Source organism: Rattus norvegicus, chromosome 3 (genome assembly GCF_036323735.1).
Source record: "Rattus norvegicus strain BN/NHsdMcwi chromosome 3, GRCr8, whole genome shotgun sequence".
NCBI lineage: Eukaryota > Metazoa > Chordata > Mammalia > Rodentia > Muridae > Rattus > Rattus norvegicus.
In genome coordinates, this window is record NC_086021.1 from 183,459,556 (window position 1) to 183,603,734 (window position 144,179).

Below are 144,179 nucleotides of genomic sequence, written 5' to 3' on the forward strand. Positions count from 1 at the left end.
TGGTTGAGCGGTAGGAGCTGAAATGGAGAAGGTGGAATTTGCCAACATCTTTGTGGGGGGTGTCCATCTGCACCCAGGAAGCAAAAGTCTATGATGTTCCTGGAGACTGAATGCCATGGGCCTCTTCCCAGCTTCTTTTGTAGATCTGCCCTCTCCCCTGTGGGCTGAGGTGTTAAAATGCCCTACGGTTTTGGGTATGCCCCGCCCTCTCTAAAGGAGCATGGATTCAGAGCTAGCATCTATGTGGTGTGTTCTGCACTCCCCCAGAGTCCTGGCTTGCTGCGCCTGTACCCGTGGGTAACTTGCTTCATCTTCCCATCGTGCCTTGAAGGTGATCCTGCCTCCTGAAGCAAATCTGGACTGGGGACCTGTCCCCAGTGACTCCTGTCTTTGTGACACTAAGCAGAACCTTTAAAGAATGGTGGGGACTACACTAAACCCACCCTCTAAATCCCACTTAGGTGACAGCAGTCTTCATACGGACTACATCAAATGGCTTGGGGTCCCTGCATTAGCCAACAGGCAGGTGTAGGAGGTTCCCTGGACCCAAGCCGACTTGTATCTATCAGCAAAATAGTCAAGATTATCTTTAAACTCCAAAAGGCTGGGCTGGAGAGATGGCTCAGCGGTTGAGAACACTGACTGCTCTTCCACGGGTCCTGTGCTCAATTCCCAGCAGCCACATGGTGACTCACAACCATCTGTAATGGGGTCTGGTGCCCTCTTGTGTATCTGAAGACAGCTACAGTGTGCTCATATACATAAAATAAATATTTTTTTAAAAATAAATTTCAAAAGGCTGTCCAGTCATGGACCAGCCAGAGCTGGCTTTCCCAGTTCGTGGTCTACAGCTAAGGATGCTTGTTAAAGAGAAGAGGCCAGCTTTCCAGTAGAGGAAAATGGGCAAGCAAACAGATGCCTACCAAAAAGATCTCAAAAAAGACCAACCCATAGCCACTTACTTAAGAGCAGATGTTAGGTGAAAGGAGTGGCTGGAAGTCACTCCTAGGTGACAGTCACTCTACATGTACTCAGCTGGAGTTCTCCTTGCCCCAGTTAGGAGAAGCCATTGTGCCTGCTCTGTGGGAAGCTTCCCCGCATCCTGCTGGGTGTTTTAGAGGCCACTTGCATTGAGGTGCCCACAAAGCAGCACCGCCTTCTCAAGACTTAACTGGTTCTGAGATCAGAGCTCTTTAGGGGGAGGACTTTGTCCCCTAAACCATCTCTGATGGTCTCTCTGATATCCCTGAGAAAGGATCTCAGGAGCTCATCAAGGCCTCCCTTCTCAGTTTTGGATGCGCAGCACTTAAGGTGTAATTGGCATGACGGAACGGACAGTACATTCTAGAACAGAACACAAAATACACTTTTAAAATGGAATAGCAAGTGAAGGTCATCCCCGCTGCTCAGAGGTGGACAGAGAGAGCGCGGAGCATCTCGCACTTTGGGGAGGCTGTTTCCCCACATCTGATTTGCTGCTCAGCGAGTCACCGAGAGCTTACTGAAAATGCGCATTATTTTCCTCTCTTCCCTTGATCATACTGACTCAGAGAGTCTGAAAGGACAGGACATTGAGAGCAATGTACATTTACTGGGGAAGATGGGGGAGGGGGCGGGGGCGAGACGTGTAGAACTGTACACCCCGAGTTCCAGCCATCACGGGCCTGGTGAATATTTCTTTCATCTTGTTTTGTTCTCTCTTTATTTAAACACGTGATTTGAAAGGGAAATTTGACACTACCATTTTGGATGGAAAAATCTGAGTCATTTGCCACAAATAGGGAGTTCTCCATAGTAATAGCTATAATGTGCTTATTAGCATAATAGCCCTCCGGTTCCCTAAACCTGCTCCATTTCTCATTAGGAAGCAAGGGGTTGGAGGAGCAGGGGGCTTTGGCATCTGTGTTGGTCTGTAACTAGATGGCAGGGAGACCGTATTCTTTGGAAGACTCCCCCCACCACCCGCCGACACCATCACAGAACACTAGCAAAGCAAAGTGTCCCTTCAAGACAATAGCAAGAAATGGACCATTCTGGGAGCTGAAGCCAGGCCCAGGTTTCCCAGGAGACAAGGACGCTTGAGTTAGTGGTTCATCTTTTACACCTAAGCTGTCGTCCTAACAAATTAGTGCCAGGTGTTTTCAGTTAGCTTGTTTTGTTTTATTTTTTAAGGAAATTAAACTTTATACTTTGACCGTTTTTGAGGATCTTACTTCTGGTTTAAAAAAAAATCAGCATATGAGGGGACAGGGGAGAAGGTTCGGTCAGTTAAGTGCTTGTCGTGAAGCATGAGGACCTGACTTCAGCCCCCTCCCAGCACCTGCACTAGGGAAGGATCAGATCCAGGTACAGGGATAGGTTCTGCGAGCACTGCTGGGGAAGAGGGGGCAAGTGGATCCCTGAAGCTTGCTGACCAGCTTCTATCCAAATCTGCGAACTTCGGGTTGAATGAGGGACTCTTTTTGAAAAATCAAGGCAGAGGGCAATGAGGACGACACAGACATCGATCCCTAACCTCCACATGAGCGCACATATATGTGCACTGCACCTGTATGCACACATGTACAACCCCCTTACACATGCATACACACAAACAGACATATGCAAAAGGCAGACATGGAGGTGTTCCTGTAGCCTCTGTTACTGCCCCCCTCTGCTTGGACAGACACAAGGCACACACAGCCACTGCATATGTGTGCATGCATGTGCCTCCCTCCTTTCTCATCACACGTCAGGCAGTACGAACATTATTCTGTTCCTTGCCTCAACAATGCAATAAGACGGTTGCCGTCACTACCCAATGAGTTTTGAGGTTCTCCCCCACCCCCAACCCGGCCTGCGTCGTGACTCCATTGTGTGGAGGAGGGGCAAATGGGGTTATTGAACCAGCCCTCCGTGATGGTTTCCTAGTCTCGAGGCAGCAGCCTTGTGATGAATAAACCTGGGTAGCTATCACCTGAGTTTCTATGGACAGTGGCAGGGTGAATTGCAATCGACAAAGCTTTAGAAGGTCGTTTAGTGCGGGCTGGCAGACGGTGCCCCCATCCCTGTGGGCTGGGGAGCTGCAGCGAATATGGGCTCAGAAAATTTCCCTTTTTATTTTCTCCATGTCAAGAAAATGCTTCTCCTAGCTCCAGTCTGCAGAAGGGGGAGAGAGAAAGATAATTTAATTTGAGCTGCGTACCCCCTGACTAGGTTCTGTATGAATTATGGATTTTTAAAAAGACAGGAAGAAGGGAGGTGAGATATTGAATTTCCCAAACTGGTTTTATCTTACTCAATTTAAAGTTCATCTTCTTGTTCCGATTTAGGCTGTGGCGTGAAAAGTGGCCCTGTAGCATCTCTCCTGGTTTTCTCGCAATTAGCTGGTGGGCACACGAAGTCCCAGGAAACAAGGGATTTGTTTTCCTGTGTTCAGTGCCTCCTTTCTCTGGTTCCTGTCAGCCCTGTCAATGTTTGCAGAAAAAAAACAGAGCTCTAGACTCAGGCTTTGATGGGGCTTAACAGGAAAACTACAGGGGTTCCCAGACCACCAAGGGGCTCACATTTGGGTGCAGGGCTGTTTCAGAGGAGGCCATACACAAACAGGAGATTTTTAAAGACAGAAACACAGGCAGTGACTCAGAAATGCAGCAAGCAGGTTCCTGACGTGGGGGGCGGGAGGGGACTGTCATCTTTATGAAGTCTTTTTTTTTCTAAAACACCAGGCAGGCTGGAGCCGAGGGGTCTGTACCAACTGTGACCTTGGGCGCCCCCACAGGACATTCGCCCTTAAATCTGGAGACATTTTAGGTTTCTCACGACTTGCTGGAGTGGGCGGGGGTTGGGAGTGCTATTAGCATCTAATGAGAAGCCAAGCCAAGGACACTGCTAAGCGTCTCACAAGGCCCAGCAATGGGTCTCTACAATTAAGAATGATCTCACCTAAATGGTCAGTGGCTCTCTGGTATAGAAAACCAGCCTTAGCCCAACTTTGAGATAAATCAAAATTATGCACGAACCGATAGCTGCCTTGGTGCAGTGGGAATACCTCCTCCACACATCCCGAGGGCTGCAAGGATGCTGGGTACGTCCTGTGTCTGCCACTAGTCGGGTAGCTGGCCCAGGTGGGCCATTCCTGAGTCTCCCTGATTTCTATGCTACAAAGCATACACACAATCTCAGAGGGGAAATGCATGAGAGAGAGAGAGAGAGAGAGAGAGAGAGAGAGAGAGAGAGAGAGAAGAGAGAGAATCTCCTAACATTTTCCTGCCTTTCCAGGACAATGTTACTTCACACTCCTGTAATATAACCAGGAGAAAGAGGGCTGCTTGCCTTCTCCACACAGACATTTTCCAGAGAGCTGTTCCTGACAGCAAGTTAGCAAGGGAGCCCAGGTCAGAATCGATAAGTCCTGACCCCCCCCCCTTTATTTTTGCAAAATGAAAACAGCTCTTTTTCTTCCAGATTATAAAAATGATGCACGCCCATTCTTTCCTAAAAAATAACAAACTGTACAAGAAACCATGAGAGAGAGACATGAAAAATCCTCCTGACAGCAGGAGACAAACAAGTGGAGACATCTTGGTGCTTATCTCACTAGCTCTTTCTGTGGCATGGGCTTGTATTTATTGTCCTGAAATCCCTGGTTGTCAGTGGGGGAGGGAGGAGGTGGGGTGGTGACTTTGATCTCAACAACATTGATGTTCCCGGGCTGGGTAGTTCTTTGGGGTGTTGTCTGTCCTGTCCATTGCAAAATGTCCAACAGTCTTCTCAACTTCTGCCCCCCAGGGACCAGGAATGTACCCAGCCCCAACTGTGACAATTAAAATCTGTCTAAAACTAAATACTGCCACATGTTCTTACCCCAGAAAAGGGGTTTAAGTTACAAGTTGTCCTTGGGGGGTTGGGGATTTAGCTCAGTGGTAGAGCGCTTGCCTAGCAAGCACAAGGCCCTGGGTTCGGTCCCCAGCTCCGGGGGGGGGGGGGGGGGTGAAGAGTGGTTTGTCACAAGTTGTCCTAGGTGGTGGGCTTTTTGTTGCTGTTGTTGTTTGTTTGTTTGTTTGTTTTTGGTGTTTTCTGTTTTTTCTTTTTCTTCTTCTTTTCAATTCTTTTAGTCAGAACTCATTGTGTAGACTAGGCTATCCTCAAACTCTGAATTCTGCCTGCATCTGCTTCCCAAGTGCTGGGATTAAAGGTGTGTGTGTGTGTGTGTGTGTGTGTGTGTGTGTGTGTGTGTGTACCATGCCCCAACGGCCCTTTGCATTTCAATATGGAAGATTAGCCAAGAACTGTATGTTCATTGTCTCTCCTCAACCTCAATTTCCAGCCCCACAGTGAGAGGGTGATTGACCAAGGAATACCTGTGCAGCAGACTGCAGAGCTGTGTCTCAGGATGCTCTGTGGGGGTGGGAAAGGAGAAGAAAGCCTTACGGTGTCTCAGCCTCTAAGTCCAGGTCACTGGGGAGTGCTGGGTTGTTGAGGTTTGGATTTAATGGAGTTCTCTTGGAAAACAGAAGTAAAGATATCTGCTTCAATCCTGTAGGCTAAGAATTCGGGGTGGGGCAGGGTTGTTTTTTTTGTTGTTGTTTTGTTTTGTTTTTATTCCATGTAAACCTTGCCGTCTTTTGAGCCTCAGATCTTTTAAAACGGGGCGGAAAAGGAAAAGATGAATTCGTGAGACCTGTTAGAGAGCTGAGCACAGAAGGGGGGTGGGGATGGGAGAGGTGAGTCACAGGCTGATTTTATTGTATTGTCACGAAGAAAGCCATGGTTTTCAACTGCTGCTGAGGAAGGAGGGGCCCTGGAAGCCTCTCTCTCTGGCCCCTTTCCCAGCCCACTCCCATCTCCACACATACCCCATGGCACCCTTAGGTGGCTCCAGGAAGCCCTCTGAACTAACAGTTGTGTTGTTGTTGTTGTTGTTGGTGGTGGTGGTGGTGTTGGTGGTGGTGGTGGTGGTGGTGGTGGTGGTGGTGGTGGTGGGGTGGTGGTGGTAGTGGTGTGTGTGTGTGTGTGTGTGTGTGTGTGTGTGTGTGTTTCCCGTGGGAAGAAACCATCCTTTCCCTGCTCCTTCAGGTAGAGCCACCTCAGTCACTGATCTCTATTTCCTTGTCCATACCACAATGATGCCCTAAGTCCTCTAAGATGTTGTTCCCCTTGAGCCATGTTTCCCAGGGGCCCACAAGCCCTTAAAGCATGTCTCCTGTACCTGCCACTCAGTTTCCCTCTGCCCCAGAGGGCCTGGGGCTCCTTGAGGTCTCCATCAGTTTGGCAACACCCCAAGGACTGGGTTCCTAAGTTTGCCCACAGTTGGACTAAGACCATCTCACGGATTGCCCAGAAGCAGTAGATGTAGGGGTGGGGGTGTTTCCAGTCCCAAAGTGTGATTTGTTTTTTAAGCTTTCAGCATCAGTCTTTCATACCCTCCTGGAGCTCCCACAGTTCCCCCTACTCCGTTCTTCTGGAGCACCATGCTCTCTTGAGGGACTGAGAGGAACATCTCCCATTAGCGGGGTTGGGGTTACATCACACCTGCTCTTCCTCTGTGCATCTCACAGCTCTAAGTCAGGGGGGGCCAGCCACCAACGCTGTTGGGCTCATCCCATTCTTCCCCTTCCATGTTTTGCAGACTGAGGCAAATCCCTTGACTTTGAGAAATATGCTGTGGTCTCACCCTTGGTAAAAGAAAAAAAAATCCAAATTTGGGGTGAAGATGGTTCTATGGAATCAAGGCCTTCTTCTCATGCTCTACTTCCTGCCCCCACTAACTAACATGGCTCTTCCTCTGGGCTGTTTGCCCTAGCAGACAGTGACTCACCTTATGGGAAGAGGGATGGCCCTGGCTTCTCTGCCCCTCCTCCAGCCTTCCTAGGAGCCTGTCCTGGAGGAGGTTGCTCTTGGGAAGCTGAGGTGATTACCTCACTCCCGCCTTGAAACCTCTGGTCCTTGGCAACAGGCTGAGGACCTCCCCTTCTGCTGACCTGTGGGCACAGATGTTCCTTAGGTGTGAAGGCACAGACCACAGATGGCTCCTTTCACAGGCGGGTGCCAACGCCTGGTACTCGGGCACATTTGTTCTCTCAGAGGGTGGCATCAGCCCAGAATCACCTCAGATTACATGAACATCCTGCCTTTCGAGAAAGCGAAGAATTTCGGGGGAGTATAGGGAGGTATTTTGGGCAAATGAGGCCTCTTCTGAGTTCCTGCTGCCAAGTGCTCTAGGTTTTCCTCAACTTGTGGGGAACATTGCCAATGGTCAGGTTCATAGCCCTCGGATGGGAAGAGCTCTGCTGGACAGCCCCTGGCTGACCTTCTGAATCTATAGGTTCTCCACTTACAAGACAACGGAGGCCTAGAACATCCCACACATATGCACGAACCCTCTGACCCCAGTATATCAGCATTGCCACGCCCAGGGCCCAGACTCATCAGAACCGTCAGACTTGCCTACCAGCCACCAGGGATGCTGCACATTGACACTTCTTAAGTGTTCATCAGGGCCCCTCCTCCCTGTGGCTCCACACCAAGGTGTTAGGCTCTTTGTTTTCACCTGAACCACGATGGGCTAGTAAGGGACCATCTGCCGTCCCATCATAGGTGTATGTGCATGAAGACACTGCAGCCTGTGTAGCCAAGTGTCACATGTGTGCACGTTACAGTGTGGCTGCAAACCCTGCTTCATTCTGAATGCTCCTGTGCTCCGTGTGCTTTCACCTCTGCATTGGCTCTCCCTGAGGCTCACTGGGGTTCTCGCTCCTGGGGGACCAGGCAACACGAGGCCTCATGAGGCCACTTTACTATTCTTGATGGTGCCCGTCTCACTTGGCTGGCCTGTCTACTCAGCTCTGGCGGGTTGGGCTGTAAGTTTACATATATGGAGATGTGTATTATGGTCTGGTTTACAGACACATTGGAATAATGGCCTCCATCACCTGTGGCCTTACCATTTCTGTTCATGTTTCGCTGGGTGCCTAGTTGGAGGGTTGTTTCGGTACACCACTGGCTGACTTCATGTAACATCCCTGCCTGCCCTGTTCATGCACCAAAGAAAACTTGGTCCTCTCCAGACTCCCTGCTTTCTGTAGCTTGGCTGTTTTGAGTCCTTCCTAGGATGCTCTTCAATGTTGGCTGGCTGGCTGGCTCTTGTGGTGTCTTTTCATGTTGAATTGGCCCAGGGTATGTGCTGTACATGAGAGGTCCCCAGGAATGCCAGTCTGCATTGTTCACTGAGGCCCTGGATTTTCTTCCACGGGAGGTCGCTGTCTGGAGTGAATGGCACTAACATGAATTCCTGAGTTCTCTGACTCCCTATTTACCTATTTGCCCCCTTAATGGCTCAAGGATATTTGAAACATTTTGTGTTGTTTAAACTACTGTTCGTGTGTGGAGGTCAAAGCCCTAGGGATGGAAGGTGGATAGCATAACCTCCCAGCGAGTTCCAGACACTATGCACACTCAGGACACCATGTTGGGTTATAATCATGGATGGCTGCTGCTCCAACCACCTAGCTGTGACTCTTGGAAGTGTGTCCTCATCAGACTGAGGTCACTTGCAGTTCTACAATCAGCCCGCACACTCCAGGTTCACCCATTCTTAGTAAGAACCACCCAGTTCCTTCCTCCCAGAAGTTGGATCCCTTAGTTGGTAAACGGCCTTTGCACCAAAGTCTACAGACTGTCATTGCTTCCAAGAGCAACTGTGTGCGTACTCATGAGAACAGGGAGAGACATGGCTGTGTGTGCATGCCTAGTGACTTCTTCTCTGTCAGTGAGTGAAGGGAGATTTCCTCGTACCACCTGAACCTTTGCTAGGCCAAGGGTTCTTCTACTTAACCGTCCGAGGCAGCAGGACAGTCAAATGGAGTTGAAGACAGGTGACAACCTGCATGCTAAATGTATTTAATTTGTTTCCCTTGAATTAGTTTGTGAATAAGTTAGGTAAAAATCAGTGCAGTAAACAGACACCATGACCTCCCTCTAGAGTCAGTCATGTGTCCCCAGTATGATCTGGGACAAGGTCTAAAAAGATTGTTGTCATGACAGGATGGGGACAGTAGCTTCTAGAATCTAGTGAATATAAGCCAAAAGGGATTCACTTCCCTTGGTGCTCAGGACTCCCCAGAATCCCAATCCAGGCTCATGTGAGCAGTGGCCAGGCCAAGGGTGCACATGACTAGGGGTAAGGCCCCCAGGAGATCCTTGGTCAGAGGGCAGCTGCCCCTTGTCCAGTTACACTTCTCCCAGAGTCTCTTCTGACACATGTGGCAATTTTCGTAGTTTCTGATTCTAACCAGTCTCTCCCACTAGTAACACACACAGGAGAGCCTTACCTCTTTGTCAGGGCAATGGACAAGGAAGAGGGTGGGAAGGAGGTTCAGTGCAGAGGAGTGTTGGGAAAGCAGAGACAGCTGGCCTGAGGACAATGCTATGGCTGGTGAGTGAGCAGTTGTTGGCTTCTCTTTGTCCTGGATGCTGGCTTCCCAAAGGAAGAGAACTGGATTTTACAGAATTCATGTCTGAGGGTCTTACCCCAGCTTCTGCTCACAAAACAGCTGGTAAACACCCCCACCCCCAATTTGAGCTTCACAGCCACTCCCTGTTTAACACTTAATGGGCCCCATTTATGTTTGAATGTTCAATTTCTCTGTCTACACCCCCCCCCATCCATCTATCCACACGTTCATCTGTCTACCCGTCTCCCCCTCTCCATCCACCCCTTTGGTCAGGGCTTACTGTACTCTAAATGGAAGGCCCCTCAGCACTCTTGCAGCGGAGTCGGAGTCTAATTAATGGGAAGACACGCTAAGAAGTACATTCAAGCCAAGTGTGTGCTAGAGGCAAGCTGAGGAGGGGTGAGTAAGACGCACACCCACATTTTACCCCAGCGGGAAGAGTGGGCAGCACGCAGAGCATAGAAGAGAACGACACCAGCCAATCTTTCCACACAAATTTATTAGGCGGATAATGTGTCACACATGGGAGAGGTTAGGCATTAATAACTCAAAACTGGGTGCTTGACCCCCATCTCCAGAGCTCGGTCTTACAGGGGTGGTTCACCAAAATGCCCTGGGCACAGCAGTTTATACTTGAAATGCTGGAGTCTAAGGCATGAGGATCCCAAGTTTTAAGGCCAGTAAGGATAATTCAGTGAGATCTTGTCTCAAAACAAAATAAAAAGGGGGCTGTCATGAAGATCAGTGGCAGCTTACTGTCCTGTGGACCCGATGTCCATCCCACTCCTGTAGGAAAGAGAAGTGAAAGGAAAACACACATCAAGGAAGGGCTGGTGCTAGGAAGCAAGTTTCCCAGACAAGGATACAGGAGAGTAGGAAGATGCTACTTAAGGTGATACAAGTCCAGGGAAGTAGGACACTGTCAGCCTAGAACAGTCAGGGCGGGGCCAGGTCTCTGGTACCCCAAGAGCACTAACTGGGGCAGGACTAGCCTAGCAGAGGCTGCTTCTGGGATTGGACCAAAGGCAGCAAGGATTCTCTAGAGCAACAAAGGCCTACTCACCATGCGATGCTCTATAGACACCTTCAGGAGAGCCTCCACCCAACCCTCTGAAGCGAGCACAACAGGATTGAGGGGGGGCCCTCCAGAAAGGTCCTTTCTTGTCATCATCCACACAGGCTGTTTTGTGTGCACACAGATGGAGTCCCCTCTTAGGGGTTCTCCTCTGTCTCCCCAACACAAGACCCTAGAGGGTCTCTCTCTGTATAAGGTCTCATGATCACTAAATGATCTTGGACTGCTCGCCCACCTCCCAGCTACATACCCAGAAGCCACTGCATTGACAATGGGAAGGTGGTGGTCTGAGTAGTGGGCTCAGGACACTATGACAAGACCTCACGCTTCTCTATGGCTTTTAGAAATCTCTGGCACTCTTTCTCTCAATTGTGGTGGGCGAGGGGAACTCTGAGGATGAGCCCCATGTGTCAGCCAGCAGCCTTCCGCCGGAGTCTGAATGAAGGAAACTGTTGGCCCACTCCTAAGCAGAGAGAAGGCTAGTTCCTCCCAGTCATAAAACCCAAGGGAAGAACAGCCCTCCTCTGCCGAAGGCCTGGGCCTTTAGGTATCTCTTCTTTCAAGCACAGCAGGAACTTCCCAGCCTACCTCAAATAGCTGTGGTACTGAGGAAGCAGTCAACTGGGCAGGAGCTAGTAGGTGTCCCAAGGACCACTCTCTGAGTCTCTGAGTGCTAGAGGGAAAGGGGCTGGAGGCACTCATCTCATGGCCAGATTTGTTTATGATCACTGCATCCAATGGGCTCACTTGCACACAGTAGCACAAAGAGGGCCATGGTGCGGCAAGTATCTTTATAGTAACCCTCTTGGTTCTATCAAGGTGGCTTTTGGTGGTAGCATCGCTATTATGAACCAATCGAGCCATTTCTAAGCAGCCCTGTAGATTCCCAGGCTCCAAGAAGGAGTACCTTGCTGGGCCTCTGCTCCAGCAAGACCCACCTCCCACTCAAAGGCCCCATCCCCATGGGTACTGACTGGGGCTATATAAGGTGAAAAAGTCAATCCTTACCTGAGGAGATGGAGTTCCCCCAAGTTCTCCTGCTTAGCAAACCTTTCCCCCAGGACTGAACGCTGTGCTTAAAAGCAGAAGAGGCTAGAAGAGTACAGGTTCCAATCCTCCAGTCTCCCCCTCACACAGGACGATTGTAAGACGTCAAAGGTAGTATTGTGCTGAAAGCTCAAAGATGCTTAGAACAGAGAGAAATGGTGTAGGGAATGTTAAGACGTAAACAAACCAGACACACAGCTCTAAGGTCATAGTTATAAAGCTCTTCAATTTAATGGCTCTGTCCTAGTAGCCAAACAGCCAGCAGAAGACATATTTATGGGCAATCTTTGGCTACTGTCTGACCATGTGAGACACAAGAGCCATGTTTTTGAAAATACAGGTCCTTTTCTAATGAGGGAATGCAGGTCGTTAACAAAATAGGCTTGGAAGTCATCTTCCAAGGCCTTTGTCCATGACCCTAAACAAATCATCTTCCTAGAGTCCACATCTTCAGGGCCCTCAGCCAGGCAAGCACTGAGGACAAGAAATCAAGTCTAGAGATTTCAGAAAAGGCTTTGTCTTTTCTGAAACCCTTTAGTTGAGCAGAGAGAGAAACAGCCATCAAGCTTCCGCTGGTTCTGCAGAGCAATGGCAAGAGGCAAAAATGAACAAACAAACAAACAAACAAACAAACAGTGAGGCCCACCATGGAAAGACACATTTGATGGACACCCACCCACCCTTGATCCCAACCACCAATATGGACAATGAACCCAGGGACCTGCAGACAACAAGGCTGGAACAGCTGGGGATGGTCCCTCAGGACAGAAAGGTCACAAGAATCCTATGCTAAGTGGCTCTCAGAAAAGGGGTGTTATCACCCATGAGGGGCTAGGGTACTTTGTACTCATTGGAGCCCCCAGAGGAAGAGCACAGCTTTAATGGCATCCCTTTGTGGGGTCCTCTCCCCTGTATGCATCTGACTTGGAGATGTCCAGTAGCCTGTCAACTCCCTCATGGGCTGCAGATGTGGCTCCAGGGGCTGGCCATACAAGCCCCCTTCCCCATCCGTCAGAAAACAAAGAAATGCCACAAGGCACACTCAACTCTCTAAGCTGCCAAGGTGAGCTGGTGACCTCAGAGGTGCTCCGAGGAAGCTACTCAAGTGGCCCCAGCGTCCTCCAGGACACTACTCTAGGTCGTTCCTTCAAACCTGCAGCACCTAGTGCAGCTCACTGCTGCCAGGAAGGGGGTGCTTTGGCCCTTCACTTAGGGTGGATGTCTGACCTGTTCAGCAGACTACAAAGACCCATCCCTAGCCACAGGCTGAGTCCCACAAGAGTTGAAGGTCCCACAGGTATGAGGCCCCTCTTGTTTACAGAAGCCTCTCTGGCCTGATCATTTCAGCGAGCCTTCCCCCAAATCCTCAGCTAGGGCAGCTTGGACCTCCATCGGCTCCAAGTGAACCCTAAGCTTCTGCACACGTGAATGACTACCACTTCCCTCCTGCATGCATCATAGGCACCATGAGGGCCAACCAGGGCTCACCCAAACTAAATCACCTACCTACCTGTCCCTCCTCCAGGTAGACAACACACATGTGTAGCCCTCCATGCTGAGAGTGTAGAGCCCTATGTACCGTCCTGTTATGCTTCCTCCTGACTCCCAGCTACCTTGCCCCAAACCTATGCCCCCAACCCCAGCAGCTGTCTCTACGTCACAGCTCTGCTGCACAAAGCTTTCTGATGGCCTAAATTCACCTCAGCCAGTGTTGGGAAAGAAGTTGTAGATATCAGCCCCGTTAGCAGCTAGGCTTGACTACTTAGCCACGTGGCCCTCAGCAGTTGGGAGCTCCATTGCAGTTGGGCTTCTCTAAGTTGCCATGAAGATGAAGTGAATTAAAGGAACATATAGTCCCCTGAGGCCTAGGATTCTACACTGCAGACGCTGCAAACAGGTCAATAAGAATGAGGGCTTCTGAATTACCAAGATGGAGCTTGGAGCAGTAAGCAGCTGGTACAGTGATACAGTGCCACCCTTGAAGCCCACAGAACTTCGGCCTGAGGCTTCGGAAGATAGTTCTCACCCAGGCCTCACTGTTTCCAAGAAGCAGGACTGAGCTGGGGAGAAGGGAACGGAGGGAACCCAAGAGGTACAGGGTAGAGATTAACACAGGGGCCACCTTTCCCGAGTCTGCTCAGATGCTGAGAGGCAAGCTGCAGATTTCAGAGCCTTCTTGGCGACTTCTATGCTCTCTATGCCAGGCTAGGCCCCACCCCATTGGGGAAGGGAGGCTCAGGGACAGACAGGGCAGATGTTATGTTGCCATGGCAATTGCCTAACTCTGCGGTACAGGCCACAGGTTACCAAGGGGCCACAAAAAGGGACCTAGGCAGCCATGCTGGGTTATCAAGCCTATCCCAAGCCCCGATGGAAGTTCATGGTTTATCCCTTGGTCTTCTCTTCTACAGACCCAGCTTGTGTTCATGAACAAGCCTCAGCCTCCTAGACCAATGTCACAGCAAAGTCAAAGACAGCGCAGCCAACGACTCAGCTCTGATGGCCCCGTGCTCCTGGGACAGGAACAGCTGCCCTACTTCAGAAGAGGCAAAGGGCCTACGAGGGCCAGCTCCCTCTTCAGATGAGTGACAAGGCTGGCTGGCAGCAGGCACCCAAGCTCAACAACAGGGGGCGGCCGCCTCTCACTCACGGCCATCCGTGGACGTATGGATGGCAGATTCAGAAGACCACAGGTTCCTTCATGTTATAAATTAAATATCTGATGATTCAAACACCAGTGAATAAGCTCTTATTATTCATACAGAAAGAATGGAGGGGGATGTATGGCTAAAATATCATCTAGACAGAACCGGGACCCAAGGCTGTTTTCTAGCTCTGGTCTTACACTGTGAGTGCTCACATCTGCCCTTCCTTCTGAGGCCCCGGGCGTGGTCTGTGCTGGGCTCATTCAGCTTCTTGCCTACAGCCCTAGGGACGCCTTGCATGGAGTTTGCTGCTCATTTCTCCATGACACCAAGGCAGGGCCAGGCCCACAGGCTTTTCTTCCTACACAGTTTCTGCAAGTGGTGGTTTGCCTGGGCTTCCTGCTCTAGACTGTCCTCCAAGCTTCCAGTTCTGCCTGTCCTCAGCCCCAGCCCCAGTTCCTCACCTGTTCCTGTCTCTGGCTTATTCATTGTCCTCATGGTCCCTCTTCTCAGGCTGGGCACTGTTCAGTCCCTAACCCTGCCCATATCTAGTCATAGCAAATGTGTCCTCCAAACCCCCTCCCTCCACCCTGCTGCCAACTGAGTGACCATTTGGCCTGTGACATTTAAAACCACATAGGACCCAATGCTTCCTTACTTGGCTCCACAGGCCTGGCCTCCAGCACACTTGCTTGCTGATTGACAGCTCAGGCCAGTCAAACCCTTTTCCAGTCAGGCTGTCTTAATTTGGCTGCCTCATCTCATGGATGGCCCACACAAGCCCATTCCTGTCCCTATAAGGAGAAGCCAAGCAGGGGACTGGGGGAGTTTTGAGCGGCAGGACAAGGTGTGGGCCATCTGCGTGCCTGTGACATGGGAGCACATGCCTAGAGCATGGTGTGATGTCCGCCACAGCTGTCTTCTTCTTGGCTTTCAACCCCAGTGGACCCCATGGCCCTGCTATTAATATGATACAAAGAGGCCTAGCAGCTGGCTAGGACACAATCTTTCCACACACACGATGGACTCCAAATGTCCCCACCATGCATTCTTCCCAAAGGGGCACAGCTGAGTCTGCCTGGGTGCCTGCTACTTAAGATATGTTGACTTGGTCTTGGAGAAAACAGAAATCGCCAAAGACCAATCTGGAGGCCTTTCAAGGGGCGCCAAGTGCAAGGGACAGCTGCAGGGAGCTCTGGGGCTTTTAACTGTTAATTGAGGCCCAAGGAAGCATCCACCCCGAGGAACATGGGAAAGCTGCTTAAGTGCTCCCTACTTGCTCTCTATGGGACAGAGAAGGTGGCCTCAACTTATCCAAAGAACCAAAAAAGGGCAATGACCACAAATGGAAAGCCACTGTTGTCCACCCCTGCCAAGGAAGTGTGTGCCTACTCCACCAGGGAAGATGGACGGCTGTCACAGCCATCCTCTGGGCTAACTGGCCTCACCTACACTTGGGTACACTTAAAAACTTCCTCAATAGGCTTCAGAATGTGTACATGAAAATAGGATTCTGGAAATATTTGAAGGCTCATACCGAGGCTCTGGCCTGAAGCAGAGCCTTCCCTGGTCCAAGGAATCTAGGAAGCAGCTCCCTGAAGCCTAAGGCCACACACAGGTCAAGCATTTTATGATAAGGGCTGCTTCCTCTGCAACGCAAACATGTCCAATGATGGCAAATGTCACAGCCAAGTCCCTCTAGACAACGGCTTCTGTCCATGCATTATTAGGAGGCAAATGTCAAGGAAAGAAAATAGGCCGAAGCCATTTATCCTGGTTGCAATTCAACTTATTAGAACCAGAATCGTCATCCTCCTCCTCCCCGGCGCAGACTGAGTCCTGTCTGGAAGTTGGGAGGAGGCTGGTGGTGAGACAGTCTGCTGCTGAGAACCTGAGCTCCATTCCTAGAACCCACAACCGTCCTGCAACTTCTGTACGTGTGTGCACCCCCTCAAAACAAACCCACACACTACACCACACATAAATCAATCCAAAAAGTCAGGCTGGGCATTGGGGCATAAATCTTTGAGCCCAGCACTGGGGAGGTAGACGAATCTTTGGATTCAAGGCCAGCTTGGTCTACAAAGTGAGTACAGGACAGCCAGGGCTATAAAGCAAAGCCCTGTCAGGGGGAAGGGGAACTAAAGGCTAAAAGCTAAGGAGTTGTGGAGGAGGAAAGTTACTGTTACATGCATTAAGAGTACTATGATAACAGTGGTCTATAATTACCACCATACTCTACTTACACTGTGACTAATTCAACAGTGTTAGGGCAGAGGCAGCAGCTGGGGCTGGGACAGGGACCTTGGCTTCTAAACCTGAGAGCATTCTCTAAATTGTGGCCATTCCTAGCTTCAACTGTCTAGATCCGGGATTAGAAGAGGAGGTCTCTTTTGGGCTTTGGTGCTATTACAGGAGGGGTAAGTGTCTATGATCTGAGTGAGGCCAAGAGCTCTTTGGGGGTCACCACCAATGCTGGCAAACGGCCTTATTTCTATACAAGTCCAGTCACCCTGGAGACTTAAGAAAATGAACTCACAAGCTAGAGCTCCCCACACCTGCCCCAGACCTCACCGCTACCCACTCCCCCATGTCCTCCCCCCTTTTCCATTCACAGCCAAGCTCCGAAACACAGGTTGCTGACTTTAACTTTCTTCTCTGATGGGCAAAAGCATGATTAAGCCAAGGTCACACCCAAGCCCCACAGGCAAGGAAAACAATCCTAGCCCTCTCCCACGCAGAGAGACTCGGAGCACAAAGTGACTTAAGCCTTGGCTCTGTGCGGCACTGTGGAGTTATTAGATAGAACATATCATTTAGACAACCACATATACCCAGTGGAGCTTCTAGCTTGCCATGGGTTCACGGGGCAGACATCTTGAGACACAGCAACCTTGCCTTTCTTGCCCCTCAACTCCACTGTCCGGCACGAGGTTTAAACAATCATGGGAGCTTTAGGGGCTGGATAGAATAACCAGCAGAAAGTCACCACCAAACCACATCCACCTTCACCTTGGCCAAGTCCTTCCGGCCTTGTGTCCACTTGGCCAGGCTTGACTACTGGGGCATGGTATAGTTCTATTTCTAGCCCCCAAGGCACTTCTAGTTCCTGCCTTTTCAAAAAGGAGCCAGTGGAATTCAGTGTTGAAGTGATCAAGAAAAGAATGTAGCACTGTCAACTGTCCATTTGGTTGTAGACAAAAATAGGTCTGATATCCAAAGGGTTGGCATCTGAGCTGGGCTCTCCATCCATCTGCACATCACTCTCCACTCGAAGACTCTTCCTCTGGTGCATTAAAATCTGAGAGAGTTCAGCCTATGCAGAGCGAGCCCACAACCTGGCTTTACTAGACTTTAAGACCCTACCCTCCCTTTCCCAGCCCATGTCCTTACTTGTTAACTTGTAAGGCTGGGTCTTGCTGGTCTTTTTTAGTTCTGGAACTTCTGTGCAAGTCCAACAAGCGGGAAGTGATGTGGAGCACTTCTAAAGACTTTCTCCTACTTCCATCTCAGTGTTTCTCCATCAAGGGCCACATTAGCCATCTCTGCATCCTCCCAAGAGTGCCTCTACCCTTCAGGCAATACAGGATGTTCAGCATGTAGGAACTTGGGGCACCCCGCTATCACACACCAGCTGTGCTCAGTGAAGGACACACAGACCCATCCCCTTTGGCACCCATGTTGTCCCCAAGCTTAGTGGCTGGCCTCTTGTCAGTAACTGGGTGCTTGCTTACCACCACCCATTTCATATCTCTATGGCCATTGCCAACTCTAGATTTCCCTTGTGCCTCCTGAGCCTGTTACCACATAAGAGCTTTGAAACACACTTGATTGGGTACCTCCTGGTCCCCAGGTAAGGGCTTCCTACACTGAACATCACTCCCAGACTCATCCCTGTCCCACCCTGCTGACTACCACCACAGGATCAGCCCTCCGTCTTAGCTCAAGCGCACAGGACACATTCCCAGGAAGGCATTTATCTCCTCTGGGGGCTCTGCAGTGCCTTGCAATACAATGCTGCTCCCCTCTGCAGAGGACACCCCGGCGTGCAGGTAGGGAGGCAGGTTCTGCAATGATTCACCACCACCACATATTGGGTTCTCTGTACTCCATGGCCTATCCTGTTTCAAAGACACAAACCCGCTGAGAGGAAATTAGAGTTGTATTTCCCACAGACACAATGCAGCTTGGCTGGGTCTGACTGGAGGGGCTCTTCCTACCTGAGATGATTACATTCTGCTCCACTATCTCTCACCTTTCCCGCCACTGCGGCCATTGGCTCACCACCTTTATTGGCATTACCGCCAACGTTGCCAGCATCAATGCTGACACCTAACACTCAGAGAGCAGTGACTGCACAGAAAAAGCTCTTGAAAGCAAGTCAAACAAGGCTGCCCTCCCTCATGTAATTTCAGAAAACACAGGGAGTCGTAAATTAAGAGTGAAGAAATTACAAAAGAACAAAAGAATAAAAACAGAAGCCTAACTAAAAGGTATTTGACAGATTAGAGCAGTAGTTCTCAACCTTCTTAACTCTGCAACCCGTTTACACAGGTCCTCATGTTGTGGTGACCCCAAACCATAAAATTATCTTCATTGCTACTTCCTAACTATCATTTTGCTGTTATGAATCATAATGTAAATATCTATGTATCTTCTGGTGGTCTTGCGTGACCCTGGTGAAAGGGCTCTTTGACCCTAAAAGGATCACACATAACCCACGGGTTGAGAACCAACTGCTGGACAAGAAATCTGTGGTGTTAAGAAAACCAAAAATTACCTTCTCAGCTTCTCCCTCGGGTCTGTGGCTGAGCACGTGATGCTTCAGTTCTGTGACTCTGTCCGGCTACTGCGCTGACAGCACTGGCGTTCTTCTCAGGGTTCCCGCTGGGCTAAGGTCTCCTGCAGAGCCGCAGATGCGCAGAGAACACTGACTTCACCTCCTATGAGCTGTGCTCTTGCTTCTCTGCCCCTGCCGCTCGTGGCCTAGACTTAATAGAAAGCCTAGCCATGTCCCCACTTGGTAGAACGTTGGCTATAGACCTGTCATCCATGCCTTTATTACACTAAACACGGCTCCTAGTTTTTTTCAGGGTGTATATTATAAAGGGATGTTGGGAGTTTAAAAAAATGGCCTTGTGAGTTCATTTTTGTGATGTCGGACACTTACAGATCTGTGTCTTTAACCACCTCTGCTTCCCTGAAGTGAAGTCTATGTAACTGTCATGAGGCATCTTGAATATGGTTTTAAATTTTTAGAATGTGTTTGTGTGTTATGTGCAGGGTGAGCCTGTGCTAAAGGATCCCGTTCTTCCCTCTAGTACGTGGGGGGGCGGGTCCTCGGCCTTGGCAGCAGGCTTATCCGCTGAGCCAGCTCACCGGCCCTGTGAGTTCTTGTTAGGCATTTTTTTTACCTGTGCAAAATTGGTCTATAATTTGTGTATGTTCCTGTGTCCAACCTGGTATCTGAAGAATACTGGTTTCTTAAGGAGTTTGGTAATGTTCCTGCCTACCCTGTTTTATGGAACAATTTGAGAAGTATTGGTCCTTGGCTCTTATGTTAAAAGTCTGGTCAAATTCACCAGTGAATCTATCTGAGCATATTTTTTTTTTTGAGTCAGGAGACTTTTTATTTCTATACCAACATCACCACTTACTATAGATTACTTTAAATTATTTACCTCATCCAGGTTTAATGTTGGCAGTCACATGCAATAGAAATTTTTTATTCAAAAAGAAAACTCACAATCCTTAGATTTTCCAGCTTGGCGGCCTGCATGGACTACACGTGTTTTGCTGCCTCCATTCCTTCCTTCTGCTGTGATGTAATTAATAAAATTAGATGTGTGATAGACGTTTCATGTCTAATTTACTTAACTGGGTCTTTATCCTTTTCGTTTGGTTTGGTTTAAGGTTTGTCAATGTTGCTCATCTTTTCAAAGAACAGCTCTCCTTTTCCTTGATTCTTTGTTTTGTCAAAATGTCCACATTGCTGGTTTCTGCCCTGGTGCACTTGTCTAATCTTGGTTTAACTCTTCATCTTCACCCAAGGCCATGAGGTGCATCAGTGAGCTGCTTATTTAGAATTTCGTGGGTTTTTTAAAGACATGTGTGTGTCTGTACACACACTCACACACACCCACATCTACCTGTGGGAGTTACAGGACGACCTGAAGGGCAGTCAGGTCTTTTGAGCACATGGGTCCTGGGGACTGAGTCGACTGATGCCTCCTGCCTGCTAGCCTTTTCCTTAAGGAAGCACTCAGAGCTAGAAATGCTCTGAAAACCACGCCCTTGTGAGCCGGCTGACCAAGTTTGCTGTGTTTCTTTCCACTTGCTTCTCAGAGTTTGATTTCCTTCCTTCTTTTTTGCCCCTCATTCACCTGCCTGTCACCCAGAGGTGTATGTGCTGTGTGGCCCCTGAGTGTGTGAATATTCTAGTTTCTCCTGCTAATTTATAACTTGATACAAAACAAGGAATTTTTAAAATTTTCTATATTTGTAAAGGCTTGCCTTGTGTCCTAATATCAACTCTATTTTAAATTATTTCAGGAGTGGTAGAATTCAGTTTAATTAAAAACAAAATTTCCTACTTATTTTTAAAATACCTAAAAACTTAAAGAAAAACATCGCACCATACAAAACTTCTTAACAAACAAAATAAGACAAGAAACCTAAAAGGTCGGAAAGAGGCTTATGTTGCCTCAGTAAAGGTCAGTCCCTTCCTGAATTAGTTTCAATGCACTGTCCATGCCTCTCTCTCTCCACACAGCAGCACTGGGCCATTGGTGGTGGAGGAGCTGAGCCCTCCCCACTCTCTCCAGAGGTCGGCTAAGCATGCCCTGGAGAGCTACTGGGGGCCTCATCAACCAGCCAATTCTAGAAGTAGCAGAATACGAGGGAAGTGTACAAAAATCAATATCATCCCATAAACACGTTATAAACAGCCCGAAAACCTAATGAGAAACAGACAGCCCATTCCCAAAGCAACACGAGTATCAAACGCCTGAGAAACCCACGTACGTTCTCTCTTCAAGCCTCAAACGCCGCACTTTACATTCAAATTGTATAAAGAAAATACAAACCTTTAACGTGGGAAAGACTTGAATAAATAACGAGACAGGACTCCGGGCTTAAGACTAAATGCAGAAGAGACCACAGCGCTTCCCCCATTTAATTTATAGACTGAATGCAGTTCCAGGCAAAATATCACCAAAGCCATTACAGAACTTGATAAAAATGGTTTTTAAATTTGTATAGGAAAATAAATGGGCAAAACTATCAGAGAACGAGGATGCAGTACGCATGAGGAAGCCACAGGCGCTGGCAGGTCTTAAAACTCGGCATAAAACAACGATGGCCAGGCTGTAAAGCAACCGAGGGACACATTGGGAAGACGGTACAATTTAACAAACTCAACAGGAATAGACCAGATCACAGTACGAAAGTGCAGACCACAGGATGAGTCAACCCTTGGAGGCAAAAACCTCCTTCAAAACCTGCTTAGCCCAGGATAGACAGAAGGGCTCCCTCCCCCTCCCCCCACCTCTCTCTCTCCCTGCTTTCATTTTAATAAGAGAGACATCAGAAAATGTCAAAGGGACAAGATGGCTATTTCCTGATACTGAGGGGAAAGCAGGCTTTCCTATTCAAATTTCACAAGGTCCATCTCAAGTCCTCCATTCCTGAAGCACTTACAGTCAAAGGCACGCGGAGGCAGAGGATTAAACCACAGTGTTCTCTAATTGTGCTGTTGTGTGAGGTAGGGAGGCTGTGCCCACACATCTGCCTGCTCTGTCGCACCTTTCGGCAGGCACTCAAACGACCATAGGGCCTTCCCACACACTGTAGCTCCCAGAGAACCCACAGGAGATCACATGACTAAGCTTCATTCTGCTCCATCCATCCAAGCCTTCTTCTATCATGGATGATGGATGGGTCAGGTGGGAAGCCATTGCCAGCATGAGAAGAAGCCCACGATTAATGAAGGATTTAATAACAACGGTGAGGGCTGGACCTAAGGTGACACTTGGTCAAAAGCTCCATTGCACACCATGTGAAGTCACCCTGAGTGCCATCAGGAACCATGGCATCTTAACATAGTACGCCGGTCAGTAAACTGGCTCAGGATCTCACGGTGGTGCCCAGAAAGGTAAACAGCAGAGATGGACAGGGGCTGGTTAAAGGGGGCCTGGGATGGATCCCACACCCGTGAAGCTTCTAGGCAGTACACGAGCCCATGTGTTTGGGGGCGGGCTCAACCCCACTACTGCATAGGGAAGAGGGGAGGGAGGTCGGCAGGCAGTCTTTGAAAACAAAGCCAAGTGAGAAATAAACAGATACCTCAGAATCCTCTTTATCTCAGAGCTCAGCTCTGTGCATGAGGCCATTTTGCCCAGTTATCAGGACAGGCTGATTACAGAGCCCAGACTCATTTGCCTGAAGATAATTGCCTCAATTCTCCACTTCACTCTGCACATATAGAAAGAGTCCCAGTCTACTGCGGCCTCAGTGACTAGACATGTAAAATTGGTCTAATCATAGTTTGAAGAGCTCAAACTGAAAGGATTCTATGAGCTCCAGCCTGAACCATGACACCACTCAGGGCTTCTTCCCTCTGGCTGGAGGCTCACCCACTCCCTGACTCCCTCCCCAGGTCTGAAGGGTGACTCAGAACCTCAGGCAAAGGAGGTTCTCGGTCCATGGTGGCTGGAGAGGGAAGTGAGACGCTCTGGAAAGCAGAGCTCAGAGTAAAAAGCCCTTGGGGTAGCCAGGTTCAGAGCAGCCAGTAGTGTCTCCACCCCAAGATGCCAGTTCTAGGTAGAAGCTAAGGCAGAAGACGTCCAAGACCACGAGAAGCACCTGGACTAGTCTTACACACAGAGAGCTCAGCTGCAGCAGATGAGGAGAGAACTCTAAATCCAGGCTGGGAAGCGGGCAAAGCCCACTTCTGACCTCTACAGCACCAAACAAGGCTCAGAGCCCAGAAAGGCCAACCTCCAGGACCAAACAGAACCAACAAGGACACACGCTTCTGAGGGCCTGGGCATCGGGCTCTATGAGGGGAGGACCTACGGGCTTTCTCTGGCTCCCGAGTGTAGAAATATCTCATTCCACAAAGAGGGACAGGCAGAAGGAATTCTGCTATGTGTATGTGTTTATGGGCATAGAGTGGAGGGCAAGAAAAGGAGGGTTGATGGCTTCAGCCCTGATCCCCTCTTACCCGCAACAAGAACAACACAGATAAACCAATGATGGTCAGGACAGAACCCAGACACATCCTAAAGAAACCCCTCCCCCTTGTTTCCTTTTAGCTTTGGCTGGCCTTTCCTTCTCCTAAATTACAAAACCAGGAGCTTGGGGTTTTCACCATTTCTACTGGTGAGAGTCAACTGAGATCACTGTGGTCTGAGTAACAGCAAAATAGCACTTGGAGAGACGAACCACATGTTCCCCACGTTGCCCAGTCCCCTTGGGGAATGGGAGGGAGGGGCCTATGCCAAGTTCCAGTGGGGTTGAGCCTTTCTGGTTGATTGCCACGGTGAGGAGTAGGGAATATCTCAAAGTCCCTCAATTCATTTCTCTCCAAAGGAAAGTTTGACTGTCTTAAAAGTCATGTTCGGGAGCGATTGTGGCTGCTGACCAGGCAAGGCAGAACCCAGCCTGTACTGTAGGTCTGGTTTCTGTAAGACCTGTGTCCCCAGACCCATGTGACTCACTGGTTCCCAGCGTGTTGCTCTGCACACACAGCAGGTAGACTGGGGGCAAGTCTCTGTTTGAAAAGCAAAAATAGACAAAAACAAAACAAAAAACAAAAAACAAAAACCCAAAAAACAAAACAAAACAAAAAAACCCTCACAATGTAGAAGTCTGAGTAGGTTTTAAAGACAAAGGTGATGGCAAAGATCAGCACTGGCCCCAGACGCTGGACGGACTTTACCTGTGACCTCACAGGGATTCGTGTTGCTCGATGGCAGGTGCTGTCCATTCTCACTGACTTCAATCTTCCCACCATGCCAGGAACAGTGTCTAGGTCATAAAAGTGGCTCAATTCAAGATCACTAAATAGCCAATCTCATCTGTAATTTCCGAGACAACTCTAGGAGGGAGGCCCAGAAGGCCGATGTAATTAATAGATGGGCCTGACTGATGCCTTTGCTCTAGAAGTGAGTGAGCCGGGCTGGCCAGCCAAGGTTTTCAGGAGCTCCAGAACAGGCCCTGGGCCACTTTCAGCTACCTGGGTTGACTCAAACACTCCCTCCTGTCAGAGTCTTCTGAAACGGAGGCAGACTGGAGGCTTGAGTAAACCCCCCCCACCCCCACAGCCCTGGGGCAGGGCAACTAGAGAGGGCTGCAGTCAACCTTGTCCTAGCTCTAGCAGCTTCAAGAGCACCATGGAAACGTCTCGATTAGCACGTGGTCATCTGTGCTTTGACCTAGCATAGCTTCTGATGAAGAGTCCATTCTATTTCAGAGCCCTAATTGCTAGACTATCCCTCTTTGGGCTGAAGCCTATGTGTACACAGCACCCAGAGGTCCTCATTTTGCCCCCTGGAGCTATGTGAAACCCTCATAAGCCTTTCTCATATGGCAAACCCTTAGGGAGCTCAAGACAATCTTCTTCACAATACATCCGAGTAGGAGTCCTTCTGTATGATTCTGTAACCAACTGGAAAGTGCTTTCCTGTCCGGCTGGTCTAGGAGCTCCTTCTGGAAGCCTGAAGGTAATACATGACCACACTTCATTTACCAGCAGTCACAGAGAACCCCTTGTACCTCAGCTGGTAACAATCAAGGTCGTTCATCTCCTACTTGGTCCCTTTTGAAATTCACTCTGGAGCAAGCACTTTTTAAAGTCACGCACGTAATGCATTTTAAAGAGCATTTCCTGTGCAGATCCATTTGCTCGACCTCCGCGCTAAGTGCGAGATGGAACTGTCTTTCAGTACAGCCCCGTTTGTCCTCCCGGAGTCGGACTGTTCAGTACAGCCCCGTTTGTCCTCCCGGAGTCGGACTGTTCAGTACAGCCCCGTTTGTCCTCCCGGAGTCGGACTGTTCAGTACAGCCCCGTTTGTCCTCCCGGAGTCGGACTGTTCAGTACAGCCCCGTTTGTCCTCCCGGAGTCGGACTGTTCAGTACAGCCCCGTTTGTCCCTCCCGGAGTCGGACTGTTCAGTACAGCCCCGTTTGTCCTCCCGGAGTCGGGACTGTTCAGTACAGCCCCGTTTGTCCTCCCGGAGTCGGACTGTTCAGTACAGCCCCGTTTGTCCTCCCGGAGTCGGACTGTTCAGTACAGCCCCGTTTGTCCTCCCGGAGTCGGACTGTTCAGTACAGCCCCGTTTGTCCTCCCGGAGTCGGACTGTTCAGTACAGCCCCGTTTGTCCCTCCCGGAGTCGGACTGTTCAGTACAGCCCCGTTTGTCCTCCCGGAGTCGGGACTGTTCAGTACAGCCCCGTTTGTCCTCCCGGAGTCGGACTGTTCAGTACAGCCCCGTTTGTCCCTCCCGGAGTCGGACTGTTCAGTACAGCCCCGTTTGTCCCTCCCGGAGTCGGACTGTTCAGTACAGCCCCGTTTGTCCTCCCGGAGTCGGGACTGTTCAGTACAGCCCCGTTTGTCCCTCCCGGAGTCGGACTGTTCAGTACAGCCCCGTTTGTCCTCCCGGAGTCGGACTGTTCAGTACAGCCCCGTTTGTCCTCCCGGAGTCGGGACTGTTCAGTACAGCCCCGTTTGTCCTCCCGGAGTCGGACTGTTCAGTACAGCCCCGTTTGTCCTCCCGGAGTCGGACTGTTCAGTACAGCCCCGTTTGTCCTCCCGGAGTCGGACTGTTCAGTACAGCCCCGTTTGTCCTCCCGGAGTCGGACTGTTCAGTACAGCCCCGTTTGTCCTCCCGGAGTCGGACTGTTCAGTACAGCCCCGTTTGTCCTCCCGGAGTCGGGGTTGTTCAGTACAGCCCCGTTTGTCCTCCCGGAGTCGGACTGTTCAGTACAGCCCCGTTTGTCCTCCCGGAGTCGGACTGTTCAGTACAGCCCCGTTTGTCCTCCCGGAGTCGGACTGTTCAGTACAGCCCCGTTTGTCCTCCCGGAGTCGGACTGTTCAGTACAGCCCCGTTTGTCCCTCCCGGAGTCGGACTGTTCAGTACAGCCCCGTTTGTCCTCCCGGAGTCGGACTGTTCAGTACAGCCCCGTTTGTCCTCCCGGAGTCGGACTGTTCAGTACAGCCCCGTTTGTCCCTCCCGGAGTCGGACTGTTCAGTACAGCCCCGTTTGTCCTCCCGGAGTCGGACTGTTCAGTACAGCCCCGTTTGTCCCTCCCGGAGTCGGACTGTTCAGTACAGCCCCGTTTGTCCTCCCGGAGTCGGGGCTGTTCAGTACAGCCCCGTTTGTCCTCCCGGAGTCGGACTGTTCAGTACAGCCCCGTTTGTCCTCCCGGAGTCGGACTGTTCAGTACAGCCCCGTTTGTCCCTCCCGGAGTCGGGGCTGTTCAGTACAGCCCCGTTTGTCCCTCCCGGAGTCGGACTGTTCAGTACAGCCCCGTTTGTCCTCCCGGAGTCGGGGCTGTTCAGTACAGCCCCGTTTGTCCCTCTCGGAGTCGGGGCTGTTCAGTACAGCCCCGTTTGTCCCTCCCGGAGTCGGGGCTGTTCAGTACAGCCCCGTTTGTCCCTCCCGAGTCGGGGCTGTTCAGTACAGCCCCGTTTGTCCCTCTCGGAGTCGGGGTTGTTCAGTACAGCCCCGTTTGTCCCTCCCGGAGTCGGACTGTTCAGTACAGCCCCGTTTGTCCCTCCCGGAGTCGGGGCTGTTCAGTACAGCCCCGTTTGTCCCTCCCGGAGTCGGACTGTTCAGTACAGCCCCGTTTGTCCCTCCCGGAGTCGGGGCTGTTCAGTACAGCCCCGTTTGTCCCTCCCGAGTCGGGGCTGTTCAGTACAGCCCCGTTTGTCCCTCCCGGAGTCGGGGCTGTTCAGTACAGCCCCGTTTGTCCCTCCCGGAGTCGGGGCTGTTCAGTACAGCCCCGTTTGTTCCTCCCGGAGTCGGGGCTGTTCAGTACAGCCCCGTTTGTCCCTCCCGGAGTCGGGGCTGTTCAGTACAGCCCCGTTTGTCCCTCCCGGAGTCGGGGCTGTTCAGTACAGCCCCGTTTGTCCCTCCCGGAGTCGGGGCTGTTCAGTACAGCCCCGTTTGTCCTCCCGGAGTCGGGGCTGTTCAGTACAGCCCCGTTTGTCCCTCTCGGAGTCGGGGCTGTTCAGTACAGCCCCGTTTGTCCCTCTCGGAGTCGGGGCTGTTCAGTACAGCCCCGTTTGTCCCTCCCGAGTCGGGGCTGTTCAGTACAGCCCCGTTTGTTCCTCCTGGAGTCGGGGCTGTTCAGTACAGCCCCGTTTGTCCCTCCCGGAGTCGGACTGTTCAGTACAGCCCCGTTTGTCCCTCCCGGAGTCGGGGTTGTTCAGTACAGCCCCGTTTGTCCCTCCCGGAGTCGGGACTGTTCAGTACAGCCCCGTTTGTCCCTCCCGGAGTCGGGGCTGTTCAGTACAGCCCCGTTTGTCCCTCCCGGAGTCGGGGCTGTTCAGTACAGCCCCGTTTGTCCCTCCCGGAGTCGGGGCTGTTCAGTACAGCCCCGTTTGTCCCTCCCGGAGTCGGGGCTGTTCAGTACAGCCCCGTTTGTCCCTCCTGGAGTCGGGGCTGTTCAGTACAGCCCCGTTTGTTCCTCCTGGAGTCGGGGCTAAAATGAATTTGTAACCATACATCTGAATGGGGCTTGAAAATGTGTGTTTTTTTTTAAATGTCTGTAGGCTGATTAAAATGCATCTTGCAAAGAAAGAGCAACGCTAATGCAGAATCCTAGTCCAAAATGTGTATTATGTAATGCATATTTTTTAATAATTCGGGCAGTAACCGTGTTTCTGTATCAGTGGATGGGCTCTGGGCTGCCATGGCTATCATAGGCATAAAACTTTCCCCCTGAAAAACAAGGCACTTTCCTACACACACTAAAAGCCATCAGCCCCTCACTGCTGGCAGCTGGCATCAGTTCCCATCGAATGGGCATTTGCCAACGCCCATGTCCCCCTTCCTCTCCATGTGCCCTAAAATTGGCTAGACCAATGTCTTTGTGCTCCATACGATGTCGGCAGAACTGTTTTAACTGAAATAGATAAATAAATAAAAAATAACGTAGGGTATGGGAGTGGTCATAGCCCTCAGACACCCCCATCTGTCAGGGTGGAAAGGCAGAGATCAGGACCTGAGATCCCAACACCACAACCCCGAGCAGGGGCTCAGGAGTCTCAGGAACCCCACTCGTCAGCAGGGCAGACTGGATCACAGCCACACTTGTTTATGAGCATTGCTCACCCAATCCCACTCTTAACACAACAGCATTTAAGGCTATACAAGAACTCCTAGACCACAAGATGCAGGACCAACAGTCAAGATACAGGGATACAATCTTCAGCCATGCAGAGTGGCTGGGACCTATGTCCGTAACACTGCCTCTGGGAGCTTCAACGCAGCCTGGTGCTGAGGTCAAGTGTGAGAGTCTAAGTGACCTAGGGCCAGCACCAGTGTCACGACATTAAGAAGGAACCCTGGGGGAGCAGTTTGGAGAGGCAGCAGCACCTCTATGACTCTTCACATGAACTCAAGGGAAAAAACAGTCCAACATGGGACATGTGTCCCACATAAAAAACACAAAACAACAAAAACCCTGCCAGGACTTCACCCCCCACCCCCAACACAGCTCCGCTAGTATATGTTTTAAAGAAAGGCACTCGATATTTAACAAGGCAAGAGGCAAGATAAACAAGCCCCACACCCACTTACCACAGGGCTCCATCCCCTTCTGGACCTACCTGAGTCCATCAGCTTTACCAGCGGTCAGGAGCAAGCAGGTCTTTTAACCTTGGCCTTCCGAGTCCAACGGCACGATCCAGTGGTCTTTGGCCGCCCCCTAGCCATGATGCTCTGGCTGACGCACCTGTTTTTCTCGTGTAGCGTAAGCTAGATGAAGTATCGATGCTGGAAGAATGCGCTGGTTAAGATACATTAACCCCCTCAAGACCCCTTTCCCTAATCCAAGACCTGCTCGGTCTTCAGCACCTAGAACAGAGCTCCGCGTGTGCCGGGAACTCAAGTGTGTTGGTTGAACCCGCTCAGCTGAAATGTATCAGAATCCGAGCTCAATGACTACCCTAAAAATCCACGCGGAGAGCAGCAGTTGAAGGGACTTCTCATGGCTACTCAGCTTCCTATGGTCTTTCAGCACACCTCAGTGGAACAGTGTTCTCCATGTGCTGACTATTGGCTTGCAAATTCCTACCTCTACAGCCGCGGCGGGAGGTGGGGGGGGGCTTGTCAACGGGTTTCATACCTTCTTAGAAGCCGCTCTAATTACCATTACTTTAACAGCCCCGACGAAAGTAGCCGTCTTTGTTATAATTAGTGTTTACATGAGGTTCCGATCCTCAAGCATTCAAGCTCTTCGGTCATTAACATTCATTCCCGTATGGACCCTCATTCCCCTGAATATTTACAATTTTGCCTTCTGGTTTTCAGTTATTTGGTGGCTATGCTCATGGAGAAAAAGTTGAGGAATGGGGACAAATCCCCGTGGGAATCTACACTTGGCGTTTAATATCCGCTAACCTGTAGCTATCTCACTCCCTTCGCTCGCTAGACCTCGATATCTGTCCCCCCCACTCTCGATGCTTTGGCCAAATCTTCTCAAACAAGGTTCCCGCCTGCCACCTGCCGGCCTACTAAGGTCTGCGCCATGAGCTCTGCGCCACCGCAACAGCTCGCGGGGAGGCACTCCCGCCCCCAAACACCTCCCTACTGCACATGCCCGGCAGAAGTCCGCGCAACTTTATAGGGCCTCATTGCCCCGTCTCTCCTCAGTCTCCTCTATCCTCTCCCTGACGAGAGGACTGGAGGAGGCACCTCTCCGAGTCTTAGACTTCAGTCTGAGACTTAGTGAGAGGAGCCCCGAGGAGACAACCCTTCTCTCTTCTTTACCTGTTCTTTTCTTTTACTTACAGACGCAAGCTGAGGCGCGGAGCTTTAGAAAGTTCGCAGTGGTTGGAAGGTAGGTGCATTCCTTCATTTTGCCCCGAGGTGAGACTGGGGTTTCCGGACCCCAGCCTCTCACCTCATAAGGTTCATCCTTTTCGGCTCCAGCAGTCCTTGCGCAGTGGGGCCACTCTCTGCAGAGCCAGAGGGTGAGTCGGCTTCTTGGTGAGCGCCTAAGAGAATGGATCGCAGGTCCCGGGCTCATCAGTGGCGCCGAGCTCGCCATAATTACAACGACCTGTGCCCGCCCATAGGCCGCCGGGCTGCTACCGCTCTCCTCTGGCTCTCCTGCTCCATCGCTCTCCTCCGCGCCCTAGCCTCTTCCAACGCCCGCGCCCAGCAGCGGGCTGCCCAGCGCCGGAGCTTCCTTAACGCCCACCACCGCTCCGCTGCCGCTGCAGCTGCCGCACAGGTACTCCCCGAGTCCTCTGAATCCGAATCTGATCACGAGCACGAGGAGGCTGAGCCTGAGCTGGCCCGCCCCGAGTGCCTAGAGTACGATCAGGACGACTACGAGACCGAGACCGATTCTGAGACCGAGCCTGAGTCCGATATCCAGTCCGAGACCGAATTCGAGACCGAGCCTGAGACCGAGCCTGAGACCGCCCCTACAACTGAGCCTGAGACCGAACCAGAGGACGAGCGCGGCCCCCGGGGCGCCACCTTCAACCAGTCACTCACTCAGCGTCTGCACGCTCTGAAGTTGCAGAGCGCCGACGCCTCCCCGAGACGTGCGCAGCCCACCACTCAGGAGCCTGAGAGCGCAAGCGAGGGGGAGGAGCCCCAGCGCGAGCCCTTAGACGAGGATCCTCGGGACCCCGAGGAGTCAGAGGAGCTCAGGGAGGCGAACAGGCAGCCCCGCCGCTGCAAGACCAGGAGGCCAGCCCGCCGTCGCGACCAGTCCCCGGAGTCCCCTCCCAGAAAGGGGCCCATCCCCATCCGGCGTCACTAATGGGTGACTCCGTCCAGATTCTCCTTGTTTTCATGGATAAAGGTTAGTTGCCCTGACCAAACTGGGGACCCTGAGACAGTAGGGTGGGAGGAAAAAGACAGATGGGAGGCAAAGTGGGAAGGGAGCGGTGTCCATTAATCAGCCCCAAATGCACCCCCGAAAAGGAGAGAGGGTTCTTCAAATCTCTCCAGGGCACCCAGGGGCGCTCCGGAGGCCAAGGGTTTGTTGGATGGCGAGGCTTTCCTGGAGCCTCGCTGGAGACAACCTGAGGTCCCGGAGCTGGCACCTGGTGCGCCAACACTGAATTCGGTGTGCCACACTGAATTCCCAGCGCGCCCCAGGTTTGGAGTCGCACACATAAACAGCAAAGGTAAGTCATTTGTTTTTTCTACGTTCCTTCCCTTCATCCTAGAGAGGTTAGTCTTCAGCAACGAAGTTGGCTTTAGGTGGCCCAAAGGGCTCGGTATGGAGGTGCACGCGCCAACTTTGGCGATCCGAGACTGCTGCGCCACAGCTACACTATTGCAATGCGCAGAAAGTAAAATGCGTTTGGGATTGGGGACTCAGGAGCCTAAGTCGCACGTGGCATTCAGCCGGCGCGGAGCCTGGAAATCGGGTACCGGCATGGCCAATTTGGGGCCGCGGGACCCTGGAGCCAGTGCCCCCCACGCCGTGCAAGTAGTCATAGCTAACACCGCCCTCATCTCTGGAGTTACGAGAAGACCAGAGATCGTGAAATGGGCGCGCGCACCTCTTCCGTGCGTCCTAAAGCCAACCTTCCCGCGCAGATAGGAGTTTCTTGATAATGAATAGTGCTTGGAGGACACTCGGTGGAGGTATAGGGACCTTTAAGGGTGCCCTTCTGAGCTACCTGAGTTGGCAGGACGGCTAGGATCACATCGGGGTATTGCGCAGCTGGTTAGGCGGATCCGACTTGTCCGGAGAGGTCCGGGACTATGCGCCTAGGCCCTAGAGGCAGGAGAGAAGGAATGAGAGCCGTATCAAGTGATCTTGGGCGTAAAGGCAAAGCGGACTAAGGCGCAGGCTGAGTAAGGGGGTCGTAGCTATCACTTTGACACCTTCAAAGGTGTCCGCAAAGATCGTGGCGTTTCCCAAGCTGGGAAGATGTCGGATCCTGCACTTAGGACTGAGAGGTGGCAGGGAGGATGCGTTACAGCCATTTTGGCCACCTTCAGCTCGGGTGGGGCTGTATTTGGTATCTGTAACCTGAGGGGGAGGGGAGATCGCCGGTGATCTGCCCCAGAGCCAAGCACGTAACACACCTTGTAATGCTTTCCCCTCCAGCCTTGGGCGGAAAGGCTGATCTTAAGTAAAACGCACCTACTGTATCTCACCCATTTAGAAACTTTTTTTTAAGTGTGCGCGGCTGGTCTTGCGGCGGCTTGAGATATTTTGATGGGATGATTTGGGAAATCTGCTTAAGAAAAGCAGTTTCAAGGCCTGAAATCAAAGACGGCTGAGCTCCTGAGCTCCTAAGAGGAGAATGGTGCTAGAAGGAACACATTACGCAGTATCCTTCCAGGACCTACCCTCTTTCTTGGGATGGCGTCGCAGCCCCCAGAACTTAAGTGAGGGTGGGCTGTGCGCACTGCGGCTAATTGCGTCTTTGAACAGCGAGAAGCAGTTTGTTAGCAGTAGGTAGAGGATGAGCGGGCAGTCTGCAGAAAGGAAGGGGGGGGGGGCTTTTGGGTTGAAAGCGTGAAATTGCCTAAGTGAAACATCTAAGTTAAAATGCTCAGCAACATAAACGATGATGGTGACGTTTTCTTGACATTAGGTGCCATTTTGTCTTGTGATTATTAGTAGCCTGAGTTTACCAAGCAACAGGTTTCTAGTTAACAGGTGGAGAAGCCGTTCTTTTCAGCAGTTAGATTTTTCATTAGCTAAATTAGCATGCTGCCTTGTTGCTGGGATAAATAAAAATTTAAAAGTGTCTCTTGTTCCTATAACCCCCACCTCACGTTGCTCTTTTAGAAGCCCAGAGCCTGGCATGGTGACGCACAACTCTAATCCCAGTGGGGGTCGGGTGGGGATGGGGTGGATCTCTGTGCGTTCAAGGCCAGCCTGCTCTACAGAGCAGGGCCAGGACTGCACAGAGAAACCGTGTCTCGGGGAAAAAAAAACAAACAAAAAACCCCAAACCAAACAAAACAAAATAAACAGCAAAACAACAGTAACAACCAAAGAAGCCCAAGTGAGCCGCGTTCCACACTCGGGGCATTCAAACAGGAAGGCGAATTTTGCTATCTTAGTAACCTTCCACTCTCTACCTGAGTCACGGCGGCCTTAGCCCAGTCAGCTACCCACCCACCCGCACTACGCTCCCTCTCAGCACCTCCCCCTCCTTAGAACTATTCTGACTCCAGGTGAAAAAAACCCCAGCGGGCTATATACTAGCACACCACCCTTGGGAAAGCCCCACCACCCCACAAGAGGTTTTGGTAAAACGTGCGTTCCAAGACCGTTTTCTGTGAAATAGTTAATTCACTAACACTAACTAGGCTCAGGACTTTCCTTTTCCAGGGGCTTTTCTAGCAGGTCCTCAAACCTCCCTTACTGGCCCTTTGTCTCACCCTGTTAAAGCGGGGTTAGCATTTGAATGGACTGGCTAGCCCTTTCCCGTCCTAGGTAGATTGGCTGAGGGAGATGCACCCTGGGACAAGCAGATCAGGGTGGGGGTGGTGGCAAAGCTAGTTACACTGCTTGCACGCCACAACCTTTAGGATCTTTTGCTGCACTAATCATTTGCCTAATGGGAAAACTTCCTTCTGTGGGGGAAGGGTGCGCTTATTGAATTTCTTTTAGGTGAATTTCTTTTAAATTTTGTGGCAGTGTTCAAATACTGTGTGGTGGCAAAACCCAGATGTATTTTTTAGTTTATCAATAAAACTCTTTAACTATATTTGTGAGAATTGGAGAATGAGATGGGAGTGTGTAAACTCCAGAATTGATTTTTAAGTGTTTGCTTGTTTGTTTGTTTGCTTTTTTTATGTGCCTGAAGCCTTTTATCTTCTGGAATTGTTTACAACCTTTGACTCTTTAGCCTACATTTTAGCAGCTGTGTTCTGTTAACAAGAAACTTGAAACATCAGAACTGGTAAGAATAAAGGTTTTTTTTTTGTTTTTTTTTGGTTTTTTTTTTTTGGATTTACTTAATTTCTCCTTTTGTCATGGTCTAAAAGAAAAAGAGGATGAGGAAACTGAGCAGAGACCACGGTGTGGGGGCAAGCAGGACAGCAGCCCATCACAAAAGCAAGTCATGATAATCAATTAATTGTTCAGGGCCAGAGACCATCGATGTCACTCTCATTTGCCCTCTAAAGTACCACTCAGTACCGAGATGAGAGACTCAAGCCATACCTTTCATCCCACGCTGCACATGAGGAATGGAATGCCCTGTTTCGGGGTTTTGGCACTAATTAACCTCTCCCGCACCCAGACAGGGCAGCAGAATGAGACAAAAGGCACAAGATACTGGTTAAGCCCAGTTGACTGCCTCAGTCTTCCCTCACACCCCTCTGCCTCAGTTTCTTCTAAAATGCACTAGCAGAACAAAATGGTTTTCTGGTTTAAGAAGTGGAGCCGCGCCTTGAGCTCTAGCGTTGCTCTCGGATCTCAAACATTGGCTAAATAAAAAGCACTGACTGAAGAAGTGTGTTGTGTTGTCTGATCTCAGCTCTGGCAAACGCTCTACGAGGGCTTGTAGAGAATGTATGACTCACTGTGTCAGGGTGGGAGGGTGAGGGGGGAAGAGCACCTAACAATGTCGAATGTTCCAATCCCCCCCAACTCCCTGTGGTTAGTCTCTAGAAAGAACCTTCCAGAACCCAGTTAGTACAAGCCCATTAGAGATGCTCGCTATGAAGTAAGGGGGGCAGCCAACTGACAGTGCAGGTTAAGTAATGGCTTAGAGACTCTAGATAGTTGGGATACAAGAAATGTTTCACCTCCTACCCATTATCACCCCCCTCTCAGGAGCTATTCTCCAGCAATTTCTCTAGTGGTCCCTGCCTGTCTCCAGTTTTAGTGCTCACATAATCTTTTTTATATGCTTCAAGACCTGGTAATAGCTAAGTTCACCCTCATACGCGCGCGCGCGCGCACACACACACACACACACACACACACCACAAACATGCATACACATATCACACACATGCACATACTGATACAAACACACCAGACATCCATACTTACATCCCACAGACAGCACACAAACACACCCCACAATCATGCATACATATACCAGACACATGCACCTACTCATCCACACACACCACAGACACTCATGCTCACACCCCAGAGGCCACACACACGCACACACTCATCCACACACAAATACCATACCACATACCACTCATCCACACAAACATACCACACCCACATTCATACACACAAGCACACACCCACTCATACACACCAGATACAAACACATCCACCCACACACACGTGCACCACACTCATATAGTACACATTAGACACACACACAAACACACCCACACTCATACATACCACACACAAACATCCCCACACTCATAGGCACACCACACACACATACACACACACATACACACTAGATGCACACAAACATCCCCACACTCATAGGCACACCACACACACACACACATACACACTAGATGCACACAAACATCCCCACACTCATAGGCACACCAGACACACACAAATGCCCATACTCATACACACACACACACACACAAGCATACCACACTCATATACATGCCAGACACACACGCACACACACAAGCACACCACACTCATATACATGCCAGACACACACACACACACACACACACACACACACAAGCACACCACACTCATATACATGCCAGACACACACAAACACACACTCATGCACACACAAGCTCACCCACACACTGGACACATACCACACTCACCCCACAGACACAAATACACATGCCAAATTTGGCTCCACTGCCTAGAGCATACAAAGCAAACACTTCTCCCCATAATTGGTTCTGTAAATTAAGTGACTTTTTATTGACCATTTATTTCATGTCTTAACTCTTTTGGGGCATTTAAGAATTTGGTCAAGTTTTACTAGTATTTATTTTCCCAAAGTCTCCTTGACAGGGAGTCCCATCCCCAGCCAGGAAGCAGGAGTATTGGCATGGGGGGGGGGGGGGCATCAGAGTCCACAGTGCAGGAGTCTGCAGTGCAGAGTGATGTCACTCATTGATAGTGCTCAGCCAGCAGAAGCAGGACACCCCAGGAGAGCTGGGGAGCAGGGCGCGTTGTTCCCCAGCCTCCAATGTGGCACTCCTGTGTGGTTTTCCTATGGGTTATCTTAGACGAGCAAGTTACACATAAGCAAGGGGATACAGCTGCCCCAAGGTGAGGAAGGCAAAAAAGGGCTGTGAGGTTGGTTACAGGGAGAACAAGGATAAGCTGCATCGTTCTGCTCTCCAGGCAGAGACTCTGCACAAGGGTAGAGCTTGGGGGGAAAGGGGGAGGCAAAAAGCCAACACATGTTACAGGGACTCAAAAGGACTTTGAAGAGATAGGGAAATAAAACAGTTGAGGACACAACCAAACACAGCAAGCTTCAGAGACCAGGCAGGACATCGCCTCAATGTTAGGAAGAGTCTTTTCAATAGCCAAAGACTAATGAGGATTTCAGATCAGTCACCCTTGAAGTCACTGCCCCTGCGGTCTTACAGACCTAGCTGGGAATCTCAATTTCACCTCTACGGAACGGAGTTCTGATAAGAACACCTCAAATTCATTAACCAAAGTGAGAGGAGCAGGAATGCAGACCTAGAGTCCACAGGTTTCTCCCTCCCCCAGGCAAGGCCCGGCTGACTGTCCTGGCTTAAGCATCTGTTTCAATCAGACTTCATTAGGGACATTTGCTTTGGATAATTGAGGTTGTGTGAAGAGGTGAGCGACACAACCCCCTTTAAATTCAAACAGCATTCAGGCCCTGAAGCCCCCTGGGTGCCTAGAATTTCCACCATTAGTCACAGAAATCCTACATAGCCTTTCTGTTGAAACCCAACTGCTTTCCTGAATCCAAGCTCCCACTCCTTCCACCCCAGCCCCGCCCACCCACCCCCCACCCCCTACCCCCTACCCTGGCCTCACCCCCTACCCCTCTGGTAGACACCTTCCCCTGGTTGTTTCTCTCATCTGGAACAGGTACATCTCCCTCAGTGGCCTCAGCTATATTCTCAGCTGTGCTACACAAAGAAACCAGAGCAAAATATGGACACCTTGTGCAGGCGCAGGTGGCAGGAGCATGGCTCTTGTTAAAGGCACAATTTGGTGAACCTTCCTCAAAGAAAGCCATTGAGACCAAGCCACTGCTAAGCCTGCGGGAGGGGCCCAACCGACCCCATGTCCCGGGGTTTTCATCCAGAGTTAACCAGCTGTATTCACGAATATCATTTCATCCCCCTAACATGTGCCCCACATCAGCCCCTAATCCAATATCTTGCCCTCTCTGTTAGGGAGATCTTCCCTTTAATTAGCATTTGCCTAAAGCAGGCCAGCCACACAACAGTCCCTTCTGCAGAGAGCAGGAAGCTGCTGCTGCTGCTGCTGCTGCTGCTGCCTCCACAGGCCAAGGCTGGCAGAGAGGATGGTGGGGAGGGGGGAGGGGACCGGCTGCAGCAGTCTTAATTGAACAGTAATTAATTGAGCAGCTTCAAAGTCTTATTGCTACTCAGGGAAACACTCAGGAAACCTTTGTCACTGGGAGGCTGAGCAACTCAGTGATTGCCTGAATTCTTTTCCTAGCTTCTCTTTCCCTGCACCTGTTTCCTTTGCCTGGAAATTAATGGTACACATGGACCACATGCAGAGAAGGCTCCCCATTAGGCTGCCCCATCCCCAAAGCTACAAGCCAAAAGGAACCTTCCTGCCAATTGTCTTGCTATTCCTAGCCTCTGTGCCCCCACCCTCACCCCACCCCCGCCGCCACCATCTTGCTCACTCCACCCTCTCTTCTTCCTAAGAGACCTTATCCTACTTGGCTTTCTCTTTTGTGGCTACAGAGATAAATCAAAACAGTTAAGAAGATGCTACTTGAGATATGTGATTGGGCCTTGGGCTTTTGACAGAAAACAACCTCCCCTCCAACCCTCCCAAAAAAAACAAATCAAAAACAAACAAACAAAAAAGCAACCCTAAAATGTAAGTATAAACACAATTGTTGACTGTTAACAAGCACCCAGCCCAGGGTATCACAGAAAAGTGGAACCACGCCTTTTTCAGTAATGAGGCTTCCTTCTGGTTGGCGTGACTGTCAAAGGTCACCCTGATATTTCTCACTTGGGCATCTGGGCCAACTGCAGTGAGCAAATTGACTCTCCTCAGAGAAGCACAGCCCAGCGGAAACAGGAATAGTTCTTACCATTCCTTTCTAATACAGAAAACCCCATTGTCCAACCGAGGCACCATCTTCCCTTACAGCCTGTCACTCTAGCACATTACCGTGTGGAGGATGGGTCAAGACCTCAAGCTTAGCTTTGGCCCTTCGTGCCTATTACTCTTTCTTTGGCACTCACTCCTTCCCCACCCACAGCTTTGCGACTCGGAGCTTATTCGCGCAGGCCTCGTTTTGCCCAGGGTTCTCAGCATCTTCCCTCCTCCCCCACCACAACCATCACGAGGAAGTCATCAGGAATAGGGACAACATCTCTTATCTTTTGCTAGGGAGCTGGTGATATGGGTGAACAAAGGTGCTTAATTCATGGACTCGGAGAATGAGCTCCGACGGGCTGTCTTCTGGCCCTCACGTGTCTTCTGACACACACACACACACACACACACACACACACGCTTTCAGCATGCACGCACACACTCACCCAAGCCCGCACACGAATAAGCAGGGAGGGGGGGAAAGAGCTTTTCCTGCTGTAGAGTTATAACGTGAGACCATTAGAAACCTCACTCCTAGTAGGGTGAGGCCTCAACCCAAGTGCTCACCAACAGCCAACAGCCAACAGCAATGGCTCCTTCCCATCCGTGTCATGTGTTAAGCCAGCAAGGTCACCAACTTGAACAGGCACTAAGTGCAACCCACGGTGACTCCCAGTCAACCTGCACACTGATCACCTCCAGCTCTTACCATCCTGGGCTCCCCAAATCCTTTGGCCAGGCCATTCAGTTAGTTACCTTTTGCGATGCTTGGCTTCTCTGTGGGGCCCTTTCCAACTTGCTGCTGGTGTACAGCAAAGCCTCTGCCCTCAGCTCTGGGCATCCAACTGTCTCTGCTCAGCCACTCTAGGAGAATAAGAACACAGGGCAGGGGGATAATCAGGATCGAGTACTGAGCTCTGTCTTTCCCAGTTGGAATTTACCTTTAAACTAAGCCCCCCCCCTTTTTCTTTTTAAAGTCTATGTAAAGACTCTCAGCTTCTGCAACTGGCGGTAATTTTGTATCAGAGGGTTATTTGGATAAACTCTGAGGACGTTGGTATTATTAATTACTATTAAGGGGGCAAGCTGTATAATATCCTGCCTCGCATAGGACAGTCACCATAGCAAAACATCACCTGACCCCAGTCCCCAGTGTGGGGCTACGCAGCCATGATGCACACACAAGGGCTGCTCCCATTTCTGGCTCTGGAGCCTGCTCTGCTCTCTCCAGCTCTTCTCCCCTTGACTACATCTCCTTCCACTGGAGAAATTTTATCTGACTCACACATTTCAAACCTTAGTAAAGCTGATGGACAATTTGAATTTTTACTTTCTACCCTTCTCCTAAACTCCAGACCTTTCCTTGCCAGAGACTGGTTGTAAAAGATCTCCCTCAACCCGCCCACCTTCCTTTCAAATCTGCCATGTCTGAAATCAAAGAAAGACTCTACCTCTGCGCCAGCCCCTCCCTGACTCTCCTCTGTAATTCCCAGTGTCTACAACCCAGGTGGAAGGTAGTCTTTGACTTCTCCGCCCTTTACAACGTTTCCACGGAGCTTCCAGGAAGCCCGTGGAACACTTAAGTCTCCTTTTTCCATTGTGTCTGGGTCTCTGCTCTAAGGGCTTCCGCTGCTGAACCTCCTTTGTGCACAGCCTTCTTTTGTTCCCTTTATCAGAATCACCCTCCATGTTGGTTTTCCCCTTTCTAAAACTTGATTCACATCTTCATCTGCCAAGAGGGTGAGAAAAAACACACCTTCCACCGTCTACTCCATTTCCTCCTCTTCACTTCCTGCCAAAAGAACCCGGATGCTGCATGGACGCCTCAGAAAGCACAACCATTTTTCTCCCTTCTTCCCTACTGCTTCTACTGGAGCAAAGGTGTCCGATCGTTTATGCAAGCAGGCCCCACACTTCCTTACATTGGACTCTTTGTTCCAGATAGGTGAAGGTGTGCCCGCTCTGCCCCGCCCCTTCTAGTCAGTCAAGACATCTTGCTATGGAAACCCATTCGAGGCGCCATTTTCTCCACCTGGTCTTTGCAACCTCCTATTGGAGGTCTTCTCTTTCCATTTTCATGCTGTTCTGTTCTTTCACAAGGAGACTGGCATGCTCTGGATGTTTCTCCCTGTCAGAGAAGCATGATATAAGGAATAACGTGGAACAAAGGATCCTTACAGATCATGACAATGTCTGAACAAAGAGAACCTGAACCCATATTTTTGATGAATGGTGCTTTGGGGATGGGTGTGAGAGGCCTGGAAAGCCCACGAGATCCGCGTGGCGGTCTCCTAGGGTCTCCAACCTCAGCGTCTACTGACCTTTCACCTTGTGCAGGGTTCAGCATCCCTGGGAAATGAACTCTGTCCATCTTGTACTGCTCGTCTGCATCGGAGCAGTATGCTCTCTCTCTCCATAGGCCTGGCTCACCACCTCCAGCCCCTGGAAAAGCCTCTCTTCGCGGTGCCTCGGCGATAGCCCTCTCTGTGAAGTGGGTTAGCCTACCGCCATTATGAGCCCAAGAGATGGTCCATGGGTGTCCCTGACCTTCCCACCTTGCCTTGGCAAGTTAGGGGATCAAAAAGCTTGATCCCCCAAGGAACTTACGGCGACCGTGGCCTTCTAGGCCTGACCGCCATACGCCCGCCCGCCAACTGCTTCCAACCAACCCAGCAAGCACAACCTCTTTGGGCGTTCCAACGCGGCGCCCCCTTTTGGACCTCCCACCCATATCCGGTTTCCGGTCTGAAGCCCCCTGCTCATTCGCCAGGAATCCTTGATTGGCGTGACCCCAGCCCAATAGCTGACCTGTCGCTGGGGTCGGAGGGGAGTGGGTTAGTGGTTGAGACCCAGTTGGCCCATTCCGTGTGTGTTCAAACCGTTTCGCCATTTTGAGTGGGGGTAGTTGGCCAAACTTTGGACCAAAGTTCAAAGTGTCCGGCATGCAGTGTGTTGAGCCGTAGAGCTGAGGTGACACGCCTTCGGGAGATCGCAGGCATTCTCTAAGGCTTCACATTGTCTGCTTTCCTGTACTCAGGGTGACCACGTGGACGCTGTTGGCAAGGGGCTGTAGTGTGCTGAGCCTGCAGTGGGAAGAGGGACATGTTAGACTTCTGAGAATTAAATCATGCCGCGGCACACCCGCATGTGTCTTTCAATATAGCCATCTGCCTGGTGCATAATTGCCGCAGCCCGCCTCATGTACCACTCCATACTCTTTCCTCAGGGTCCTGCAGGTCAGACCTGCCTACTGCCTAGCTGTACTGCAACAAAAGACAATGCCTCTCGCCATCGCCATTACCTACTGGCAAAATGACGGCGGTGTGCGCGTGCCGCGTTTGTATGCTCTGAGAGCGGCACAACAAAAGACCAAAACCCGAAAGGCAAACAAACAAAAAAACCCTCACCCCTGTCCTGAGTTCCTCTGCAGATCCCAGACCTAAAAGCATTTTGTGATTATTCGCTGAGCCCACCGGGCAACGGGACTATTTATCTCCTGCAGCTCTGAGCCCACCGCGGCACCACAAGGGGCGCGCAGCCGCGGGCTTTGTGGCCGCGCTTAATATCGTTTGGGTGGGCTGTTGCAGTTCAAAGTACAGCAAATGCTTTATGGTGCTCACAACAGAGAAGGGGATGGAAGGGGTCTGGAGAAGGGCTATCTATATAGAGGAACCGGACACGGAATCGGCAGCTGGCACTGGTGGCTGGAAGACGGGAGTCCCTGCAGCCGTTGCCACCACAGCACGGTTGGTTGGTGGGTTAAGGGCATAATCGGGTTTTCTAGTCTTTAAGACCACCCTAAATGGGCCATCAACCACACCCCAAATCTCCTTTGGCCCTTACCCAGAACACAGAAGTGCGAGCCCTGAGCTAGGGGGTCTTTCGGTAAGCCCCGGGTCCCCTCCCCTGTCTGCACGAACGCGGCAACCATGAGTACCGCCTAAGGGGGCTTTGCTTGATTTTCCGCAGTGCACTACCGAGACCTTTATTCATACTGCGTCACCACCCACATAAACAGAGCGAGCCCTGACTGCGTCACATTAGGCCACTCTAGGTGTAATGGGGATGGGGGACATTGACAGTATTTGCCGAGCCATCCCCGACAAACAGCAAACGTAAACATCAAAAAGAGAAAAAAAAACTACCCGGAGCATTTAAATAACAAATTGCGTGTTTACATTCCGCACTTCCTCACCCCCCCTCCCCTTCCGGTGGGCTCACGACCACCTGTCGCATTTTATAGTGCTTGCCTCTACCCCCTTTCCTTGTATCCTAAAGCCTCCTTTTCCTGGCTTGGAGATGAATATGGATAATTGGCCTGAGTGTAGGGTCTTTAGATAAAAGATTCGCCGCATACTAGGGTAATCTGGGGTGATAAAGCCCTCCTGCAGTCCCTCCTCCCGTCCAGAAGAATCAGATGGGGAGGGAGGCTTTCAGCTCCTGTACTCTAACAGGCCAATGCCCACGTCTTGCGTCACGTGTCCCAGCAACGCAAGAGAGCTCGCGCTCTCTCTGGCTAGAGAAAAAGCGAGGAAGAGAGACTCGGAATCAGTCCGGGAGAGAAGAGGACGGAGCTGAACGTCCCTACGAGGCCTCCGCTCATCCGCCCCCTTACCCAAAGTCGGGAGCAGCTGGCACCCGGAGCCAGCTCCCAGAGCCGGCTCAGCACTGAGACCGGCGTCCTCTGGCGGCAGAGAAAGAGTTCTACTTACGATTTTCGAGACGAATCGGCACGCTCTTGGATGCCAAGAAGGCGGAGCTAAAGTAGACCAAAGTAAGAAGAGAGCACAAAAAAGTTCCTAAAGTTGCTGGCCGACCACAGCCCGAAGGGGTAAAGGTAACTTGGAAGGTGCCAGACCTCGCCAGCAAGAGATGACTCGCTTCAGCCATGGCCATGGGTTCTAGTCCCGGATCACCGATCCTTACGAAGGTTGGAAACTGAGGCTGGAGAACTTTCCAGCCAAAACTTGAATTTTTTTAAAAAATATATTTTTTTTCACCCTAGTTTGGCTGGGTGCTCCGTCTTACGGGGCCCCAAATTTATTTTGAAAGCCGCCACCGTGTTATGGGCATGCTCAACTGCCTCCACGGCAATAATATGTCAGGACAACACGATATCCCCCCTGAAGTCGGGGACCAGCCCGAGCAAGAACCTTTGGAAGCCCAAGGGGCCGCTGCCCCCGGTGCTGGGGTTGGCCCAGCCGAAGAAATGGAGACCGAACCGTCTAACAATGAGCCCATCCCCGACGAGACTGACAGTGAGGTCTGTGGACCCCCTGAAGACTCCAAATCTGACATCCAGAGCCCCAGTCAGGCCTTCGAGGAAGTCCAAGTGGGCGGAGACTACAGCCCACCTCCAGAGGAAGCCATGCCATTCGAGATCCAACAGCCCAGCCTGGGAGATTTCTGGCCCACCCTGGAGCAGCCTGGACCATCTGGGACCCCATCAGGCATCAAAGCCTTCAACCCAGCGATTTTGGAGCCCGGGACCCCCACTGGTGCACACCCAGGCCTGGGAGCCTATAGCCCCCCACCAGAAGAAGCTATGCCATTTGAGTTCAATGAGCCTGCCCAGGAAGACCGTTGCCAGCCTCCCTTGCAAGTCCCAGACCTTGCGCCAGGGGGTCCGGAAGCATGGGTCTCCAGAGCTCTTCCCGCGGAGCCCGGGAACCTCGGATTTGAAAACACTGGCTTCCGAGAAGACTACAGCCCTCCACCTGAAGAATCTGTGCCATTTCAGCTCGATGGAGAAGAATTCGGGGGCGATAGCCCACCCCCAGGACTCCCGCGAGTCACGCCACAAATCGGCATTGGCGGCGAGTTCCCGACAGTCGCGGTCCCGAGTACGCTCTGCCTCGCTCCCGCCGCGAACGCGCCTCCCCTCTGGGTCCAGGGCGCCATTGGCAGACCATTCCGCGAGGCTGTCAGATCTCCTAACTTCGCATACGACATTTCCCCAATGGAGATCACCAGACCCCTGCTTGAGATTGGCAGAGCCTCCACTGGGGTCGACGACGACACCGCTGTCAATATGGACAGCCCCCCAATCGCAAGTGATGGCCCGCCCATCGAAGTCTCGGGAGCCCCAGTTAAGAGCGAGCACGCAAAGAGACCCCCACTTGAGCGACAAGCAGCCGAGACAGGAAACAGCCCTATCAGCAGCACCACTGCAGAGGAGGCAAAAGTCCCCTCCCTCGAGCGAGGAGAAGGATCCCCCACCCAACCTGAAACAGTGCATATCAAGCCAGCTCCTGTTGCGGAGTCCGGAACGGACTCTTCCAAAGCCGATCCGGACTCAGCTACACACGCAGTTCTTCAGATCGGTCCTGAGGAAGTCGGAGGAGTCCCAACCATGCCCACCGATCTTCCGCCTGCTTCTGAAGATGCGGGCCCAGATGTCCGGGCAGAACCAGACGGAGGGACAGCCCCAGCCACCCCTGCCGAGTCCGAAGACAACAGAGAACCAGCCGCCGCCGCCGCCGCCGAGCCAGCCGCCGAGCCAGCCGCTGAGCCAGCCGCCGAGCCAGCCGCCGAGCCAGCCGCCGAGCCAGCTGCCGAGGCAGTCCCTGACACCGAAGCCGAGTCTGCCTCCGGGGCAGTCCCCGACACCCAAGAGGAGCCCGCAGCCGCGGCAGCCTCTGCCACGCCGGCGGAGCCTGCCGCCCGGGCAGCCCCCGTCACCCCTACGGAGCCCGCTACCCGGGCTGTCCCTTCTGCCAGAGCCCATCCAGCCGCCGGGGCTGTCCCTGGAGCCTCAGCGATGTCAGCCGCTGCTAGGGCAGCCGCCGCTAGAGCAGCCTATGCAGGTCCTCTGGTCTGGGGAGCCAGGTCACTCTCGGCTACTCCAGCCGCTCGGGCATCCCTCCCTGCCCGCGCAGCAGCTGCCGCCCGAGCAGCCTCTGCTGCCCGCGCAGTCGCTGCCGGCCGGTCAGCCTCTGCCGCCCCAAGCAGGGCCCATCTTAGACCCCCCAGCCCGGAGATCCAGGTTGCTGACCCGCCTACTCCGCGGCCTGCTCCGCGGCCGAGTGCCTGGCCTGACAAATACGAACGTGGCCGAAGCTGCTGCAGGTATGAGGCTGCGTCCGGCATCTGCGAGATCGAGTCCTCCAGCGATGAGTCGGAAGAAGGGGCCACTGGCTGCTTCCAGTGGCTTCTGCGGCGAAACCGCCGCCCTGGCCAGCCCCGGAGCCACACAGTCGGGAGCAACCCGGTCCGCAACTTCTTCGCCCGAGCCTTCGGAAGCTGCTTCGGTCTATCTGAGTGTACCCGATCACGATCCCTCAGCCCCGGGAAGGCCAAGGATCCTATGGAAGAGAGGCGCAAACAGATGCGCAAAGAAGCCATGGAGATGCGAGAGCAGAAGCGCGCAGATAAGAAACGCAGCAAGCTCATCGACAAGCAACTGGAGGAGGAGAAGATGGACTACATGTGTACACACCGCCTGCTGCTTCTAGGTAATGCCGCAGCTTCTGCCCCTGGGCAGTAGGGCCACCCCGGGCACCCGGGGAGGGGGTGGTAGGGCCTTCCGGTGGGGCTTGGGCCTTGCCCGTGGGAGGAGGGGTCTGGATACCCTGTTAGAAGTTCCAGGGAGGGACCCCAACTCTGCCCTGGGGTGGGAAAGGGGCCTTTTGGAGTGTTCGGGTGGCCGAACTGTATGCCCTCCAGGGAGAAAAGTGGTGCCGAGCGACACTGAGGGTCGTTACCGGCCGGAGGCCAGCGCCAGCGCCAGCGATCCTAGGCTGGACAGGCGGGGGCGTGAGGTGAGCCCAGAACTGCTGGGGTGGGCCCTTCGGGGCTCCCCCGGCTCGATTGTTCGTGACCGCGGTGGGCTAGGGCCATCGGGGTGCGCGCCCCCGCCTCGCCTAGCACGGCTGCTTCGACTCAGACAGCTTGTTGTTGGTGTGTGTTGGTGTCCATTTTCTGTGTTCGCCTGTGCATGACATGCTCAGTGTGTCCCAGTTCCCACCCCAGACACTTTCAATGTACCCGCCGATTTTATATTTGTACTCTGAAATAGGTTGCCTTGTGATTTGCGCCATGGCGCGACCAAAACTTTCCGTGTTGGTACACTCTGTAATAACCTGTGTGCAGACTCTCTGCAGCGAGCAGAGGGAAAACGCGCAGGCAACGGTGGCGTGGCATCCTGGGTAATCTGCTGGGCCGATGGCTGGGGGGAGTGGGGCCCGCCGCCGCGGGCCTCCATGACCTTTTTCCCCGGTATGTCTCTCTTTTTCCCTTTGCGTTAAGCATTTCCTCAGTTCTCAATACATACGTCAAACCCTCCCGCCTTAATGGTTGAAAAAAACAGACACTTAGGTATCTGGGGCTTTGGGGTTGTTCAAAACATGTGTATTTTGTATTCTGTGCACACGCACACACATACTGGGTCCACCTGTGGGGGGTGGGGAATAGAGCAGGAGAAAAGGGGGGGAGCATGCTTTAGCCCCGTTGGCAAAGCCACATTCAAAACACACAGGGGTGGGCGTGGCTGGGCTTAAATAAACACACATATATATTACATATAATATATACATATAAAAAAACAATTTTCTTCTTAGTGAAGAGCCCGAGGTAAGGCAATCACTTATATTTTTAAAATTTGTGGCAGGAGGGACCTAGTTTAAGAGGGTTGGAAGTTGTATATTGGGAGGTACAATGTTGCCTTTGTATTTTAATTGCAATTAAAATAAACAAAATAAATAATCAGAGTGCATACTGAGCGTGTGGACAATGCCTGGGAAGCTCGTAATCTCACTTGTGAAGTCTGTATATGTTTGCTTGTGAATCTTTTTTTCAAGCAGCTATAGCTTGGACTAAAGGTAAGATCTTCTATAAGTCAGTTTGTGATGAAAAAAATAAAGATTTTTAGGATGAAGATTAAAGAAATGTTATGCCAGCCAGATAGGTGCCTTTTGAGGCCCTCATCTTCCACCGCCCTCTGTACGACCCCCTCCCCAGCTCTCCATGTTCCTCCCTTCACAGACACCCCTCCCCTCATCCTGCAGCCAGAGCCCCTCCCACATCAGACTTCTCATCTCCAACCTGAGGCATTCATTCTTCTCGCCAGATTAATCAGAACAGCAATTAACAATGGTCTCTATCTGTGGCTTAAATAAAATCTTCATGAGTGGCTCTCCACAATTAATTTATTTTATTCTTTAAAACCTGTCAAGGGATCTCAGGATCACAGTGTCTAAGGCTGTATGCTCCATTTGTCTGTGCAACATTTGGTAATCTGTGACGATGTTTATTAAAGACCTTGGCATGGCTGTGCTGCTGCGATGTCCCCTCCCACAAATCATGATTTTAGATGGAATGGTCACTTTATTTATGCCTACCTGGGGAAAACGTTGGTATCATTGACTCCAGCACATGGAAGAAGGGAGGTTGCTATGAATTTCAAATGTCCCTGTTACGTAAAAAGCACAGTACCCCACATGAGAAGGCTTCGATCTCACTGCAGGTTCATTTCTGTACTCTGAGAAGCTGACCTGAGAGTTGGCAGTGGGTGGGGACACAGATGTCTGCAGGTAGAAGACCCAAGTGACTGTGCATATCTGAATCCCAGTTAGTTAGTCAAGTGGACACACGCCCCTTATATTCTGGAGTCTCAGCCGCCTTGCTTGAGAAACAAAGATTTCTCAGGAAATTTTCATTTAAGTGTCCTATAGTAACAGGACTTGGGGTCTTCTGTCCAGCCCCCACCTCAATACAGGGAGAAGGTGCTTGGAAGTTACGCACTCTGCTACTGCAGTTCTCTGCACCAAACCTCAGGGCTGGGATCAAGCTTCCTTCAGAATAGCGGATGTTTCCCTTGTATCCCTTAGATTTTTTTTCCTAGAGGGGATAATTAAACCCAAACAGAAGCACATTTTTAGGGGGTACCATGGCACTGGCCTGCCTGCCCTTTATGGAACAGAGCCACTGTGTTCTTTTAGACGCATTCTGGTCCAGAAGACAGGCTGCTCAGCCTTAGCCTAGGCCTCGCCTGAGTCTCTAAGATGGCCATTGGTGCCTGCCGAGTGAGACTGCAGCAGCCCCTGTCTGTCAAAGCAGGCTGCAGTTTCCCACGAGGCTGCTTTCATTTCGATCAAGCAGCAAGACAGGGATTGTATCTGGGTCCCTGTTATTGATTGGGGAGGGGCGAAGTAGAAGGGAAAGGATTTACTCACAGTTACGAGACTTTTTCACTAGCTACCTAGCTTCATTACGTTAAACAAGATATCTATGCTGTCTGACCCCAGAAAGTGTAGATCAAGTGGCCATCCTGTAACATGCTTCTTCATGTGTCACATCCAGATTCATCTGTTGCATTTTTTTGAAAAACAAAAGCATTTTTCTGTGTGCACACTCTGTTTTTATTGCCCAAGCATCATACTGCTAGAATTATTTTCAAAGATAGACGATAGATAGAAAAATAGCAAGATAATAATAAAAATTCTATAATGTCTAGAGAGCTGAGGCTTTTTAACATAATATAATCAAGGAATGTTTTCATGTTTCTGTTAGCTTGAAATCTGTGGGTTAGTCCTTTTTTTTTCTTTTCAAAGCTTGATTTAGATATTATTTCTTGGTTTAGAATTGCAAGGGGCTACTGGATCAAAATTTTTTAGTACCTCTGTGTATAGGTAAAGCACGATGTTTAGTATGACCACTGTATTATTAACACCTTATTTTTACAGCAAATTACAATTGTATATAGTAATTTATTTGGCTGCTAAGTGATACAGTACTGCATCTCAGCGTGCGGATTGGTTTTTTGGTTTTCTGTATTTTTTTTAATGCAGCCATTTTCTTGCAATGAGAAGCAGTGTATAGCTCCCCCTATCTCACCCCAACATTTAAAGTTAAGGAAGATCTTCATCCTCATCCTACCTCCCAATAGCATCTGCAATAACAACATGTTTTGCAGAGGTACTTTAAAATTTTTTTAATTTCTCTCAAAAACATTTTTTTTCTAAATAGGTAATTTTATTTTTATCTAGTTCAGATGGTCTAACACGAGAAGATGGTATGAACCATAGGGAGTGGGATCACCCCCAGCCTTGAAAAGCGGGGTAACTCATGGTTCTAACATTGTTAGTGGCCACCGATGATAATGGTGACATGTTTTTAATTGCACTCTGCATTTTTTTTAAAGTATTCTGTCTAGTCACATCAGTCCTTTGAAACAGTACTGGGCAATAAAAGCACTTCAGCACCCCATTTCGTGAGCACATCCACTCAAATCACAGAGATTAAATGCCAGGGCCTTTTTTTCTCTCCCAAAGGTAGCAAGGTAAGTACGTGAAGGACCCAGGCCTCTAACTCTGAGATGCTCATGCTCATCGAGCCCGTGAGAAAATCCTATATGGCGTTCTCAAAGCTGAGAGCCTGGCTGTCGGAGTGTTCTCTGTGGTCTTAAAATCCCTTGTTCAATGACAGGTGTCTAACAGTCTGTTGTTTTCTGAATTCTAGCCAGACCCCGCAGACCACTGACTGTAGATGTTTATCGAGTGAACATGAAATGTAAGCTGCCCATTTGGGGGAAGCCATTTTGTGGAGGCTTAACCTACGTTTGCTTCACTGCTCTCTACCACGTAACCTCACACACACACACACACACACACACACACACACACACACACACACACACCAGCACACACTACACACACAAACAGATACATACAACATACACAGAACACACACACACACCAACAACAAACACTACACACACAAACACATACAATATACACATAACACACATACAACAACACATACACATACACATAACACACACAACAACACACATTACACACAGAAACACATGCAACATACACATAACACATACACACAACACATACTACACACACACAAACAGATACACATACAACACACACACAACACATACATATATACACACATACACAACACACACAACGCATATACATACACACACCACACTAACATTTACACACCACATGCTAACACACACACAAATACCACACACACACATAATATACAACACATACACAAATAACACATACATATACACACATACACAAACACACACAACGTATATACATATATACAATATACACAACATACCACACTCTAACATAAACACACATATAACACATACACAACACACATACACACACATAACATATGACACACACATACCATGCACACACAACACCTACACACAAAATAACACATACAAACAACATATACATAACACATACACACATAACACACACATACACATATAACACATACATATACCCACACATATACAACACACACACAATGCATACATACCACACACCACGCCATACATACACACACAATACACACAACACATAAACATACACACAACATATATAACACACAAGCATACACAAACAACACATACATATATTCACATATATACAATATACGCACAGCACATACACATATATACTTCACAAACAACACAATATACACATACACAACACACATAGAACACATGCACACACAAACACACACACATAACACACACATACAACATATATATACATACAACACATACATAACACACTTATACACACATAACACGTATACAACACACATATACACACAACACACACATATATATAACACGTTTGCTTACCCACACACATACACACATACAACACACACACATAATGCACACAGACACACACAGCGCATACATAACACATATACACATAACATAAACAATACACACACAACACATTTTGCTTCACCCCACACACATACACATGCATACACATATAACACATACATATACCCACACATACACAAACCACAACCACCACTACCCACACACATATACACACACATACACACATACATACATACACACGCATGCACACATCTACACACACATACGCACATACACATGCACACACACATGCACACACATAATCTTTCTTTTCTTTTTTACATATAATGTAGGCTTACCTTGACATCTTATTAGTAATTATTATTATTAATAATAATACAATGCAGTTGCTTTTATGTACACATTTTGAATGGGTAATGCTGCAGTATACAGAATCCTTGTTGACGGATTACAGGGTCCCAAATAACTTTTCTTTTCATGGTCTTTTTAAAGTAATCCTTATTTTTAGTTCATAGCTAAGTCCCATTTTTCCATTTATCAAGAATCCACCCATGATTTTGAAAAACAATTGGTTGATTCAATTCAACGTGAAAAATTTAAAAAAAATTTTTAAAGAGAGGATAGAAAAAAATTAAAATTGAAACCCTCAACATTAGTCACATACACAATCAGTTCCCCCTCCAAATAAGATGTGCCCACCCCCTTCTTAGCAAAACTACAGCTTTTCAAATGTCTCTGCGTCATCTAGGAGACAAACAGCAAATGAAAATTAATTTCTGATTTTTTTTTAAAAAATCATACAGGTTCAATGAACCTTCCCCCTCCCACAGTTTTAATGAAGTTAAAATTAGTATGCTTTTTTGCCTTTTTAAAAATAAAACTTCACAGAAAGAGTAGAAGTTTTCCAAGAGAAACAACAAGGCCAGAGTGAACAGAGACCAAGAACTGTGGGCACTGGAATTCAGCCTCTGTGGGCCTCCTGGCAACAGACACAGCAACTCTGTCCAACGCCCACCTATCTAGGTCTTTAGTCTGCTGGATGGAGTGCCCGTTGTTACATCGCATTCCTACGCTGACCTCTGGACCTCTGACCTAGGATCAAGCTCTTCAGAGAGAATAGAAGAAAATGGGCCTGGCCTTTCTTTTGGAGTTTCAGATGAAGAATCTTTGAGGCCTTTATGTAGCTTAAGAATACTTAGTGGGCAGTCCCAGATGCAAGCTCCCAGAGGGGCCTTAGTTTCCAGCAAACTCAGAGAGGAGGACTTCTTTTCTTCTTAATTCCCTAAAAGCAGAGCCAGATCCTGGATGAAGCTTTTTATTCTGGAAGAGCTAGAGTGGGAGCTCACATGGGAGCTTCCCCCCCACCCCGCCCCCATGTTGAGTTTACAACTTCTTTTTTCCCCTTTCCCCTTCTCTATTTCAAGTCAAGTTTTATTTTATTTTATAATTTTATTTTTGTATATTTTCCACAAGAGACTGTCTAGGCGTCCCACACTTCCAGCTTCTACATTTTATAGTTCACTCCTTCTACAGGGTCTATAACCACAAGAGAACTCAAGCAATAGACAGGACATCTTGCCAAATTTAGGATGATATGATAATGTGGCAGAAGAAAGAGAAAATCCCAAGAGAGTCATTTTTTTTAATCCCCTCATTGATACCATGTGATGTTCCTGCTTGTCCCTCCCCTCCTCTCTGTTTCCTGTTATTAGCTACCTAAGTAGTTATTAGCTCAGGATTGTTACTTAGCTTGGGGGGGGGGGTCTGAATGTGGTGTTTTACATGCAAAAAGAAGTGTCTTTAGTTTCCCTCCTAATAACCAGATCACCGAAGAGGCGGACCAGCTGGTGGGAGAGGAAGAGGACCAGACCCCAAAAGAGAGGTAAGGACCCACTTTGCCCCCCCCAACCCCAAAATGTTAACTTCTCAATTATCGCCAACCACCACAGGCTTGAGGGGACACAATGCTTTGGTCTCTGACACAAGACCTTTGAAGTTAAAATTATTGGAAGTGTTGGAAGCGGTAACCAAGGAGCAGCAGGCAAGTGACCCGTGAGAGTGACAAATACTCAGGAAGTGTGCTTCTGGTGTCCTTAGAGGTAAAATCCCAAACGGTGTTATAGAGTGAGTTATGAAAGCTCTGGAGAATTCAGGAATATTTTGACTTAAAAAGAGTCCCTCCCACTAATCCCAAACAATGGATCTTGCCCAATTTGAACTATTTAGTTTGGGGGCGAGGAGAGAGGTATAAATGTAATATCGACTGGTACCCGATTTAAAATTTCATGTGAATCAGTCAGTGTTGATGGCAGTCACACACATTTTTGTGTGGGGGACAGAGCAAGGACTTAAACTTTGTCGCATTCTCGGATAATGGGAAGGGGGAAAAAGCTTTATGTACCTACCTTCTCAGGAGTGTCACGGTCGAGCTTGCTCACTGCCACCGCTAAGGGAGAGTGACCTCTTACGAAGACTTCAGAACGGCCAGCTGGGGCCTCTCTTCTGACTGGCTGGCTCTTGCCTGTCCTTCTGTCAAGGGTTCAGAGTACCTCTCTCCTCCTTCCTACGTAACCAGTTTGTCCCCCGTCAAAACTGGTCGTTTAAGTGTAAACGACTCTGAAGACATTCCTACAGGTAACCTGCACCCAGGTAAGTCCGACACTGAATTCTTTTTTCAGCAAATGTCAACAGTAACGGTCATGAGGACACACAAAACCCCAAAGCTAGGCACAGACGAGTCCATGACCCCAGAGCTACAAAGGGAATGAGAACAAGTATCTTGAAGCTTACCTGCTAGATATGTTGAGTCTCCCGGAGCTTCTGAGACCCATCCTGGGTCTGAACCTCAGTTTCTAAAGCAGTAAAATAGCTTACTGGTCTCACTGACCCTCCCGCCCCCAATAAACAAAAATGACTTCCCCTCACTCCCCGAAGGATAGCGTCAAGAGTAGGTGGCATTCCTGCAGAGGTGCACAGTACAGTCAAATAGCCTTTCAAAACAAGTCTGTCTTCACTCTGTCATTACATGGGGTCATCCCTAAGTGTCCAAGGGTCAGGACCAAAGCCCAAAGGGCCACTTCTCAGGAAAGGCAGTTTATTTGTAATTTGTCCCTTAAGTTGTTTGTTGGTCTTAACGGTTGTTTTTAGCATGTGTGGAAAGTGTACGTCTTAATTCCTTGCGTTTGCACTCTGAATGGCTCTACTGGGCCTAGTGTGTGCTTAGATAGCTTATCAATAAAATCACATGTGTCACACAGGACCCTCCTGCCCACTGTCCTCTTCAATAAGAAATTTTTGGTGGTGGGCTTCAGAAAAGCCTGGAGACAATAAATAAGGGTTGATATTTCAGGTGGCCACTAGATGGTGAGAGGGTATAAGGCAGAAGGCAGAGAGAAGGCTAGCGAAGTGGGTAAGGGTCCTGCTTTACTTTGCCCCACGCCAAAGATGAGGCCCATAGGGGTCCCCAAAGTTTAGTCAGATCCACATTTTCATATTTTGAGCTATGGCTTATTCTTTTTAGCTATGCACTGAGATTTTAGGAACATTTAAAATGTGTCTATTTACAGAGGGGTCTTCCAAGCCACTCCATTTTGCCATGGGGGCTGGGACCTGTTTTCTGCACCATAGATATCTGATATCAGACACACATATGCACACACACTACCGCCACCACCACCACCACCACCACCACCACCATACATGCACATATGCACACACACACACCCCACCACCACCATACATGCACATATGCACACACACACACACACCCCACCACCACCATACATGCACATATGCACACACACACACCCCACCACCACCATACATGCACATATGCATACATATACACACCACCACTACCACCATACATGCACATACACACACACACGCACACATATATGTACACACACATGCCACCACCACCACACATGCACATGAGCGCGCGCACGCACACACACACACACACACACACACACACCAATACCACCATGATCACCAAAAGCCACCACTATACACACTTTACACATATATACTAATACTATCAACAACAGCCACCACTACACACATACACACACACACACACACACACACACACACACAACCACCACCACCACCTCCCACAATTAAGTATGACAACCCAAATCTTTCTAGTGACCACTAAATGTCACTCATGGTTGAGAGCTCCCACCCAGACATTATCCATCCCTTGTCCTGAGGAAGCTAGACATCACACATGTCATAACTTGTCATCTACAGACTTGTTATCTAAAGCAAAGTTGTCCCTTTTACTAACCAATCAGCAATGTGCACACTCATCTTGGTGGCTTACATTCTTGGATAGAAGCAATGTCCCCAAATATCCGAGAGTGACCCCCAGATGACCCTAAATAGGAGAGAAGAGGACATTATTTCAGGCAAATAAACAATGTACTGTTCTAGGACTCTGATAGGTTAATATCTAACTAGTCAGTGGGCAGCCAGGATCAGGGGCATACATAGATTTTTTTTACCCTTAATTATTGTACATAGGGCTCTTTAAGTTATAATTAGCATCGTGCTAGCCTGTCTCCCTCTGCCTAGTGTGTACTAGTAAATTCTGCTACTGTAGAAGGGATACTCATACAACAAGGGGGCAAGCATCCTGCACCTCCCACGTACTCACAGGTACTAAAAGAGCCTTGAATTAGCCGGTACACACCAGCCTCAACAAAGACAGCCATCCATTCATGGAAAGGTAATTCATGTCACTTTTGTGTGGTAGTGAGAACAAGGTGACCACAGTGAGGAGGAGGAGGGGGAGGAGGAGGAGGGGGGGAGGAGGAGGAGGAGGGGGAAGAGGAGGAGGAGGAGGAAGAGGAGGAGGAGGAAGAGGAGGAGGAGGAGGAAGAGGAGGAGGAGGAAGAGGAGGAGGAAGAGGGAGATTGTCAAAAAGGAAATAGTGGTTCCAAAAGAAATTTCTGTTTGGGCTTTGATAAGATGGTTGATACGTCCCCACCTAAGAGCAATGTTAGTATCTCTCTCCATGTCTACCCATCAGGTAAGGGTTACCTTAGTGTTACCTCAATTTACCTTAGTGTTACCTTAGTGGGCCCGAGTCACCAATTAGCACCTCCTTTGTCTCTGTCCTTTGGCTTCTGGGGCTGAATGCAGCTCTTCCTGCCATGCTGACCCGAATTGTACTCCTAGCTCCTAACTTAAAAAACAAAAAAAAACAAACAAAAAAAGTCGTTTTCTAGTATTTTTCCCCCCTTCGAGAACTTAAGATTTTTTACACCTCCAAGTTAGCTGTTAGGTAAAGAGTAGGGTGAATCAGTCCAAACAGACTGGGTCTGAGCAGTTAGGTGCTGGCTATGCGAGGTGGAAAAGCAGCCTATGACATCTGAACTTCTTGCAGATTGGCTTGAGTGTTCCAGGTTCCGCTAAGCAAAGTGCCTCCAACTAGGAAAACCTCCTCACTGCCTCACTGCCCAATCCTAGAAATGACTCAGGGAAAAACCTCAGAATGTTGACTTTGAGCTTTTGCCTGGGACCAAGTACAACATCTTTCCAAGGAAATGCTTAGAAGACTCAAGGCAGAACCCAAAATCCAATGCCAGATGTTAGGGGGAATTTTTTTTTTTTAAACATTGGGCAGCCAAAAAAACTCTGGGCTATTTATACTTTAGCGTTCATATGACTTCTGTTTCTTTCGTTTTTTGCTCTTAGGAGGAGAGCACAGAAGGTCATTTTGTTTTGCCAAGCAGATATGCAAGGGAGGATTTAAGACGTACACTTGGGCGGGATCCCACTGTCTCGAGGGACTATTTGGAAATGTTGTCACTTTCCCTGTTACCTTGATGGGGGGAGAAAGTGCATTAGTGGGGGAGGGGTACCCAGAGGGTACCAGTGTTTGCAGAGGGTCCTAGAATGAAGGAGAGAGCACTGGTTTAAGCTCAGGGGTTTTGCTGGGACCTTGGTTGATTCTAACTAACACTTGAGTTTAGGGTTCCATGCACTTGCCAAGTGACAACCAGAAAAGACTAACGATACATCTTGAAGCATTCAAGTTGACCTGAGGTTCTGCCGTGGCCAAAGAGGGAACAAATTTGATGAGTTGTTTTATGAGGGAGCCAGAAACTTTGCATGTCTCCCAGGTCTACTTCTACAAGTACTCACAAGGGGTTTTAGGGCAGGAACATCTGGAGAAGCTGGAGTACAGAGTAGAAACTCAACTTATTTGGCAGACAAGTCTAAAGCTGATATAGCCAAGATTCACCCCCAGATTCAAGGTGATAGGAAGCAAACACCTTCACCCCAGGTGTCCAGTAAGATCTCCTCTTGTGGTAGCTCTCAGGGAGAAGTGGGGCCCTCAGGAAGTGGGGCCAGCCCATCTCATTTGCACCCTTAGTTCACAGTGGGAGGGAGGAAACAAAAGGCCCTGAGGCACTTTGCCTGTTTATTCTCTTCCTATTCTCTTTTCTTGCTTTATCTTTCTTTTCATTTTCAGATTTTTTTTAAAAGTAGGATCTTTTGTAGGGAGAACATTGCTGAGACAGAATTTATAAAATATACATATACTTTAAAGGAAAGAGGGGGAACATCCACTATTTAGGGCTGGGAAGTAGAAAAACCCTAACAAAGGACGGCTGTTCAGAACTGGCTGGCAGATGGCGCTCCGAGTTTACAATTGAGAGCCTGGTGATAGAAAATTCACGCCTGCGCCTGCTCCAGGCGGTCCCTCCCTTATCTTCCTTCCCAGGGACGCAGCTCCGCCCCAGCCCTAAGAATGTATACTTTTTAAGGTTTCACTTCAGCAATTGGCATCTGGTGACAAGTATCCCCACTTTGTAGACCTTTGGGGTCAGAAAAATGAAATACAATGGGGTGTAAACCTGGCAGCCCCATTTTTCAGGACTTTGGCCCCCCTCCCATGTGTAACAGTGCTAATTAGGCTCTTATTCTGCCAAGAGCAGTTCTGAGACTCTGGGCCCATCCTTCTGTCTTTTAGGGGAAAAGGTGTGTGCTTGTGTGTGTGTGTGTGGGGGGGGTCTTTCTTAGTTTAGAATTTTTTAATTCTCTTAGGAGAAGTTTTAAGTAGAAGGTGTTTGTCAACATCTCCCCTCCCTGCAGCGCTCTCTCTCTCTCTCTCTCTCTCTCTCTCTCTTTCTCTCTCTCTCTCTCTCTCTCTCTCTCTCACACACACACACACACACACACACACACACACACACACACACACACACACACCTTTGAATGGGTCCTTACCAAAATGTCAGATGGTGTAGGAAAAACATCTTAGGGCCATCGTTTGCCCTTTAACAAATGGCTAATCATTTCTAGGTTCCCATTTTCTGTAGCAGCAGAGATGAGAAATTTCTTTCTTTCCACCCAGCCAAGGGTTGGTGGGAGAAGAATACATACATTAAGACTCCTAGGAGAAATCCAAGGAGCCTCCCTGGAGAAGAGGACATTTTAGACACAGTGGAACAATACAGGACTAGGTTCCCAAAGATAGTGCCTTCGTACTTGCCCTGATCCCACTGCCCCATCTCCTCCACAGCAACTGAGGAAGGCACACCGGCATCCTAGGCAGGGGCGGCAGACCCTTCTGGGAACTTACCCTCTTCCTTTAAGGCCAGCCTTAGAACTTCACTCTCCACAGCTTACTCTATTGCTCTTCTAAAATGTAACAGTCAGAGGAATAAGACACAAAGTATTAGTTCAGGCAAACACTTCCCCAACTCTGCTAGTCAATTATTTTCAACTTCGCTACAACTTTCCTTCCCTTTTACCAGTTTTGTTTTTGTTTCCTGAAGGTTTAAAAGGGCGGGGGTTTTGTTTGTTTGTTTGTTTATTCTTTACCCCCACCTTCATGGCTGTAAGTATAAGCTGTCCCCAGGTGTTAGAGTAGATATGGCTATAGGTGAGCAGCCCGTTCTAGTACTAGTGAACCTACCCACCAGAGGTCAGCAAAGAGCTCAGAATAGCTGGGTCCGCTTGCAAATAAATGTGGGGACTGGTAGAATTCTCTAGATCAAATGTAGACAACCCAAGCAGAAAACAGCCCCATATTTCAAGGGTGTCCTTGGGTGGGGTGTCATTCTCTCTTGGGTCCCTTAGTGCTTAGTTTGAACACACTGGAGGGGATAAAGTTTTGATCTGCTGTCACTTAGTGGGTTTTTTTTGTCTCAGGCCAACTCCAAACACACAAATCCTTGCCTTATCAGGTGCCTCACCCTCCTAGGGCCCCTAATCCTGTCTGGGGACACAATGCCCACTTTCACTTCCCACAGGACCGAAAACCCACGCCTCACATTTGGCCTGGCCCCTTTTCTTTTAGGAGCGTTATTTATTGTTAAAATGAAGTCATAAGATTACAACCCTGTTCCCAGCCCCCAGCCCCAGCCCCAGCCCCTGCTCCTGCCCTACTGTGACTGTTCTTATCTCTTGTTCTCACCCAGATGTGTAGTTAAGAAGTATTTATTAACCATGGGTCTCAGGGCTTTTTATTTGGTTTCCCCCACCCCAAGAGTATGTACAGAGGTCAGTTCCCACCTTCTGTCATCTCTCCATGGATCCCTCACTTCATTTCACCTTTTCAGCCTGGTAGGGAACAGGGGAAAGGAATGTGGGTTCCTCCCCTCCTTGCTTCTCTTTTTTTTTTTCCCCCTGAGCTTTTGAAGTATATGGGTCCTCAAGGACTACTCGTTAGTTAAGATCACCTCCCTTAGCTAGCTCTTTATTGTTGGGGAGTGGGAGGGAAAGGAGGAGAGAGAGGAGTACAAAGGGCAAGAAAGAGAAAGAGAACAGAAATGATGTAAGAGAGCCAGTGTCAAGGCAAGGGAGAGAAGAGAACACAAAAGGAAAGCCTTAGCCAAGTTATCGCTACACTCCCGATGAAGTCCCTGTCCTGGGGAAACTTCTAGTCTTGGAAGAGATCAGAATTTCAAGTAGCGATTGCTGAGCAGGCATAGACGGATGGCTAAGAGTGAGCAGGAGTCAAGCAAAGTTGAAGCCTGGCTGGGCTTAGGAAGGAGAAGGAAGAGGGAAAGCTCAGAGGGTGAGCAGACTTCAGGACCCACTTGGGAAAGCAGAAACCAGGAGGCTGGTGGTGGATCCATGATGGAGTCACCATGGCCCTCTGAGGTCTGTCTGGCCACTGGCTTCTTTTTCCCAACAGGCCCCATTTGCTTTCTTCAAAGTTTCTTACCTGAATCCAAATGATTTTGTTTGATTTTGAAGTTAGAATTCCCCACCACCACACCCTCCTGCCACAACCTGATTTTCTGAGTATTTCCACATGCTTCGCCCACTGAGTGGTTTTTGTTCTATTTTGTTTTAAGCAATCTGGCACACTATGGACCTTTTTTGGGGTCAGAAACAGAAAAACAAAACAAAACAAAAAACAACCCACTCTATCTTCGTGAGTCCTTTGATTCAATAATTATCCAGAACAAAGCCAGGGCAGTCCTATGGGCGAACGTGAGCACTTTGTCCATTAAGCATACATTTCGGAGATTAAGGAAATCCTGAGAGTTTTGCAGGTTGATGGCCTCAAGAATTTGGCACCAGCTAGGTTCCATATAGGCATTGTTTTCTATCTTTTTTTCCCCCTTCCTTCCTCTCTTCCTTCCTTTTTTCCACCCCGCTTTGAAAAACAACTTTTATTCTCCTGGGGTACCTTCAGTTGAGGGGAAGATCATTCTCTCCAGTAAGGAAGGGTAAGGGGAAGAGAAGGGGGTAGGTTAAGCCAGAGGACACGGGGGACAAGATTGATGGCTCAGCGCTGGGGTCAGGGCACAGGCTGGAAGACACCATAACCAGACACAAGTCAAAAGAGTACAGGTTCGGCTGGCTTCCTGGCTGTAGTAAGGAAAACATTCTGTCAGCTGCCTCTGTGTCCTATGTTTTACTCAGTAGGTCAAGTTTAACAAAACAACTCAAATCCCAGCCCAGTTGATTGTGCTAGGACCCACCACCGAGAGGAAGGGGCTTCCAGACCAAAGCTGTGGGCTCCTCTTCACGATTTAGATTTCCCCCCACTAGGAAAAGTTGTTGAACCTCTCAACAAGAGGTTCCAAGAGTTAAGAAATGTGTTGCTAATTGATTTGAGCTGAATTTGCATTGCTTGGAGACTTAGCAGAGTGGCTTGGGTTGGGGGGGAGCACAAGGTTGCTGTTCTCATAAGCCAAGAGAAGGAAACTCCCTCCCAAACATGCTCATACAGGGAATCCTATGTGGCATTTTGGAATCTTTGGAGTTTGGGGTGGGGTGGGGCTGTGTGTCACAGGGGTTCTGAGAAAGAAAGGGGGGAGATTGAAGGGGAATTTAGCCTAAAATCGATATACCAGCTTCAGGCCACTCTAGCATGATTCCAAATGAAAACAGTTGTCACCAGTTAACTTTTTTTTTTCACATTTTTGACCATCGGCAGACCTCGGGTTTACTCCTATGCAGATTTTGTTAACCTTGGCAAAGAACATGGGTTTTCCCTCCCTGATAACTTGTCCCCGAATTTCCAGTCAACATGTATGTTACATGTTCTTGCTTCCTATCTGCCTGTCTAGTAGCCTTACTATGCACGCTGTAGCTGTCCACGTGTCCACCACGCCTCTCAAGAGGATGAGTCCTCCCCGGGTCGGTGAGTCTGCCTCGATTTGGGCATTTTTTTTTTCATTCATTCATTCAGTCAGTCTACTCAGTACATTTACACTGAAATGCGCCCTTCCCGGTGTGGAAGCCAAAGGTCTAAGACATGGGTGGCTCTCCTAAGGTCCCGTGGTTAGAATCAGACATGGGAAGTGGTCAGTGGTGGGTAATTTCTAGGAAGGCATTCTGTGAGAGTAGATACAGCAGCTCACAGGTGAAGAGTTTATCCAGAGATGGTTTCGGTGGTCTTTCAAGAGTGTTCTAACTCAGAGTCACAACTGACAGGACATGATGCTGTTCTAGCAACTGAGCTTCAGAAATCCCAGAAGAACCTATTTTTGAGGAGCAAAAAATAGTCACAGTACTGAGGGCTTAGGCTTAGGTCCAGTAGGCGATAGGTCAACTATGGGATCCAATACTACCTTTATTCAGGTCTCGCTTTAAATGTCTGTTTGGTGTGGACCAAGGTAATACCTTCTAGGGCTGAAATTCTCTCAGGGAGTAGCCTCAAAATTCTTTCGCTCAACCTTAAAATATTCTGCCTGTATAAAGGACTGCAGTTTAGCTGGTAGGATGAGGAAAGAAGTTATGATTGGCAGCCAGAGTATTTTTACACTGCTCACAGCCTTCTGCCCTCCATCTTAGCTCTGATCCACCATTTTGGATCGTGGTCTGCCCTCCGTTTTAGTTTTGATCCACCATTTTGGATCCTGGTCTGCCCTCCGTTTTAGTTTTGATCCACCATTTTGGATCCTGGTCTGCCCTCCGTTTTAGTTTTGATCCACCATTTTGGATCGTGGTCTGCCCTCCGTTTTAGTTTTGATCCACCATTTTGGATCCTGGTCTGCCCTCCGTCTTAGTTTTGATCCACCATTTTAGATCCTGTCCATCAGGCCTCTGTTCCCTGAAACAGGTAGAAAGTCGGCATTCAAATGCTGTCATTAATTCTATACAATAAAAAATAGATAGAATTTGTTTCCAGGTTTCATTTCACAAATACTTGTAGGTTGCCTACATATTCCCCTTGGAATATAATATCTTAATATTCCTAGTATTTGGCCTGGGTAGGTTACATATATACTTATATGTATCTTTAAAATGTGTAGTATGTATACATACACAGGTTTGTTGTTTGCTTGTTTTGTTTGTTTGGCAGATGACTGAACTAAAAGAGTTCCTCAGTTTTCTATAATAAACCAAATTCAGATTTATAGAATCCTAGGCTTCTCCTTTAAAATGTCTACCTGCCAAAGAGAACTAAGTCAGGGACATGTGGATTACTCCTTCAGGATATTCAGGGATGAGCTCACAGTTTTTGAGAGGTGGGGATTTGGCCCAGGCCTCCTTATAGGGCTGCAGGTGGCTGTGTTCAGTTCAGTTAATCCCATTAGCTGCCAAAGGCTTATAAGGTTACTCTTAATAAAGAGTTCTGTGAGGCCAAAGTGAGGGAAAGTCACATTTTTAATAATGAAGTCCCTAGCATAGGACAGAGTCAGTGCAGGGAACAGGGAGGGTGAGTTGGACCCTTATTACCTGTTTTTCTCACCCTGTTCTTCCCTGCTCAGGACTATGACTGCCCAGCATCCTCCAGTTCAGCACACTGGCTTTCCTCTCCTGTATTCCCAGGATGTGGAAACCCCCAAAACCCCCATACCTCCAGGGCAGCATGGTATGTTGGTAGTCTGACCATTGTGATTCTTTTAAACAAGAAATGGAAGGTCCAGGCATGGAGAAAGCACCAAAAAGGGCTAAAGCCACAAAATAACCTTGTTGTTCGCACAAACAGCCTCCTGGCTATGTGGTCACAGCCAGAGGAAAAACCTGGTGCTTAGTGGCACAGGTTGATTGCACACCTTAACCTGGAGTCACTCAGAGGTCCATTAAGCATCCATGATTCAGCCGAGGGAGGCCTGAAGGCCTATTCTGACATGCCACCTACTAGCACACACTCTAGAAACCCGGAAGCCTGCCAGTTAAGCTCCCTAGTGTAACTTAAAGGGGGCCCTCCCAAGGTGTATGATATTTAGGAAAGCTAAGTTTGAAAGCTCCTGCCGAGTGAGTTTGCTTAAGGTGTAAGTAGTTGAAGACCAGGGTGAATTATTATGAATCACTCCCATAATATGTGTTTGAATATATGTCACATATTTCTCTGGCAGCAGAGAGAGCTCAACATCCATTAGAGATAAGGTTCTTTGGGCTTTTGTTTTTGTTTCTTGGGTTTTGAATGTTAACCTACCTTCATGGTGCCTTGCACGCAGCTCTGGGACAGCTAACAGGATGAGGATAACCTTGTCAGGAGATGAGTGAGACATTGTTGCAGGTAGGACCCTTCAATAGCTCAGCGTCTACACCACATAGAAGTCACCTCCCCTGCAGCTGGGTGACACTCAGCTAGGAACAAGGTGATTTAATTAATGCATGTATGTCACAGCTTCATGGCAAGCCTGCAACAGGAAGGCTGGCAACAATAGTCCATCCACACTCACACTCTCCCCTCCCCCCAAGCATCAAAGGCATTTGGATTTTATCTTTCCTGATCAAACTTCTCCACTTCCTTCTAAATAGCTTCCTCTTGCCCCTTAGTTAAGCCAACAGGGAGAGTAACTTCTGGGTTTTGTTAAATTGTGGATCCTGACAGGGACTGGTAGGCAAAGCCAGTCATGACGCAGCTGCCGTTTCCCCCCCTCCATGAAAAATGGCCGTGCAGGCACCTTACTGCAGACACAGGCTGGCTCAAAACATGGTTATTTCTCCCCACCCTCCCGAGGTTAGGATTTTTGCTTAGAACTCTCTGCTTCCAGCTCAAATCTCCATCAGCAAAGGGGCTGATTTCAGGCAGAGAAAGGACCACTTCAGCAAACGAGAGAAAGGAGCGGTAAACAGGTTCACTCCGGCGGCAGCAGCAGCAGGAAAAAAAAAAAAAATCAGCCATGCCATTTCCCTGACAGCTCCTTAATTACGGAGAAAGAACAAGATGTTTTCAGCTTTTTAGAGAGACGCCTCATAATAAAGGGAAGGAAAAGACCTGAAAGGGACAGGGGTTGCTGGGGTACAGGGAGCAGACAGCTGCCACTTCTGAATGACAGATGACCCTCGATAAGAGACTCTCAGGCCCTCCCTGCAGACCATGTACCCTTGCCCAAGTCTATACCATTTGCTGTACTCTACTAGGAGAACTGTGAAAGGAAGAGCCTAATGGACAAAGAGGAGCCAGCCACCTGCTAGGTGCTGGCTTCTTCTCCCTTTCCTTCTGTAGGCCACGGTGAGGCTTTAGTCCTCAAGCCGGTCTTTCTGGCTGGGGCCTATCTCCAGTGGCTGGAAGACTTTTCAAGTGGTCTGCCACACATACCCCCCTGTTGAAAACTGTGCTCTCTTTAAGTTCAATGGCTAGGTCAGATGTGCTATTCCAATGTAAGGGCCTTAGAACTGGAGGGACCCAGAGCCAACAGGCCCAGAGACAGGAGTCGCTGCAGGCAGACGCCATGTTGTTGGGCTGGGGAGGAGTCATAGACTTAGGTGTTGAACCTACGTTCATGTCAAGCGAGAATCAGGAAGGTCCCTATTTCACTTCTCTTCTCTGGCCTTTTCTCTAATCCTTTGATCTCGAGCACTTGCTTGGCCTGCTCAAAGCTCCTCAAAGCACTCTGGCACGTCCAAGAAAAGAAATAAAAGTGACTCCTAAATGCTTTCTTAGAGACAGAAAGAGCCTTGGTTTCTGGGAATGGGAAAGTAAGAGAGAGAAGAAGAAATTGAGCATGCCCAAGGTTAGCTATGCGATCCCTGGGGATGAGAACAGCAGGCACACGCAAACACACGCACACGCACACACAGGCAAACATACAAGGTGGGTTGCTTCACACTGCCTCTCTACTTGTGAAGTGGAGAGCAGAAGATAGGGTCTGAGCTACTTATCTTGACACCTTGGGGTAACCACTGCACACAGAATGTCTGCTAGAAGTGATGTCGCTTCTGAGAGGGACCCCAGCCTTCACTCTAGCACTCACGGCTATGTCCATCTCCCACTGACTCCAGGGTACACACTTCACATTCACCTCTTCCGAGACAATGTGTGGTTTTCTTTTTCCTAGGGGCCTCCCTTACTCCCCGCACTCAGTTGGCACCCTGTTCCGTACACGGGTGACTTTGATGATTATTAAGCCAGCAGCTGACAGTAAGCTGGTAGGGACTTAGGGGTTTGTGGTAGGTGAATTACAGGCATTCACAAATAAAACCACTTCGTCTTCTACACTCAGGATTAACAAACAGAATGCTACGTCTGTGGCATCTTCTGGGAGGAGGGAATCTCAGTGGCCAGGGGTACTGTGAGGATGCAGAGCCTGCTCTCCCCCGAGCTGAGCCAGATCCAAGCAGGGAATTTGTCCTAGACACCATGCAGGGCAGTTCTGCCTGCCACAGCGGTGCAGGAATAAAGGGAAATCTCTCAGATTTTTAGTGGATCCATGTTAGAGAAAACACTTGAAAAATGTAAGAGATAGAGACCCTTTTTCGTTTTGTTTCTCCCTTTTTATCTGTAAAGCAGTACTTGGGGAGCCAGGGGAAAGATAACAAGGACGGCACCCCGATTTATCACCCCACCTGCTTAGAGATTTCATTTTAAAGTCGTGGTTATTTGGAGGAAGAAGAAAAAATATCCCGGACACCTGAGGTATAGGGGCGTACCCAGCTTAGGGGGTCAGAAAAAGCCTGCATCAGGAGGCTGTCATTCTCAGTGTCAGAATAAGAAAACCATTAGAGAATTTCATTCCCTTTAAACAATAAGCAGGCACTTTGGAAAAAGAGAACAGAGTTTTTTTTGTTTTTTTGTTTTTTTTTTTTTGTTTTTTTTTTTTTTTTTTTTTTTTTTTTGTGGCAACACTGAGGTCATGGGATCCTAATAATGTCTGCAGGACTGGTGTCTGTCCCTCATGTCAGAATTCATGTCAGCAGAGATTACATGGTTATCTACATTTTATAGGGCACTAGTATAAAAGAGGGCTTCTGGCTATGCTCTAGCTGCAGTGTCACCAAACCGCCGTGGGCAGTACAGCCTCAGAGCTCACCCCTTCTTTCATCCATGTAGCTTTGCTCTAGTGAGTTTTTTGAGCCGTTTTGGCACAGCTTGAAAAACCCAGGTTCCTTTGCTTGAAATGTGTAGCACTCGCTGCCCTCCCTATAGCCTTCCACTGTCCGCCCCTGTGGTGTCCTTTCTGGCTTGAGTTTTTGTCTTCTTGGCGCTAATATATCCTACCAATCTACTTGAACGACTGTAAGAACTTGTCTGAGTGTCTTGTGTTCATCAGCTACCACCTGCCCCGACCACACCCCACACACCCCACACGCTGTAGGGAGACTTAATTTTTAGGAAACAGAAGGCAGCCGAGGAAGGGAGCTTACACAGGAGCAAGATGTGGGAGCCTCTTGCCTTCTCTAGGAGATGGCTGCAGAGAGGAGCTGAGATGAGAAAGCAGGCTGGTCCTTATGGGAAGGTGGGCAGGGAGAGCGGACCCGTTAGGCTCCCAGTGGCAGCATCCGGAGAGGAAAGGTCTGTCTAGTGCCCACAGCCATCTTTGATATGGAGGAAGTAAACGCCATTCACCTTCTCTTTGTCTTAGGTAACAACCAGCTTGATCCAGTTCATGGGAGAAAAAAAAATAACAATGAGAAGTTTTTTTTTTTTATCACAAAAGAAAAATGTCTATAATTTTAGTTTGGGATAAATTGACACCCCCTTCTCTATTTTTTATCTCACAGTCACCAAAACTGAGCTAATCAATTCTCTCTCTTTCATCTGCATAGACAATTTAACTGGTCTATGCCAGATTCCCCCACACCCTCTTCTTTCTTATCAGTGCAGTAGAAAGCCAGGCAGGTAGGAGGGAAGATGGCAAACCCTTTGTGGTTTTAATCTACACCTCAGGCAAAGGGGAACATTCGGACATCATCCTGATCCACCCTCCTCACTTTTCCTTTGGGATACAGGCCAGGCAAAGCTCAGGTGTGACCAACCCCCAGCGTCCAACTTTGATCTTTTATTTTTATTTAACAGTCACAGCCCTCCGAACATGTTCTTTTAACAGTTTACCAAGTTTTGAGTAGAAAAAAAACGAAAGCAGGGACCTCAGGATTCTAATGAGTCTTAGAAATCAAAGTCTCACTTTCAGAAAGCCGGCAGGTGGTGGGATAAGGGCTTAGCAAGGCTCCACTAAGATAAATCATGGTGATTTCATTTCTTTCCGGGGCTTCCAGGCTGCTTCTAGCTAGCTGGCTTTTCTTTCCTTCTCTTTTCCCTTCCCCGATCCCTCCCTTCCTCTCTGCCCTCCACCCAGGTATACCTTCTTATTTTTCTCATTTTCGAGGAATCAAATTCTGTGTTTTCTTGTCATAGCCTCTTTTGTATCCATTTTAAAAATGAAATATTTGTTAAAAGTTTCCCCCCACACACACACCAAAGCTTCACTTTCCCTTTGCCATCTGTACCTATCAATCAATCCAGAGGGCATGAAAGTTTTACAGAGAGTGAGACTTAATCAGTGTAAGAACAGTGAAAGCAGATGAAACCTGAGGGTATAGCTGTAAATTACGGTATTAAGCTTGCTCAGGGGCTGTCTTTATTTCTACGCTTTTGTTATTTCTGACCTACCTCATGGATAGAAATTAAATTGTGAAGGTTATTTCAGAAAGTCACCCTTTTCAGTAGGACAAATCACTTTAAATGACTGCATTCCAGGGGCTTCCTACGTGCTTGAGTTAAAAGCTCTAGTTGGAGACTAGGCAAGTTTTTTAGACATTGGTGTGCCCTTAAATTGACAGAAGTCTACAGGGTGTCCATTTAACCAGGGGACCGAATATCTCTTGATCCCAGCTGAGTTTTCAATCAACCTTACTATATAACTCAACCGTCTTGACCAAAGACAGTCAAGGGCCTTCACTCTGAGGAAAAAGGGCCAAGGCAGGCAAACCTAACCTCATCTTCTTACATTTGGCTTAGGTGGCTCTGTAACACCTCAGTGCCACCCTCTCACAGGCAGTTGCCATCCTTCCAGAACTCCAGGGTTTGGACTAATGTCCCATCTACCCCTCTATTCTCTTGGTAAGGTCATCAGGTGACTGCAGACCTCCACCCCAAGGTACTGGCCTCCTCTATAGGTGAAGGGATATTTTCCCAGTCTTCATTTCTTAGTGTTAGGTCACTGCAACCTAGTGATAAAAACAATAGGCTTAATTAGTATGTTATAGTTCACCACTGGATGTCCAGCTCCGTGACACCTCCTTTAATGACACTGATTTTGGTGACATGCTTCCTAGAACCCTGAGGTCACTTCAGTCATGGAAACTCCCTCAGATGAGCATTAGAAAAGCTAGCTGCTTTCTCCTGCCTCCCTCAGGAAGAGCTATCCCAGCTCTCTGGTTCTGTGATTAGGGAGTCCCAGCTCCCTTCTGGCCCAAGGCTAACACTGCTGTTGAAAGGTTGAAGACTGAGAACACATGCTCTGCTGTGCCTGTAGCTGGACGCTCTCTCCCAGATGGATATAACACTGGCATCCGTTAATTGGGGGGAAAATCCAAGTTAGGATTTGTAATCTCAGCCAGTCTGGGCAAGTGATGGGTACACCTGTCACTTAAAGCAAGCGTCCAAGCTACAAGTCACAGCTGGGGCGTGCTTTCAGCATGAGCTGGTAACGTACCGTTCCTTAGGAAAACTAAACCATCCCAGGTTGGTAGTGTGTGCCTATTAACCCTTAGGCGATTTCTTTGGATCCTTTATCTGTTTGGCTAGTAGAGACACTATTCCTCCATTCATCCCAGCGGTCTTTTGTGAGCTCTAACCCCGAGTCTCACTCTCTGACTTAAGCTGGTCTCTCATTCTTGTCAATCCTCCTGCCTCCTGTGCCAGCTTCCAGAGTGCTGGGATTTCAGGTGCGAGGTACCACACCTCTTTGAGAAGGCCATTTCTGGCCCAGTGGAGAGTGAGGGCTGCAAGTGAAGCAGGCTTTCACTCCTGGGTAGCTGGCTGTAGCTGCTCGAAGAAGTCAGTGCTCTTTCTCAGTGAGTTATACTTTCCCCTACAGAAAGCAGACACTTCTTTTAGCAGCTGGGGGGCTGCCATTTCCTTCTTCCCATCGAACTTCAAAACCTGTCTGTTGTCCTCACCCAATTTTAATTTGCCTTATCACTTAATGTTCTCCAAAAGCTACACACATTTTAAATACACCCCGCCCCCACACACACAGATAGATTACCTGGTCTTTCTTAGTGAATATGTTAGCATCTCCAGCTAATAGAAGCAGCAGAGGCCACCTGAAGTCCTGAAAGAAATTGGCCAGATTGAGTTTTTAAAACCAGTTTGCTTTTGTGTTCTCTGTGAAGTCAGGGACATTCTCTTAATTTGGGGGTGTAATTAGCACAAAAGGAGCTGTAGTCTGAGAACACGGTTGAGACTAATGCAGGGGACAAACGGGAATGTTCGAGGAAGTGAGCTGATGTGACTTGCCCAGTACTGAGTGGCATGCAGAGACCATGTGGGTACAGCTAAGGTCTGTAGCTCATAAAACATGTCCTTTTATCCAATCTCCAGGCTTCTTAAAAAAAAAAAAAAAAACCTGGTACTTTCGGGCTGCAGAATTCTCTCCAGTTTGACACTTCCAGGGCTAGGCAGAGACCTCAGTGCCATCTGGGCCCGGTGGGTGTTGAGAGGGTGCTGCCATGGGCATCCCAGCAAACACTGAGCCATGAGTCCACACAAGGGCAGACAGGGACTTCTACACATCCACCTTCCAGAGAGCCTTCCCCACTGGATGGGGCTGTGCATTTTATGCCCTGGGGGAAACAGGTGGAGCTAAATAATAATTATACACTTTCCAATTTCAATGCGTGTGAGCAAACACAAAAGGATGAAAAGATATCTGCACCTCTAGATGAATTAAACGTGTGATTAGGTATGTCACATTGATAACTTAATGTGGGGTTTCCTAACAGCAGACAAAGAGAACGCTATGGAACTGAAGGACCCCTGGTTCCCATCAGAATCTCAGTTGTCCCAAAGTGGGACTAGTCAAATCATCCACTATTTGAAAATGCATTTTGGTCAGTGAAAAAAAAACAAAGATATAAAATACTTGCTGCCAACTCAAGTTTTTAGCTAACCTAGCTCTTAGGATAGGTCTAATTTTGAAAAACTGAATGCAAGGGATGGGCTGGGGGTGGGGAGGGCAGCATTGTTCAGAATCAGAGAATAATTAAAATATAAACGTTTGGTAGGGGTTATTTTTATGTATTTTATTGAGACATTCTATAGCCCAGGCCAGCCTCAAACTCAAACAACTCCTCTTGCCTTAAATTCCCGCACTCTGGGATTACAGTCATGAGCTGCCACACCCACCTTTACAAACTCACCTTAGCTGAAGACACTGTGTTTTAGCAGAGGGTTTCAATACCCTCTCTTCTCCATGTGAGGACCGCATCACCAGTCAGACTTTTACCTTAGGGAAAGTAGTTGTCAGTTGGGAGAGCTCTTCGATAGCCTTTCACACAGTCCTGCTCTCTGCTAGGCTGGTTCCTGGGTATCCCATTGAAACTGGTGTGCCCTAGGTAAATGGCTTCCTTCTCCACCTTACTCATGAGTTCTGTGGTTCATGATTCTGCTGCTGAGCGCTTTCTAGGGCATCTTTCCAAACTCTTCATCTCTTGCTGTCTAAAGTGTTCAGCCAGGAGAATCAGTTTAGAGTTACTTTTCAGAGGGAAGAGAGCTCCTATAATCTCCTTCCAGTCATAGGGAGGGGAATTAGGCTTCAGTGGTGGAGACCATGCAGTTTCTCTTATAGGTGGCACTTGCCTGTCTGCATTGCAGATAGTCAATGAAGGCTGCAGAAAGTCTCAGTTGCCCTCTTATCCTGAGCTATAGTTTTAAACATACTGTCCTCTCAAATAACAAACAAACAAACAAAAACCCCAAAACGAAACAAAATAAAACCCCCACAGACTCAAAATATGGGTCCCAACACATTGGCCAATGCCTCTCTTTATTTGGTTTGAACTACTCAAGTGAGATTCTAGTCTAAGTTAAAGATACATTATTTGAGGGTTAGCTGGAAAGCTCATATACTTAGTTCATTTTTCAGTAGTTGACTTAGAACTTATGAAACGACATTTAAATATCATGCCTAGTATAGAACGCATGTACAGAGTTACTTTGTAGTTGAAATGCTAACTGGTGGATATGACATGAAAAAAAAAAATGTCATGAGTGGCCATGACATCGGATGTTTAAAAGCCTCCCAGTTCTAAGTATTAAAGCCTTCTTATGGAGATTAGCCAGGACTAGAAGAGCTTCTTACAATAACCTGCTTTCACTTCCAATATGGCCAAAGCTGCAAGTAATGTTTATCTGCAGCAACAGTTTCAGTCATCTGGCTAATTAAAGTGTAGAGTGTGCTTTGAAGACAGAACGCATCACTAAGTGCTATTACTAAATCCTTACAGCTAGGGTTTCTGTTTCAGTAGTAGAAGGCTAGTTATTGTTTCCTGGGCTATTAAAATAATATCATAATTGTGTTATCTCTAGGCTCTTGGAAAGTAGCTTACAATGACCCCAACTAATGAAAGGGTTGGAAAAAAACATTCTTGTCCCAAAACTCAGTGACATCATTAAGTAATAATACAATTTCGGAGATTCTAACCTATAGCAGGGTTGTTGTTTCTCAAAGCAAGATGAAGCATTCTTACTCAGAGAGAAAGACACAGAAGGGTGGAGGAGCACAAAGCTTATAAGCCCACAGAGTTCAAACCCCAAGCTTGAAGTGTGCGGTCAAGCTGTATGTTAGGTGACCCAGTATTTCAGGTTAGGGATGTGTTATTTCAACTCTCTGGCTTTGGCAGGAGCCTGTATCCTCTCTGCCAATGTATTTTATGGTCTCCCTTAGAGCTTTAAGATTTCTGTAATGTCCGTGTGTCCCTGAATCTGATGAGGACACTTTCCACTGGAGCACTTTCTAGGGCAGCGTTCCAGGAATTATGGTAATTCATTTGCTTTCCTTTCAAAGCATAAACATAAGTGTTTAAGGCTGTAGGGTGATCTATTAAAATCAATTGATAACCCACAAGTTCTACATCGTGAGTTCCAACTCTGGAAGGCGTTTGAAAAAGAAAGCACACACATCATGGCTTTCAGGGCTCAGGCAGGCTGATGCTAGGCCGAAACCATAGATGGTGTCAGCTCCCCATACCAATTAAAGAAAATCTCTTCTTTCACTTTGTGTCAAGTGAAAACAAAAAACCGAAAGGACCACAAAGCAGCTCATGTTTCAGGCTCTTGGTGTCCTTTTCTTACCTGTAAACCCTCCATACCACCTGCTGCCATCTATTTACTAAGTAAATGCTTTCCTGATGGGTCCCTGGTTAAGTCATAATAAAACACAGGCAAAACTTAACAGTAAATTTTTTTTAAAAAACCCCCCACCCCAAGAATGTCTAAGTTAGGAGTTGAATGAAGAGAACTCTGACAGTGTGTTACACGTTTCTAGGACAATGGTTTCAATTGTGCCTTGCCTACAACATGTGTTGCTGTATGCCATCGGACAGTTCACTCTTTTGAAGACCAGGCGTAATATTTCTCTAATAGGAGAAGGCAGGGAGACTCTTCTTACACTTGGTGGTTATTGTGGAGGCAAGGAGGTTGTGTTGGCTACTGTTAACTCCTTACCTTTTAAATACAATGTATCTGTGCTTCGGCACACTGGAAGCAGGAAGGAAGAGGCTTGTGAACAACTGGAGCGGAACCGAAATTTCTGGCCAGGTCCTCTGTCTTCAAAGTCTTTAATTTCACAAATGACAGATGAATCAAATTCAATCAAGTTTTTGTTGACTGTGTGAAGATGTAAAAGGTAGCCCCTGTCTTCAGGCCATCACAGCAGAGCAGACTGAGGGCTGGGAACTCAAGTGTCATTCAAGCACAGCTGGGGCAGTTAAATGTTTTTTTTTTTTTTAATCCACTCTGGTTAGGCTTTAAACAAAAAAGGATAATCAGCCCCAGGCAGTAGTTTCTTTGAGTTTTTTGTATTTTTTTAAGTGTGTGTTGAGAGACCATAACCAGCCGTGGATAAGAAGTAACTTTTGAGGACACAGAGAAAGTCCAAGGCAGAGTAAACGGCAGCAAAGGCCCATTTGACAGGTTTTAGCTTCCTGCTCTTAATTCCAAGACATCCTGGGTTGCTTTCAATCGCTTTCTGTTGCTCTTTCAGATCCGTTTGTTTTTGTTTTTGTTTTTTTTTGTTTTTGTTTTTTAAGAGTAGAACGGAGGTACAGCTATAGCAGCAAGGACCAAGCAAAACAGTGCATCGTAGCGCTATATGGCACACCCTCTCTGAGTTTTGAGGTGGTAAGCCTGAGGGAAGGAGTACCCAGAACTGTTTGAATGTCTTCCTATTTTCACAGATATAGCTGTCCAAAATAACTTATTCGAAGTCGCTCACCCTGTCTCCTTCAGGCCCCTGGTTGTGTTTGCATTCAGAGTCCACCTTCCTATTTCCTTCTCCCCAGCATCCTAAGTTTTGTGAACTGTGTTTAAAAGTGAAAGGAAGGCTACGTTGGAAGAGAGTTTATGATTACTCGGCAGATCTGGGTTTGCTGGCGCCTGCCTTGTCCCATTCAGGGAAGGCGCCATGTATTAGTCTGACCCTTGGCTCTGTCCACCTGGGCACAAGGTGTTTGTGGGCCAGTTATTGAATGAATGAATGAATGAATTGTATCCAAGTAGACCCCGGTGGCAGACCCTCAAGTCTACCCGAGGAAGGTGGTTCAAAACGGAAAGTCCTCGCCCTTTGACTTAGCCCCGGTGCTCTCTCTCTACCATGTCCTAGTGTGGAGGCCAAGGAGTGGGTCAGGGCACTCATGACGTTTGAGATAATTCTCCAAAAAGTTCGTGTTCGGTAAAATACTTTTCCCCTTTTATTCTAGAGCCCCGCGTGGCGCCCGAGCCGGGCCACCACCTCTCCCACCTAGAAGGACTCCGGGTGCACCACCGCCATCCACCACCGCCATGGCTCTTCTCCTCGGCTGTCGCCTTGCTTGCACAATGCTGCCTGCTTTCTTCTATCCATGGTAGTCGGGTATACATAATACTGCTTGTGAGGAGATCCGAACCCCCATATGGGGCATAGCGACTAATTAGCTCGCCGCCAACCACCTCTACGGGCACGCGCTGCAGGGTGGGAGGGGTGTGCCGCCGTCCCCGCGTGCGCTATCTGGGAAGCTGAGGTAAGAAGGCGCACATGGGTAAGCGTCGTTGTCGTCGTCGCATACTTTCCACGCTGCCCAGGGCTACACCACTACACGGAAAACTGGGAGGCAGGTCTAGGAGGCGGGGTCGGGTGCCCACCGTCTTGGGCGCGCCCGTACCCCTCAGTAGATTGATCCCTGCGCCCCCTACCCATACTAGAGGTGCCCGCACATCGGCCCTCAACCCCCACCTACGGCGCAGCCCGTTTGGGCACGTCCTCGGTGGGCCGATTTTTCGCGCTTCCCCTTCGCTTTATAGGGGCCATTGCTATGGGTCGGTCCTCTGAAGAGGTTGGGGCGTCATCAGGCTGGTTAGAAAAACCCGCTCCGCGGCGGGGACACTCAGTCGCGTCGGCACCGCGGAGCGGGCTGCTTCAGGTGGCTGGTACCAGCGGCGCTCGCTAGCTCCCGGCTCTCGGGCTCGGGGCTGCAGCACCGGCTGGAACGAACCCTTGTCCCAGCGCTTGGCGGCGGCAGGCAGACGGGCAGGCAGGCGCTGCCTTGCGTGTGAGTGCGCCTCACTCACATGTAAGTCCGGGAGCGTGGGGTCTTCCCGCCCAAGTGCGAGGTGCCCGACGCGGGCAAGAGCACCGGGCAAGAGCCGGGATAGGGCAGAGGCGCCTGGCGCCGCTGCCCTGCCTCGCACCTCCCAGGCTCCCTCCAATTTTCTCTCTTTTCTCTTTTCTCTTCTCCATTGGCGTCCCCAAGAGCTAACCCAAGGAGCACCTAAGGGTAATAGCAAACTCTTGTCATCTACACCTTTACACTTTCCTTTCTCTCGTGTTGTTATTATTTTTTGTCTATTCTATACTCCTTTTCCGCTTTTTTTGAGTTGTTGGGCATTTCTTATTTCTTGCTTGCTTTTTGGTTTCTTGCTGTTGTTGGGTGCTTTTTTGGTTTGTTCTCGCTTTTTTTCTTTGCTCATCCTTTTTGACGCTAACTCTTAGGCAGCCAGCCCATCAGCCCCCTACGAAGCCCGGGAAGCCGCGCTTGGTGACCCCAAGACAGCACAGCGGAGACTTCAGCCGAGCCCCCCGACACGGGGCGCACAGGAGCCGGGAAGCCCGAGGCCGGGGGCAAGCAGACCGCCCGAGCCAGGCGCGAGCCAAGCACCCCGAGGTGGCCGGGGCACCATGCTGAAGATGGCCATGAAGCTCAAAGCCCGAGCGGCCGAGAGCGAGAGGAAGACAGCCGCGGCTGCCGCCGAAGTGGCTGCCGAAGCTGCCGTGGCGGCTGCGGCTCTGGCAGAACCGTTCGTTTCGCAGAAGAACCGGGACCCCGCGAAGCCCCCGAAGTCCGTCAAGGTCCTCGTGAACGCAGGGCGCGATGTGCCGCCCGCAAAGTTGCTGACCGACAAAGAGCGCAAGAAGATGGAGAAGAAGCTGCTGGAGCAGAGGAGGAAGGAGGAGAAGAAGAGAGAGAAAGAGAGGAAGAAGTTGGAGAAGATGATGATGAAGAAGAAGAAGAATGTGCCAGAACCACAGGCAGAAGCCCGAGGCCCCAAGGGCGCCGCCGCCACCGCCGCAGGCGAAGACGAGGGCGCCGCGGAGGGCGCCGCCGGGCTCGGAGAGGGCGCCGCCACCGGGGGCGCGAATAGGGCCTGGGCTGAATGGGACAGTGACACTGATGATGAAGATGATGCCTACTATGCGCCTCCCCGCGTGGGGGGCGTCGTGTGGCGGCCCGGGCCTGCCAAGGCAGGCGCACTCAGCGCGCACATGCCCCTCGTGGTGTTCCTGGTGTTCTCTGTGCGCAGCCCCTCCTGGGTGCTCAACTTCCTGCTACAGAGGCGCACGGAGCAGGGCCGTGGCTGTGGCTTCGTGTTCGGGGCGACCTGCTGCTTCAGAGTGTTCCTGGGCTGCGCCTTCTTCTCCTTCCTGAGTGGTCGCGCCAAGCGCAGAGGCCGTGGGCGCTCCCGGGCCAGGGGCACCGGGCGCCGGGGGCGCGACGAGCGGCTCATCTAGTCAGCCCCCCACCCCTCCACCACCACCATCTACATCGCCATCGACCACCACCAACACCATCAACACCAACACCACATCCACCACCACCTTCCACCTCCACCACCATTGCTGTGTAGTGTGGATCTTTATTAAGTGCTTGTGTGTGGACACATTTTCCTTTTCGGTTGCTCTGTCCTTTGCTTAGTGCTCTCCTTGCTTTTCTCCAAGCTCCCTGCTATCTGGCTCTCTCAGTGTCTCTCTCTCCCTTGCTCTCTCTCTCTCCTTTTCGAAATTTTCCTAAGTCCGGGCCCGCACTCCCTCCCTTTCCGCCCACCCCGGCCCCTTGGCGGCGCCTGCCCGCCCTGCTGCTGCAGGAGGAGGGGGATCGGGGGCCGCCCGGCCCGGGGGTGGAGCGCTGGCATCGTGTGAGGGGTCGTCACCACCGCGGGGCCGCCCCCTCTCCCCCCGCCGTACGGCCAGGCCCCGGCCCCGAAGTGCGGGTGGGGCGAGGGGGCGACCTCTCCGTGGAGCCGGCCTGGGCTGGACGTGGGTGCTGGGACCCCTGCCCGGCCTCCGGGCACCGCCTCCCGGCGCCCGCGCCCGCCCTCCCAGCCGCGGCCCTCCTCCTCCTCCTCCTCTTCCCACCCCCCTCGCCGCCGTCGCCTCCGCCTCCCCCCGCTCCCCCGCCCGCCGCGGCGCTTTTGGGTCGGGGCGGCGGGCCCGGGCCGAGGCAATAAGAGCGGCGGCGGCGGCGGCGGCAGCAGCAGCTCCCGCGGCTCCTGCTCTGCTCCGCCTCGGCCCCGGAGCGAGGGGCGGAGAGCCGCGCGCTTGCCTTAGTCCGAGCCGCCACCCTCCCCGCGTTCCCCGCTTTCCCGGCCCGCCCGAGGCCGCCCGCCCCGTCCCCGCCGCCCCGCAGCCCGGCCGCGCCCCGCCGCCGCCATGGGCTGCCTCGGCAACAGTAAGACCGAGGACCAGCGCAACGAGGAGAAGGCGCAGCGCGAGGCCAACAAAAAGATCGAGAAGCAGCTGCAGAAGGACAAGCAGGTCTACCGGGCCACGCACCGCCTGCTGCTGCTGGGTAAGGGCGGCCCGGGGGGGAGCGGGCCCGGCCCGGGAGCGCCGCGGGGTGCCCCGCAAGGCCGCGCGCGCCGAGCCCGCCCCCCTCCCCGGCGCTCTGGCGCTCGCTCCCAGGCCCTCTGGCCCGCTGGGCCGCGCGCGTGCAGGGGGCGAGGCCGTCAAGGGGACCCCCGGGCGGAATTCGGCCGGGCGGGGGCTGCAAACTGGGCGTGGGGCCCCCTGGCTCGGTCTCGTCCCCACAGTTAGCCACACTCCCCCCCGCCCCTGGCTTGGCGTCCGCGCGAGGCCTACTTAGTGCCAGGGGCCAGGGTGCGTGTCGGGAGGGGGAGGGGAGGCTCACAGGGCCCCTCGGACTGCGACAGAGTAGGGCTAGGGACAGGAAACGGGCCGGCGGGCCCAGGGAGGGGGACCCGCCTCACTGGCGTGTGCGATTTGTTGAGAGGGGGCCCGAAGAGAGGCCAGGGCCACCAGGGGGGACTCGGGGACCTCGGCCGGGGAGGCTCTGGCGAGGGAAGTAGCCGCCGGGGTGGGGGGGCGGGTGACATCAGCCCCTCGGAAAGGACGGGGCGGTAAAGGTGGTGCAGAGGGGGGAGGGGGCGCGGGCAAGTCGTGGCGCCGAAGTGGGGGGGGGCGGGGAGGAGGGAGCGTGGCGGACTCTGGGCGCGACTCGGGGCGATTCGGGCAGGACCGACTGACTGTGCGCGGAGCAGACGTGTCCTGAGCCAGGCCAGGCCGTGGAAGGAAGAGAAGGAGAATCAAATCGAATTAAGATCAAAAAAATTAAAATTAAAAAAAAAAGTACGCAAAGTGCCCAGTGAAGCCAAATGACACGTCATTTTACAGTGTGACCTTTTCCCCCCCTTCTAGACTTACAGGCTTTTTTGAAAAGCAAAGAAGACCATTAAATGGTAGCAGCTGACCCCCCCCCCCCAGCTGTGTCCCCTCCCGTGCAGCAAACAATTAACACACGTTTTCCTGTTACTCAGCCTCTGTGGGAGCGGAGACACAAGTGAAAAAATAAAATCCTGTCTTAAACAGACTCACTGGAAAATGACATTTGTCTGTAAATGGCTTCTTGGTTTCGAAATGGCGTTTTTAAAATTTTTGTCCTTTTCAAGGTGGGAGGGGGGACTCAGCGCTCTGAGAAGACTCTGGTGTGGAAGCTGGTGAAAAGACATTAATTAGTTTGGCAAGTGACATTTGGTTGTTTGGTTTTTCTTCTCCCCTTTTTTTTTTTTTTTTCACTGCGGCTTTTCCTCCTTGGCAAAAAAGAAAAAAAGAAAGAAAAAAAGGAGGGGGGATCCCAAACTAAAAGGGTGTCACTCCTCTTTTCTTTTAAGGTCCTGGGGTGGGGGCAGCAGAAAGCACACAGGCACACATGAAAATTGTTGAAATGACCACAAAAACATCACACAACATTAATTAGAATGGAAGCTTTCCACTTCTTGGTATTTTGGCTCTCTGAATAAATTTGTGAATTCACTGGGGGGGGGGGTGTCACTTTTCGACAAAATAGTTAATTATCAAAATAAAGTGTAGAAGGCTGTATTAATTCGCGGTGGCGTTTGGTTTGATCTTTTTGGATGGGGTCAAGTCTTTGTTCTCCCTGGGCCAGATTTAGTAAAGCAGAAAGTTATTAGTAAGTGAAAATAATCTGTTGGTGTTAGTGAATTTGCGATTTCAGTAATTAGGTGATATATGGGAAACTTCTAAAAGTGTAATTGTGCTGTAAAGGTCAATATTCGTATACTTTGATTTCAAAGTACACACCTGGAAACATCTAGAATCTTGTGTATGGTGCACTCTTGCTCTTGTGAGTGCTTATTTAAGTCCACTGTGATGTTAATGACACATCAAATTTCTAACACTTCTTTTTGTGTGTGTGTGTTTACAGTGATTTCAAATGTCCCCACTTATATGAGACTGCAGTTCTGATCCCACTCCGCCTCCTGTGAAGTCTCTGGTCTATATGGCTGCATTGGGCCACAATTAATTAATGACCTTTGGCACAGAAATCTGTTGCCCTGGCTGTTGGCAACATTTTACATTTCTTAAAATGAAATAATTACCCACCAAGGAAACTTAATACCCACAACCTCCTTTTCTTTAACCCATTTTAACTTCCTAGTATGTAAATTAAATCACAGAATCACAAAGCAAACAAACAAACAAACAAAAGCCTGGCAATTATTTTCGGCCCAATATTTTTTTTATTCTCACAAACGTGGAAACTGAGGCACGGAGCTAGTTCTGTCTCTAAAAGAACAGGTGTCACAAATGTTACCATTTCTTAGAGTAGAGTCCTGAGGAACTTGATTAGCCCCCTGTGTTCCTTCATGGAAACCTCCCAATATGGCCTTTTATATTTAATTTATGAGAATTTTGCTCATTAGGGTGGTGCTTGCTTTGAAATCAATGCTGCTGTGGAAACCAATTTTAACTTTTATGGATCTTGCTTATGGCCTGGTGGAGGGGTGGAGAAATGGAGGGGTGAAGAAAAAGTGGAGGGGTGGAAAAATGGATGTGTTGGAGAAGTGGCTGGGTGGAGAATTGGGGGGGCTAACTGAACGATGTGGTGGGGGGAGGAATGCGTTTCTATCTGGGCACTAAAACAGAAACAATATGGAGAAAAAGAACAAGATTTAAAAGAAATATTTAGATTTTTGTGGGAGGAGGGGGAAACCATTCACACAGGGAATACTGGTTGCAAAAAAAAAAAAAAGAAAGAAAGAAGGGAAGAAAGAAAGAAAGAAAAAGCAGAGGTACCTTCCTCTAACTTGATGGAAATGGGGTGGGGCAGGAGGGTCCTCCAAATACTACCTTAGAAAGGAATAAAGAAAGAAGGTGATTTAAAATGGAGACTTGTGTTCCTATTTACTTCCCTAGTTGGGAAAAGCCTAGAATCTTCCTATTTGGGACCTTCCAGGAATATTTGTGCATATAATTAAAGTCTTAATTTTTTTTTTTTGTTTAAATTCTTGGTACTGTTGATGTTGCATGTTGCCTGATGCTAATGAGGTCTCAAGTGTCATGTTTGATAATGAAATGTGTTTTTTATCTTTTTTTTTTTTGCTTTTTTTTTTTTACTCCCCCCGCCCCCGCCCCTCTGCTGCTGACAGATAATTGATGGTCTTCCATCTCCCTCTGCAACATGGTAGTTGTATCCAGAGAAAAATGTATCTTTAGAAAGATTCCTTTTGCAGAGGAAGGGAGTGGATAAGTGGATACAGTGTAGCCCTGTGGTTTTAGGGTGGACCTAAAGCATGCTACAGAGCAGCTGCATTGTGGCGTTGGGAGGAGGTGCTGCAGCGGGACGTGATTGGGGGGGGAGGCTGCAGTGTCAGGCATTGTCTGCCATTCCTGAATATTTTAACCATAAAATGACTAACAAACAGGAAATTAGGTGGCTGCTGCGATTCTGTGTACCTTTGACCACATTTCAATACTAAGTTCACAGTTTTGACTTAAAATTTTCACCCCTCCAGTAACAATGACGTCATTCCTTCATCGCCTCATGAGTTTTAAAAAGCCCAAAGAGAAAACAAAACAACAACAACAAAACTCACAAGGAAAAAAAAAGCTATTTAAGAACAGCAGAGCACTTAATTCTTGCTTGTTACCCTATGGTGAGATATTTCAGGTAGACGCCATGTTGGACGTGTCTGTTGTTTTTTGCTGCGTCGTCATGTGAAGGAGGTTTGCAGTTGTGTCACTGTGTGTATGTTGTGTGCTGCTTCTGCTGCTTTCCAAGGCCATCATCCAGGTGATGTGTGACAAGCCTATTTCTTAACCCAAGCCCTCACTTTCCTTTCTCAGGTGCTGGAGAGTCTGGCAAAAGCACCATTGTGAAGCAGATGAGGATCCTACATGTTAATGGGTTTAACGGAGAGTAAGTGTCAAATCTGTGCAGGGCACTGAGCAGGACAGGCCGCACCTGGCCTGTAGGAGACAGGACTTTGGAAGGAGTGTGTACTAACCTCTAGAAAGCACAGCTGCTAATTGCTACTAATCATTTTTTTCTAATTTGCATATTAGACAGCCCAAGAAAGAGCTGATGGGTGCACCCCCACACCCTTCTCAACCTTTGGGGACAACACATAGGAATAAGAGTAAAAGCACCGGTGTCCACCCAAAGCGGCCCCTCGCGCTGGAAAATGGTGCCTGGTTGCAGAGGACAGTGAACAGCACTTGGCCGGGTGACAGCGTCTCTGAGGCCAGGTCCTCTGCCGCAGCCTCGTCTGCTGCAGTGCGGCTCCAACATGGCCGACGGGCCTTGGCCACCCCTTGGCCAGCCAGAGCTGGCCAACACAGGAGGTTCCCACCCACCACCCTGCAGGTTTCACTGGAGTCAACTGGTGTAGGGTTTTATACTCTCTCGGGGAAAATATCTTTTCAGTTACATCTTCACTTAAAAGTCGGAATCCACAACCCTTGCCGACAAGCTTCAAGCTCCCTGCTTCAGAATTAAAGAATTAACACGATAGGCAGATGCTTCTTTCTCTAATTAAAAAAAAAATCAGCACTCCTACCTGAACAGTTGAAAATGAGGTGTGAAAATGGTGGGAAGACAGGGACTTAGCTACTTCTGGCCAATCCGGGTGCTGTTTTGCCTTTGAAATGACCTTCCTGGTTTAAGACAATATGGCGGCGAGGCAATACCACAGTGACAGTAAAGGTTTTTCTTAAAACGAGACAGATAATGTGGCAAAGATGGGGTCCTGCCTTCCATGAAGAATGTGAACTGAGGAAATACTGAGGAAATAGTCAATAAATAGGGAGTTTGCCTTTTCGGTACCCATTGTTCTCGGTACTGATACAAGACAGCAAGGCTGAGGGACTTACCTAACGGGGACCAGCATCTGTCCCCTACCATGTATTAAGTGTTAGAGAAACAAATCGAACAGTACCTTTCAGGGTACTGACTCAAGTTCATTTTCATAGAAACTTCTAGAATTTGTTAGATCAACTAACCGGGTTTAAAAAAGAAAAAGATGACGTCACCCGTGCCACAGCTTTGGGCTCATGTGCTCCTTAAGTTGCAGCCCAAAACTCAAAGGTTAGTTAATATGCAGAAGGGGTTGGGGGCTAGCTCACTGACTTCAGGATTGAGTCAGTTACTGCTTTGTAACTGTAATCTATTAAATAATCCTGTCGCCTATGAGACACCAATTCTGAAATTACCGATTCCTGATCTATGCCTCTCTCAAAAAGTCTAAGCAACGAGATTGGCACCTGTCAGTCAACAAAAAGACCCCCCCCCCAGAGGTGCCCTGCCCTAGGTGTGAGGGACTCTTCAATATGAGGCTAGTTAAGCAAAAATAAACGTGGCCGTGCGCTGCAATCTATCTCTTCAAAAATGTCTGGAGAAAACGGGACAAGGCTAGTAGCGCTGTTTTTAAGAAGTGCAGCAGCCATTGTTTAGCCTGATGGAATCGGTGTCCTCCCTGAAGTTTAATTACTTCACAGATTTCCCTAAGTTCTTAACTCTTTTTTATATCCGTCCTCCCTGAGTGTTAGTGCGGTGGAGGGTTCTAAACCAGAACTTCTCATTTCTATTTTCTCCCTGAAAAGAGGAAGAAGCCTTCCTAGCTTGCCTTCTTTGTGGATCTCAGAGAAGTTAAATTTAGCCTGTGAAAGTGATATTTGGGACCTCCATGGGGGGCTGGATTCCTTATTTTGACCCCATACAATGACGGTTCTCTCACTGTGGTATAGCAGTAAGCTCGGGTCCATCTTGACGAGAAAGACTCAGCACCGTGCTCTGTTCTTGGACAGAGAACTATTAAATATGCCCTAACTGTCCATGGCCTGCCTACCACTACATTTTCCAAGAGTATAACATAATATTTATTTGACCTTCAGAAATACAGAGGGCAAAAGTAGATTTTTCCCAGCTCAGAGCTAACTTCCTGAAGTTTAATGCCAAGGGGGGAAAAATTAATATTGGTTGAGCTAATCGATCTCAAAGCTGAGTGTCACTGGCCCTGTACAAAGCCCCTACCACCACAGAAAGGTTAATTCATTTTGTACCAAGAAGTGAGGAATAGGAATGTCCCATCTGTGCTGCCATGGGCATGGATTGGACACAGAGAGGATTCTGACGTGCCCCACCCTCAGGAGTTAAGTCTGCCTCTGCTCCCTGGAGCTTGTGCATTTAGGGAAAGCAGAGGAAAACAATTACCCGTCCCTCCTGTCTCCAGCCTGAGTCTCCTGAGGGCCCTGCTAATGCAGGAAGGAAGGTATGGAGTCTCAGTAGACAGCCCCATTTAGCCAGAAAGTCGACCTAAGAGTGAACCGGGAGGATGGTACGCAGGACTGTCAGGTTTTCCTACCTGGCTGTTGGAGGTACAGAGACTGTGTGGGTTTTGTATGAAATTGCAGTGCCTTGCAGATAGGTGAGCTTTCAATCTCTCTTTAAAAGGGGCGGCGAAGAGGACCCGCAGGCTGCAAGGAGCAACAGCGATGGGTAGGCACATTCAAAACCAGAAAACTCCTAACCAAGCAGGGCAAACGAGAAGATCTTAGTGGGGAAACTGAGGACACAGACTGGGGACAAAGCAGAGATCACCTCAGGGCCATCAGCCATCTCTCTCGGTGTGCATTTGCAAATGACGTGTCAACAAGTAAAGTGCAAAACAGAAAATGTGTTTGGCTCAAAGACTAACTAGACACAGCTGGGGGAAAGTTGGCCATTTTAAGATTTTGAGAATTGATGCTTTCCCATATGATCTTTATTTCCCCCAGTTCTCCATTTAAACCAACGACTTGCCTTTCAAAACTACTAAATTCCGCCCATACGACGGTCAGTCTGACTTTAAATTTTCAGACCCATTTGGAAAAAAAAAATCTTAATTTACTTCCTCAATTAAAAAATATGCCTAACACTGTAGCCCTTAGGCAGCAGGCCGTTGATGACTAGCTGTCTTGATAACCTCTGGCCTCAGAAATTATTTTAAAAAAAAAATCTTTAACTGTTAATGCGAGGCACTTTACGTTAGCCAACGAACGAGAGCATTTGTGACGGCACCCCACTCATCCCCATTGTTTGTTATTTTGCTTTCTCATCCCCACAACCATCTCATGCCTGCACACACACGCACACGCATGCCAGGCATCCATCCAGCTCCATTTGCTCACGAGCATGCAGGATGGAGGGGGGCTGTTCCTCATGTCAATTCATAGAGCAGCTTCCAGCCTAGAACATGGAGGAGGAATGGCTTCTGAGACCGGGCACGGGCGGGTCAAAGGATCTGGGGGTCGGGAACAAAGTGACTGACACTTGTTTGTTCATCTGTTTCTTTTAGAGTCTATTACCCCCACTAGATGATGGCTACAGTCCTCCATCTTCGCTATGTCCTACCCCAGTTATCCCATTTTGCATGCTGGAATTGCCCGGTCTTAGGAAACTACTAATAAGAATACTATTCTGTTGTCTGGGTGGGGGGGAGGGGGGATGGGTCCCTAACCTATTACCTAACCTTTAGGCGTTAAGTAAAAACAGAAAGATGGGATGAAGTCTTTAATTGGCAACAGTGTAGTAGAACAGCAATCAGAAAACGCATCGATATCTTGATAATCCGCTGTACCAAAAGTTGGCATCTGAGAAGTGTGGCAAGCCCCTACTGAGAGAGCCTCCTATGTAATGTGTGCTGTGCTAAGCCCTTCAACCCTACTAATACCTGCACGTTTTTCTTCCTATGACTCTACAAGTAAAAATAAGTATTAACACTCCTGATAAATAAAACTCTCTGCATGTTTCAGCAATCCCTGTATCTTGCGTCTGTCTTCTGTCTGCTCTTTTGTCTGTCTTTTCCTACAACCACAAAGACCAGGGTATAGAGGTGGAGGATGGATACCAACCACACAGCCTTCCCCTGCCACTTAACAGGAGGGGGGCAGGACCTACTAAAAAAAAAATGCTAACCCCACTAATCTGCCTTACACTTTTGGGGTGGGGAGGGGGAGCAGCATCCTATAGATACCGCCCGCCCCAACTTTCCAGTCAGCCAGAATCCCGGAACTGGCACATGCCTTGCCTCTGTCAAGTGGCTTAGAGACATCTAAGGAATTTTCTCCGAATTTCACAATCAACGTTAAATTCATTAAGCAGTATTACAAATGAGGGTGAACCCGCTGGGCCCCCAGCACGATGGCTTCATCTGCATAGTAATCTCCTCAATGGAGGTTTGTTTTAGTACTACACACCCGAATTAGATTTCAGATTTTCTATTTTAGCTGTTTTATACTGGATACACTCCCACACCTATTCACATACGTAGATGAATGCTGAACACGTTCTCAGAATATCTGTATTTTAAGACTGGAAGCTTTCCAATTACCATACTACTACTTAGAGCGAAATATCAAACTGAATGAAGATTCTTCCCTGGGGAAATGCTTCCTTCTACCTGTATGCCGAGTGGAGTAGTTAATACCCAGCTAGCCTCATTTTTCTGTTCTGGGGCCTTAAAATCAGAAATCTGGGCCTTGGTACCAATGGCAGGAAGCCATATTTTAAAAAAGGGCGGGGGGAGGGGAGGGGTAGATTTGTCCCAGGGCAGGATAGGGGAGGCTCCTCTGTGAAATCTACATTGGAAGGTTGAGGGCCTCAAACACATGCTTCTAGTCTCTGACATCTCTATAACTAGTCCCAGAGTCTAACACCAACTCAGGAATGCAGGACTTCAGAACTGAGCTTCAGAGTGCGCCGCCCCTCCCCCACCCTAACAGAACCAGTCCCTCTGAGGGGTGGGCACACCATGTCTCTAAACACTGGGTGGTGCCTAAAGCTTTCAGAGCCTGAGGGCCCCAAGCAGCTCTCAGGTGTGTACAACTCCCACACCCCAAGTGCTCACCCCAGCCCTAGGACAGCCCCTCCTGCCTGCAGCCATGGGGGGGGGGGTGTTGGTTGCCTCTTGTCTCCTTTTCCTGCTCTGGGCGGTGGGTTTGCTTTAATTACAAATGTGGAGTGAGAGGCAGCTTGCCCTCTTCCTGTGGGGGTTGGGCTCTGATTTCCCACGTGGCCTTGTCAAAATCCTGGTAGCCGGAGCTCTCAGCCCCTCCCTCCTATTGTTGAGAACACCCCCCAACTTCTAAATCTTGCAGACCCTCACCTAAGAGATGGCTCCCCAAGGAAAGTATATCTTGAGATCATTCAGAACACAGACCACTCCCCAAATACATAAAGAGCCTGTGTGGAAAGAGAGCCCCATTCAGATATCAACGATTATAAGTCTTCATGAAAGAATGGGTTCTTTGGGTGTGGCCCTATTGGTGGGCATGCACATGACTCCTGTATCCCCACTCTACTGGCTGGCGTGCATGTGACCCCAGACTCTCACCCCTTAGGGTTAGGGTTGCACATGACCCCAGGCTCTCACCCCTTAGGGTTAGGGTTGCACATAACCCCAGACTCTCACCCCATTTGCAGGCATGCACATGACACCCCCCCAGACCCCCCACTCTATTGGTGGATAACCCCAGATTCCCACTCTGTTGATGGTTATGCATAGGACCCCAGATCCCCACTCTATTGGTGGGTACCCCGGACACCCCCAGGTCACCACTATTGGTGGGCACCCCCAGTCCTCATCCCTTTGGGTATCCACATGCTCCCCCATACCCCCACTCTATTGGTGGGTATCCACATGCCCCCCCAAACCCCCTACTCTCTTAGTGGGTATCCACATGCTCCCCCAGACCCCCACTCTCTTAGTGGGTATCCACATGCTCCCCCAGACCCCCACTCTTGACAGATATCCACGTGCTCCCCCAGACCCCCCTCTCTTGGTGGGTATCTACATGCTACCCCAGACCCCCCTCTCTTGGTGGGTATCTACATGCTACCCCAGACCCCCACTCTCTTGGTGGGTATCTACATGCTACCCCAGACCCACACTCTTTTAGTGGGTATCCACATGCTCCCCCAGACCCCCACTCTCTTGGTGGGTATCTACATGCTCCCCCAGACCCCCACTCTCTTGGTGGGTATCTACATGCTCCCCCAGACCCCCACTCTCTTGGTGGGTATCTACATGCTCCCCCAGACCCCCACTCTCTTGGTGGGTATCTACATGCTACCCCAGACCCCCACTCTCTTGGTGGGTATCTGCATGCTACCCTAGACCCCCACTCTCTTGGTGGGTATCTACATGCTACCCCAGACCCCCACTCTCTTAGTGGGTATCTACATGCTCCCCCAGACCCCCACTCTCTTAGTGGGTATCCACATGCTCCCCCAGACCCCTACTCTCTTAGTGGGTATCCACATGTCCCCCAGACCCACACTCTTTTAGTGGGTATCTACATGCTACCCCAGACCCCCACTCTTGACAGATATCTACATGCTCCCCCAGACCCCCACTCTCTTAGTGGGTATCCACATGCTCCCCCAGACCCTCACTTTATTGGTGGGTATCCACATGCCCCCCAGACCCCCACTCTTGACAGATATCCACATGCCCCCCAATCCCCCCACTCTATTGGTGGGCATCCACATGCTACCCCAGTCCCCCACTCTTGACAGATATCCACATGCTCCCCAAGTCCCCAGTCTATTGGTGGGTATCCACATGCCCCCCCCAGACCCCCACTCTTGACAGATATCCACATGCTCCCTAAGTCCCCAGTCTATTGGTGGGTATGCATAGGTACCCTAGATCCCCACTCTTGGCTGATATCCACATGATTCCCCCCAGACCCCCACCCCATTGGCAGGTATGCACATAACCCAAGATCTCTACACCTCTGGCAGATAGGCACATGGCCCCAGAGGCCCTCTCCACCTGAGGCCAGCCAGCCACCCCTTCTTCACTCTAGTAGCCGCTGGCCCCCATCTTACAACTCACTCTACCAACTCACTCTACTAATTTTCTACCCTGTTCCATGGGGGGTGTGATTTAACTCTCTCCACTTTGTGACTTCAGTCGTAAATGTCAGCAAAAGCACCTGTGTCCTGTCCTTGTCACTGCCACCCCAGTCCTCTGCCTCAGTTTCCTTATCAGGGTTAGTTCCTCTGGTTCCTGTTCTGTGCCACCAGGCCTCACGCTGAAGGGGCCGTGCATGCTGGTCTTCTGACCCCCACTAACCATGCAGAAGACCAGGCCCAGACAAGAGGTCTGCTCCAAGCAAGGGGGCGGGGTTTGGCCGGTCCCCTAAATATGAGCTCACAATTCTCTATGGCTGTATTTAGCCTATAGGCTGTCTCCTAAAAGAGACATAGCATTTTGAACCACTGTAATCTCCATGAATTAGCATTCCTTCTGGGGGATACCACCCACCCCCATAACCAGAAGATGTAGCCTGTGACCTGAGGGATTGGTGACTCCTACTACATACAAATGTCCCAGAAAGGCCATGTCACATAGGTTATCCTGAAGGCTGGTTAAAACAAGCAAAGGGAACATCTACACAGCTCCTCCCCCGGTATACATGAACCCCACGCCCACCAACAATATGGGGATCAGGACTCCTAGCCACAGCTGGGGGCCTGTGCAAGAGTGCTGTGAACCACAGTACCCCAAACAACATCTCCTTGTGCCAGATTCATAGATTAAATAATAAGGTCTACAAATAAATACGGGAATGGAAACCCAAACATCAATAATAAACACCTGTCACCTCTGACCCTCACAACCTACTGTATCCCAAGTCCAGCATGCCCTAACCCTACCTCCTTCACAACCCTCAGTCTGCTAATCAAGTAAGAGCCCCTGAGGAAGCAGCAGGGTGTGGTTGGAACAGCAGGTAGACCAGGTGCAATTTCTGGTACAGTTGATCAAGATCTCGATGCCTTGTCTCTAATCCAGGCTCATCAGGCCTGTCCTCAGGACATGCTTGGGGAATTACAATTTTACTTTTATTTGGACATCTCCAATCTACAGATCCAGCCCACAATTCCTCGGAGAACAGAATACTATGCTTTTTAGTTGATGTGTCTCAATGAAGATAACAGCCTGGTGGGCAGGATGCAATATGATTTTCTTCTCTTTTTTCAATTCCACTGTAGTGAGAAGGCCACCAAAGTGCAGGACATCAAAAACAACCTGAAGGAGGCCATTGAAGTATGTGCCTAGCCTCTTGCTCTTCTCTTTTAGCAACCCCTTCTTCCCGTGGTGCTGCCCCCACCCCTGACTGCTTTGCTATAAACCCTTTTCAGACCATTGTGGCCGCCATGAGCAACCTGGTGCCCCCCGTGGAGCTGGCCAACCCTGAGAACCAGTTCAGAGTGGACTACATTCTGAGCGTGATGAACGTGCCAAACTTTGACTTCCCACCTGTAAGCTGGTTTCCCTGCCCTTCACCTGAGTCCCAAGGGGAACACAAGGGCCAGGCTCATACCCGCTGTGGGAGTACCTAAGACTAAAAGATGATAAAGACATGGTTAGGGCTTCGTCCAGAATGGATGAGCAAACTTCCATCTAGTCTAGACCTCAGCTTACTCCTCCATTTACCAGATAGTAAATTTTTATGGGGGAAAGGTCCTGACCTGAAGCAAACTCAGGTATTCCACTCATACACACGAGGACAGACAAAACCACAGGTTCCACGTGGCACGAGAGTCCTAATTGCCTGGTTAATCCGGCCTAGTGCAAATATGCAGCTTCCAATGTTCCGATCTAAACATAAATTATGAGATGGGACGTTACAAGAAATAAAATGTTCTCATCAGCTCTTTGCCTGGGAGCCTGACCCTCTTGACAAGGGTCTCTTGGCCTTCTAAAAGCTATTTTTAGAGAGGGTAGAACTTGCCCTGTGCCAAGCATGTACATTTTAACCCTTCATGGGGGAGAAAGGATTTTAAGACCGGAAGAAGAGACTTGTCTAAAGTCATTGCTGCCTCTTGTTAGGCTTCTGTGGAGTTTGTATATTTTAGATGGGCTTTGGCTACAAACTTATGAGAAAAAATAGTACAAGCAGGTACACTTAAAAACAAAAACAATAGCTATTGATTTAAAAAAAAAAAAAAACCCAAAACTCAAACAGGGAGACAGCATGGACGCCATAGTCATCCGACCTCCCATGACTGTGTCTCTTAGAGACAAAATGGCAGCCTACCCACAATGCATCTGATGTCATTAATATCTGCTACTCTGATATCTGGACAATATTCTAGCCTCGGCCCATGTCCCTACCACAGGATAATACATATTCTTCCCGTACACATACTTCTGTGGGGAAAGTTTACCTCAGTTTGTTTGCCCCCACCCCCACAAGAGTAACAGTAGTTGCATCCCCAGAGATGAAAACACGCTAATTAGTTATACAGATTTCTGGGTGTTTAGCAGGGCTAAAGGCTCTTTCCAAGTGTTCATTTCACGCAGGGACCTGCTCACACTCGGACTCACACAGTGAATGATGGCCTTAGAGTTCCAGGGGCGGGGTCCCCGATTGGTGTGCACACCCGCCTTTCAGCCAACGTTTTCCCTGGGTTCTCTCTTTCAGGAATTCTATGAGCATGCCAAGGCTCTGTGGGAGGATGAGGGAGTTCGTGCCTGCTACGAGCGCTCCAACGAGTACCAGCTGATCGACTGTGCCCAGTAGTAAGTAGCTCTTGGCTCCCTTGCTCTCCCCACCACCTCCCACTTAACTGTAATAAAGTGGTGTAACTTATTGAAATGACCTCTAAGCATTTAGGGGTACACACAATACAGCAAGCACATGCTACCCCCCCTCCGCTCCCCCATATAAAATTCACAGAGACTTTTTCTTGACCAGTGCCTTATAAGGTACTTGAGCTTCATGTCCCCCACTCTCCCACAGGGACTTGTTGCTACATATATAGCCATGTCATGATTTAATACACAAAGTTGTATATTCTTTCAAGGAACTGAAAGGCCATCCCCACAGGCCCCAACCCCCAACTCCCCCCTCCCACCCCCCCCCACCCCCCCGCTCCAGCAAAGTTCCTGATTTTTCTCAAAAGTTTGTACTAAAAGCTGGAAGCACTAATTATAGAAACAGAAAACAAATGGAGATCCTGGAATTGTTTGTGATTTGTATTTTGGATCCAATTCAGGAGTTAAGTACAGATACAAGGTGAGGCTTAGCTACCCGGTGGGGAATGGCTGGGGTCCTTTTCTTTAACACTGACTTAGCCAGGTTCTTGTGGATCACACCTCTTTAAAGACTTCATGTTGTTGTTGAGAGCAGTGCACTGTACTCCTGAAGACTGAACCACATGCACCAACCCTCCGAAGTTTTAGGGAAACTTCAAGATTGAGAAGACAACTTTAAAGTTGTGTAAGCCACCTCCCCAGCCTGAGCGCACGGTGGCCCGCTCATTTGTTTAACCGTCTTTGTGCTGGAGGGCAGGCACTGGGCCTGGGCCTGGTTCTTAAGCTGCCAGGTTTGTGTTTGTTGAGCTGCAGTTTGGCTGGCCCCACTCCAGATGTCTTCTCACAAGATTTGGTGCTAAGGATCTATTTATAGAATTGTGGTTCTGTTGCCATGGCAACATGCTGGAGGCCAGGGCGGCTGGGGAGCTATTTCTGGGCCTGTGCTGTAATGTAAGATTGATTGGACCAGTTAGTGTATCCTCTAAGCCAGACTAACTCGGAACTGGTAAAAAGGAAGGGGAAGGAGGAAAAAAACACACACACACACACACACACACACACACACACACACACACACACACAAACTCAGGGGCTTTCTTTAAATAGACTATGCTCCTTTGTGATTTTTCTCTCTGATTGGTCTACTTTAAAAGAGTTCCCAACCCTCTGCCCCCCCCAAGGCCCCCCCCCCCGAAGTAGTATTAATATTACTTTTTCACATTATATTATCCCAGTCTTGCAAAATGCAACTTTTCTTTCTTCTCCTTTTTTTAAACTGAAAGTTTGCTATCTGGACTGTTCTATTTCACAGACCCAGTAGATAGGAAGGGAACTTCATGTTTGCTTCCTGTTCAAAGTGGTGAATGCAAGAACGGCCCCTTTGTGCCCACAGCTTGTTTTGGCTCGGTTCTCAGTAATCAATGAGACTCTTCCAAAGCAGATAGGGAGGGCTGGTTCTGCTTTGTCCTGGAACAGAGGCCTGTGCACGCCTAAACCCACGATTGTACCTTGCTTTAGGAAAGGGATTTTACAATTCCCTTACATGTCAAAAGCAAGGGCTGAGCCCACCACCACTTGCCTTGCTGGGGACACACTTGGCACACACTGACCACCATGTCTCCTTTTCTTCCAAGCTTCCTGGACAAGATTGATGTGATCAAGCAGGCCGACTACGTGCCAAGTGACCAGGTACGAGTGTGCCACTGGCCTCAAGGCTGTGGCTCCACATTGCTGGTTCTCCTTGGGGCAATTAGGGCGAGACCCACTGACCCCCTCTTTATTCTAGGACCTGCTTCGCTGCCGCGTCCTGACCTCTGGAATCTTTGAGACCAAGTTCCAGGTGGACAAAGTCAACTTCCAGTAAGTGAATGGTTGTCAAGTCCCAACGATCTGGCCTGGAGAGGGAGGGATGGACCTAGGGTAACCCAGTGTTCTCCGTTCCAGCATGTTCGATGTGGGCGGCCAGCGCGATGAACGCCGCAAGTGGATCCAGTGCTTCAATGATGTGACTGCCATCATCTTCGTGGTGGCCAGCAGCAGCTACAACATGGTCATCCGGGAGGACAACCAGACCAACCGTCTGCAGGAGGCTCTGAACCTCTTCAAGAGCATCTGGAACAACAGGTGTGTGGGGTCTCCCCGACTTGGCTCACCCTGTAGGTCAGCAGCTCTCTCTGGCCCCAGCTCTCACCCGGTCCTTCCCTCCTCAGATGGCTGCGTACCATCTCTGTGATCCTCTTCCTCAACAAGCAAGATCTGCTTGCTGAGAAGGTCCTCGCTGGGAAATCGAAGATTGAGGACTACTTTCCAGAGTTCGCTCGCTACACCACTCCTGAGGATGGTACGTTCTCTGCGCTGGTTTAGTCAGGCAGGACCTTCTGGGGCAGAAGGTGTGTCTAAGAGTCCATAGCCCCTCCCACTACGGGAAGGCCAGGGACATTTATTTCCCTCATTTTCATAGGCAGAGATCAAGAGTTTGGGGGTAACGGGTTACAATGGTGTCAGTCTAGTTAATATTTATATTTTTTTTGCAGCGACTCCCGAGCCCGGAGAGGACCCACGCGTGACCCGGGCCAAGTACTTCATCCGGGATGAGTTTCTGGTGAGTAGGAATTGTCTGTAGTCCCTTACGGGTATTCTCCAGTCAGTGGTGGATTTGGGGATTGAGCCATCTAGGTCTTCCATTTTATTTACGATCAGTTGACTGGTCCTTCGTGGGGGCGAGGGGTCCTGGAGAGGGTTGCTGACCGAGCCTCTCTCCGCCCACAGAGAATCAGCACTGCTAGTGGAGATGGACGTCACTACTGCTACCCTCACTTTACCTGCGCCGTGGACACTGAGAACATCCGCCGTGTCTTCAACGACTGCCGTGACATCATCCAGCGCATGCATCTTCGCCAATACGAGCTGCTCTAAGAAGGGAACGCCCAAATTTAATTCAGCCTTAAGCACAATTAATTAAGAGTGAAACGCAATCGTACAAGCAGTTGATCACCCACCATAGGGCATGATCAACACCGCAACCTTTCCCTTTTCTCCCCAGTGATTCTGAAAACCCCCTCTTCCCTTCAGCTTGCTTAGATGTTCCAAATTTAGTAAGCTTAAGGCGGCCTACAGAAGAAAAAGAAAAAGAAAAAGGCCACAAAAGTTCCCTCTCACTTTCAGTAAATAAAATAAAAGCAGCAACAAACAGAAATAAAGAAATAAATGAAATAAATGAAACTCAAAATGAAATAAATATTGTGTTGTGCAGCATTAAAAAATCAAAATAAAAATTAAAAATGAGCAAAATATGTTGTTGCTCTTTGATTTGCAGCGAGTTAAGTCCCGGGGTTCACGGGTGGGATTGGTCTAGGCACCAAGCGGGAGGTGGAGGACGACAGGTCCTATAAGCCGGGTGAGGAGCCTAGGGGAAGGCTGGGCTTGTGATGGGGTGGGGTCTACTGGCAGGGTTCCTGTGGGTGGGGAAAGTGGGAGTTAATTTGGGAAACATTTGAAAGCGGTCACTTCAATCCACACCAAGATGAATTAGGTGCAGATTAATTATACATATTTAAGTTAGAGTTTTGATTCTTGTCAAAAAGGAGGGTGGAAGGAATGGTTATATAAGAAAGTGAAAAATCCCATAAAAATATCCTGGGTGTGGGATTGGGTAAAAGAAACAGGACTGGCTAATAAGTAAAGAGTTCTGAAGTGTCAATAAGCAAAATCATGGGGAAAGTACATGCATCCAGTTGCTAAAGAAGAAAATGACTAATACAACATGTCACGCAATAAAACAAGCTTTCATTATTGGGCATGAGAAGGGGGACAAATGGGCACATGATTGGACATGAAATGGGTGCCCAACATATGATTGGGTGTGAGATGGGGGCCCAACATATGATTGGGCATGAAATGGGGGGACCCAACATATGATTGGGTGTGAGATGGGGGCCCGACATATGATTGGGCATGAAATGGGGGGACTCAACATATGATTGGGCATGAAATGGGGGGACCCAACATATGATTGGGCATGAGATGGGGGGACCCAACATATGATTGGGTGTGAGATGGGGGCCTGACATATGATTGGGCATGAAATGGGGGGACCCAACATATGATTGGGTATGAGATGGGGCACATAAGGGGAGGCCCAACATATGATTGGGCATGAGATGGGGGGGGCCCAACATATGATTGGGCATGAGGCGAGGCACACATGCGGTGCCTAACATATGACTTGGGAGTGAGATGGGGGCACACACGAGGGACCCAACATATGATTGGGAGTGAGATGGGGCACACAAGAGGAGGCCCAACATATGATTGGGCGTGAGATGGGGCACACATGGGGGGTCCAACATATGATTGGGTGTGAGATGGGGGCCCAACATATGATTGGGTGTGAGATGGGGCACATAAGGGAAGGGCACAACATATGATTCGGCATGAGATGGGGGGGGGGCCCGACATATGATTGGATCTGAGGCAAGGCACACATGGGGTGCCCAACATATGATTGGGCATGAGAAGGGGCACACATGAGGGACCCAACATATGACTTGGGAGTGAGATGGGGCACACATGGGAAGGCCCAACATATGATTGGGAGTGAGATGGGGCACACAAGGGGGGACCCAACATATGATTGGGTGTGAGATGGGGCACACAAGGGGAAGGCCCAACATATGATTGGGAGTAGATGGGGCACACATGAGGGACCCAACATATGATTGGGTGTGAGATGGGACACACATGGGAGAACCCAAGATATGATTGTGCATGAGATGGGGGTACAGTAGGGAGGTCCAATGTGAAGCCCAATCATATTATGACCTGGGACTGAGGTCTACTGTACGTCCCTGCCTCATCTTTGCCCTTCAGACTCATACCCCAAGTTAGTGCTTAGCATACAAGGAAGAGCCCAGTGTTGACCCCAGCATTTAACACACCATGTATCTGAAATGGACCAAATGAGACATGAATGAAGTTAATTCTGTAACCAAGACTACCAAATACACTAACTATTCTATTATCCAAATTAGTTATACCCAGATAGGTTAAATTTTATAGTTTACCTCAAGTATGAATGCCAAGAAGGGCCACAAAAGGAGTTCTTTTTTTTTTTTTTTTTTTTCTCGGAGCTGGGGACCGAACCCAGGGCCTTGCGCTTGCTAGGCAAGCGCTCTACCACTGAGCTAAATCCCCAACCCCCACAAAAGGAGTTCTTACCATTCGTATATCTTCCCAAAGCTAGATGCCTCAACCTAGTAATTAGAATATGCAGATATGGGTGCAAAAAAAAACCCAGAACTCTCTCTAAATAATCCAAGTAAATATGGAGGCTCACAAATTCCCATAATCCTTCAAGGCCATCCAATAAATGTATATTCCAAGATGGAGGCTTGCTAGGCAAATAGAAGACACTCCAGAATTCCTATAATTTTCCAACCCCTCTAATAGCCAATATAGACATTCAATCCAAGGGCCTGCTGTGCACACAATCAGAGCAGACGACAAACTCCCATAATCCCTCCAAACCATCCAATAAACACAATCTAAAATGGAGGCTCAATATGCAAATAGCAGGACCTCTTCAAGTTCCCATAGTCTTCTAATAATCCCCAGTAAACACAATAAATAGCCCAGTGACGTGCTGTCCAAGTAGTAAAAAACACAGGACCCAAAATGGAGGCTTGATATGCAGATGGGCAGAGCGCATGCCCACAAATTCCCGCAGTCCTTCAGGTATCCAATAAAATGCACAATCCAGGATGGCAGCTTTTATGCAACTAGCAAGAAGACACTGCAATAAATTCCCATGATCCTCCATTGACCCTCCTCCCCCAAATAAACATACAATAGGAATAAAGATGGGTCCTTGCTATGTCTAGCCAGAAGACAAGCCCACAAACTCTCAGGATTCCTCAAAACTACCGAATGCAGGCCCAATCTAAGAGAGAGAGACTTAAGATGCAAACAGCTAGAAGGCACACCCACAAAATCCCATAATCCCTCAAAGCTTTCCAATAAACACGCAACCCAAGATGGACGGTTGGCATGCAAAGAGATAGAAGACACACACCTACAATTTCCCATAACCCCTTCTGGACTATTCAATAAATGCATAATCCAAGATGGTGGCTTGCTATACAACTAGCCAGAAGACAGCTCTCCCAAATGTCCACAATCCCTCAAAGCTATTTAATAAATGCACACTTTAAGATGCAGGTTTAATTTTCAAACAGCTAGAAGACACCCCCATAAATTCCCACAATCCCTTAAAATTACCAGAAAGTGTACAACCCAAATGAAGGCTTGCTGTGGCAGAAGAAACCCCCACAAATTTTCAAGGTCTTCCATTGACACCTTTTATTAACGTAATAAATATCCAATTCCGTGACTTGCCGTGCAAACAGCTGGATAGTCGGCCAACGAATTCCCGTATCTCTCAAAATTATCCAATAAACACATAATCTAAGATGCAAACAGCTAGAAGACACACCCACAAAGTCCCACAATTCCTCAAACTGTCTGCTAAGCGTACACTACATGATGTTGGCTTGCTAAACAAACAGCTAGATCGGTCTACAAATTCCCACAATCGCTAAAAACTAAACAGTTTAAGGTGGAGATTTGCTACGCAACTAATCGCCAGCCCCAAACTCCCGAAATTCTCCGAAGACTCCTAATTAACGTAATAAACACCGAGCACAAGGCTTAGACGCAAATAACTGGAGCAGCCCACGAATACCCACAATCCCTCACAGCCCCCAAGTAAATTCAGACACAAAACTCATCCTCTTGCATTCACCTGAAAACATAAAACCACGTAGACAGCTAACGAGAAAGCTAAGGTTGACCCCTCAGATCCTGTCCCAAGTTGGCTTCCTGTAGTCCCCTCCTCCATAGAAATTCACGAGCCTCCCCTGGACAACGAACCAAATCGGCTTCAGAATGGAACTGCACTTTTCCAGGCCATGGGGCACTTTTGTCAATCGATTCCCTAGAATCCCACCTTAATGGTTAAGGCTGGCAGAGACATCCGGGATGTTCTACAAGGCAGGCAGTACAATTACACCTCCTATACTGTCAACACTGTTCAGTAGGTGATTGTTTGGCGATGGCCGCCATCTTATCCAAGACTAATGGAGGCTTAGAGAGACCCCGATGAGGATCTACTGATGGATTAAAATCCTGCTGCTTGACCACGGCCCTACCCTGTTGCCTTAGAAGAAGCAGGAAGACAGGAAAACATTTCCCAGTGTTCTGCCACAATGCCAGTTGTCAGGAGTCCAGAACATGTGACTCCAAGGGGAAATCCTGTAGGGTACCATGGGATTCCAGGATCTGGTGGGAGGGATCCTCTTCCCTCGGAGGCCTTGGCTCTTTCCTCTCTTGGCCGTGGGTTTGGTCTTGGGACCCCTTCTCTTTCCCCCACCTTAGGAATCTGCTTAAAACATTTAAAATTCCATTTGCCTTTTGTCCTGTTACTAGATTTACTAATTTGCATTTTAGCAGTCTAATGGAAAATTAAAAGTCATTTTCCCAATCTATCATGACTACATCATATGTGTACTTTTATGTGTGTCACAAACCTATCTGAAATTATAGAGTTTTAATAATTCAAAAAGGGTTCAAGGATTTAAGAAGGCACTGGGTTTTTTTGCTTGTTTTGCTTATATATATATTTTTTCCAGTGTATTTGTTTCTTTTTGTTCTAGAGCTTTTAGGTATACTGTCAAGCTCTCTCCAGTTTCTTTTTGAAGCCACTCAGAGATATGGGTTTTCCTCTTAGTCCAGCTTTCGTTGTGTCCCATGAATATGGGCATGTGGTACCTTCATTTTCATTAAATTCTAAAAAGTCTTTAATTTCTTTCTTTCTTTCTTCCTTGACCGAGTTATCATTGTGTAGAGCGTTGTTCAACTTCCATGTATAGGTGGGCTTTCTGTTGTTTTTGTTGTTATTGAAGATCAGCTTTAGTCGTGGTGATCTGATAGGATGCATGGGATTATTTCAATCTTCTTGTAAAAGCCCTAGAACAAAAAGAAGCAAATACACCCAAGAGGAGTAGATGGCAGGAAATAAGCAAACTCAGGGCTGAAATCAACAAAGTAAAAACAAAAAACTATACAAAGAATCAACAAAACCAGGAGCTGGTTCTTTGAGAAATTCAATAAGATAGATAAACCCTTAGCCAGACTAATCAGAGGGCACAGAGACAGTATACAAATTAACAAAATCAGAAATGAAAAGGGAGACATCACAACAGAATCTGAGGAAATTCAAAAAATCATCAGATCCTACTACAAAAACATATATTCAACAAAGCTGAAAAATCTGGTGGAAACGGACAATTTTCTAGACAAATACCAGGTACCAAAGTTAAATCAGGATCAGATAAACCATTTAAACAACCCCATAACTTCTAAAGAAATAGAAGCAATTATTAAAAGTCTCCCAACCAATAAATAAATAAATAAATAGCCACAATTATGCTTATACCTAAACTACACAAAGACCCAACAAAGAAAGAGAACTTCAGACCAAGTTCCCTTATGAATATCGACACAAAAATACTCAATAAAATTCTCTCAAACCAGATCCAAGAACGCATGAAAACAGTTATCCATCATGATCTAGTAGGCTTCATCCCAGTAATGCAGGGATGGTTCAATATATGGAAATCCATCAACATAATCCACTATACAAACAAACTCAGAGAAAAAACCACATGATTATTTCATTGGATGTTGAGAAAGCATTTGACAAAAAATTCAACCCCCTTTCATGATAAAAGTCCTGGAAAGATCAGGAATTTAGGGCCTATACCTAAACATAGTAAAAGCCATATACAGCAAACCAGTAGTTCAACAGCAAGCCTAAATGGAGAGAAACTTGAAGCAATCCCACTAAAATCAAGGACTAAACAAGGCTGCTCATTCTCTCTCTACTTTTTCAATATAGGACTTGAAGTCCTAGCCAGAGCAATCAGACAGTGAAAGAAGGACAAAGGGATACAAATTGGAAAGGAAGAAGACAAAATATCACCATTTGCAGATAATATGATAGTGTACTTAAGTGACCCCAAAATTTCCACCAGAGAACTACGAAGCCTGATAAACAACTTCAGCAAAGTGGCTGGATATAAAATTCACTCAAGCAAATCAGTAGCCTTCCTCTACTCAAAGAATAAACAGGCTGAGAAAGAAATTAGGGAAATGACATCCTTCACAATAGCCACAAATAATATGAAATACCTCAGTGTGACTCTAATCAAGAAAAGTAAAAGATCTGTTTGACAAGAACTTCAAGTCTCTGAAGAAAAAAATTGAAGATCTCAGACAAAGGAAAGATCTCTCATGCTCATGGATTGGCAGGATTAATATAGTAAAAATGGCTATTTTGCCAAAAGCAATCTACAGATTCAATGCAATCTCCATCAAAATTCCATCTCAATTCTCCATAGAGCTAGAAAGAGCAATTTCCAAATTCATTTGGGATAACAAAAAACAAAAGATATTGAAAACTATCCTCAACAACAAAAGAACTTCTGGTGGAATCACCATTCCTGACCTCAAGCTGTATTACAGAGTAATGGTGATAAAAACTGTATGTTTTTGGTACAGAGACAGGCGGATAGATCAATGGAATAGAATTGAAGACCCAGAAATGAGCTCATATACCCCTGGTCACTTGATCTTTGACAAAGAAGCTAAAACCATCCAATGGAAAAAAAAAAAAAAAGACAGCATTTTCAACAAATGGTGCTGGTTCAACTGGAGGTCAGCATGTAGGAGAATGCAAATCCATCCATTCTTATCACCCTGTACAAAGCTCAAGTTCAAGTAAATCAAGAACCTTCACATAAAACCAGTTCAAACTAATAGAAGAAAAAGTGGGGGAAGAGTCTCGATCACATGGACACTGGGGCAAATTTCTTGAACAAAACACTAGTGGCTTATGCTCTAAGATCAAGAATGGATAAGTGGGACTTCACAAAATTGCAAAGCTTCTGTAAGCAAAGGACACTGTCATTAGGACAAAATGGCAACCAAGAGATTGGGAAAAGATCTTTACCAATACTACATCTGATAGAGGGTTAATATCCAATATATACAAAGAACTCAAGAAGTTAGACTCCAGAGAATCAAATAACCCTATTAAAAATGGGGTACAGAGCTAAACAAAGAATTCTCAGCCAAGGAACATCGAATGACAGAGAAACACCTAAAGAAACATTCAATATCCTTAGTCATCAGAGAAATGCAAATCAAAACAGCCCTGAGATTACACCTCACACCAGTGAGAATGGCTAAGATCAAAAACTCAGGTGACAACAGATTCTGGGGAGGATGTGGAGAAAGAGGAACACTCCTCCATTGTTGGTGGGATTGCAGACTGTTACAGCCATTCTGGCTTATTCAGGGGTCTGGGCCATGAATTCCAGACTCCGAAATGTTAAAGTAGACAGAGAGTTCTTCGATGGAGGAGCTGGAACCCAGCAAGCCCTTCTGTCCTGTGTCTGTCCTCTGTTGGCCACAGTTATGGGAGAAGGAAGGACAGCACCCACAGAGCCCGTTTAGCCTCAAGCTCCCTCAGAATGTTGTGGGAATGGCTCTCATCCAGTTGATGTGCAAAGTCATGGCACATCTATGCCAACCCCTTTGCTTTTGTGGGTTTCTGTTTTAGCAGGGGAGAGAGACCTTATTTACCCAATAAACAAGCGAAACATTTACAGCCTCAGGCAAAGCCTCTGAGGGGGTTTAAACAATAGGGGAAAAGGAAGAGAAGCTCGGGTGAAGACAGAGCAGAAGGCCTCTGGAGCATCAGTTTAAAATATATACATCCATTTTATTTTATGTGTAGGAGTGTTTGGCTTGCATGTATGCATGTGTATGCACTGGATCCTTTAGAACTGGAGTTACAGATGGTTGTTAGCCACCTTGTGGGTGCTGGGGACTGATGCTGGGTTTTACATTCAAAGGCAAGAGCAGCTAGTGTCTAAACCTCTGAGCGTCTTGCTGGGCCACAGGTGAGGGTTTTAAAAGCAGGAGTGTGAAGGATACGAAAAGGCTAGCCACCCCAGCTCTGGCACTGGGTCACCGTTAATAGCATTGTCGTTATTAATTGCTATTGGATTCAATAGATATTCTTCAAGTACTTGACCTTTGTCGTGGACCAGGACTCCCAAAGGTCTCGAAAGAGCATCTCACTGCCTTTTAAACTCTTGGGAGGGTGTTAATTGTGACTCTGATAGCAGGCCATGTCCTATTATACAAGCAGGAGTTTAAAACTCAGAACACATATATCTACTGTGATGTGCAAGATGGACTGTCGCGAAGTCTCTGTTACCGCGTTTCTGCTTTAGAATAGATCTCTGTGTCTCCAGATAATTTTCCTCTATTAAATGTTCAGATTCTGTGAGCAGCTAGTTTCCTGGGCCTCGCTGTGTACGGCCTGTATTGATTAGGGAAGTGTTCAACTGTAAACGAGAGATCGCTGCCTCAGAGGGGCATGGACAACCCGTCTGTGTCTTGCTGAGCATGAATTCCAAGGGGGCAGGGGGCTCCACAAGTTCCTCAGCAGCCAGCCAGAGCAGCCCAGGCCTCCACATCTGATAGGCTCACGTGGCCGAGAGGAGAAGGAAGCAGAAGTGAATAGGCGGGTCAGTTAACACTCCTTTCTGTCTTTCTTAGATGCCATTCCGTTCTTTCCTTCTGTGTGAAACACGTAGACCAAAGCGGTTAGATGAAGCTGGCCGGACACCATGATCACGAGTTCGTAATGTGCGGCTGCGTGTACCTTAATGCAAAGTCTAGTGTCTGCAGGAGAGCATAAAACCCACACACTGCTTACCAGTCCTCAGAGGCTAGTTTGCATACCTCAGTACAAATAATTTAGACGCTAAGAAGACATAATTGTTTAGGAGAAAACGAGTATCTATCTAAATTGACCTCCACAGACACAAAAATCTAAGCAGAACAGTTCTCGTAGTGGGGGGAATTCCTGATTAGAGCACTCCGTGACAGACAGGCTCCTGGCTAGCGCTAGGGTCGGAGCACAAAGGAATGCTCTGGGTACGTATAGCTTCTGTTTATTCCTATAAATGCTAATAGCAGAGAAATTCTGCTCAGAAAACTTACTGAGCTGTATGCTATGTGTATTATATTTAATTTTTTTTATTTAAGCAGGGATGTGGTGCCACACTTATAATCCCAACACTTAGGAGACTGAGGCAGGAGGATTGTGAATTCAAGGTCACCCCGGGATATCAGAATGTATAGAAATTCCAGATTAGTTTGGCTCATGAGATCTGGTTTAAAAAAAAAAAATAAAAACAAACAAGGAAAAACAGAACAGTTTGGTTTGTTTTTAAAGGCATCAGAACCATACAGTTTTACAGGAGACTTGTCCTAAGCCTTAAAAGATCATATAATCTGAATGATTCTTAACTTATCCCTAAGTCTGGCAAAAGGAAAACTTCAAGTTTAGTTTATACAGTAAATAAAACTTTGTCTCTGAAGCACACTGTCCCCTATCTTTGTTATGAGTATCAATGTAAATATATTAAAAACACTAGCAAACAGACTCCAAAATGGTATAACAAATAAAACACATTGTGTTATAATACACAAGTATTATAGGAATTCAAGTTTGGCTCAATATTAGTAGATACAGTAATATTTGCCAATTTTTTTTATTAACTTGAGTATTTCTTATATACATTTCGAGTGTTATTCCCTTTCCCGGTTTCCGGGCAAACATCCCCCTCCCCCCTCCCCTTCCTTATGGGTGTTCCCCTCCCCACCCTCCCCCCATTGCCGCCCTCCCCCCAACAGTCTAGTTCACTGGGGGTTCAGTCTTAGCAGGACCCAGGGCTTCCCCTTCCACTGGTGCTCTTACTAGGATATTCATTGCTACCTATGAGGTCAGAGTCCAGGGTCAGTCCATGTATAGTCTTTAGGTAGTGGCTTAGTCCCTGGAAGCTCTGGTTGCTTGGCATTGTTGTACATATGGGGTCTCTAGCCCCTTCAAGCTCTTCCAATTCTTTCTCTGATTCCTTCAACGGGGGTCCTATTCTCAGTTCAGTGGTTTGCTGCTGGCATTCGCCAATGTATTTGCTGTATTCTGGCTGTTTCTCTCAGGAGCAATTTACATCCGGCTCCTGTCGGTCTGCACTTCTTTGCTTCATCCATCTTGTCTATGGGTGGCTGTATATGTATGGGCCACATGTGGGGCAGGCTCTGAATGGGTGTTCCTTCAGTCTCTGTTTTAATCTTTGCCTCTCTCTTCCCTGCCAAGGGTATTCTTGTTCCCCTTTTAAAGAAGGAGTGAAGCATTCACATTTTGATCATCCGTCTTGAGTTTCATTTGTTCTAGGCATCTAGGGTAATTCAAGCATTTGGGCTAATAGCCACTTATCAATGAGTGCATACCATGTATGTCTTTCTGTGATTGGGTTAGCTCACTCAGGATGATATTTTCCAGTTCCAACCATTTGCCTACGAATTTCATAAAGTCGTTGTTTTTGATAGCTGAGTAATATTCCATTGTGTAGATGTACCACATTTTCTGTATCCATTCCTCTGTTGAAGGGTATCTGGGTTCTTCCCAGCTTCTGGCTATTATAAATAAGGCTGCGATGAACATAGTGGAGCACGTGTCTTTTTTATATGTTGGGACATCTTTTGGGTATATGCCCAAGAGAGGTATAGCTGGATCCTCAGGCAGTTCAATGTCCAATTTTCTGAGGAACCTCCAGACTGATTTCCAGAATGGTTGTACCAGTCTGCAATCCCACCAACAATGGAGGAGTGTTCCTCTTTCTCCACATCCTCCCCAGCATTTGCTGTCCCCTGAGTTTTTGATCTTAGCCATTCTCACTGGCGTGAGGTGAAATCTCAGGGTTGTTTTGATTTGCATTTCCCTAATGACTAAAGATGTTGAACATTTCTTTAGGTGTTTCTCAGCCATTCGGCATTCCTCAGCTGTGAATTGTTTGTTTAGCTCTGAACCCCATTTTTTAATAGGGTTATTTGTCTCCCTGCGGTCTAACTTCTTGAGTTCTTTGTATATTTTGGATATAAGCCCTCTATCTGTTGTAGGATTGGTAAAGATCTTTTCCCAATCTGTTGGTTGCCGTTTTGTCCTAACCACAGTGTCCTTTGCCTTACAGAAGCTTTGCAGTTTTATGAGATCCCATTTGTCGATTCTTGATCTTAGAGCATAAGCCATTGGTGTTTTGTTCAGGAAATTTTTTCCAGTGCCCATGTGTTCCAGATGCTTCCCTAGTTTTTCTTCTATTAGTTTGAGTGTGTCTGGTTTGATGTGGAGGTCCTTGATCCACTTGGACTTAAGCTTTGTACAGGGTGATAAGCATGGATCGATCTGCATTCTTCTACATGTTGACCTCCAGTTGAACCAGCACCATTTGCTGAAAATGCTATCTTTTTTCCATTGGATGGTTTTGGCTCCTTTGTCAAAAATCAAGTGACCATAGGTGTGTGGGTTCATTTCTGGGTCTTCAATTCTATTCCATTGGTCTATCTGTCTGTCTCTGTACCAATACCATGCAGTTTTTATCACTATTGCTCTGTAATACTGCTGGAGTTCAGGGATAGTGATTCCCCCTGAAGTCCTTTTATTGTTGAGGATAGTTTTATCTATCCTGGGTTTTTTGTTATTCCAGATGAATTTGCAAATTGTTCTGTCTAACTCTTTGAAGAATTGGATTGGTATTTTGATGGGGATTGCATTGAATCTGTAGATCGCTTTTGGTAAAATGGCCATTTTTACTATATTAATCCTGCCAATCCATGAGCATGGGAGATCTTTCCATCTTCTGAGGTCTTCTTCAATTTCTTTCCTCAGTGTCTTGAAGTTCTTATTGTACAGATCTTTTACTTGCTTGGTTAAAGTCACACTGAGGTACTTTATATTATTTGGGTCTATTATGAAGGGTGTCGTTTCCCTAATTTCTTTCTCGGCTAGTTTCTCTTTTGTGTGGAGGAAGGCTACTGATTTATTTGAGTTAATTTTATACCCAGCCACTTTGCTGAAGGTGTTTGTCAGCTTTAGTAGTTCTCTGGTGGAACTTTTGGGATCACGTAGATATACTATCATATCATCTGCAAATAGTGATCTTTTGACTTCTTCTTTTCCGATCTGTATCCCCTTGACCTCCTTTGGTTGTCTGATTGCTCTGGCTAGAACTTCAAGAACTATATTGAATAAGTAGGGAGAGAGTGGGCAGCCTTGTCTAGTCCCTGATTTTAGTGGGATTGCTTCAAGTATCTCTCCATTTAGTTTAATGTTAGCAACTGGTTTGCTGTATATGGCTTTTACTATGTTTAGGTATGGGCCTTGAATTCCTATTCTTTCCAGGACTTTTATCATGAAGGGGTGTTGAATTTTGTCAAATGCTTTCTCAGCATCTAATGAAATGATCATGTGGTTTTGCTCTTTCAGTTTGTTTATATAATGGATCACGTTGATGGTTTTCCGTATATTAAACCATCCCTGCATGCCTGGGATGAAGCCTACTTGATCATGGTGGATGATTGTTTTGATGTACTCTTGGATTCGGTTTGCCAGAATTTTATTGAGTTTTTTTGCGTCGATATTCATAAGGGAAATTGGTCTGAAGTTCTCTTTCTTTGTTGGGTCTTTGTGTGGTTCAGGTATAAGAGTAATTGTGGCTTCGTAGAAGGAATTCGGTAGGGCTCCATCTGTTTCAATTTTGTGGAATAGTTTGGATAATATTGGTATGAGGTCTTCTATGAAGGTCTGATAGAATTCTGCACTAAACCCGTCTGGACCTGGGCTCCTTTTGGTTGGGAGACCTTTAATGACTGCTTCTATTTCCTTAGGAGTTATGGGGTTGTTTAACTGGTTTATCTGTTCCTGATTCAACTTCGGTACCTGGTATCTGTCTAGGAAATTGTCCATTTCCTGCAGATTTTCAAGTTTTGTTGAATATAGGCTTTTATAGTAAGATCTGATGATTTTTTGAATTTCCTCTGAATCTGTTGTTATGTCTCCCTTTTCATTTCTGATTTTGTTAATTTGGACGCACTCTCTGTGTCCTCTCGTTAGTCTGGCTAAGGGTTTATCTATCTTGTTGATTTTCTCAAAGAACCAACTTTTGGTTCTGTTGATTCTTTCTATGGTCCTTTTGTTTCTACTTGGTTGATTTCCGCTCGGAGTTTGATTATTTCCTGCCTTCTACTCCTCCTGGGTGTATTTGCTTCTTTTTGTTCTAGAGCTTTTAGGTGTGCTGTCAAGCTGCTGACATATGCTCTTTCCTGTTTCTTTCTGCAGGCACTCAGCGCTATGAGTTTTACTCTTAGCACAGCTTTCATTGTGTCCCATAAGTTTGGGTATGTTGTACCTTCATTTTCATTAAATTCTAAAAAGTTTTTAATTTCTTTCTTTATTTCTTCCTTGACCAGGTTATCATTGAGTAGAGCATTGTTCAATTTCCACGTATATGTGGGCATTCTTCCCTTATTGTTATTGAAGACCAGTTTTAGGCCGTGGTGGTCCGATAGCACGCATGGGATTATTTCTATCTTTCTGTACCTGTTGAGGCCCGTCTTTTGACCAATTATATGGTCAATTTTGGAGAAAGTACCATGAGGAGCTGAGAAGAAGGTATATCCTTTTGCTTTAGGATAGAATGTTCTATAAATATCCGTTAAGTCCATTTGGCTCATGACTTCTCTTAGTCTGTGTACGTCTCTGTTTAATTTCTGTTTCCATGATCTGTCTGTCCATTGATGAGAGTGGGGTGTTGAAATCTCCTACTATTATTGTGTGAGGTGCAATGTATGTTTTGAGCTTTAGTAAGGTTTCTTTTACGTATGTTGGTGCCCTTGTATTTGGGGCATAGATATTTAGGATTGAGAGTTCATCTTGGTGGATTTTTCCTTTGATGAATATGAAGTGTCCTTCCTTATCTTTTTTTGATGACTTTTAGTTGAAAATTGATTTTATTTGATATTAGAATGGCTACTCTAGCTTGCTTCTTCTGACCATTTGCTTGGAAAGTTGTTTTCCAGCCTTTCACTCTGAGGTAGTGTTTGTCTTTATCTCTGAGGTGTGTTTCCTGTAGGCAGCAGAATGCAGGGTCCTCGTTGCATATCCAGTTTGTTAATCTATGTCTTTTTATTGGGGAGTTGAGGCCATTGATGTTGAGAGATATTAAGGAATAGTGATTATTGCTTCCTGTTATATTCATATTTGGATGTGAGGTTATGTTTGTGTGCTTTTCTTCTCATTGTTTTGTTGCCAAGACGATTAGTTTCTTGCTTCTTCTAGGGTATAGCTTGCCTCCTTGTGTTGGGCTTTACCATTTATTATCCTTTGTAGTGCTGGATTTGTAGAAAGATATTGTGTAAATTTGGTTTTGTCATGGAATATCTTGGTTTCTCCATCTATGTTAATTGAGAGTTTTGCAGGATACAGTAACCTGGGCTGACATTTGTGTTCTCTTAGGGTCTGTATGACATCAGTCCAGGATCTTCTGGCCTTCATAGTTTCTGGCGAAAAGTCTGGTGTGATTCTGATAGGTCTGCCTTTATATGTTACTTGACCTTTTTCCCTTACTGCTTTTAATATTCTTTCTTTATTTTGTGCGTTTGGTGTTTTGACTATTATGTGACGGGAGATGTTTCTTTTCTGGTACAATCTATTTGGAGTTCTGTAGGCTTCTTGTATGCCTATGGGTATCTCTTTTTTTAGGTTAGGGAAGTTTTCTTCTATGATTTTGTTGAAGATATTTACTGGTCCTTTGAGCTGGGAGTCTTTACTCTCTTCTATACCTATTATCCTTAGGTTTGATCTTCTCATTGAGTCCTGGATTTCCTGTATGTTTTGGACCAGTAGCTTTTTCCGCTTTACATTATCTTTGACAGTTGAGTCAATGATTTCTATGGAATCTTCTGCTCCTGAGATTCTCTCTTCCATCTCTTGTATTCTGTTGGTGAAGCTCGTATCTACAGCTCCTTGTCTCTTCTTTTGGTTTTCTATATCCAGGGTTGTTTCCATGTGTTCTTTCTTGATTGCTTCTATTTCCATTTTTAATTTCTTCAGCTGTTTGATTGTGTTTTCCTGGAATTCTTTCAGGGATTTTTGTGACTCCTCTCTATGGGCTTCTACTTGTTTATTTATGATTTCCTGGAATTCTTTCAGGGATTTTTGCGATTCCTCTCTGTAGGCTTCTACTTGTTCTCTAAGGGAGTTCTTCACGTCTTTCTTGAAGTCCTCCAGCATCATGATCAAATATGATTTTGAAACTAGATCTTGCTTTTCTGGTGTGTTTGGATATTCCATGTTTGTTTTGATGGGAGAATTGGGCTCCAATGGTGCCATGTAGTCTTGGTTTCTGTTGCTTGGGTTCCTGCGCTTGCCTCTCGCCATCAGATTATCTCTAGTGTTGCTTTGTTCTGCTATTTCTGACAGTGGCTAGACTGTCCTATAAGCCTGTGTGTCAGGAGTGCTGTAGACCTGTTTTCCTGTTTTCTTTCAGCCTGTTATGGGGACAGAGTGTTCTGCTTTCGGGCATGTAGTTTTTCCTCTCTACAGGTCTTCAGCTGTTCCTGTGGGCCTGTGTCTTGAGTTCACCAGGCAGGTCACTTGCAGCAGAAAAGTTGGTCTTGCCTGTGGTCCCGAGGCTCAAGTTTGCTCGCAGGGTGCTGCCCACGAGCTCTCTGCGGCGGCAGCAACCATATTTGCCAAATTTTAATGCTAGTTTGTACTTTATAAATCAAATAAAAATAATAGTTCCTAATATATAATGACTGTCATATATATTACATATGTAAAATCCTTAAATACAATAAACATATACATAAGTAAATGAAATATCCTGAAGTCAACGTATTAGTTAATGAAGAATCTCAAAATGTTTTTCCAGTAGTGTCAGGAACAGGGAACAAGGAAGATTTGCCTCATGCCCCAGGCTATTAATATTATTATAGAGAGAATATAATTAACACTGGACAGATAAAACAAAGCAAGGAAAAGCTTGAGAACCCAAAAGAAAAATTTCAGACTTTTTTTTTCAGATTATTTAGTTAAATTATAACTTCCCTCTCCCAAGTACTGCCTAGAGAATAGTTGTCAAAATAAGAGGGCCAGTGCTGGAGAGCTGGCTCAGTGGTTACAAGCACTTGCTGCTTTTGAAGAAGACCAGAGTTCAGTTCCCAACACACACATTGAGCTGCTCAGGGTGGTCTTTTAGCACCGCTGCCTGTAACTCCAGGCCAGGAGATCTGACGCCCTCTTCTGGCCTCCTCAGGCACTGCACTCATGTGTGCAAACATGCTCACACTCAACATAATTAGAAATTAATAATGAAAGTCCCAGAGAACTGGGATATAAGAGACTCCCGGGACTCCACGCGGGTGACATTAGCAGAAATGCCCGACAGTGGGGAGAGGAAACTTGAAGAGACTGTCTCCAGTTTGATAGAGGTGAAGGGAGGGAGTTACCAAACTTCAAAATTTCTGATCCAGACTTTTTCCTGTTTAAAAGAACTGCAGGGACAAAAATGGAGAAGACATGGAAAGAAAGGCTGTCCAGTGACCAACCCAACTTGGGATCCATCGTATGGGGGGTGGGCGCCAAGGCTTGACACTGTTACTGATGCTATGCTGTGTTTAGAGATGGGAGCCTAGCATGGCTCTCCTCTGAGAGGCCCTGCCAGCAGCTCTCTGAGACAGACACAGATACTTACACCTAATCATTGGACTGAAGTCAGGAACCTCTATGGAGGAATTAGGGGGAGGATTGAAGGAGCTGAAGGGGAGGGTGACCCCATAGGAACATCAGCAGTTTCAACTAACCAGGACCCCTGGAAGCTCCCAGAGACTGAGCCACCAACCAAAGGGCATACACAGGCTGGCCCAAGGCCCCGGCACGTCTATAGCAGAGGACTGCCTTGTCTGGCCTCAGAGGGAGAGGATGTGCCTAATCCTGTAGAGACTTGAGGCCCCAGGGAAGGGGAATTGGGGTAGGAGAAGGGGAACATCCTCTCAGAGGCAAAGGGGAAGGGGAATGGGACGAGGGGGACCAGGAGGAGAGCAATGTGTGGAATATAAAGAAATAAAATAATTAATTAAAAATAAACATAAGTATTAACACGCTATAAAAATTAATAAGGGGTCTAGAGAGAGATGGCTCAGAAGCTTAGTGTCTTTCCTCCATGGCAGAGGACCAGAGTTCAGTCCCCCAGACCAACATCAGGCAATGTACAATCTATAACTCTGGTTCAAAAGAATCCGATTCCGTTTTCTGGCTTCCTTAGGCACTGCACTACACACATGCAAACACACACACACACACACACACACACACACACACACTTAAAACTAATAAAAGGACTGGAAAGGTGACATAGTGGCTAAGAGCATTTACTGCCCTTGCAGAGGTTCTGAATTCAGTTCCTAACACCCACAGCATGTGGTTCACAACCTCCTATAACTACAGCTCTGGAGGAGCCGATGTCCTCTGGCTTCCATGGGCATTGGATGTATGCAGTGGCCATGAACTCTCTCTCACACACACGTACACACACACACACACACACACAGAGAGAGAGAGAGAGAGAGAGAGAGAGACAGAGAGACAGAGAGAGAGAGAGACAGAGAGACAGAGAGACAGAGAGAGACAGAGAGACAGAAAAAGAGGATATACACATATACAGTGGGGGTAGTATGGTGCTCACCTGGATGTATGCAATGTATGCAGTGCCTATAATCTCTCTCTCTCTCTCTCTCTCTCTCTCTCTCTCTCTCTCTCTCTCTCACACACACACACACACACACACACACACACACACACACGCACGCACACAGAGAGACCGAGACAGAAACACAGAGAGATACACGCACACAGCGGAGGTAGTGCTGTGGGAAGACCTGAGGCCCCTAGGAAACAGAAGGAGGGGCCGCTGATGAGTCTTTTTTGATACTGATGTTAACTCATTCCTGTGGCTCCTGTAGACAGACTTCCTTAGACATCCTTCAATGCTGCTTCAAGTTTGAGAAGAAGCATGGCAGCCCCCAGAAGGAAGGCCTAAGTTGGGCAGAAGTCCCCAGTGTTCTTCCCCCCAAGGAAATGAAGGACAGGGCACCAGGGACTGGGAGAGAAGTGGAAAGCTGCAAAGGTAGCTTTCAGGGGAGAGGAAGTTGGTGGTGGAAGAGCATGCGCAGGGTGGGGATCCCCAGACTGCAAAGGATCAGAAGATGCTAGTGTCCTCTCATCTACTCCCTGCTCCTCTGCTCTTGAGTTACAGCTTAGGGACCAGGAGCAAATGGGGTCCTTACAAACTGTACTGAGCAGTGGTGGGGCGGGGCGGCAGTGGTGGGGCGGGGCGGCACTCTGAAGGCAGTCCTCAACGTTGTCCATGTATCGGTGCTTAGAGAACATTGAAATGTCCTCCCGGGTCATATGATAGCTGGAACTGGAGCTGCTGGTTAGGGTGTTTGTCTATCGTGCATGAAGCTGGATTCCATACCCAACACCATGCAAACGGGCTGTGACATACACTCCTGGAATCGGCAGTGATTGTGACACAGAGGCAGGAGGATCAGAGTTCCAGGTCACCCTCAGCTAAATCGCGAGTTTGAGGCCATTCCAGATTATATGAAACCCTGTTAGAAAAACAAACAACAGCAAAAGCGAACCACAAACTGAAGTCAAAATAAACCTTCTTCTACCTAAAAATAAAACAACCAAACCAAAACAAAACAAACAAAAACAAAACCACACACCATGGTGCATCTGGTAAACCTGAAAGCATTCATATTTCTCCCTTGGTTTTGGTTTTTTCTTCCCAATAATCAATCACCCTCCTTGGTTAGGATCCAGGATTCCATTTTCTTGATTGCTTCTTTTTCCCCAGTTGTGAGAACCCATCTTGGGACCGCACAGTAAGCAAGTGCTGTACCACTGCAGCTCTCCTCCACCTTTAATTTACACTGTTTTCATTGGGAAACAATGTTTCTAAGTTGCGGGGCTGGCCTTGAACTCACTCTGTAGCCCAAATTTTGAAGTTGTAACCCCCAGCCTGGGGCTCAAAGGGCCAGGGTAAGAGGGGAGAAATGACAGGAAAAGCTTTGGGGGCTGTGCCCTTTGAAATGACCTGGGCTCCCAAAGCCCAAAGGGTACTCCACAGAGCTGAGTGTGGCTAATTATGTCCCAATTGTCCTACCTCACAGCCCCAGTTTCACGATTTTGCAACAGCGCAGCAGTGGGCTGGTCAATCCTATGCCAATAGTAAAGCCAGAAACCCTAGAAATAGAGGCTCCCACAGACAAATGGTCGGAGGTGAAGGATGAATCTGGCTGTTGGTGTGCGCTGGTATAAGGACTAGAGTGTGTCTTTACCGTCTCTAAGAGAATGGTCAGGATGGCTCCCATCTTTAAGAACAAGAACAAATGCAAAGATGGCTGAAATCCCCCCTTCACCAGTCACCATGAATCTAAAAGCTAGTAGGCAATGCAGGTTAATTCAAAGGGACAGTACAAGAGAGCAAAGTAGTAAGTCTTCATCCGTAAAATTGTTACTTATTGTGTCTAATATTCTTATAATAGATTCAGCAACAGATTGAAGTTGCAGTGGTTGTCATCCCTTGCCCTAATGTTTTCATTAAACGGGACTAGCAAGTGGGAGCTGTCTGGGGGAGCTCAGGGGCTGTGCCTGGAATGATGGTTAAACCTCGGCAGATCCAGTTTGCACAAGGACAAAGAAAGAATCCAAGTTTAAGAGCCTCGTGTCTCTGCGAGTGTGGAGAAAGACTTCGTTTGGTCCTGTGCACTTCCCTTCATGGAGGAAGATGACACAACACGGATGACCTGCTCCTGAGCTCTGTGGAAAAGGTTCACCACAGACTCGAAGGGAGAGTATTGAACCTGCTGACATGGCTGCCATTGAAACTGGTCAATAGAGAGGACGTGGCGGGTGGTTTAACAAGATCTTCAGTCAGAGTGAGAAGATTCGGTGAAGAAACAGTTGGTGTACAAGATAGGAGTTTGGATCCCCGGAGCCCACATAATGCTCAATGTGTTGCCCCCAAATCTGTGTGTTCAGTGTTCAGAAGGTGAGGTGGGTGATGTAGAAAGGAGAGACCCTGCAAGTTCCTGAGCCAGGTGGCCTGGTTTACACCGAGGTAAGGACAAGAGACTCTGACTCACAAAAGGTGGAGAAAGCCTGGAACCCCAGGTTGTCCTGTGACCTCCACATGCGTGATGTGGTATGTCTGCATCTGTACTCACACACAGAGACCTGCACTCGTTCCTCAAGCCAGAGAGACAGATGTCAGTCATTGTTTTCCTCCTAAGTTACTGGTTACAATCAGACAGAAACAGTGATTTAAGAATCTGATAAACACAGAACCAGTTCCTGGACAGCCGGGGCTACACAGAGAAAACCTGTCTTGAAAACCCAACCCATCATCCAACCAACCAACAAGCAAAAGACCACGGTGGTAGCGGTGATGCACACAGAATGCAGAGGCAGGAGTTTGAGCCCATCCTGGGCTATAGAGTTCTAGGATAGCCCAGGCTACACAGAGAAACCCTGTCTCAAAAAAAAAAAAAAGTGATATAAGGCCGGGTGATTGTTCATTGGGTAGAGTGCTATATCCTAAGCACAAGGATTCAGACCCCCACAGTCCACAAGAAAAATGGTTCAGCCTGACTATAACCTCAGTCTGGTGGAGGGACAGGGGTCCATGAGTCTCCAGAGTGCCCTGAACAGCCAGTCAAATTCAAAAAGAAAGATTCTGTCTCAGAAATGTAGTGGATAGTGGATGTCAACCTCTAGCTTCCACACACACGCACACCCTTATGCCACACATACACTTACACCACATACACACATGCTAATACCACACACACACACACACACACACAGTTACCTCTTCACATGTATTTATACACACACACTTACACCATATATGCACACACTCATACCACATGTACACACACACGCACGTGCTTACACACACACACCGCACATGCACACGCTCATACCATATGTATACACACGTGCTTGCACACACAAACACACACACACACACACTTACACTACACGTGCACGCACAACACCCACTGATGTACATGAGGCATAGACTGCTGAGGGCGTGCTTGGGGACATATTATTTACTTTTCCTGTTGGTGTGACAATTACTCTGCCAAAAGTAACTTAAGAGGAAAGGGTTCATTTTTAGCTGACAGCTCAACAGGACAGTCCATCATGGCGGGGAAGACACAGCGGCAGCGGTGTGGGGCAGCTGGCCATATGGAAGCAGAGGGAGGAAAAGGCTGCTTTCTGTCTTCTCTGTCAGCCTCCGACTTAAGCTGTGGATGCTCTACCGTCCATTAGAGCATGACTTCTCACCTCAATTAAGCTCACCAAGATAGTCTCTACACACAAACCCAGGGGCTAGCCTAGTTCGAAAGGTCCCTCCGAGGAGTGCCCGAAGGCTTGTCTCCTTGGTGATTCTAGACTTGCACAGTTGATATCCACATTAAGCATCATACTCTGCAAATAACTGGGCCTTCTGTTGTGGCCCAAGGGCACCTTACTGACTCACTCCTTGAGTCTCTCTGCCACAAGGAGCAGCAGGGCAGGAGTCCTCCAAGAGCCAAGGCCAAAAAAATGGAGGGAGTGTTGGGGAGAGTTACAATTGGTGACACATCACAGTTGACATTGAGGGACAAGAAAGAGTCTCGGAGGTTTTCTCAGAGAGATATGATTGGTGTCAGAGGACAGAGATTCACAACTTGATTTAAACACCGAAGGAAGAAAGCTGAGTTTGGGAGCACCACCCACACTAGAAATATGTATCACTTTTCTGTTTCATTATACTTAATTAGAATTAGACTAATTAGAATTAAAAATGATATAATCAAAGAAATACCAAGCTGTTAATTAAATGAGGAAGAGGTCAGTGGCTCTGGGGACAGGTGGATTTGGGGAGCTGGGGGAGCAGAGGGGGTCCTCTGAAGCTGAGGGCATTTGGTCTCATCTGGGATATCATGGGTTAGAAGCAAGTCCACGATTTGCTATGCCAAGATGAAGAAAAGTGAAAGTGCAGGAGTGAGGCAGCTTGGAGGGTAAGGGCACTTGCTTCTGAGCCTGGTAACTCGAGTTCAATCCCCAGAACTCATACAACAGAGGCAGAGAACAGTCTTCTCCAAGATGTCCTCTGATCTTCACACATAGCACACGGACCCTCCTCCATGTGTAAACTTACGAAATAAGGAAAGACATAATGTCCCATCTAAAAAGAAACAAAGAAACAAAGAGACAAAGAAATTAAGAGACAAAGAAAGAAAGAAGCAAAGAAAGAAAGAAACAAAGAAGTAAAGGGATCGAGGGAGAGGGAGAGAGACAGGGGTGAAGGAGGGAGGGAGGGAGGGAGGGAGCCTAAAGCTGTGGCAGGGAAACCCTGACACTACTTGACAGAAAAGCAGATCTGCTGGGGTGTAAGAGAAGATGGAGAATTAGGGGATACTGGGTGCTGTGGACGTTGTGTTGCTTCATCGTCTTCTTGTGACACACTAAACCATGCGTGACCTATGACACTCCTCATCCCAGAGACACCAAATTTGCCCTGGGGCACTGGGAGAGAAGTTCATGCCTGCACACAGAGGAAGCCACAGGCAGCTCGGTCACTCTGCTCCCAGGACCTGGGGTCAGCGGCCCAGACCTTTTTGCCATTCCTACATCCGGTGTTGCCTTTGCCTTCGTAGCCAACGTAGACCACAATTTTGTTGATTTGGGGGGTTTGTTTGTCCTTTTCGTTACTTGTCTTTACAAAGCTCCAGCTCTCAGTTTTTCCAGTGTGTTTATTTTCTCGGACGGTTGGTCACTTTATTTTTAATTTTTATTTTTTTGAGACTGGGTCTTATGTAGCCTACGCTGGTCTGGAGTTCATCATATAGTCACGAATGACCTTATCCCTGCCCCCCCCCCCACCCGTCCCCCAGCCTCTTTGCTTCCACTTCCCCAGTCCTGGAGTTCCTGGTGTGTTCCACCACACCCAACTGGTTTTATGTAGATGACATTTTAAACCCGTTTCATTTCTTTCTGCCCTGTCTTCTTCCTTCAGCTCTCTCAGACTTTCCTTTATTTTCCGCCATTCCCTTCCGGGGCTATGGTGGGTCATGTATTCCGGGTACTGCAGAAAACTCTGTAAACTTACGGTGGCTGCACCCGCCCATCAGGTGGCTTCCGTGGGTCTCGACGGAGTTTGTAATTATTTCTGTCTATTGGTTGTCCGCGAGTGTGTCGTCTGGGTCCCACACCCGTGAACTTTCTCAGATGTCTCCTGTCATTGACGCCTGCTTTCCTATCATTTTAGCTGGCAAACATCTTCGCTATGATTTCCACTCTTGCTACCCTTCATGCGGTCTTGTGGTCTAAGGCGGTCTATCTGGCGAAGGTTCTGGGTGTGCTGTGACAGGGGGTTTCCTGCTGCTGTGGGGAGAGCGTTCTGTGTGTGTGTGTGTGTGTGTGTGTGTGTGTGTGTGTGTGTGTGTGTGTGTGTGTCTGGAAGGTAACAGCACTTTTCCAACATCAGTACGAAGTGAGCTAAATGGGCCAGAACTAACAACGGCAACAATGAATTGTGCTGTCAGCCAAAGTCAGAATCATATAATTATAGAAAGTGTTAAAACATCTGAATGTGTGAAAATATTCATCAGTGGCATGCTAGTTAAACAGAATATGATAATTCCCAACAGAACAGAATCCTACACTGCCAATGGCCTCTGTGCGGGCATGCAGGCGTGTTCAAACGGAAATGGTGGGGTTCTGGCACCGTCTTCTCTGGCATGAGGTAGGAGTCTCTGAGGGAGGGAGGCCACTGAGAGGGAGAGAGTGGCTGCCTTTATAGAAGCTGGAGGACCTTGGTGGCCAGTTTCAGGTGTGCATAAAATGAGCACCTAACCTCCCAGTTACTTGAGACTATATGACTAATGAACTTTGAATGTATTTCTGAGGGCTGGAGAGATGGCTCAGCCGTTAAAGGCTAGGTTCACAACCAAAAGTATAAGAATATATTTCTGAAAAGTCAAGTGAACAAACTCTCCTAAAGTGTGAGTGTTTTTTATGTCCCTTCCCCGAGCATCCGTGTCCCTGCTGACATGGTCCTAGAGAGTTGCATCCTGTTCCCATCATCTGAGGAGGACACATCAGAAAAGTGCTATCTGTGAGAGGTGATCCTAATGAGACCCAGCACCTTGGCCATGATCTTCCCGACTTTGGAACTGTGAAGAATTAATTTCTTCTATTGAGTGCGGTAGACGCTGAAGACAAACATGAGGTGTTGACAGAGAAGAGCCTTAGGGTGTGGTCCCAGCTGAGGTGACAAAGGTGGACAGGGAACACCATAAAGCTGGCATTAAATATGACAAGCTGTCCTCTGAGAACTTACTCGTTTGATCATTTAAGTTGGAACGTAAGGAAACAGACAGGCTGGGGAGTTGGCTCAGTGAGTACGAGCTCAGAGAATCACCCGGTTTCGATCCCACACCCATGTGAAAGGCTGGATGTGGCTCCATGAGTCTGTAACCAACCACATTGCTCTGGGAGGCAGGGGCAAGGGGTGGCTGGGATTGTTAGCTTCCCCCCACCCCCAGATCCAGGTTCATTGAGAGACCCTGTCTCAAGGGACTAAGGTGGACAGAGGTAGAGGAGGACACCTGACATCCACCTCTGGCCTCCATGTGGGATAGACTCCCATACCAATATATGCACACACACACACACACACACACACACACACACACACACACACACAGAGTCTCTCTCTCTGTCTCACAAACACACAGAGTCTCTTTTTCACACACAGAATTACACACACAGAGTCACACACGCAGTCTTTCACACACAGAGTCACACACACAGAGTCTCTCTCACACACACACAGTCACATACACAGTCACACACATAGTCTCTCTCTCTCTCTCTCTCTCTCCCCCCACCCTCTTTCTCTCTCGTGTGTGTGAGTGTGTGTGTGTGTGTGTGTGTGTGCGAGAGAGAGAGAGAGAGAGAGAGAGAGAGAGAGAGAGAGAGAGAGAGAGAGAGAGAGGTTGGTAGAAATAGACATGTGGCCAGCTAATAAGTTGCTCCCTTTCTTGCTGGTACTCTGGAGGACTTCTCATCTATGTGACAGTCCCAGTAGACCACAGCATCTCCTACTACCAAGACCAAGACACTGGACATTCTCCTGAAAGATTTTGCCACTGTCCCTTGGCCACATCTGGAATTATCAGTAACATCCTTTCACGTGGCTGGAGATATGGCTTGGAAGTTAAGATCATTGACTGCTCTTCCAGACGACTTCTATTCCATACACCCACGTGGTGGCTGGTGACCACCTACAGCTCCAGTAGCAGGGGACTCACGCCCCCTTTTGCTCTCTGAGGACACTGTGTGCACATGGTGCATGGACACACATGCAGGCAAACCACTCTCATGTATAAAATAAAAAATAAAATGTGAATTATTTTTAAAAAAAAAAGGCGATTCCTTTTATATTACTCAGTGTCTAGTGTCTGATTCTTGAATTGTTTCGTTAGTGTTTGGGGGGCATTTAAAATAAAAATTCCAAAGGCTGTTTCCTGGCATGACTTTCAGGTCTCTTTGATTTCAGGAGCTCCCTTCCTTCTTCATTGCTGTCTGTGTGGACTGTTCTGACTTAATTCCTCCCGTGTAGCCTAACATACTTTTCTTCTTCTGTATTTCTTGGGACCTCAATGTTGGACCTAGAGCGAATAGGTGACTCTGTCAGGGAAGCTGTGTGGCCTCTGGAAAGGTGTGGATGCTGCCCACCCCACATTTGAAGACACATGTTGGTGCTCAGGCCCGTGGTCGTGAACTCATCACGTGTAGGGAAGGGTCACACCCAGTTTTCTCAGTCCCTTCCCTTTCTTTTTACTTACTTTTAATTTTTTTAGATTGAAATATAATTACATCATTTCTCCTTCTCTGTCCTCCCTCTGATCCCTCCTACAACTGTCCCCGCTCCCTCTTCAACTCATCACCTCTGTTTCTTTGTTATGTGATGTGTGTGTGTGTGTGTGTGTGTGTGTGTGTGTGTGTGTGTGTGTATAGATGTATAACTACAACCTTTTGGGTCCATACAGGGTTGCTTGGGTGTACATGATTTCGGGGCTGGCCACTTGGTATTGCATAAGTAAGTAGGCACCTCCTCATCCCTGCTGATGGCTTTCTCCCTGTCCCAGCATTCCTAAGTTGCCTGAAATTCTTTGTCTAGGGTTGTGGCCCTGTGATGCTTTGTATATGCTCAGCCCAGAGAGTGGCACTATTAGAAGGTGTGGCCTTGTTGGAGTAGGTGTGACACTGTGGGCGTGGGCTTAAGACCCTCATCCTAGCTGCCTGGAAGCCAGTCTTCTGCTAGCAGCCTTCAGATGAAGATGTAGAACTCTCAGCTCCTCCTGCACCGTGCCTGCCTGGATGCTGCCATGTTCCCACCTTGATGATAATGGACTGAACCTCTGAACCTGTAAGCCAGCCCCAATTACATGTTGTCCTTATAAGAGTTGCCTTGGTCGTGGTACCTGTTCATAGCAGTAAAACGCTGACTAAGACAGGCCCCTTGAGATTTCTGGCTTCCATGTTGCTCAGGTCTTATGGAGGCAGTCATACTGGTGAGGTATCTCGGGTGAGGCATCCCTATCATTTCTGGGAGACACAATTTCCCAGTGGGCAGGGAACCTACTTCTGGGTCTCACAATATTCCCTGAGCCTCAAGTGCAGGAGTTCTGTTGTAAATACATCAATTAGAGCTGGGCATCTTCTAGTCAGCTTTTCCTCACATTGTGACCAGTTTTGGCTTTCGGTATTGGTCTCCATTGGTTGCAAAAAGAAGCTTCACTTTTCTGTGGAGGTAAAGCTAAGAATTCAGAATAAAGTTAGGAATTATGGCGGTTTAGTGAAGTGGTAAAGATGCTAGACTTCACTAGGCAACTGACTAGGTTTCCAGTCCCAGGCATGATTTCCCTCTTGTGGACCGGGCCTCCAGTTCAATTGGAGATCGGTTGGTTTCTGCAATGCTGTGTGTGCTGCTACTGTGTCCTTAGGTGTGTCTTGCCATGATGGTCATTGGCCTTGAGTAGCACCTTCTGGTACCTTGGAGGTTATGACTCGGGGAGGAGGCTTTGGGATTACATCTAACTTGGAACTTCTGAGTCCAGTGTCTGAAGTGCACGAAGTCTTCAGCAACATGGTCTTACCTTCAACTTCTGGTGGGGTAACCAATGGCAACAAACAGCAATAGCCTAAATTAGGTAGACTCTTTGTGTTCTCATGATGGGTACTGGAGTTGGCTGGTCTACGGTTCTTGGGGAGAAGCATTGTCTCTTTCCTTCTAGGTGGTTGCCGAAGACTTCTGTAGAAAGTCCCCTGGCATCTGCTCTCTCCTTACTAAGTAAGTCAGGGGAAGCCCAGTGGGAGCCTGACTCTCCCCCACGTATCCGCTGCTTTTCAAAACAATATATCAGGGATGGCAAGATGGCTCATCAGGCGAAGGTGCTTGCCTTTAAATCGGATGATCTGAGTTCAGTCTCCAGGTGGGAAGAGAGAACCGACTCCAGAAAACTGTCTTCTGACTTCTCTATGTCTGTGATTGTATGCTTACACACACACACACACACACACACACACACACACACACATACACAGTGAGTGTAATTTTAAAATTAAAGTGATAATATATCAATTCTCTTTGATCCTTGCAATGTGGACTATTGGTTTCTGCTAACATCCTTATTACCACCATCAGTTCTGGCCCGTTTAGTATCACAGGGGTATCAGTCTTGATCCGTTGCAAGCTCACCTTGTACTGATGGTCAAAGAGTCTTGTTACTTTCCAAAACACTCTCCCCACAACAGCAGGAAACCCCAGTACACCCAGAACTTTCTCCAGATAGACTGCCTTAGACCACACGACCAATCTCGTGTTTAGCAAGAGTGGAAATCATAGTGAAGATGTTTTCCAGCTGTAATAATATGAAAGCACAAATCATGGATGTGGAACTCAGCACACTCATGGACAAGCGATAGACAAAAATAAATTACAAACTCTGTTGAGACCCATAGATGTGGGAGAACAGGGCACCTAGATGGACAGGTGCAGCCAGGCACCATATTCTTATAGAGTGGTCTGCAGTGGATGAGTCTGATGAGAAAAGAAAGACCCAGAACATACGCTTCTACAAGCTGTCCTCTATAAATAAGCAGATGTAATAAAACCTTTTAGTTAGGTTAGGTGAAGAGAGGAGTGACAATTGTATTTCCTACTGCAGCAGTAACAACAAGAATACTAAAGAATTTATGTATGTAACCAGAGTGAAGGATCTATACATGCACAGCCATAGAACATTGCTGAAAGAAATTGAAGGGCCCAGTTGGAAAGAATGTTTCTAAATTATCTGTTCCACTCAAAATGATGCAGAGATCCTGTACAACAACTCCTATCAAAATCCCATGACCTTGAGAGGTAGGACCCACACAAGACCCTCAAGGTGAGAGAACAGAGTGAAATACCGGAGTTGGAGGTGTCGCGTGAGCTGACATCAGCATCAAATCCGTGACCAAGCTTTAGTGATAGTAAAGAGTAGCAAAGACATCGGTTTTAGCAAGACCGTACACGTGAGCGGCAGAGCACGGTTGTAAGAACAGTCACGTGAGTGACAGCACTGCCGTAAGAATGGGCGCGTGATTCCACGAATCCCACGGAACCCAGAAAGCAAGTCTTCCACGGTTATTAGCTGATTTTAAAGATGACAGAGTGCCCCAGGTGGAAAGAATTCCAGGAAGTGTAGAACTCATAGATAGAAACGGAGGAGGAAATTCTGTGACTTTGGTCTGAAGAGTGAGGTTTTACATGTTAACCGAAACCCAGCAACCCCAACAAACAGAAGGACCCAGGAGCCCATCAAAGCGGAGGCTCCGCAGAGCCGAGGAATCACAGAAAGAAGACAGCTGCAGACCGGGAGTGGGTGCAGCCATCACAGCCGGGAAACCCCAAGCAGCTCTAATAACTGAACCCAGACCAGAAAGACTCCAGTTTAAAAACGGGCAACGTGCCCTATCAGCCACCTCTCAGATAGACATTGGAACGCGGTGGGTAGATACATGGAAAAATGGTCACCCTTATTCATTAGTCACTGAATGCTAATCCAAACCCAGGGACACATTATACTTCCTATTGGCTGTTGGTCATTGGTCATCGGAAAGGTGACAGGTGACAGGGAGGGGAAAGCCTTAGAAGGATCGGAAAGCTTGCTCTCCTTTGGCAGGGATGTCAGTCAGCACGGACGGTCTGGAAAACAGCATGGACCTGATTAAAAACAAACAAACAAACAAACAAACAAACAAACAAACAGACCAGTCTGTAGGATGGCTCAGGAGTTAAGAGTTCTGGCTGCTCTTCCAGGGATCCCAGGTTAGGTTCCCAGCACCCACACAGCAGCTCACAACTGTCTTTAAGTCTAATCTCAGAAATCAGACGCCCTTCTTCTGACCTCCGTGGGCACCAGGCACACATGTGGTGCACAGACACACATGCAGGCTAAACCATACATGTAAAATTTAAAATATATTTTAAAAAATGAAACAGGACAAGTGTATGGCCAGCAGTCACATCTTAGGGTGCATTCATAGCCAAGGGAGATGAATCAGTATATTAATGATGTCTACATTTCTGTGTGTATCACAGTATTGGTCATAAAATCCAAGCAGGAGGGTCAAACCTAACTGTCACACAGCTGGTAAATTAAAAATAAAATAAAATAAAGAAAATGGGTTCAGAGACACGAGGGAGTACTATTCACACTTAAAGGTCAGTGTGATGGTTTGCATATGCCCGGCCCAGGGAGTGGCACTACTAGGAGGTGTGGCCATGTTGGAGTGGGCGTGTCACTATATGTGTGGGCTTTAATACCCTAGTCCTAACTTCCTGGAAATCAGTATTTTGCTAGCGGCCTTCAGATGAAGATGTAGAACTCTCAGCTCTGCCTGCACCATGCCTGCCTGGCTGCTGCCATGTTCCTGTCTTGATGATGGACTGAACCTCTGAACCTGTAAGGCAGCCCCAATTAAATGTTGTCATCTATAAGACTTGCCTTGGTCATGGTGTCTGTTCACAGCAGTAAAACCCTAAGACAGAGGGTTTCCTGTCCTGCACAACAATCTGGATGAACAGAGGTGTCATATTTCCTGTGAGACACACCACCTCCAAGCAGGTAAGTGGCCATGTGACTTTACTCATGTGTGGACTCAAACTCACAGGTACTGAGTGTATTACCAGGGATGGAGAGTGTGGGGGTAGAAGGACAAATTTTCAGTTAGACACGAGGAACAGCTTTTGGAGATTTCTTTCCCAACGGTGGATTGAATTTAGCTACAATATTCTGCATACCTGACTTCTGCTAAGAGGGGACTTTTAGCAGAAGTGCACACTGCCAAAAGTAAATAAATGAAGTGAGGCTCACTTGGGAACTGCTCGTCAAGTTAACATGGGGACCTCAACATAGATCCCCATCACTCAAGTAAAACCTGCACACAGTGTGGCAACAACCCTAGTTTTGAAAAAACAGAGACAGAAGGATCCCAGGAACTCATTGGCTAACCAGACTTGTGAATCGGCAAGTTCTGGGTACAGGGAGAGGGAGATCCTGTCTCAAAAAAGTGAAATCAGAGTGGCTGAGGAAGACACTGGATGTCGGCCTCTAGACTACACAGACAGACAGACAGACAGGCAGGCAGATAGGTTACACACACACCACACCACATAGGGGAGGAAGATGAGGTAATAGAATGTTAGTTAACTTGAAGTATGTATTTATACTGTGATCTTGTACAATGTATCTTTGTATCATAGACTCGTGCAACATGTCTCTGTGATCGTGTTATACAGTAACTAACAGTCTGTGACTGTGAGGAGCTCACGTAACACATCCATTACTATTATGGAGTCACATGACATACTCTTTGGAATGCAGACTCTGATGTCTCTGTTTGTAATTTATACTCACTACTTTTCTGTTTGTCTTGTGAACTCATACCCGGTCTCTCTGTGCCGTTCAATTGTAAAACGCATCTTCTTGTATTGTGGAGAGGCACACCTGTGGTCTCATACCTTTCTGAGTGGTACCACCTTTCTGAGTACGTGCCGATTTTCATTGTGCCAATTTTGGGCATACACCTTGCCTGCCTCACACACCACCTTTCTGTTTGTGTTGCGATCGCACACTAACTTGCTAGTTTTGATTTTGCATACAAAATGTCTTAGAACATGCATGTTTACTTGTGTTTGAGCCAGGGTCTCACTGTGTAGGATTGGCTGGCCTGGAACTCACTAAGTAGTCCAAGCTGGCCTCTAACTCATAGAGATACACCTGCCTCTGCTTCCTGAATACCGGGATTAAAGGCGTGAGCCACCATGTCCAGAAAACTTGTTTGGTTGCATTGTGGTTTTTGTTGTCAAATTGTACAACCTAGCCATTTGTACCATGGACCATACAACCTATCCATTAGTATCCCAGAGTCAAGCAACATATTTGCTTATAATGAAGACTCATGCAACATACGTGTTTGTATTTTGATCTCATGCATATTATCTATTTGTATTGTAGATTCACACAACGGCTGTTTTTATTGTGGATTCATACAACACATCTGTTTGTACTGGAGGCTCATGCAATGTGTTTGTTTGTACTGTAGACATACAACCTGTCTTACTACAGACATGCCTGTAATTATTGTGAATTTATATAACATACTCACTAGTATGGACTCTTAAAACACGTCTTTTTGCGTGGCAAACACATACAAAATGCCTGTTTGTATTGTGGAGTAATAAGTCCTATGTGTGCATTGCAGACTCATAAAACATGCCTATTCATATGAAGGCTCACACCACATGTTTGTTGGTATTGAAGACTCATACAACATGTCTGTCTCTATTGCAGGCTCATACAACATGCCTACTTTAATGTAGAATGGTGCAAAATTTAGCGTGCACTGTGAACTCATACATGCACTTTAGACTGTAGAATATATGACATGTGTGTTTGTTTTCTGGTCTCATACAACATGTCTCATTCAATATGTGTTAGCCTCTCACAACTTGTCTTTTTGTATTCCAGATCCATACAAGGTGCTGGTTAGAATTAGAGAGAGGGTTATGCAACTCTTCTCTTTATAGTTCAGAGTGATACAATGTATATATTTGTTTTGTAGTCTCTAATGACTTGTCTACTTACATTGTAGGTTTATGTACCATATGTGTTTGTGAACCCATGACATGTCTGTTCACATATCAAGCTCATAAGACTTGTCAGTATTGTGGACTTATACAGCATGTTTGTATTGTGGATTCATATAATACGTCTTTATATAACACATTTCTGTACTATAGACTCATACGACATATCTGCTTGTATGTAGACTAATACAAATGTATGTTTGTATTATGAACACATACATGTCTGATCAGAGACTTCATCATTTATAGACTTTATCCAACTTTATTATAGATCATACAACATGTTTCTATTGCAGGTTCATGCATGTCTGCTCCTGATGTAGAATGATAAAAATTGCCTTCTTCTATTGTGGATTTATATATTATATCTGTTTATATAGAGACTCATCTAACATGTATGTTTGCACAGTATGTTCTTACTACCTCCTTCTTTTGTGGACACATAAAAAGTGTATTTGCGCTGTGAACATACATATGCTTGTTTGTATTGTAGGAACACTTGGTGCTTGTGCTTGTATTGTGGAGTTAAATGTGTCTGTAGTTATACTCATTCAACATGTGTAGTTTAAATGTTTTTATTTAAAAATGTTTATATGATGTATTTTGGTCATAGTCTTTTTCTCCTCACCCCTTCTCCCAGATACTTCTCAACTCCACACCTACCCGATTTCATGTTCTCTGTCTCTGACCTTTGTCTTCTCTGTCTCTCCCCATCCTGAAACCACAAGTAACCTGAAAACACACACACACACACACACACACACACACACACACACACACAGAACAAGAGAAACTCAATAATGAAAAAAATTAACAAAACGAAAAGCATAATCACACACACAGACACACACACACACCACACACATGCACACACACACAGACACACATACACATACACACACATACACACACACACACTGTGGTGGTTTGAATGTGCTTCATGCAGAGTCTGGCATTATTAGTAGGTGTGGCCTTGTTAGAGGAAGTGTGTCACTGTGGGCATGGTCTTTAAAACCCTCTTCCTAGCTGCCTGGAAGCCAGTCGTCTCCTAGCTGCTTTTGGAACAAGAAGTAGAAAAAAAAATCTCAGCTTCTTGAGCGCCGTGCCTGCCTGGATGCTGCCATGCTCCTGCCTTGATGATAATGGACTGAACCTTTTCACCTGTGAACCAGCCCCAGTTAAACGTTGTCCCTTATAAGAGTTGCCTTGGTCACAGTGTCTTTGAGTCTGCTTTTGTATTGGCGAACTACTCCTGAACTTGGGCCTGCCCTGGAGTCTGACTCTTCATTGGCAAAAACTGATTATCCCTTTCCCAGTAGATATCAACTGCAAATACCGTCTTGGTTAGAGGTGGGACTCTGCGTCCACTTTCCCTTCTCCATGCTGGGATTTGGAACCTGTGCCGGTCTTGTGCGTGCTGCCGCACACTCTGTGAGTTTGTATGTGTGTTACTCCTGTTGTGTCAGGAAGATGGTGTTTCCTTGGAATCTTATCCACCACCTCTGGCTCTCACAATCTTTCTGTCACCTCTTCAGCACAGAGCCTCGAAGGGAGCAGCTGGGTGCTCTGATGTCTCTCACTGTCTGCACATTGTCCAGCGTAGGATGGCTTTGATCCCATCTTCTTCAAGAACCTTCTCTGATGAGGGGTGACTGGTACACTGATCGCTATAGGAGTATAGCAGTATTTCCCCAGGAGTCATCTTGTGACTGTGCTCCCTTAGCAGAACAATAACAGGTTTTCCCCGAGGCCCATGACCTGTGTGGTCTCAGATTCTTGGACATTTCGGCAGAGTCAGGTATAGGTTCCAACTCATGGATTGGGCCTTTTAAAAGAGTGGTTACAGGTCACTCCTGTAACATTTGTGTCACTATCCTACGGTTATATCTTACAGATAGGTCACTGACGTGGGTCACAGGGTTTGTAGTTGACAGATAGTGACGATGGGTGAAACGTGTCTAGTTGGCCAGCTTGACTTTTCCACGTTTGATGTTATATGTACATTTTATACTTATCATCAGGTTGCAGAGAGTAACTCATAGATTTGGCAACAACAGTGTGTGATTTGGGAGGACAGTATATGGGACCCCCTTTGGCCAACAATTCAACAAGATATATCTTCTTCTACTATGTGAGTTTGTGTGGTGCATTCATTCAACATATGTGTTCATACTGTAGACTCATACAATATGTCTGTTTGTGTACCGGGCTCATAGAACCCTTATGTTAGCACTGTCGACTTATACAAATGTGTGTTTACACTTTGAGTTCATACAAGAAGTCTGTTTATAGTATAGAGCCGTACAATGAATTTGTGTGTAGACATATGCAAGGTATCTGTTTGAACTTCAGGCTCCTAGACGTGTCTGTTTGTATCGCGAGTCCATACAACGTGTATGCTTTCATTACAGACTCATACGACATACCTGTTTGCATTTCACACACACATGGCATATCTGTATTGCATATACAAACAAAACATATCTGTGTTATTGTGGTCTCATGGAACATATCTGTTCACTTTGCAGATTCATACGGCATGCATGTTTTTACCGCGGCCTCTAAAATCCTTTCTGTTTGCACTGCAGACTCATACAACACATGCGTTTATGTTGTAGGCTTAGACAGCCTGCCTGTCGAAGGCTCAGATAAACTGTCTCATACCACATGCGTGGTTGTATTGCAGAGTCACACACTGTATGTCTGTTTATATTTCATGTTCATATATCCTTCCTGTTTATGTGAATTCAGACTCATTCAACATGTGTGTTTGTGTTGCAGACTCTCTGCTTGTGTTGTGGTCTCATACAAACTATCATTTGTATGTCATGTTCGAACAACAACCTTGTTTTAATTGTGGATTCCTATAGCACGTCTGTCTGTACTGTAAGCTCATAAAACCTGCCTGTGTAGTGTACACTCATACCAGTTGTCTATGTCTATTGCAGACTGTTACAACATGTCTGTGGTCACTGTGGCCTCACATGTCTTCTCCATTAGGATTAGAGGCTCTTACCACATACCTCGACTTCAAGGTAATGCAATGTATATGTCTGTGTTTTGGATACACCTAATGTTCATATTTGTCATTATGAACTCGTGCAATGTCTCAGCGTTCCGTATCATTTAACGGGTCTGTTTGTGAGGTCAGCTCATAAAATTTGTGTAGTGCAGACTTACACAGCCTGTGTGTTTGCACTGTGGACTCATACACCTGTAAATTTGTGGAACTGACTCATACCAATGTCTGTGTGATCGCAGGATCATTCAACACAATCGTTCATATGGTAGTCTCATTCTACAGGTAAGTTTGAATTGTGGACTCATATGACATGTGTGATTGCATTGCGAACACATATGATATGTTTATCTGTATTGCAGATGCAAAGGACACATGTGTTTTTATTGTGGATTCAAACAATGTGTCTGCCTGTATTTCAGGCTTATGCAATCTATCTGTGTGTTTCAAGCTGACACATGTCTGTTTGAACTATGGACTCATATTACATGTCTGTTTTTATTGCAGAGTGATACAAAATGCATGTTTTCATTGTAGGCTTATGTAACATGTCTGCTTTATAGACTTGTGCAATATGTATACTTGTATTGTGAACTTACATGGTGTGCATGTTTGCATTTTGGAGTCTATAACATGTCTGTTTTTATTGCAGTCTCATACATATCTGTTCATCTTGTGGATTTATACAGTATATCTGTTGGTATCGCATGCTTATACAAACCATAATGCAGATTCACATAGCATGCCTCTTCATATTGTAGACTCACATAACCTGTCTGTGCGCATTGTGGATGAGTACAACACATGTGTGTCTGTTCTGGCCTCAAATATCTGTGTTGCATACTCACACATACTGTGTTGCAGAATTATAGAACATGCCTGTTTATTCTACTGTCAGCTTACACAAGATATCTGTTTATAATAAAATATGTTTTGTAGTATGGATTCATATGTTATATGACTCCCACAACATGTTTGTTTTTATTGTGGATACACACAACATGTCTGTTTGTAGCATAGTCTCAGACAACTTATTCACATTGCAGACACATACAGCGTGTCTGGGTTGTGGAGTCCTAGAGCATGTATTTTACATTATATAATCATAGGATTTGTTTGTTTCTATCACAGAATGAGAAGAAGTGTCTGTTCACAACGTGAACTTACAACAAATGTATTTTTACTGTGAACTCCTATGACATGAATTTATATTAGAGAATATGCATGTATGTTTGTGGTATGGACACATGCAACATGCTCGTTTTTTCCTTCAGACTCAAAAGACACGTCTGTTTAAATGGTGGACTTACATAGTATTATTGCCAGCTCAGACAAATTGCTTGCAATGCAGAGTCCTGCAACATCTCAGTGTATAGGTTGGCTCACACAACCTATCCATTTACGTCACAAAATCATGGAACATGCCAGATTAAAGACTCACGGGGGTGTTTCTGATTCTGCTTCAGGCTCATGCGATATACCTATTTGTATCGTGAATTTACAGCACACGCCTGTTTCTATTGCAGAGTCCTATATCATACATGTTTGTGTGGCAGAGTCACACAGCGTGTCTTTTGCATTGCAGACTCATACAACTGTGTACTGTTAGTTCGTATTCATTGACATGTTTGTTAATACTGTGGATTAATACCAGTCTGCCCGTGCACAGACTCATATAGCATAGTTGTGTTCGGATTCATACGTCCTGTGTCTGTACAGCAGAAGCATCCAACCTGTCTGTGCTACATTCCACTTGTACCGTAATCTCATACAACGTATCTTTTTTATTCAGAGTCCTATTTTATGACTACTTGTATTCCACACGCACGCAACACATCTGTTTCTATTATTAAGCCGCACAACATTTCTGTTTGCGTTATGAACCCACACACCACGTGTTTACATTGTCAGCTCAGGGGACACGTGTGTTTATATCGTAGACACAGCACTTGGCTTTGCCCTGTGGACTCACCAAACAGGCCCCTCTGTGCTCACACTCACGAGACACGTCTGTGTTGTAGGCTCACACGCGTGCATGTTTATAATGTGAATTCGCAGAACATGTCCGAGCATATTCCAGCTTCATACGGCGCCTCTGTCTGCAGTGTGAGTTTGAACAGCACATCTGTTTTTATTATAGAGTCACACGACATGGAAAGTTGTGTAGACCCCTGCAACACTTCTGCTTTTACTGCGTGCCCTTACCATTCGTTTGTTTGTACTGAATATCCATACGAATATCAGTTTGTATCATTTTGGATTGCTGATTCCTAGAGCACATGTATGTATCTACACGGTGGCCACAGTGTGTTTTCGCTGCAGAGTCATAGAATATCTGTGTTTGCATCACAGGCTCACACATCATGTCTGTATTGATAGCTCATACGAACAGATTCATATAGCTTTTGTTTTTGCATTTTGGACTCCTACTATATGTCTGCTTGTACTGAAGACTTCTACAACATGCGTGTCTCTTTACATGGGACCCAAACAACATGTCTGTATTTCGTACTCAGACAGCCTGCCTGAAGGCTCACATGACATATTTGTCTGTATGGAAGATCTGTATAATATGTCCGCTCCTATTGCATACCTTTCTCAGTACGTCTGTTTGTGTGCGGACTCAGACAACGTGACCGTACATATTGTCTCATGCCACATGTGTGTTTACATTGTAAATTCATATGACCTGTGTGTTTGTTTGTAGATTATACACAACTTGCCCATGTGTATCGTGGAGTCGTGCGACATATCCGTTTGTACTACAGATTAGTATGGCCTGACTGTTTCCAGCTTCAAGCTGTTTGTGTTACAGACTAATGCTAATGCCCTTCTACGGTGAGCTCACACACATGACCACTCACATTGCATTCTCATGCCTCTCATCTATTTGTCTGCAGATTCATATAGGATGTCTGTTGTATTTGCAAACTCAGACAACCTCTTTATATGAAAGTCTAATGCAACCTATCTGTATGCATTGTGGACACATTGGACATGATTGTATTGTGAGCTCATATGACATGTAGTCTGTTTTGTATACATACATAGCATGTCTGTTTTTATTGCAGGCCGACACAGCATGTCTGTATTGCAGGCTCATATAAACTGTGTGTAATGCAGTTTATGTAACACGTTTGTATCATAGGGTCATGGGATATATGTATTTGTACTACAGATTCATATTACATGCATAGATTTCAAGCTCTACTTTCTGCTTGTATTGTATATTTATGTAACATGTTTGCATTGTGTATGGAGTTACCCTACATGTTTTTTTGTAGTGTAGACTCTTAGGTCGTGTGTGTCTCATACAACTTGCTTAAGCATGCTGCATCCTCAGGTAAGCTGTTTGCGTTGCAGACTCATACATCATGCCTGCCTGTATTGCAGGCTTCCTCAGGATGTCTCTCTGTGTTGAAGACTCGCAAACATGACTATGGGTGTAGAAACTTATACACTTCTCCATTTGTGTTGAAGGCACATAACGTACCCTGAGTTGCAGTCTCACAGGACATGTTTGTTTGTGTTGGAGACTATATAACATGGCTATTTGTCTTCCAGAGCCATACAATGTATCTATCTGTGACCCAGATTCCTGCACCATGTCTGTTTGTGTTGCAGAAGCAGACGACATGTCTTATTAACTAACAGTCCAGACTCACACAACATTTTAGTTTGTAACGCTGACTAATCCAAACAGCATGGCTGATGGCATTGATTGAGTTGCAGACCCATGTAACATCTCTGTATTGCAGACTCAGAGATTTTTCTCCCATGTTTTTATGAGAGAGGGGGAACAGAGGGAGAGATCCTCATTTTTCCATTGGGGATGTCACTCAGTGTGTTTTGATTGTGTTCACTTCCAACTCCTCCAAGTTCCATGTCCTTTTCTTTATCCACCCAACTCTGTGTACACACACACACACACACACACACACACACACACACACACACACACCATAAAACCTAAGTCCAGTTTGTGCTTCCCATATTCTCTTAGATGTGTGGCCTTGCACTCAAATGAGGTTAAAGCACCACAGTCTTAGAAAGGAAACAGACTCTCCCTCTCCCGGCAGCTATTGAATGCTGACAGCTATGAGTGGATGCTATACCCACCCCCTCCCCTCCCCTCCATGCTGGTATTTTGTCTGGCTTGAACTTGTGTGGGGCTCGTGCTGTCACGACTGTTGTGTGTTCCGATGTGCATCTGGACGATTTTTCTTGTGTTCACATCTTCCATGGTATCCTCAAGTCTTTAGAGGAAGGAATTTGATGTAGACCTCCTCCCATTCAGGAGCGAGAGGTCTCTTAATCTCTGCACTCCAAATAATTGTGGGTCTCTCTTATACCCACCTACTGCAAAAAAGAAACTTCTCTGATATTAGTTGAGAGCTGTACTTACCTATGGGTTTAACCCTACATTATCAGAAGTCAGTTTAATATCATGTTCCTTTAGCAGAGTAACAGCAGTTCATTCTCCATGAGAGCCATGACCCAGCCACAGGTTCTGGTCTCCAGTTACAGTGTCAGATACGGGTTTTATCTCAGGGAGCATGTCTTAAGTACAATCAGAAAGTGGTCGCGCCATGATGTTCATGTCTCTGTTGTACCAGTGGGCATGTCCTGCTGGGCCAGTCACTACTGTAGCTCACAGACAACCAAGCTGGGCAAGACTGATTACTTTTCTCCCCAGGCAATGTGGCCTAGCACCTTCCAACACTATGAGAGCTGCCAGTCTGGATGAGGCTTCCAGGTCAGTACCAGTCTCCATGTTCTGTGACTCGTGCACATGGTATCTTCAGCAATATCCTTACCTTCAAGTTCTGGGAGTAACCAAGAGCATTGGCAATAACCTATTTGGGGGTCTGTGAGGCCTCACTTGCCAACAATTTCGAAAGAGTAATTCATTTTGGGCATTGGACTTTTAACTTGATATTTTGTGCTGCCTACTAGGAGCATTGTTACCCCATTATAAGGTAATTCCATTTAAACTTGTGTGTGTGTGTGTGTGTGTGTGTGAATGCTTGTGCACATGTGTGTATGTGTGCTTGTGCATGTATATGCACGTGCACATATATGTTCGTGCAGGTGTGTATATGTGTGTGCTTGTGCGTGTGTGTGTGTTTGTGCATGTGTGTATATCTGCTTGTGCATGCATATATGTGCTTCTGCATGTGTATGTATATGCTTGTGCATGTATGTGTATTCTTTTGCATGTGTAAGCTTGTGCATGTGTGTGCATGTGTGTGTATGCTTGTGCATGTGTGTGTATTCTTGTATGTGTGTATGCTTGTGCATGTGTGTGCGTGTATGCATGTTTGCCTGTGTGCATGTGTGTGTATGCATGTGTGTTCTGGGAGGACACTTTCTAGACATCTCTTTCTTTTATGCTGGTTACCTTTCCTTGTATCCCTTCCTCTATTCTGCCCTTCTACCCTCTACTCTGTTAACCCTTCCTGGTCCATTATTCCCCTTTACGTTCCCCTTGAGAGCGTCCCCCACCCCCTTGCTAATTCCCTGACACACCTGCAGATTCAAAGCTACCATCCAAACAGATGAGAGAAACCAGGCAATGTCACCTCTGTAGTCTGCGCTGCCATTCTCAGAAAGGCTACTTCTGTCTCCGCTCACTTACCTCTGGGTTTCCTAATTTCCTAACAGCCGAATAATATTCCATTGTGTATATGTGTGAGGTCTTCCTTATCCACGGGGCACAATTCCCTTTAAACTAGATATGTGCGAACACACACGTTTCCTTGTGGGTTTTCAGACATCGATGTTATGTGTTCTTCCCTTCTCTCCCTCTAGGCTGCCCTTCCCAGTTAGAATCCTTCTCTGGAGACCAGTTCTACGTCCCCTCGCTTCTGTGGCTACCTCAGGTTGTCGGAGCTAGGAACTCACAAGTAAGAGAGAAAGTGCGTTTGGTTCGTCACACCTCGCTCGGTGCATTCTTCCACTCCTTTCATTCACTTGCGTGTTTCATGATTTCCCTTTTCTCCACATAGAGAATAGAATAGAATAGAACTGAGTAGAACTCCATCATCCAGCTACCAGGAAGTGAACATCTGGGCTGCTTCTGCTCCTTAGTCATTGTGACTGACGCAGCAATGAACGAATGATCACCAACAAACACACGTGAGCAAACACCTCTGTAGTGGGATGTGGAGTCCTTCTGGGTAGATGCCCAGGAGTTCTACAGATGGATCTTACGGTGGATCTTCTGCACCGTGATTCCCACAGCGGCTGCCCCAGTTTGCAGTCCCATCAGTTTGTGAGAGCTCTCCCCTCCCTGCATCTCACCGGCGTCAGTTGTCTGCCATTCTCCGGATCCGAGCATGTCTGGTTGGGAAGAGATGAGATCTCAAAGTGCCTTCGGTTCGCTTTTCGCAGATCGCTCAGGATCCTGAACACTTTTAAAGATATCTCTCAGCCACTTATGCAAGATGATGTCTCCCTAGGTAGCCCTGGCTGTCCTGAAACTCGATATGCAGAGCTAGGGTGGCCTTGAACTCATGAGGACCCTCCTGACTCTTCCTCCCCAGTGCCTCCATACTTGGCTCTTGGCTATTTTTATTTCTTCTTTTGAGAACTCTCTAGTTGGATCTATAGGACATTTTTTGAAATGGGCCATTTGTTTGAGCTCTTTATATATTCTGGCTATCAGTCTTTTATCAGGCTGGGATCCTCCCCCACTCTGTAGGCTTCCTCTTCAATTGTGTGTTTCCTTTCCTGAGCAGGAACTGTCTCGTTTTATGAGGTCCCATTTGTCAATTGTTGGTCTTCCTTCCTGGGCATACGCCATCCTAGTCCCAACGCCTTTCCTGCATCTGGATCTTACGGGTAACACACTTTCTTCTGCAGTTTCAGTGTTTAGGGTTTCACAGAACATCTTTGATCCATTTGGATCCTTCTGTGTGTGGACACCTAGCTTCCCGTGGTGATGCCCAGCTTCCTGTGGTGATGCCCAGCTTCCTGTGGTGATGCCCAACTTTCTGTGGATGATGCCCAGCTTTCTGTGGCAACACCCAGCTTTGCGTGGACACCCAGATTTCTGTGGACAGACACCCAGCTTTCCTAGCAGCGCTGTTGAAGGTGCTATGCAGTATTCTCTCCAGTGTGAATTTTTGACATCTTTGTCAAATATCAAATGGCTGCAGTTAAGTACTCTCATGTTTGGATGTTGGGGTCTTCTATTCCCCATCCACCATTGGTTTACCTGTCTGTTGTTGTGTCAGTAACATGGTATTTTTTTTTTATTACTGTAGCTCTGTCATGTGTCTTGAAATAGATTTTTTTTTTTTTTTTGCTTAGGTTTCGAGCTGGGTCTTTTATGCTTTGTGTACACTTGAGGGCTTTTAAAGACTCCTGTGAAGAATGCTATGAAGATCTGATTGAGATTGCACTGAATCCATACATTCTCTTTGACAGGATGGTCACTGTCACACTTGTACCCACCGGTGACCTGGGACTTCTTCCCGCCTTCTAGTGCCTCCTCATTAAAGTGTTTCCTGAAGAGGTCTTTAACCTCCTTGGTTAGGTTTATCTCTTCTTTTCTGGTTTGGCTGTTGTTCGAGGGTCTTAAAGGAAACATTTCCTGATCTCTTCCTTAATGTCCCTGTCACTGGTGTGTAGCGAGGCTGTATCCTGATACTATCCTGGACCTGTTACTTGTAGCCCTACTCTCTCTGTGGGACTTTTGTAATGAAGGCATGCTGGATTATATCAATAGCCTTTTCTACATCTGCCGAGATGATATGACTTTGTTTTTATGTTGTTTTATAGGATTATTACATTTATCAACTTAAGTAGGTTGAACCATCCCTGCATCTCTAGGAGAAAGCCAGCTTAATCATGGTGGATTTTATACACACACACACACACACACACACACACACACACCAGAACACACACACACGCGCGCGCACACACACACACACACCAGAACACACCACACACACACACACCAGAACACACCACACACACCAGAACACACACACACACACACACCAGAACACACCACATACACACCAGAACACACACACACATGCACACACACACCAGAACACACACACACACACCAGAACACACCACACACACACACCAGAACACACACACACACACGCACACATACACACCAGAACACACCACACACACACACACCAGAACACACCACACACACACACACCAGAACACACACACACCAGAACACACACACACACCAGAACACACCATACACACACACCAGAACACACACACACACACACACACATACACACCAGAACACACCACACACACACACACACCAGAACACACACACACCAGAACACACACACACCAGAACACACCACACACACACACCAGAACACACACACACACACACGCACACATACACACCAGAACACACCACACACACACACACACACCAGAACACACCACACACACACACACCAGAACACACCACACACACACACACACCAGAACACACACACACCAGAACACACACACACACACACACACACACACACACGCAAAGTTTGCAAGTACTTTATTGCGAATTTTTCCATTTATCTTCATTGGTCTATAGTTCTTTTGTTGTTGTTGTGTCTTTACCTAACTTTGATAGTAGAGTAATACTAAACTTGTAGAAGGAGTTTGGGGGCGTTCCTTCTGTTTCTTATATTTTTCTCTTAATATAACTTGAGATTATTGATCGTAATTCTTTGAAAGTCTGATAGAATTCTGCTATGATAGATCTAGGTCTTTGTTCTTCTGATTTTGGAGGATTTTTAGGACAATTTAAACCTCCTCATTTGCTACGGATCTGTTTAAGTTGTTGATGTCATCTTGGTTTAGCATTGGCGGTTCAGCTGTATTAAAAAATTGATTCATTTATTTTAGATTTTGAAGTGTGTGGTTTTTTTTTTTTTTTTTTTTTTTTTTTTTTTTTTTTTTTTCAGAGCTGGGGACCGAACCCAGGGCCTTGCGCTTCCTAGGCAAGCGCTCTACCACTGAGCTAAATCCCCAACCCCTTGAAGTGTGTTTTAAAGTATCCCCTTACACTATTCTGAATTTCTTTGGTGTTTGCTGTGATGTCTCCTGTTCATCATTAATTTTTATTAATCTGGGTCTCCTTTCTTTTGATTAAATCTGGTAAGGGTCTGTCGATCTCACATGACTTTTTAAAGAGCCACCTCAGAGAGTCACTGGTTCTATGTATCGTTTGTCCATTCTTCTCTCTGAAATAGATCACACAGTGGGATCACCACTACAGAAAAATTAAAACGGACACGTATTCTCTCTGACCACAAAGCACAAGTAATCTTGAAATCAGTAGCAAAAGAATTTTTAAAAATTACACAAATCCATGAATATTTAAAAGGCACCCTATTGGTTGATTAATGTGCCGGAAGAAAAAATAAAGGAAAGAAAACACTTTCTGTAAAAAAAAAAAAAATGGAAATACAAGATACAAAATTCCTGGGATATGTTGAACACAATCTTAAGCAGGAATTTTTGGGGCTGGAGAGATGGCTCAGTGGTTAAGAGCACTGGCTGCTCTTCCAGAGGTCCTGAGTTCAAATCCAAGCAACCATGTGGTGGCTCAGAACCATCTGTAATGAGATCTGGCGCCCTCTTCCAGTGTGTCTGAAGACAGCTACAATGTACTTATATAGAATAAATGCGTAAATCTTTTTTTAAAAAGACAGAAAATTCTGAAGGCTATGTTTTAAAAACACCAGAAAGAGCACAAACAAACCACTCAACAATCTAACTCGAGTGTTTGCTAAAAACAAAAACAACCCACACTCAAATCTGGTACAGCAGAAGAAATGATAAAAAAATGGAAGCAGGAATAAAGGAAGCCTAAATACAATTTACCTATTTGTGTTGTGGAATCACACGAAAAGTCTTATTTTCGGTGTGGACTAAAAAAAATAAAAGTGTATGCTCGTGTTGTAGACCCCGACGACAGGTGTTTTGTACAGGAGCATTGCAGGCCCACATAGCAAGTCTGTCTATCTGTATTGTAGATTTGTGGAACAGGTATATGCACTCTACAGTCTCAACCAACATATCTCTCTGCTAATGACAGTCGCACATGTCCGTGTGCTCCGTAGACTCAACCAACACGTCTGTCAGTGTTGCAGACCCATACGACACACCTTCATTGATGACCCGTACAGCATGTCTGTTTATGCTATAGATCCCATAACGTATCTGCTGGTGCTGCAGGCTCATAAACGCTGTCTATTGGTGCTGAAGAGCCACACAGTGTGTCTTTGTGTCACAGTGTCATACACTGTGTCTTATTGGTACTGTAGACTCACGTAATACAACTGTGCTGCTTACTACGCACGGCAGGTCTGTATTTTACTTTATTTTCTGGTTTCAAACTTTATTATAAAACACTTGTAAATAATGATAATAATAATAATGATGATAATGATAATACAACAACAACAACAACAACAACAACAATAATAATAGGAGTCTTCCCCCTTCCCAAAAGATATTAATTGTAATTAGCTTCTTGGGTAGGGGTGGGACTTCCTGTGTACTTCCCTTCTTTTCTGGGGTTTTGTCTGGTTTGAACTTATGCAGAACTTGTGCCCGCTGCCCCAACCTCTGTGAGTTCACACGTGCCTTAGTCCTGTTGTGTCTGGAGGACACTGATTCCTTGGAGTCATCCACCTCCTCTGGCTTTTCTGTTCTGGTTCCTCTTCTATGTCGTCCCTAAAGTGAAGGGAGGGATTTGATAAGTTCTTTTACTCGCTGCACGTTGCTCAGCAGTGGGTCTGTGGGTTAGCCCTGATCTCTGGCTGTAGTCATACGTCACTAGCAGTCACATTATTGCTTTGTCCATTTAGCAAAATAATAAGAGTCGGTTTCCTCAAGGGCCCGTGACCCATCTAGTCTCAGGTCCCTGGCCACTTTAGCAATGTCAGGTATGGGTTCCGCCTCGTAGAGTGGGCCTCAGTGGTCAGTTATCCCCAAAATATTTGTACTACCACTGTACCAGTATATGTTGCAGGAAAATCCGTTTTCTCCAATGAAATGACTCTGAGCATTTTATCTACCCTACAGGGAAAGCCTCATGCCCAGGACTAGCTGGCAACACAAAATGTACTCCATGTTTTAAATAAGTTGTTTTGTTTTGGTCTGGCTAGTGTTTTTTTTATTTTATTGGGATTTTGTTGTCTTGTTTGTTTGATTGATCTTTCTTTGTGTGCGTGTGTGTGTGTGTGTGTGTGTGTCAGAGAGAGAGAGAGAGAGAGAGAGAGAGAGAGAGAGAGAGAGAGAGGTTATGAAGTTGGCATGTAGGACCCTAGAGAGGATCTGGGAGGAGTTGGGGAAGGGCAGAGACTTTAATCAAAATATGCTTCTTGAAAACAAAAAGAATCAGTTTTAAGAAAATTGAAGGGAACCTTTTTATTTGCTTGTATTTTTTTTATTTAATTGTTTGTAATAGAGTCAGCAAAGCAGACTCCAACATGGCTGTGTGCATTGTAGACTCAGGTTTAGAGTCGTGTACCATGCATGCATGTCATACATGTTTACTTATGTTGCAGACTCTTACAGCACATCTCATTTTGAAGACTCATGTAACACATTTATTTGTATTGTAGGCATACACAACATGTCTGTTTGTATTTAGATACATATAATTTTTCAATTTGTATAATAGACCCATGTGACATATCTCTGTGCTGCAGACTCTGCAATTTATCTGCTAGTATTTTCAATACAAGCACACATGTTGTGTGTGTTTCCAATATAAACACACATGTTGTGTGTGTCTACAATACAAACACAAGTGTTGTGTGAGTCTACAATACAAACACAAGTGTTGTGTGAGTCTACAATACAAATGCATGTGTTGTGTGCATCTACAATACAATACTAACACAAGTCTGTTTGTACTGTGAACTCACATGTCATGTGTTCATATTACAGATACATACAACATGCTCTCCATGTGGATTCACATAATATGCCTCTGTTGCAAATTTCTAGAACATGATTATGTTGTAGAGCAACACAACATGTCTTATTTTTGCTAGCAACTCATAAAATATATCAGTTTTTATTGGATATTCGTAAAACATGTATTTGTAATATAGACACATAGAACATGTCTGTATGTGTCACAGTCCTAAAATTTGTCTGTTAGCATTGCAGATTCATACAACATTGAAAACTATGCAACAGATGTTATTTGTGGTACAGGCTCATTCAACACATCTGTGTGCATTTCCAACCCATATCTCATTTGTAGACTTGAACAACGAGTGTGTCTGTATTGGAGACTCATACAACATGAGTGTATTATAGACTCACACAACACGTGTGTCTGTATTGGAGACTCATACAATGTGTCTGTATCATACAGTCACATAGTGCAGCTTGCTTCTATTGTAGACACATACAACATGTCTCAATTGTACTGCAGACCCATACAACATGTCATTTGTAGTGCAGATTCAGACAGCGTGTGTACTTGTGTTTAGATTCACACAGCATGTTCTATTCATATCACAGAAACACAGGGGTTTGTATTACAGATGCATACATCTTATATGCATTCTAGACTAATACAACATGTTTATATGGAAGACCTAGAACATGTGTGCTTATATTGCCCACGCATACAACATTGGAGAGACATATAGCATGCTTATTTATGTTGTGCATATACATACAACATAGCTTCTCCTGTTGGAAAATCATGCAACATATTTTTATACTGCAGACACAAACAGCATATTTTTTAACAGGGTTTCTCTGTGTGTAGCCCTGGCTGGCTTGGAACTCATTCTGTAGGTCAGACTGGCCTCAAACTCACAGCGATCCTCCTGCCTCTGCCTCCTGAGTGCGGAGATTAAAGGTGTGTGTTACCACCGCCTAGGTGCAACCTGTCTTTTTATATGTAAAATCATGTAACACGTCATTTGGAATGTAGCTTTTCTGGTTGCCACGTGGGCTCATAAAACATGTATGTTTGTGTTATAGACTCAGGAAACATAGCTGTGTTGCCAATGCACACAGGTCAATGAGTACTGTATACTCATACAACATGTCTGTTTGTATTGAGGACTTAAACATCTACTGGTTTTGTATGCCATACAACATGTCTTAGTCGTCATGTTCCTTTCACTGTAAGTTGTGCGTACCACAACATAGGTTAACTTTGTAGCAACAATATTCTGCTCTCTCGGTGTCTCATTTTTAACCTACTTACCAACTGAGCAAACATTTGAGTTGTTTCTGATCCTTAGCTATCACACACGATGCTGTGATGAAGTTCACCGTCCGTGTGTTTGGCAGAAGAGAAATTTCTGGGTCATGGTAATGTGTAGAACATTTTGATTTTTTATAATTTTATTTTACTTTCTAATGTGTGTAGGTGTTTGCCTGCATGTGTGTTTGTGTACCACCTCCTGTGTGTGTGTGTTTGTGGAGCCTGAGGAGGGATTCTGAAACTGGAATTTGAGATTGCTATGAGCTGCCTGCCATGTGTGAGCTGGGAATTGAACCTGGTTCTTCTGAAAGAGCAGTCAGTGTTTCTAACTGCTGAGCCATCTCTCCAGTCCCTTGTTTAACTGTTTGCAGGACTGACAAGTGGCTGAATGGTTAGTTACTCCCTCCTGAGAAGCAGGAGGGTTCCAGCTCTTCTGCATTCTCTAAACATTTGCTGTCTCTTTTTGGTAGCCATTTGTGTGGATGAAGTGCTGTCTCATTGAAGTCTCCATTTGTATTTCCATGGTGACTGAGGATGTTAAACTTTTCATGTTTTCAAGTGCTGTTTGCTATGGGGTTCTCTCTCTCTCTCTCTCTCTCTCTCTCTCTCTCTCTCTGATATTGAAGAATATCTGTTCATCTCTTTGTCTTTCTGTAGAGATGAGGACCAAACAGAACCTTGCACATGCTAGGAAAGTACTTTGCCCACCACTAAGCAGCACACCTAGTCCCTGAGCTACTAGATTTTTCTTTTGTTTTGCTTTGCTTTTTAAACATAGCCCAGGCCAGCATCAAACTCCCCATGTAGCGGATCCTGAACTCCCAATTTTCCTGCCTCTGTCTCCCGAGTCCTGGGATTACAAGGATACACCATGCCTGGTTTATGTTGTGTGTTGC

The 144,179-nt window shown here is 47.3% G+C and overlaps 1 protein-coding gene, 1 long non-coding RNA gene and 2 other non-coding genes across 25 annotated transcripts; 1 reads left to right on the top strand and 3 right to left on the bottom strand.

Annotated features, from left to right (window-relative positions):
* Positions 1-10,513: 10,513 nt before the first annotated feature.
* On the bottom strand, positions 10,514-10,591 carry Mir296 (microRNA 296). The gene has a single exon (NR_031940.1). It is a non-coding gene; the product is annotated as a microRNA 296 (primary transcript).
* Positions 10,592-10,966: 375 nt separating this feature from the next.
* Mir298 (microRNA 298) lies at positions 10,967-11,048 on the bottom strand. The gene has a single exon (NR_031942.1). It is a non-coding gene; the product is annotated as a microRNA 298 (primary transcript).
* Positions 11,049-30,092: 19,044 nt separating this feature from the next.
* Gnas (GNAS complex locus) lies at positions 30,093-95,015 on the top strand. Of its 18 annotated transcripts, NM_001159653.1 has the most exons (13): positions 30,093-30,267; positions 30,360-31,245; positions 81,985-82,057; positions 84,590-84,634; positions 90,176-90,230; positions 90,326-90,445; positions 91,612-91,709; positions 93,359-93,413; positions 93,511-93,584; positions 93,669-93,848; positions 93,935-94,065; positions 94,259-94,326; positions 94,494-95,015. In NM_001159653.1, exon 2 carries the CDS (start codon positions 30,433-30,435, stop codon positions 31,201-31,203), a length of 771 nt encoding a protein of 256 aa, NP_001153125.1. In that variant the 5' UTR covers positions 30,093-30,267; positions 30,360-30,432; the 3' UTR covers positions 31,204-31,245; positions 81,985-82,057; positions 84,590-84,634; positions 90,176-90,230; positions 90,326-90,445; positions 91,612-91,709; positions 93,359-93,413; positions 93,511-93,584; positions 93,669-93,848; positions 93,935-94,065; positions 94,259-94,326; positions 94,494-95,015. The 18 variants fall into 17 exon arrangements, 16 of the variants coding, with proteins under 16 accessions (NP_001153125.1, NP_001153128.1, XP_063139194.1 ...); NM_021845.5 differs by lacking the exons at positions 30,093-30,267; positions 30,360-31,245 and adding an exon at positions 43,688-46,079; XM_063283123.1 differs by lacking the exon at positions 30,093-30,267 and having other exon boundaries at positions 31,113-31,245; positions 84,590-84,633; positions 90,172-90,230.
* Positions 31,241-42,575, bottom strand: LOC102548488 (uncharacterized). 5 transcript variants are annotated; one of them, XR_010065061.1, is made up of 5 exons: positions 42,469-42,575; positions 41,434-41,708; positions 40,947-41,109; positions 40,658-40,753; positions 34,048-39,489 (listed from the first exon to the last, which is right to left on the bottom strand). It is a non-coding gene; the product is annotated as an uncharacterized LOC102548488 (long non-coding RNA). The 5 variants fall into 5 exon arrangements; XR_005502836.2 differs by lacking the exons at positions 41,434-41,708; positions 42,469-42,575 and adding an exon at positions 31,241-32,172 and having other exon boundaries at positions 39,382-39,489; positions 40,947-41,081; XR_005502835.2 differs by lacking the exons at positions 40,658-40,753; positions 41,434-41,708; positions 42,469-42,575 and adding an exon at positions 31,241-32,172 and having other exon boundaries at positions 39,382-39,489; positions 40,947-41,085.
* Positions 95,016-144,179: the final 49,164 nt, after the last annotated feature.

Coding starts and splice junctions, on each gene's coding strand:
- Gnas (XM_063283121.1), top strand. CDS start 43,691: ATGGGCATGCTCAACTGCCTCCACGGCAATAATATGTCAGGACAACAC. Junction 93,585..93,668: donor GTGGACAAAGTCAACTTCCA/GTAAGTGAATGG, acceptor TCTCCGTTCCAG/CATGTTCGATGTGGGCGGCC. Junction 94,066..94,258: donor CTACACCACTCCTGAGGATG/GTACGTTCTCTG, acceptor TTTTTTTTGCAG/CGACTCCCGAGCCCGGAGAG.